This window comes from Camelus bactrianus, chromosome 1 (genome assembly GCF_048773025.1).
Source record: "Camelus bactrianus isolate YW-2024 breed Bactrian camel chromosome 1, ASM4877302v1, whole genome shotgun sequence".
Lineage (NCBI taxonomy): Eukaryota > Metazoa > Chordata > Mammalia > Artiodactyla > Camelidae > Camelus > Camelus bactrianus.
This window is the reverse complement of record NC_133539.1, coordinates 66,412,595-66,556,773: the sequence shown is the minus strand read 5'-3', so window position 1 is coordinate 66,556,773 and position 144,179 is coordinate 66,412,595. Positions and strand designations below refer to the sequence as shown.

General features: G+C 37.7%; 3 protein-coding genes across 6 annotated transcripts; 1 reads left to right on the top strand and 2 right to left on the bottom strand.

Moving 5' to 3' along the window:
- Nucleotides 1–12,309: 12,309 nt before the first annotated feature.
- Nucleotides 12,310–28,039, bottom strand: CLDN1 (claudin 1). Its single transcript, XM_010959248.3, has 4 exons — nucleotides 27,679–28,039; nucleotides 19,049–19,213; nucleotides 16,708–16,792; nucleotides 12,310–14,971 (listed from the first exon to the last, which is right to left on the bottom strand). The coding sequence occupies exons 1-4, from the start codon at nucleotides 27,899–27,901 to the stop codon at nucleotides 14,809–14,811; spliced, it is 636 nt and encodes a 211-aa protein (XP_010957550.1). The 5' UTR covers nucleotides 27,902–28,039; the 3' UTR covers nucleotides 12,310–14,808.
- A 50,912-nt stretch (nucleotides 28,040–78,951) lies between these two features.
- Nucleotides 78,952–118,527, top strand: CLDN16 (claudin 16). 2 transcript variants are annotated; one of them, XM_074365946.1, is made up of 7 exons: nucleotides 78,952–87,084; nucleotides 90,597–90,733; nucleotides 91,625–91,894; nucleotides 103,789–103,891; nucleotides 107,208–107,372; nucleotides 109,484–109,675; nucleotides 110,609–118,527. In XM_074365946.1, the coding sequence occupies exons 2-7, from the start codon at nucleotides 90,695–90,697 to the stop codon at nucleotides 110,740–110,742; spliced, it is 903 nt and encodes a 300-aa protein (XP_074222047.1). In that variant the 5' UTR covers nucleotides 78,952–87,084; nucleotides 90,597–90,694; the 3' UTR covers nucleotides 110,743–118,527. The 2 variants fall into 2 exon arrangements, with proteins under 2 accessions (XP_074222047.1, XP_010957552.2); XM_010959250.3 differs by lacking the exons at nucleotides 78,952–87,084; nucleotides 90,597–90,733 and having other exon boundaries at nucleotides 91,314–91,894.
- On the bottom strand, nucleotides 109,531–142,389 carry TMEM207 (transmembrane protein 207). Of its 3 annotated transcripts, none has more exons than XR_012507637.1 (6): nucleotides 142,224–142,389; nucleotides 140,341–140,378; nucleotides 134,420–134,464; nucleotides 133,463–133,605; nucleotides 123,944–126,643; nucleotides 109,531–109,667 (listed from the first exon to the last, which is right to left on the bottom strand). XR_012507637.1 is itself a non-coding variant. In XM_010959365.3 (5 exons), the coding sequence occupies exons 1-5, from the start codon at nucleotides 142,296–142,298 to the stop codon at nucleotides 126,507–126,509; spliced, it is 438 nt and encodes a 145-aa protein (XP_010957667.1). In that variant the 5' UTR covers nucleotides 142,299–142,389; the 3' UTR covers nucleotides 118,673–126,506. The 3 variants fall into 3 exon arrangements, 1 of the variants encoding a protein (XP_010957667.1); XR_012507638.1 differs by lacking the exon at nucleotides 109,531–109,667 and having other exon boundaries at nucleotides 118,673–124,145; nucleotides 125,712–126,643; XM_010959365.3 differs by lacking the exon at nucleotides 109,531–109,667 and having other exon boundaries at nucleotides 118,673–126,643.
- Between the last annotated feature and the right edge of the window lie 1,790 nt (nucleotides 142,390–144,179).

Here is a 144,179-nt window from a genome sequence, read left to right as displayed (position 1 = left end):
TGAATATTATCAAACTAGAATAGAATGAGAGTTTGATATGAGCTAAAGAGTTATTAAACAGTTACATTGTATCAGAGAAGCCCCAAAGCATCATCTTCACCTGTATACAATCTCTGAAAACTGACAAGAAAGCTATTACGAGGTACACTCCCGCACCAGGAGTAAGAAAATAACTAGATATTCTACACAGGGAATCACTGAAAACCAGGGAGGGAACAATCAGGGGACTTGGCAGAGCCAGGAATCTGAAGAGAAGGTGCAAATAATTTGATAGAAAATGCATGAAGAGTAAGTTGAACCAACTATTGAGATGGATACAGCAACTCCACCCTTCAGTGGTTAACCAAGGAACTAAAATCAGGACCTCAAAAAGATAGCTGAGCTCCCATGTTTATTGTAGCATTATTCACAACATCCAAGATACAGAAATACCAAATGTCTACCCTTGGGGGAATGGATAAAGAACTATGGTGTATAAAAAAAAATGGAATATCTTGCATTTGGCATCAATATTTTATCCATGCATGATTTTGTAACATTATGCATTGGATATTTGTAAAATATTAGTTTACAAGTTTATACAGTATTACAAGTGGATGGTATATTTCATTCCACAATATTAACAAATCACCTTTATTAATATCACCAATCTCATTTTAAAAAATCTTTAAACACTGAAAAGCTGTCAAGTTCATGATGGCAGATACACATTTTCCAAGCTGCAAGTAGATGTACATTTTCATTCGAAAGTGCAGATTTTACCGCAGGCAACAAATGTTCTCAGTTGTTTTCCTTAAAGTGACAGATATGCAAGATATTCCATTTTTTCTCATTTCTTTTATTTTCAAAGAAATGTTTGCATAATACCTGAGAGTTATTAACCATAGTTTGTCTTTCAATCAGTCTTTCAAGTAAAAATGGTGTTCCGTGGAAAAAGCAGCTGGTTCAGTTTGCAACTCAAATAGTCACACAAGCACTTTGCATTGAGACAGCTACCGTACCTCGGTGTGCCAGAGAAGTGCTTGGCCCGCGCTTCTCATTCTTCACACAGGATATTGACAAAGCATGCAGTCAAGGGTTGAGATTTAATAAAATTAATAATTCTTAGTGGTTCATAAAGGGACATTCTTTGATAAATAAACTACACTGATGGGGCAGAGAATACAGTGACAACAAATACATTTTGGTGTCAGAGCCTTAATTCACGCTTAGATACCAGAAATTTCACCACCCAGTACTTTTGTAACATCAGTGTAAATGACACATAACATCTGAGTAGAACTCCAAAAATAGTTTTGACTTCAGAAAACCCCTGAGTATGTCTCAGTGTTCCCCAGAAGATTGAGCATTAAACTTTGAAAACCACTACACTGGGATGATTGTGCTGAAGAACTGGTAAAGACTAATTTTATGATTCCCTTTATCACATTGAGAAGACCCAACCCATTTTTCCCAAAATCCAATCTCATATCTGACATACCCAGTGTTACCAGGAAGGATAACTGTTTGTATTAATATTGAAGTTATCAAATTGTCTAGATAATTGAATAAAAATGTTTCCTGATTATGGTATTATTATTTATTAAGTGGAATGTCTTCAAGTACATGTTTACCTTTTACTAGAAACATATATGTGCAAAGTAATTTATAAAAATTTCCTTTGAATGATCAATAATTCAAAGTTTTTTTCCGATTCTGAGAAGCCTTACCTTTTAGTTATTTTTACTTCTAAGTGAGAACTTTCACTGGAGAAATAGCAAAGAATTCTAGAAAATAAACCTATATCTGATTTTTCCTATGTCCTGTATTAGTGGGTAATGTTACTGAGTGACTACGAGGACCAGGAAGTATGACTATTTGTTTAATGCTAACAACAATCCAATGATTTAGGTAGTTATTATTCTCAAGTAAAGCTGAGGAAATTGAGTCTTAGAGAGGATTAATGACCTCATCAAGGTCACAAAATTAAGTAAGAGGAAATGAACTTAATCACGAAGCTATTTAAGTGTCATTGTGAATTCCTGACTGATTAGAGAGTGAGAAAGCTCATGTCAACGCAGGTGGCGCCTCATTCTTAGAACTGTGAGTGGCATTACTGTTCATCAGCACTGGCAAGCCTCTCACGTAATCTAGCCCTGGTGTAGGTTCACGACAAAAGAGTTTCTCCTGGGAGGTTCTCAGTGTCTCTTTTCTGTGATCTGGGAGCTGAGTCATGATTATAGAAAGACTGACAATGTTGCCCCAAGGCCTTGAAGTTTGGCAGAGAAAGTAGAACTTAATGTTGAGCTTCAGAAATTATGACAGATTTTTATACTTGGTTAGGATCAAAACTGAAAGAGGACCTGGAAGCTAGTTCTTTGGGGACTTGACAGTAAAAACTCTCTAGCGATACGTGGAATATGGCCTCTGAAAGATGCTCCAGAGGACGGAGCTTACCTGGGAGAACTTTCTGACGTATACTGTCTGCAGCCCTGCGTTGCAGTGCGCTTCTTGTCTTTGGAGGTAGAAGGGTTGACCACATGTCCAGGATGCTGGAAAGAGGATTCAGCTAGGCTAGCTTGTACCATTTGACCTCAAGCATCTCATTCCTAAGTGGAAGAGAATTTTGAGCAAAGAAGAAACACTGTCTTTGTCTTCACTATTTTCATTTCTGTAGCTCCCTTCCTGGTGGTCAGTTTATCCCTGGAATTCTACAAAGGTGTAACAAAGGATGATATTTAATCTTTTATTCATTCTACACCTTTGCCACTTCACAAGGGGTAGAGATGTGATGTCACTTCTATCTTACACAGAGGATGTGTGTCGAAAAATCAGAAATAAAGAATTGTTACAGTTTTTTTTTAGGAATCATTGAAGCACAGTATAAGACAGTGTTAAAGGAAAAGAAGAAAAGTTAATTACTAATTAATTAAGAAGTTGTTAATTATCTGCTCTGGGACAGGCACAGTTGTGGAAACCAGAGGTACAGCAGTAAACAAAACAGAAAAATTCTCTAGTTTCATGGAGCTTGCATTTTGTTAGGGAGATAAAAGATATGCACACAAACAAATACATATATATATATATAGTAGACTTTATATTTATAGAAATATATAATATCCATGTTATATATTTAGATATATAAATAAATATATATATATGTTGGTGATAAAAATTATGAATAAAAAGCTGGTAAGATGTTAGAGAGTGATGAAGGACTGGGTTATATTTTTAAGTTGGTCAGGAAGGGTTCTTCAACAAGGTGACATTTGAGTAAAAACTTGAGTGTAATGAGGAAATAAACCATGTGGATATCTGGGGGAGGAACTGTCTGCTCAGATGGTATGGTAAATCCAAATATCCTATGTTGGGAATATGCTTTTTGTATGTGAGGAATAGCAAGGAGATCTTTGTGGGTGACAAAGAATGAGGCAGGGAGAGGAGATGATATCAGAGAGGTAACTGAAGGTCATATAATATATAGAGCCTTACAGGTAAGGGGTCAAGGTACAGGATTTGAGTTTTATTCCTAGTGAGATGTAAAAGCCTTGGATGGGTTTGAACAGAAGAATGACATGATATGAATTGGGTTTTAGGATAATCATGCTGCTGTCTGAAAATCAGACCGTGCGTGAATGAGGATTGAAGCCTGGTGACCAATAAAAAGATCCAATGAAATATGACTAATCCAAATGAGAGGCTATGTGACTTGGAGTAAGGTGGTGAGAAGTGATTCGATTTGAGATAACTTTTGGACTATAGCTAACAGGCTCTGATAATGGATTGGATGTAGTGTGAGAGATAAAGAGTAAAAAGTCAAGGATATTGTCAAGGCTTTGGCCCAGAGCACTGATGAAACAGGGTTGCAGTCAAACTGAGCAGAGAGGGGACTTCTCAGGTTTTTGTTTTGTTTGCTTTGATATCAAGGGTTTATTTTTGCTCTTGTGTAGTCTGAGATTCTTATTAAACGTCCCTTTAGAGATGTTAGGGGTATCAAGCTGTGTATCAAGCCTGGAGTATGTGAAATACATTGAGTCTGGAGTTTTATATTTGATATGGTTTTAGATGGGTTTTGGTTGAAAGGGAATTGATGGCAAATCATGAAGGAGAAACCAAAGGAAACTGCATCTTGTTTTGAGAGTTGTTTCCTGTGAAAGTTTTACCTCAGTCTGGGGGATTTTTCAGTGAGGGCAGTTTTTCAACTGAAAATACTACCCTATAAGATACTTGAAGTTTCAAACCACGTCTTATCAGCTTTACAAAGCTAAGTGCTGGCCTTATGACTGTGTCAGGATGGACGCTCAGTTCAATTTAAAGAAAAATAAAATTGATAGGATTAGGTAAGTGTTCAGAGCATACTATATACAGTTTGCTGTGCGTACTGCATTTATAATTTTGGCTGAATGAAAGGTTGATTGGCATCAAAGGACAATGTATTAATAGTTAAAGTGAAACATATGCTTTAAAATTTCAGTATAGATATAAATTAATTTAACATTTTTGATTTTTCTGAACAACGCATGCTTTTAACTTACTTTTTTTTTTTAAATAAAAGAGAGTTCAAAAGCCATTAATAGCAAAAACAAGTTTCAACACACCTTGTTGAAATTGGGTGAATAGATAAACTCCTTCAAGAGTTAAATAATGCCATATTCATGCAAATGATTTTTCAATAAATATTACTTTTATCTTTTAATTAAAAAAATCTCTAACATCCACCTGAAGAACGTTTTTTAATCTAATTTTGTCCCAACAACCAAGTAATTGTTTCTTACAGATTCAGGCTTTACTCACATTGTTCCCACCATAATAAATAGTTTAATATAAACCATAAACCACATTGCTTATGAAAATTAGATTAACTAGAGTTTTTGAAAATGTCTCTAAAACTGCAATAAAAAGTAATAAATATGAGAATTTAAAGATAAATTCTATCACAAAATTTCATGTTTTTTCTTCTCCAATAACATTAAAATTTAATGTGGAGGCTGTTCTTTTCTAGATTAATTTTAATTTTCTTCTAATATGTATTAAAAACATGGGAATCCAGTAGAAGTGGTCGTCTCAGACCTTGAAAATTATAAAAATTAAGAGAACTCCTCTGCAAACTTTTACAGTGCTTTAGACAAGACACATCCGTGTTCATATGTCAGGAATAGAAGGTATCAGAACGCCTACTATGATGCTGCACACCAGAAACTGACACATTGTAACTGACTATACTTCAGGTTTTTAAAAATGCCTACTATGTTCCAGGTACTGAGCTAGACATTTTCTTGTAATTCTCTGACAGTCCCAAGACTGAACTCGTGGGGTCTGTCAGGGTCACAGCAGTGCACAGAAACAATGGTCGGGTTACATTCACCGGGTTGCAGGGAATTAAAGGATTTATGACTTGCAATAAACTGTGGGGAAAAAGCATGAATGTTACAAGTTTTATGAGGAAAAACAAGTCTTTATAAAAGCGATTTTCTTTCTCTAGCAAACTTATAAACTTACGTTAGATTTAGAGGATTAATCCTGACATTTTCCTTAGAGGGATGTTTTTTTCTTGTTTCTGAGCTGGACTCCCCTACGGTGAGGTAGCAGTTTAAATTTTAAAAGATTAAATAACCCAGGAAGTTCATCTCAACCTACTTAATTTCCTAGGATTCCTGGCTTGAATACTCGGCTGTTTTGTAAATGTACAACAACCACCTGAGACCACGGGAGGGTTTGAATGTATTTGCACAGCCAGCTAAGAAACAGAGTGAAAAAAGATCAGAATTTGGACTCAGAGATCCAAAATTAAGTCTTGGCTCCATCATTAATTTTGTGAGTTTGGTCAAAACTCTTCCTTTTTTTCCAGATCTCAATTGACCTGTTTGTATGTGAGAAGATTGATGATTATACAAGTCCAGACTCTTTCAGAAGCAAATGTCAGAAATTCAGGTTGAAATGCATCAAGAAAACAAGAAATTTATTGGTGCACATAACTGAAAAGTCCAGTTATAACTAACTCGAGGTATGGCTGGAACTAGGGGCTGGAATTATGTTGTCAGACTCCATTTCTCTCCATCTTGCAGCCCTGCTTTCCTCACAGAGTTGGCTTTATTTACTCATTTATATTTGGTTCTAGGCTTTTCTCTTTCCATCTAGCATCTTCTAGAAAAAGAAAGTTTTCTTTCCTAATAATAATTATAACAAAAAGAATGGAGTCTCTTGGATTCAACTTGTTCTACCTTGAACTAATCACTATTTATTATTCTAATTAATGCATCTACTAATTATTATTTGAGCTCTACCATGGGGTAGGCATCGTGGTCCTATCTATCTGTGACACAGTAAGGAACAAACATAGAGAATACATAACTACATAAACCCCCTGCTTTCATAGAGTATTTATCCAGTGGGATGGTTAGGTAATACTCTAACACATGTCTAAATATATAATATTCTGACATTCTCGTTGCGTTATAAGGAAAAATAAAGCAGAACAAAGGAACAGGGTGATAGGGTGATCAGACAAGTCTTTTCTGATATGGTGATATTTGTGATTTTTCTGGGAGAAAAGTGATGCTGGAAGAAAAAACAATAAATTCAAGAAACTTACCTATTGTGTCACAGAAATAGCGAAGAGACCAGAGTGGTTGGAGCAAGATGATTTAGGAGGAAAGTGGTAAGGTATGAATGTAGGAAGGTAGTGCCAGGTTTTATTTTAAGTTAGCTGGAAATTTTGGAGGACTGTGAATTGTAGAGAGAAGGAGAATTACCTAACTTACATCTTCAAAGGCTCCCTACTGTTACTATTTGGACAATAGACTACAGGACACAGAAATGGAAGCAGGGTATATCTCAGGTTAGCATTGCTGAATCGCAGGGAAGGGATCAACTTTACTAGACATTTTAAAATTGGCTCTCGATAGCGGTTTACCAATTTACACTTGTAAATGCAGGTGAGAACTTCTTTCTTCAAATCCAAGTCAACCCTTGGTATATTTAGATTTTAAGATTTTTACCAATCTGAAAAATATGAAATTAGTCATTTCCCCCTGATTATCAGCAGTCATTCAAGGTTCTTCTCACAAAACTGACTTGTGTCTTATTTGATTTATTTTTATGGTTTTATTCCCCATAATTTCTGTTTTTAAGACTCCTGCATGTGGCCTTCTGGGCTATATACACTGCACAGCTTCTAGGATGCATCATTCATGGAGATTATGATGAGAACGGTGCCCATCTGAGTTTCTGCAAAGAGGTGGTCCTGAAGCAAAGATTACATTTTACTCATCTCTCTATACCAATTCTGTTTGGGTCAGGATTTGGCACACAGTAAGCACTAAATAAATGTTGAATTGAATAGAGGATAGTTTTACTGAACATTTCAGCAAAATTGCTTTGTTTCCAGCATCTTAGAAAGAAGTAAAATATGTAGTAACATTGCTGCATCTAGATGTTATTTTTATTGTATCTACATTTTCTATTTTATCCTTTTGTTAAAAAAAAAGGCACATTATCATAAATTGTGCTTGTCTATATTGATGTACTATGATAACCTGGCTTCTTAAGTCTGTAACAGGGGCTCTCAATGCTGAGTCTATATATCATTCTGGAAGACAGACACTGAAATAGGTTAATATATGAAATCAGAGAAAAAAACTTTACCCAGCCAACTGTGTACTTGAAATAATCAAAATAAAGTCTTTCATTTCCTCAAAAGAATTGTGCCTAAGAACCATAATCCCTTATATTTGTTCAATATTTTCAGTTTACAAAGGGCATTCATGAGTTTCATGTCATTTGATGTCCACTAAAATCCTGTGGGTTAAGTTGGACACATATTATTACTGAGGCTAAGAGATATTACTAAGTTGGTCAAGGTGATGTAGCTAATGAGGCAGGCAAACTCTGATTTCAGGGACAGTGATGTGCCCACCTGTGAAACCAAATGCTCCAGTTTCACTTGTTGCTGGATGTGACTGTAGAAACACCATTTTATTCAATGAGACATTAAAATGGAAGTCGGCTGAGAATTTCCTTGTTTTATAACATATTTCTTTATTGTCTTCTCTAATACACTATTTGATACAAAACAAGGAATATTATGTAATGTATGTAAGTTTTAAAGAATAACAATTGTGTAATGAATGTCCTTACTCACTACCTAACCCAAGGACTAGAACATAACCGACATCAATATGCCTGTAAGTTCTCCATCCATCCCAGCACTGTCTTCTTCCAGAAGAAATATTATAGTGAATTTTATATTTATCATTCCTATGTTTTCCTTTTTCCACTGAATAAGGCAATAAGGGTGAAGACTGAGTAGTATTGTTGAGGCCATAAAGTAGCCATGAGAATGGAGCCACACATTGAGGATGATAGAGTAAGAAGATGGGATATACCTGGTTATTGATGATGTTACAGATTCTTCATGCCATCCCTGGTTTACCTACCTCTGCATGACTTGTTATATGAGACAAACCTCTATTTGGTTAATTCTCTGTACTTTCATGTGGCATGCAGGATGTGCACTATTTACATCCCTCTTTTAACAGAGTCTGCCATGTTGGGAACAGTTTGCCGACAGCTTTTAGCTGCAGTGCCATTAGGATCTGCTGCAGCCTTCTGGTTGAAACCACACTCTTGCTGGACAGCTCTCAGATAATGATTAAGCACAGAAGGGGTACAAGAGTCTGGCCATTTCTGCCCAGTGAAGTCTTCTTTAATGGACATCCTTTAAACCAGGGCTCCCTTCCTCTCTCCTTTCACAGTTGTCAGACCAGATTGTGTTGACAAACTATGGCCAATGAGCCAAATCTGGACCACAGCTTCTGTTTGGATGTCCCATAAACAGAGAATTTTTCTAACAAAAAGTGAAGAAGAATATGTGACAGAAACTATATGCATCCCATAAAGCCTAAAATATTTGCCATCTGGCCCTTCACAGAAAGTTTGCCAGTCCCTGGTAAAGCCTTTCTTGTCCACTCCTGCTTTCTTTCCCCTTTCTCTTCCACAAGCATTAACATTCTATCTCTTGCAATTCTGTCTTGACATCTTGCTTCCAAGAATACCGAACCTGGCACATTTGGTCTTGACTACTACATTAAATTACTAAAATGTAATCATTAAAAGATACACTTAGTGAAGGGCAGAATCAGGACCAAAATCTAGGGCAGGCCTAAGACTAATACACCTCACTTCTTTGGGGATACTCTTGAGAATACTGGAATAAAAAGTTCAGAAGATAATAAAAGATTCAATAATGGGCAAAATAGATTTAATTTCTACTTTTACTGACTTTTTAGTCTAGTGATAATAAACCTAATTTTCTCTTCCAAATCTACTCTTCCACAGTTTTCCCTCCCTGGTTTCTGGCAGCTCCAGACTATTAATTGCTCAGGCAGGCCCAAAGTCTTGGAGTCATCTTTGACCCCTCTTTTAATCTGAAATCTCATTTCCAGTCAATCAGCAAAACTGGCGGGCTCTACTTTAGAATGAGATCCAGATTCTAAGCACTTCTTACTGCACGTGCTATCACCAAGCCATCTCTGGCCAGGCTTATTGTGATAACTTTCCATCTGAACTCACCGCTTTTTCTCCTTGCCCTCCTATAGTCTATTCTCAGCACAACAGGGAAAATTACATCTTAATTTAGCTCTTGTGGTTTCTCTTCTTAAAACTGAACACTCTTTCACTTAAATGAAAGATGAAGTCCTTACAGTGGTCCACCATGTCCTGTACAGTTTAGGTGCCCCTTCCCATCATGCCTTCCTCTCCTACCACTCTCTTCCTAGCTTAAAGCGTTCCAGCTACAATGGCCTTCTTACTCTTTCTTGAACATTTTTTATGTTTATACATTTCATACCCTGTAGAGCATTTAGACCTGCTTTTTCTGGAATGTTCTTTCCTCTAGATAACCACTTGATTTTCTGCTTCATCTCCTTTAGGCTGTTTCTTAAACATCATCTTCTCATTGAGGACTTCCAAGACCTCATTATTTTTAATTGCTACCCTCCCTGAACCCTCTCAGTCCTTGCCTACTTTAGTTTTTATCTATATGGCTTACCACTATTTAATATACAATATATTTAGCATATATATTTTATTGCCTATATTTCCCATCTAGAATATAAATTCCTGGAGTGGAAAGTGCTTTGACTATTTTATTCATGGTTGCTGTGTTGCACAAATCCAGGGGCACCATTTCCTTTGTGGTAGAAAATATTTAACAAATATTAACTTCTTAAAAATATTATCTGAATGAATGAATGACTGTTTATGAAGTCTGCATGGTAGCAGTATATTACTATATACATGAATAGAAAACAGGACAGAAATCAAAATTATTTTTACTATGTGATTAAAAAGTAAAAAATAACAACAAACTCCAAAGCTTATCTTTAGGAAAGAAGAAAGACTGAAGACGATCACATCAGATTGTTAATAGTTTTGCTTTTGAGTAATATGGTTATTATAGTCTTTAAAATAATTATCTCTACTCTACTTTTCTACTTTAATGATTAATAAGTTTTGATTTTATTATCAGAAAAATAAATATTATGGTAAAAATAATCATCAAAAATAAAGTCTTTTGTCTTTACTGTATTAGAGCTCACTTCTCTTTTTTTTTAAATTTTTATTGAAGTATAAATGTGTCAATTTCTGGCATACAGCATAATGTTTCATTCATATACATACATACATATATTTGTTTTCATATTCTTTTTCATTATAGGTGACTACAAGATATTGAATATAGTACCCTGGGCTATAGAGAAGAAATTTGTTTTTTATCTGTTTTTATATATAGTAGTTAATATTTGTAAATCTTGAACTCTCAGTTTTTCCCTTCCCACTCTCTTCCCCCAACCAGTAACCATAAGATTGTTTACTATGTCTGTGAGTCTGTTCCTGTTTTGTAGGTGAGTTCATTAGTGTCCTCTTTTTTCTTTCTTTTTTTTTTTTTAGATTCCACATATGAGTTCAGTAAACATTAATTACATAAATTCATATCTCCTGTCTAATTGCTGATATTGGCCATGTGGGGAAAAACGTGTCAATGGAAGATGAGTATACAAAATGCCATGAGGTCTGCAGTGTTTCAGAGCCTTGAGAACGTTTCTCACTGTGTTTTTAAACTCAACAAGCTGTCCCCACATAACCCTAGAACCTGCAGTGACTTTTGCCAGTTTCCATGGTACCAGCTATTTGTAGAGATTTTAGGGCAGGCTGGAGGTACACGAGGTATGTCTGGGGTGGTGGAGGAGGAGGCTGTGGAAATCTAATACCCAAGCCACACACAAAGAGAAGGGAAAAAAATCCGCTACCAGATTTTACTAGAATTAACAATAGGCTTTAAAATGTGGGAAAATGGGAATGGTACAAAGATTTCCTTGGACCAGGGCACAGGTCCACATAGAAAGTACTAAATGATGGGGGTGAGAAATGACATGGCTTTTAGGACAATGACATCTGATAAGGATGAGCTTACATAGAGGTGAATGTCTACTTGGTATGAGTTTTCCTTTGAAGAGTTTTCGTCAGAAGCACTGAGGAATTTTATTTTCTCTCAAACTTCATGAGCCTGGAACCCACCCCAGAGATTTAAATTCAGTAGAAAGAATGGGGATTCTGATGCATCTGCTTAATTTAGGGGGAATTCAGGGGGAGGGTGTAGCTCAGGAGTAGAGTGCTTGCTTAGCATGCACGAGGTCCTGGGTTCAATCCCCACTCCCTCAGTTTAAAAAAAAAAGTCTAAAACAAATAAAACAAACAACAATTTAAGGGGAGTTCAGATCAAACTGCCTGACAATAATCTTAGTCTCTCACCCTTAGTGCTAATGTCTGAGACTCCACATAGAGCAGCAATCCTTTGCTTGCTTAGGGAGAGGTTTCAATTAAGGCTTTATCAATTGTTGACATTTTCAGATAATGAGTGGACGAGTTTCATCACTTGCCAACCTAAAACTTAGTTTTAATAATAATCATTACAAAAACAATAATGGATTTCTAGCTATCTTCCTCTCTTCCAACCTGTGAGGAACACAACCACCTTAAGTTTTCACAGTACTTTACAGTTGGCTGTTTTTTCACTTAATTATTTACCATAGCATGTCCCCTTTCTATGGGTGAGGAAAATTAAGTAACTTCTCCTGAAATTCTCTTCTATCACCTCCCTTGATGAAGAAGAAGCACAGTGTGAGAGAAATAGGGCATCCCGGTGGGTGGAGTCACTCAAATAGCTGACAGATGGCCCAGAGGCACCACAGCTCTTTCCCAGGGACGCACAGTGAGTCAGATGCTGTCCCAAGCCAACTTCTTTTCCAATCATGGCAATCGTTAAATAAATAATTTTTAAAAACCAAGGATTTATTTTATATTTAAAAAAAACAATTTATTGAAAAAAGAGTAATGCTTTATACAAATTCCCATTACAAAACCCCCAAGTATCTATTTGTCTGTTTCCAGGTATGTAGCAGAGTACAAAAATATCAAAATTAGATAAATTCTGGTGTAATAATCCTGTTGGCCACTTCGGACTATAGATTTCTTTTTAGAGTTTAGCAACTAGTAACCCCATGTATTTATATCTACCCATCATTAGGCTCTATGCATGTAGCAGAGGTTCTTTGAACTATACATTCTAGGAGCACAGACTTTTGGAAGATACACTGAAATTTATGAGGTTCAGATTCTATGATGCAGTCCTTTGGATAATTTCCCCATGTGGTTTCACTATGAATTACATTCCCCAACTCCCTTTTCTAGCAGTGCTAGCTGCCAGCTGATAGCAACACCTCCAGTGACATCACTTGAGAGATATCCACCTTGTTTACCCTTGTAAGTCATTATAATTCAAAAAAATCTTCCATTCTTCAGTTTGCCAACATTGACACTTCTGTTTTATCCATCACATCTGCAAAATTGTCCTAGGTCAAGTCTGCATTCCTAATAGGAGAAAAGCTTACCCACAAAAAGCATCAGGCCATTCTGACTGAAGAAAACTAACACTTTCTTAGAATCCTTTTCACTTAAAAGCTGAATTCCACTTTAGTGTCTCATCACTGGAAAGGATGGTTAAGGCAAGAAATCCATGTCTTAAAATTTCTCTCTTTTCAGTCATTTGAAAAGTAATCCCAAACCCATGCACTTGAATTCCTTAATTCTTTCCCCTAGTCCAATACCTCTCATCTTACAAAACCACATTCACATACATCCCATCTCCTGGGATCCCCACAACAGCCCTGTGAGGTAGGCAGGTCAGGAATACAATCCTCTTTTTATAAATGAAGCAATAAATCTAGGGCAACCAAGTGCCTTGCCCAAACTCACAGAGTAATTGATAGCACCAAGACTTAAATTAGGTCTCCAGACACTGAAGTCAACACCCTTTCCATTACATCATCTTGTTCAAGTGAAGGAGCATTTTCCACAGACCAGAAAACTAAGAGCAATTGTTAAAATGGGACAGAGCACCAACAACATGGTGGCCACAGCTGAGAGGAAGGACATGGACCTGTGGAGAAAAGAAGGTGCTGAACAACGTGAAAGCTTGCGTGTAGGTCTGGTTCAATGACTTCTTAACAGCCAATTTAGCAAATACAAATAGTACTTAGGCATATTTCATGTTCAAAGAATGAGCATAATATCAGCTAATTAATACTTACACCACTTTACCAGCTGGTTAAGTATCATTATTTCAATTTGACAGATGGGAAAAGAGGAGAAAGAGTAAATGACTCCCTTACAGAAACAGAGGGAATATCTGTCATCAGATTGTCACTGCAGATAGTCCAACACTCCATGCAGACAAGCAGGCTACCCGTCTCTGAGAAGAGGTAAAGTGTATGAGAAAGCAGTACAGTTGAGGAAGGAGGGGAAGAAAAAGGTAGTTTGGGAGGATATACAACTGGGAAAAAGTAGGCTCAAAAAAATTCAATCAATGAAATGGTGTTACAACACCTGGGAAAGCAGCACACAGCTCCTCAATGAGACAAATATTTTCAAAGCAAACAGGCATGTTCTAGGTCAGAGTACAGGGAGCGTGTGGGAAGGTCAACAGGAATATACCGTCTAGTCGCACAGAATGATTTGCTCCCAATGCTCTGATTTGTAAGAGATTCTTATAGACTTTAAGAATTAAATTATAGGCATATAAAATGTGTTGTCAGATTCAAGAGTTAAGCCCAACCTCACAAAAAATAAAGGCATGAAGAATGACCAATGACAAAGCAAATACTATAAGATCATAGTAAAAAAGTATATGTAAGTATATGAAAAGGGCACATATGAAGAATTGAAATAATTCATACTTGGTAAAGTAGGTCAGGTCTTCTGTGAAAGACACTAAAAGCTGGTGAAGGACGGTAAATGATATTTGACTTATTATCTATGTGTACATAAACAAAGAAGAGGAAAATATCATATAAACTACCTATTTAATCAATATAGAATTAAATATATTTTTATTTTTTAGATATATTTTAAGTATGCTGGTACCCACATAAGGAAAATAAGATTTTTCACCATCTAATTTTTTTATAGAAAAACATGTATATGTACATATCTATATATATTTAAGGAGCGCCCTCCTCCCACAACTGAGATGATTACTCAATGGGAAGCAGTGATACAAATGGAAAAGGCTTCCCTCCTGTATTGAGGAAAGGAGCTAAAATAAGAATAAGCCATTTTTAGTAATGGGTATTAAAAAAAAATACGGTTTTTTAGTAACACCACAGTTCAGACTACAAGAGCCAAAAGTCTAAGCTCTTAATGTCAGTGACAATATTTCCATGTCCATTTCCTGTTTTTTCCCCCACAGAGTTGTCTCCGCTTGCTTCTGTGTCACACATAGTCTTTCCCACTGGAAGGCGCAGGTTTCGGGTAGGGCCGTGGCGTTGGGTAAGATGTTGTTTTCCGGGGACACGAGCAGCAAAGCAGGGCGCCTCCCAGGAGGGTGAGAGAAGCAGCAGCCCAGCCAGTGAAGAGAGCATGTCCAAATTCATACCTAGAAAGAAAAGATCATGCACACCTGTTTAATCAATGAATCACTGGAAGTGTTTCTAACATAATTAAGGAAAGAAATCAGTATCATACTTACTACATTTTCCCACTGCAAATAACTCCTCATTATCTCTTTAAGTTTTATGAAGTACTTTAAGGTTTTTGAACACACACACACACTCAAGAATGTTGACAATGCCGTCGTTGACAATTTGCAATAGTAGATCAGGCAACACGGCATGCAATAGCAGGTTAATTTCACAACTATTACACAACTAAAATGAAAGACTCTCCCACGTGTAGGAGACTTGTAAAGCATGTTCACGTGTTTCAGAAGTCAGGCTTGGTCCTTGGATCCTAGGCTGACACTTAACAAGGCGTGCTATCACCAAGCAGCAGCCGTACTTTTTAAAGAAACTGCTACGGTGTGGTGGAGACTGTTAACGTTTGGGGTAGTTAATCCCAGGTACCTATAAACACTGAAATCTGAAATTTGTGGTTTTGTGCAGAAGACTTCTCAGCAGCCCACAGATTGTTCTAGATTAAGTTGACCCAGGCGGATGTATGAAGCCATACTTCTGGGGAGAAGACCTGCGATTGATGGTGGACAGTAAGAATAGAGAAGGGCTGGATCTGGAGTGAAAAGGCCTGGGTTTGAATCTTAAAGCAAATTCTCAAGTGCTGCAACAGTGGGCTGGGAACTCCACCTCTCAGCCTCAGTTACTGCTTCTCGTAAAGCAGGATGATCCCATCCGTGTCACGGAACTGCTTTGGGGATCATGTGAGACAATGCAAACAAGTGTACAGCGCCTAGCAATTTGTACTGTACTTTCATATCCATTACTGGTAAAATTTTAGCCTATTGACCTCCAGCAGTTTCTGCCCCTATGTGGTAAATCTTATGGGATGGGTTCTAACACAATCATCGCGGTACGTGTCCTCCTATGCGTGGGTGATCATCACAAAGAGAAACACACCTTCTCTCTCCAACCACTAGAGTTTTCATCCATTCATCTTAGCACTTAACAAACAATAATTACAGCCTAACATCCTGATCCTAAATGTAGTTATTAGCCTCTAAAGATGTGAATACAATGAGACAAGGAGCCTTGTTCTGATCAAACAGTGTCATTAAGTGAGAGCCCAGAGTCAGCTCTTTAACTTCCACAACTTGCAGTATTAAGAAGGAAGACTTTTGTAAAGTTAATTTTATGGTTGAGATGAAACACAGAATTTCAAAGTGGTAACTTATCATTTTCATAAATAGATTGTTTTCCATAAATAAGATTAATAAACTGTTAGAAATGAAGTGTTATTTATTAACCTCTACAGAAGATACTATTTTTTCGATCAATCATAAGCTGCGTTCAGTTACAAATAGTCACAATTAAGTATTATAAGTATCAGAATACACTTCAAAATGAAATTTCAAATATATTGGTATCTTTATTAATAATATTTTTTAAATATGGAAAAACATACATTTTGGCATACATTTGAAAAGCACACATCTTGGAACTTTTCTACCTTGAAGTTCATTTTGTCATTAATATAGGCTGTTAGACCAAGTATCAAACTTAGTTTAACTGAGTTACAGGCCATTCAAATTATTTCAAATTTGACAGAAAATTGAATAAAATTCTGGATGGCAAATCTGGAAGCTATAGCACGACCCAGACTATGCAGAACATAACAAGGGTATCTTCTCAGAGAGCAAACTATACGCGTGAACAGCATTACCTGGCATTGACCGGGGTCATGGGGTCATAGAATTCCTGAACAATTCTATTGCCATACCACGCTGTGGCGACTAAAACGGCCAGACCTAACAGAAATTCAAAACAAAAGACTGTTAATCACCATGGAATGTGGAGCATAAATATACGGCTCATTACATGTATAAGTATTTTACTAGAATTAACTCTCATCAATAGTCCTGACATTTTTAATTTAGTCCATTTTAATTCAGACGACTTTAGGGAGACTAGTGGTTCAGGCATGATTTATCCTAAATATTCTCTTAAGACAGACAAAATATTAGGTTGGAGTTAGGCATAGCTTATACTCTTCATGTCATTTTATTCACTTATAGTTCAAGGTCATCGGCATAAGTAACACTTTTTGGGGAACAGTTCAGCAGGTTCATGTCATTTAAGATCTCTCTCAAATACAGCGCTATACGTTAGTGCACTTGACTACTTTGGATAAAGTCGAAGTCCTTATTAGTATAGCCAGTCCCATAGAAAAGGGAAGATGAAAACTCTTCTACATTCTTCTTGGCCAAGACTCAAAATTTACACTTCTGAAGGATCAAATCAAAGTAAAGATTCCAAGGTAGCAGGAAGGAGCAGGACCTATCTCAGAGTGGGCCAGATCGCCTAAATTCCTACGGCCCACTGGCCAGACGTGCTAGGGGTTGCCTTGAGATTCGCTGACCACATCAGATCGACACAGACAGTACACTCCCAATTTCTCCTGCCTTTCATATTTCAGTAATAGAGAAACTGTATAGTCAAAGTAATCCAGTCTATCACTTATAAGAAGCATACAACACCTCAATTTTTCTTATCCAAAGAAACTAAATAATTCTTTTTATAGTAATTCTAAAAATTCATCAATTTAGACAGATTAAAAGTTTCTATGCTACCCCTCCTTCCCCCTTCCTCCCACAGAAAAGTGGTGCAATCTAATTGCCTCTAAATACTCGGGAGAAAACACTCCTGCTTTTGGCTGCTCAAATAGATCTTGAGAATGCTCTGGAACTTGTAACCCTCCCTCCCTAGGAAGTCCCAGAAACTGAAGTGGGAGTGATGGGTGAGACTTACAAGAGACAAGCAAAAGAAAGGGTCTACACAGTAACTTTTATTCATAGCCTTTGATGTAAAATCAAACTGTTGGGAATAAAATGCTATCCATGCTTTTCCTGATAGGAGCAATTTGAATAAACTAAAAGCCCGGTCATGTTAAACTAACCAAGACTTTAGCAAACCCACACGTACTCCTACATTACTGATGAGATCCACATACATGCTGGGTGCAGGACCCCTCCTAAGGTCTCTTGTTAAAAATAAAATGAGAAAAGAAAGTCTAATTCTAGTGGTAGAATTTTCTAGTGGTAGATTATATCATTGGTGTCATTTTCAAAAATAATAGACTACTATATATACTTTATATAGTATATATAATAGTCTATTTCAAAATGATAGGCCACTACTTATAGTATATGACACATATGCTATAGCTAATACATAGTAATATAGCCTACTGCTTTATACACACACAATTTTACACCCACACTGTCTTATTTAATGTAAACCTCATTGTAAGGCTTTACAAACAAAGGCTCGATGTCTTCCTCCGGCTCTCATTTTCTCGAAGGTCACAGATCTTAACTCTTTAATCAACATGTGAATAAAACAATAAATACATAATGATTTTCTATGGAAGAGACAACCTCATTCTTTTATCAAGGTTTTTCTCAAGACCTTGTTGTATTATTTTCTTTCCGAACTCATTTACTTTCATTTCTTAGGATTCCAACGCTCCACCTCCACTCCAATTGGCATTTCTCTCCAATGATGGATAGGTGGCAGCATGTTTGTTCTGGAAACAGACCTGCCCACGTGGAATGATGTCCTCATCTTCCTCCAATAACCCCAGCCCCGTCCATTCTCCACACACCTGCATGGCTGACACATTCTTCATGTTCTCTCTCAGTATCCCCCATCTTTTCCACACGGTGTCTGCAGGGACACTATGGAAATTCTCTACATTATATAGAATTGCTCCTTAGTGTGTGCTAGGTAACAAATCTCACTCTTTGCCTGGAGAAACCGGTTCTAACAAACCAGTTGGTACCTGAAACTTCAGGGAATAGACCTGTCCATTATGGGCAGCAATCTCAAATTTTCGTGTAAAAGTCAACTGGACTTATGGTTTTATGTCTTCAGATTTTAAAGGAATTGAATTAAATCGATCCAAGTGCAACAAATCCAGTGTAATCTAAGGAAACCAAAAACTAGATCTTAAACCATTCCAGAGAGAGTTTAATAAGTCCAATAGGGGACAGGACTGCTCTTACCTGAAATAAGAAATATCACGCCCCCAATGACAGCCATCCGCATCTTCTGCACCTCATCATCTTCCAGGCACTTCATACACTTCATGCCAACAGTGGCCACACAAATGGCTATCAGTCCCAGCAGGATGCCAATCACCATCAAGGCGCGGGTTGCTTGCAAAGTACCTGGCAGAAAACATTTTAGAATGTGTAAAAATCATGTCTAGACCAACAAGAGAAGAGTTGTAGAGGACCAAGCATATTTCAGTGTTGTATGGAAGAGAGACAAAGTAACTAGGAATCAAGAGATCCCAGTCCTAGTGATCTTTTTTTTTTTTTTGCAGGTAATCAACATAGTTTCTTCTCCAGAGAAACAAACGCCTGAATGATGAGTAAGAATCCTTGCAGCTCTAGCACTTTGTGTTTTCAACATTCAGTTTAAAATCCTCTGACTAAATGATCACTGATCTAGTTGAGTAGGTTTAGCTGAACTAATACATTTTTAATCCTTAACAATGGAGTATTTTAAATTTGAAATAACAATCATGTGTGCCATCTTCAATGTTAAAACATTTATAATTAAAACAGTTTACAATATATCTTGGTAATAGTCAATAGCTTTATACTCCAGTCATCAAGCTGCAGAGAACCTGGGTGGGTGAAAACGGAAGACAAGAAATGAATTTCTGATACATTATCATGGCTGGATAAGGAACACTTGTATCTCCAGTGACGAGTGTGGGTTGGGGGATGTGCGTACTATTTCCTTAGAACAAAACAGAATACCGTTTAAGACGTTATTTTGGAACATAGTAGATTTATGTTCAGAGAGATCACCAGATTTAAAACTATTCAAACTGTCATGTTGTAAAACAGCAGAAAATAATTCAATGTAGTATTTCTCAGGATTCCACTAATTTTCAAATTCCCTGCTGTTGTCATTGGTGTACTAAGTCATGATTAAATAAATAGGGTCAGATTGAGAGCCTATGCCAGTAAAGTTCTTAAAAAAGTGAAAACCTGATACCATCCCTGTGGCATAAAGGCACAGACTTTCAAAGAAAAATGAGAAATAATAGTTGGATGAGTTTGATGATGTCCAGATTTATTTCCCCCTTCAAATGAAGATCATTATTTCATTGACAGTGCTAACACGTGACAAGCATTTTTGCATGTATAAATATTATTTACACTGCAAGCAAACATGCTATCTTGGGCAAGCTACTTATTATTCTTTGGGGCCATGCTTTTACTATGTAAAGTGTGAATGATGATATCTCTAACCAGGAAGTTTGAACAATTGACTTCCTGATGGTTTTCAAAAGGGGTGGATAAGATGGAGCTTCTATGTCTCACTATCTAATTTAGACCTAGGCTCAGCTTCAGTGTTTTCTAAGGTTGAAAACTTAGGTTACAAATCATAACTAACACTAAAGATTTTTAGAACATCATTCAATTTGAATTTGTTAATATTTCCACCCTTTCCATTGCCAGACAATCTGTGATAACACTTTCTGAGAAGTATCCAAGGCTTCTTTTACAGTAATTTGAGAGATATTTTGAAAGCCACAATAAATTTTTACTTGATTTAATTAAAAGGCAAACCACAGACACTCCCCTGCTCCCCTTACAGATCCACTTTCCCATAAATGTGCGTGGGCAAATGGGCACCTACCCATACACTCATCGTAAGATCCCAGGGTGGTACAAGAACTCCTGAATCAAAACACGGTGTCATGGACCATGGGGTTACCAGATATTACAGCTGCAAATAAGATTATTGTGAAACTTCTTCCTTGGAATCATAAACCACACTGGGACATCCAGAGGAAAGCCCCACGGTCTCCGTTGCTGTGGTGCCTCCTGCGTTCTGATTTACTAGCAGTTTTTGCAAAGACAATCATTACTTAGAAGGAAAATGAAAAACAAAATAATTTAGCTCTTAGACATAATGCAGGTTGCAGATTGGTCCTAAGTTCCACTCAGAAGGAAAGCATTTCAGGCAAAGGAACACTGGAAGAGGAGACGCTGAAGGTAACAAAGATAATCCATGTGACTGGAGGTAAGGGTGATCACTTGTCCGTTTGCCTGGGACTCTCTCAGTATTAAAACTATGAGTCCTGCCTCCTGAGAAGGCCCTCAATCCCGGACAAACTGGGGTCACTAATCACTCTACTAGAGGACGATAGGATGTGGAAAGTAAGAAGAGGTGGGTTTAGCAAGGTAGGCAGAAGGCATCTATCATGTAGGGCCTTGCAAGCTGGGGGTAGGGGTTTGGAATTTATTCTAAACGTAATCAGAAGTCATTGGAGACTCTTAAAGAAGGGGAGAGAGGATTTTTATGCTGTCTTCCTATGACAGCCCTTTAAATATGTATAGCCTCTTACATCTCTCAACCACCTTCTGCTTTGTTTACCCATAAAGCTCACTTTTCCAACCCTTTATTCATCACTTTTTGTTGCTTTCTCTGTTGACCTCCAAGTTTTCCACTTTGTTGGAGTTGGAGGGCCCCAAACCAGACTCAGCTTCAATAATAATCTTTCTGATCTGTACTTCACGTAAGAACAGCAGGCCACCAGCCCAGCAGGTCTGAGCACTCCGATCGCAAGGAGTCTGCTGGCCTCAACCTCCTGAGTCAGCCGTGTGTAAAACCACGCGGGCAGGGAGCACACGCGGATCCACCCCTCTAGGGCTCCACCTGCACTCGCCTGGAGTGAGCTCACCCCGACAGTCCCCATCTCTAAGTGTGTTCCCCTTCCAGTGCTCAAAGGAAACACATTGAGTTCCATGCCATACCCATTTTACTCTTCCCACGATTTCTACAAAGTTTCTAAGGAGGAGGGAACAGATAATTTGATCTGTTGGCTACAAACTATAGTATGTTTTCTTTCTTTATGGGATAATGTATCATTTGCATAGTACACACAAAATAATGGGGCAAATGGGGGGAAAACCCCTATACTTAGGAATTATACAAACTATATAGAGCAAGAGGATCATGTTTCATTTTTAAAAATCTGATAAAGCAATAATTCTCTTCTGCAAAGCAATATTTTTTCATTTATATCCTGGCATCCATTGGCTTAGGAAATGTCTTACAAGTTTACAATACTAGATGGGGATCAAACACAAAGTCTCATCTTGCATCACTGGAACTATTTGGGTGAATTCTTAACTATAGTGATATGTGGAGGGAAAATGTAAAAATACAAAAAAAAAAAAAAAAACCAGGCTGAGAATCCTAACGGTATGAAAACTCACTAGTTGGGCATATATGTAACAGTGGATTGCAACTGCAAGTAAGCAAGTGTTGTGTTACAGTAACGAGAATTTAATGTGTGGATAGAATGTAAATTGCACAGTCTTAAGCTGGAACCAGATGAATCCTTCACATTAAGGTCTTATGGAAGCCTTCGAAGTCAGAGATCTAGAATATGTAATTGTGAGCTCCTTGATGACGTGGGCCAAGTACTTGTTCATGTTTCCAGCCACAGCACTAAGAACCGTGCCTGGCAAGCTTCCTGGATTATTTGATCTGTGTTCCATGAATTTAAATTCGAGCAGGTTTTTTCCTTTAAAAAATTCTACTAATACGATAGGTAAAAATACTCTCTTGTGTTAAGCTTAATCTTTGAAATAATACTGAGAAACACCTGCCTAGGAAGCCTAAGAATAATAAAAATTTGCTACCTAAAACCAGACTTAGTTTAGATCATTAAAAGCTAGAAATTCACCTGGGGAGAAATAAAGTTCAGACTTTTAGTTGAACCCAATCTGTTTTTTCATTTTTTTCTAAAATCTTAAATTATGCATCTAATTTTATAAGATAAAATTTTCCAGGTAGAACAGTAATTGTCAGGGCAGATAAATTGAGAAATGTTTGAAAACTACAAAATATTTTAGACCAGAGAGATATAGCCTTCAGCTGTTAACTCTGAGCTGGTCTGATTGGATCAAATCCTAGAAGCAAATATGCTCCTTTCTGGCCCATTAATTTGCAGATACTTCTACAATATTATTACCACTGACTAAAATTGTCCGTGGAGAACATGGTTAGCAAACATTCAGAAAGTTACACTACTGTTTCTCATCATTACTCAGCAGTACAGCGAGAAGGCAGTCTTTTAATTATACTTAGCTAGAATGATAATCTTGAGATTAAAGACTCCCTAAGGAGTTCTTGCCACTTGCAACTTGAAAGTACAATTTGAAAACATTCTTACAAAGATCTCTACTTATAAGACAAGAAATGAGTTAGAAGTTACTGACCTACTCCAGTGAGGGTAATCAACATAAGTGTAGAAAGACAAGCATAGACAAGTCAGTGGATTGTTTTTTCTGAAGTTTTTTTTTTTTTTTTTTTTTCTGAAGTCTTACTATACAAGCAGCAGAATCGCCTTTAAATACCTGACATTGTTCAAGCCATTTACTAGCCACACTACTCCATCATTACCTTCTGGGCTCTGTATCACAATCAAGGTCGATTTTAATTATATCTGCATCTTCACATAGTCCCTCTTTGCATCAGTAGTTGCTTAGTAAGTATTAGGCAAATAAATGGACTACCCACTGCATGACTAGAGCAAAAACCCTCTTTTTCTCCTCTGCATTTAAATGAGCTCATCACAGAGTGTCAGAACTATACTCTCAGCTTTTTCACTTATTAAATATTTCACTTTTACTCAAGTTCAAAGCTTCTCAAGAGTCCTCATTGTTAGTATTTCCATTTTATGGATGCATGAACTGGTGGCCACTGGGTGTGACCTCAGGACACCAGCGGAGTCGGTAACTGAAGTGTCGGGGATGAGGCAGGACTTAGCACTTTTCTGGATGTACCGAGCAGTCTTGCTCTCGTCTTTTGTTTCTTAGAGGAACTGTCTCATGATTAAATGTATTCTTCTTTGTTCCTTCTATGCTACTTACTCATCACTCCCATCAAGGAAACCTAAACTATGCCACTTGCCTGTTTTCCTTCCATCACTGGAGTTATAACAAAGAATGTTTGCACTGGAAGGAATCAACCTTGGCACCTTATCAATCATCTGAGCTGCATCCCGAGAAGCAAGGATAGGGCCTGGCTCATGCTTGTTGAATGGATGAATGAATCATGGATTCACCTCCCCAGTCCTCCCACTCTGCTCTATTTTGTAAGTGGGGAAACTACAGCCCAGAGAGACTGAGTGGCTCACCATGACACACATGGCTAGTTAGTGCAAAACCAGAGTAAGAACTGAGAACTTCTGATCTCAAGCCTGAGTTTGGGTTTTGACTTTCATCATTCCCAGAGTCAGAACTAATGCTTAAAACAGTTCTGAACACCAGTGGCCCCTTGAACACCCTTGGTTTAACAGGGAAGTGTAAGTGGGTGCCCTCCTCTCTGCCTATGCTTCAAAGACTGTACAAGTCAGTGATTTTTGTCTCTTTGAGTGAGCTGACATCATGGTGAGAGTGCTGGGAAACTTCACTGACAACCAGTACTCATTAAAGCACACCTACACACATGTGGATTCATGCAAAGCGAGTTGAACAGGCTAGAGGAGCTTACAAACAAATTACAGAATCCTAAGGTTAGATGAGACTTAGAGAGACTCTGGCTTAACCTCCCATTTGTCTGGGGCTTGGATTTTCCCTACAACATTCCTTCAGAATGCTTACTTATTTCTCTGCTTGTACACCTCCCACCATGCAACCCAATGTTTGGACAGCTCTAGCCATTAAAGTCAAGCCAGAAGAAGCAATTAACTAAGCACATAAAATAGGCACTAGCTTGCCAAAAGTTTGAGAACTGGATCAAAACAAGGCAAGACGTACAGTTTAATCAAGAAAAGTCTACTGCAACTCAGTCTGGCACTCTTTTTTGGATATTCCAACCAGCAGCTGCAGGAGTCATCAATGTCAATAAACATCACATACTTGGATAGAAGTGTCTTTATTGTCTCGGCCGTAGTAAAACCACAATAGACAGTTTCCCCAGGCAGTTCCTCCCTTGTATTTTCAAAAACTGCTCTGCAAGAACCACCTAAGAGAAGTTTATATTGGTGTCAGTACACTGCATCCCTTTAGACGCCCGTCATGTGCCTTTTTTTTAGCTGACATTAGTTAGAGCAGGGGAACAAGGGCTTTTAACACGGCTAGTGCTACAACCTTGACAAATCTTGGAAGCTCGGCCCTAAGTTGTCAAGTGGGCTCCACTGGCAAAGAGAACAAGACACAATTTCAAGAAATTTCTAACTAAGCTATTCACCTAAAAGTACTTTGTAGAATGCAGCCTTTTACAAGGAACAGTACTTATATGTACAGCTAATCCTATTCACCTCTAGATGTCACAGAACTAAACCAAAACCAACCAATGATTCACCTCTCTGGGTCTCTGCATCATGTGGGCATGAGCACAGCTGTCCAGGTGGAGAAAGGGAGACAGGTAGGTTCTCTGGGCTCCATCCAAAGGCATCTAGTGAGTCACTGGCAGGTTGGGGAGGGTACATGTGAGTCAAGGCTCCCTCTTTTGGGAATCAGTTTTGAGAGGAGAGCCTCAGCCCCACCTTGGATGAACCCTGGCTTTAGCCAAAAAGAAAAGAAGAATTTGATTTGGAGTTAAAAAAATTCATTAAGAATAAATTTCCAAAATGTGTACGGGGGGAAAAGGGAGGTACTATTTAGTTATTCCACCACAGCTTTAAAAACTGTAAGAGCTATATTAACTAAAATTAAGTGAAAATAAAACATTTAACACATCATGAGTAGGGATGACCTGTCTGAGTATTTACAACATGGATCAGTCTGATTTCATCTGGTCATTTAAGGAAGTCAAAAGGACACCTATTTAAACATGTTGAAGATGAACTATTTAGCTCAGAGAAATCAGAGACCTCTCTGGAATTGCCCTTAGAACCATTTCCATCTGCCAGTCCCTCAATATGACACCCCAAACACCTGACATAATTTTTACATCTATTTATCTTTCCACAGGGGGATTCAATGATTATATAAAGGAGAATGCCTAATATACTCCTTATATTTGGCATCAAGGAATCCTAACATGGGAACTTCGAAAAGCTGAAATGACAACGCTAAAAACCACCATGTGTACATTGACTAACCAAATTCCACAGATACTCAAGAGGGTTCAACAGATTGCAACAGATTTAATAACTAAAGTGTGTGGCTTTTGACAAAACCACATGCAGGAAACAGACAAAGCAAGTGAAGTAAACCTGAGGGGTGACAACACTGCTCGCCGTCAGCACATAAAGGGGCTGCTGGGCGGCTTGTTCATCTAGGTGAAGACTAAGGAAGTTTTTTGTTGTTGTTGAAGTGGGGAGGTAATTAGGTTTATTTATAAGTATTTTATTTTATTTTTTTTTTCCTTTTTTTTTTGGTTATTGGTGGAGGTACTGGGGATTGAACCCAGGACTTTGCACATGTTAGGCAGGCACTCTACCACTGAGCTATACCTTCCTCCCTAGGAAGCTTTTCTTCAAGTTAGTTCAAGAGCATGACAGACACAAGGTTCAGGACAACTAACGTAATAGCTCAAAGAAGATACTCTAGCCACGAATTGTTATTACTCAAGTAAGTGGGAATTTAATGAGTTTTTGACAAGACACTCAAAAGCTTTTATTTAAAAAAAAATAATAAAAGGAAAAAATGCCATCCTGTCATCCTTCTCCCCCCCATCCATCCTTAGGACTATTTCTTTCTATATAATCCTTTCCAACGTGACAGAGGTAAGCTAGCACCTGCCGCACAGAAACTCCTTTCCAGAAGAAAGAGACTTGAGAAGACCTGCCCTCTCTCTCCTGACCTCTGCACTCATCAGCTGAGGCATTTGTCTCCAGTGCTTTCACTCACCCCTTCATATTATGAAGGGAGGTCATCTAGAACTTTTCTTTCTTGTCATCCTTTTTTTACCTGCCACCAATCTTCACTTTCTAAAATAGCACTACACAGTCTGTCTCCTCTGAAAACCCCTGGCTTTAAAGCTAAACTCTTCTGGGGAATCTTAAGAGGCTTCTTCAAGGAGTCACAAAAGGAGATGTATAGGGGCCTCCCCCACACTTACTGGATCTTAAAATTCAAGAGAATCAAAAGATTCAGACTCAAGTGTGAGTTGAAGACACTAGGTTGGGAAATTCCATGTAGGAAGGTGAATTTTCCCTATGAAAACTGATAGTAAAGACAGAGTAAAAAACGTATCTAGTAACTTTGGGATTATCTATTTAATTTTACAAACTTGACAAGCTACCAAGCTCCGGACTTTCCAAGGCATAGCATAATCTCATCCCAACACTACAATTGACACAGAATCTTAGACTGTCCAAGGGAGGCCTAAGAGCTCAAGTTCAAGTTTGGCCTTCACTTGCTCACTTGTCACCCCATCCCCATGGACATGTCAGATGAAACCACACACCGAGGAGCCGAGCGTCACCCAGGGAGCTCGAGAAAACCTTAGGACTGGGCTGCCCTTTCCCCAAACCACGGTCCCCTCCGCTTCCTCGGGACAGAGCACACGATCAATAGACTTGATCCACGTAAGGTTTACAGCCATGTCATCACACAACGAATTGGCTGTTAGCCACTAGTCCCAAAGTGAAGCCACTGAGGGGTTGGGGTCCCTGGGTCACAGCCGTGGGAGTGGGGAATGCACTTACTGTGTAGATTCAGCAAGGAGTCGAAGACTTTGCACTGGATCTGCCCGGTGCTCTGCGACACGCAGGACATCCACAGTCCCTCGTAGATGGCCTGGGCTGTTACGATGTTGTCGCTGGCGTAGGAGTAAATCTTCCACTGGGGCAGCGCCGTGCTGACGATGGCGCCGATCCAGCCCAGGAAGGCCAGGATGAAGCCCAGCAGCTGCAGCCCCGCGTTGGCCATGGTTCGCTTGGCGCCCGCGCAGGCTCAGGGGCGGCAGGTGCACAGGGCGGAGTTGGCAGGTGCGCACGGAGGACTCCCGGGGATAGCGGAGCGGCGCCGAGGAAGTTATCTCGCGGAGCCCTGCTCCCTGCGCCGCCGCTGGAGAAACTCTGGGTCCGGGTCCGGGTCGGCACCAGAGTCGAGAGTCGAGAAGCTTTAGCTGCTCCCGGGCCAGGACTGAGATGCGGACCCGAAGGGCGCGGCGATTTAAAGCAGCTCCACCCCCTCGCCGGGCACGGCCCGGCTGCCTCAGAGCAGCGCCCCCTGGCGGCCTCAGGGCGGCTCCCCGGGAAGCGAGAGCGAGCGCGGGAGCCCGCTCCGGTCCACGCGCCGCGGCGGGAAGGTCCCGCCCGCGGCGGGGGAACAGCTGGGGGAGGATCAGGTCTGCAGAGTACCATTGTGCTCGCTTCCTCTCTCTCCTCCCTTCGCTCTTTCCTCCGTGAACCTTCCCAGGCTTTCCTTCATTCAGTCTACATTGATCCCCAAATTACTGTGTAAGGCTAAACACTAAAAATGCCTAAAGATGAAAACTCGAGCCCTCAAGAAACGCACGGTTTCATTTTCAACTTTTTTTCACCATCTGATTAAAAGGTATTTCCTACCTCTGTCCACTCTTCTTCCCTCCCTCACACATACTTCCCTCCCGGTTTCCCGCCCCGTTTCTCCTTTTTCCTCCCTCTGTCCCCTTCTTCCCTTCAGGGTCTCTGGTAGAATCATATATTTTTGCCAGGGCTGTAAAAAATCTTTACACTTTATAGATTAAGGGAACTGAGACCCAGAGAGTAAACACGATTTTCGTAAGATCACACAGCAGGTTAGTAGCATGTCCAGTATTTGGTTCTCAGTCTACTTTGCTTCCTACTACATCTCAGCTTGACTGAAATCTATGTCTTTTAATCTATTATCATCCTTATGAAAATGCAGCCTACCCTCACCCACCCCTACACCCACCCCTACACACACACACACAGACACACACACACACATCCCAGACTCTTCCCCACAGCAGTTTGTCTTAAAGCAGTGATTCATTCTCAGAGAGACCTGGCCAGTGGGCCCCACACACCCCTAAAAGTGTGTTACAAATGAATTATTAGATGCTATTCATCAAATGTGACAACATCTAAAAAGCACCGCTCCTCCCCACCCCCCCACCAAGTAGAAAAGAGCCTGGGCCAGATTTAGGAAGTCCAGTTTCTGGCTGTTTTTGCAGTGTCTGGCTTTGGCCAGGTTTTGGTCTAGTTCACTTTTTAGTTTCCCTCTATGCGTCTCTAGAGCTTCCTTCTTTGTAGTTACTCAGAAATTTACCTTAGGGATTGCGGTTTGGAATAATTAAAATGTTTTCCCAACTGCTTTGTGTGTGTGGTGTGAGTGTGGTGGGAGGAGAGGCTTCTATGGTTTTAGTAAAAAAGAACCACCTCAGAGGCAGAAGTGAACATGCTAAGGAAAAACCAAGATATGCTCCAATGTTTACTATGGCAGCTGCCAGTTTGTAACAAGGAGAGAACAGTAAAAGAAAAGAAGAAAAGAAAAGAAAAGAAAAGAAAAGAAAAGAAAAGAAAAGAAAAGAAAAGAAAAGAAAAGAAAAGAAAAAAAGTTCAGGGTGTGAGTGAGTGGAGTGAAAGAACTCTACCATTAAAGGGATGTTGGTAAAGGAGGAGGCCCTGCACCTGATGGGGCAGAGGGTGTAAGGGAGTCTCTGTACCTTCTGTTCAGTTTTCCTGTGAACTTAAAACTGCCCTGAATAAAGTTACAAAGAAGCAAAAAAACAACCTCCCCCCCCAAACCCGACCACCCACTCTTCCGCCTGGCTATCTCCAGATACCTTTTGAAGGTTTAAATCCAAAGGATAGGTCTGCATGGAGATTTGGAGATGAGCGATGAAGAGGGTCATACATGAACTGATTGATGAGATTTACTTTGGTGTAAGCAAGGTTAAAACAAGGGGGTGCCATCCCTTATCTGGAAGCCTCCCCCAGGAGGGTCTCAGGCAGCTCTGGAGGTCAGGACCACACCCAGGATGAGTCCTCAGAGTCTGGACCCGCAGTTAGTAATCCTTTCTAAGTCCAGATGGATGTTCTGTGGCTCTGGATACATCTCCGTCCACACATGAAGATGAAGAGCTGTGGGTGTGTAAATAAATCACATCTGATTTATTTACACCCCAGGACTGTTGAGCTCAGAGGAGGCACCCAGAATCTGCTGTGGGACTAGACCACTACCATGTGAGGCAAACAGGTCTTATCTTTTTTGTTCCAGTCAGTTCCGAATTATAAATATTTTTAGATGTTTCTTGGTTGTTCAGATTGGTTTAATGAAGACAAGATTTGAGTTCAGTGAATACTTTTGGGCACAGGCCCTTTTAAGCTACATTACGACCTGTTTTTATCAATCTATTAACTCAGGGAGTTAGAGGGATGAACTCTGTGGTGAGTCTGGCCCCGTGTTTTTGTTTTTTCCCTTCCAGGTCTGTATGAGGTTGATTACCTCACCACCCACAGCGCCTCTGTACATGCTGTTTACGCCGCGGTGATCTCTGACATCCCAAATCCTGTCTGGTTTTCTGTCCTTCTCTCAGGGCAGAGAGGTGAGATAATGGCTTAGCAGAAATCCATCAGCTCAAAAGGAAAAACAACTTACAGACACTGGCCTTTAGTATATGAAGCATAAGTAAGAGAGGCAACAAGAAGTTTCTAGAAAGGCCATGATAGTGCATCACATGTCCTGGCCTGGTGAGGAGGAACATTAGCTGTGTAACTCAGCCAGATCTCTTCCTTTCTCTCTCTCAGCTTCCCTATCAATGAAAGTGAGGGGTCGACGTCTAAAAGGTCACCCTAGTGTAACGCTTTGTGATGCTGAGTAGTGATAACTGACGCTGGTGGGGACGTGCTGTCATCGCCAGGTGCTGAGCCCTGAGGTTTACATGCACCATCTCCTGGGTGAAGGCGACAGAGACACAGATGTCAGATCACCTACCCAGGATCGAATTTGGTAAACAGCAGCGCTGGGATTCCAGGCTATCCACTTTGACCCCGGAGCGCGTGCCTTTAAGCGCTGTCCTACGGGAGTGCGCTTGTGAACCAAATCTTCTGAGAATCTTTGGCTTTTGGGAATTAGGCACCCTATTCATGTGTTTCTCCCTCCAGGGAGATGTTCCGCACTGTGACTGCCCTCCCGCTCCTTCGTGTCCCGTCTCAATCTCCTGGGGGCTGCAGAGTCATGCAGGGGCGGTGTTGCTGCCGAGGAAGCAAGTACGGGTGAAAAGAGCAAGCAGCCTGCTGGCTCCCTCCTATGTGACTGATGCTTGGGCTCAGCCACGATCCTGAGAACCAGGAATTAGTACAAGAGATCCACAGAGAGATGAAAGCAAAGGTGAGAATAAGAGCAGTAGAAGAGAGTATAGACAAAGAAACGGCGTCCCAAGGGGCAGCGTGGCAAATTCTCAGAAACGGTGAATGATGAGAGGACGGAGGGCTGGCGGAGGTAAATGTTGCACTGAGTGACGGTGCATGTTAATGTTGACTCTCCAGGGCTTCTCGGGTTGTCAAAGCAGAATGGACGAACACACCTCTAAGTGAACAATCAGCTGTGTCATTACTGAGGGCTTGAGAGAGGGATCGGAGTGCAAATGGCAAAACGGGACACGAATTCTGGTATTAGGTCATGAAAGTCACTAAAAAGCCATTGGTGCTTGCCTGTCATAACTGCTGCTTACAGTAGTCCCTTGAAGCTCTCTGGAGGTTTTGAGAAAGTCACGAGGTGCAAGTGGTTAAAAGCACGAACCTTTTGAATCTTGATTTTGTCACTCACTAGCAGAGTAACTCTGGAAAATGTATACAACATATTTGAACTTGAGAGTTTCCCTCTTTCAGATGAAAAAGTAAACGCTTACTTCATCGTGTTGTGATGATTAAGCAAGTTAACATGTGTGCACTACTTAGAACGTAATTAGTGTACAGTAAGTACATGAAATGGTGGTTATTATTATTTAAAGCAGAACAGATATATTTAATTTGCTAACCTTGCCATTTACAAATGATTCTCACATTTGTTCAGAAAGACTGTTTGTCTTGCCTTGATTCTTTTAGAATCCCACTTAGAGTCCTAGTTGAAGCACAGTGACGGGGTATCTAGTAGGCAGATATAATTTTGGGTTCAGAAATCGAAAAGGCAGCAATGAAAGGGATGCGAGCTTCAGATGAGATTTCTAGGCTCCACCTCCCAGCCCTGGAGAGTTTTGCTCTCGAGCCCTGTGTAGCGTCCTTGGCTGGGGCTAAAGGCTGAAGGGCTCTTTCTGAGAAGGGGTGAACCAAGAGCAGACAGAGGATGGAGATGTGGTACCAAACGACTGCAATCACATGGCTCTTCAGAGGGTTAGGTGGGAAAATCCTTAGTTCAAGGCTTGTATTAAGTCTCTGTCTTATGTGGACATAAATTTCCCCCTTAGGCCCTCCCCTCAGCTCCCTGCCTAACAGATCTATCTTTTCAGAAAAAAGGAAGAAGAAAAAAAAAAAAGATGGAATTTTGCCATAAAATCTGCTCTTTGAATCATAAAGATTTACTTTGAAGCAAGTTGGTAAAGGACTGTTCACTTACTTTAATCCCTTTGCTTTTGTCCTGTGTGGGGACAGGTTTCATTTTAAATATTAGAGATGCTAGAAACACCCCACGAACTTGATCATCATGAATCAAGGTCAGATTATGATATTTTACTTTTAATTTCCTTAATGTAACACTGAGTGTATTAGGCAGGGTTCTCCAGAGAAACAGAACCAATAGGAGAGATAGGTAGATAGATAGATAGATAGATAGATAGATAGATAGATAGATAGATAGATCGATCGATCTCTGCATTAGAATGATGTTAGGCAAGTTAATTATATTTATATATTTTATATATATAGTATATATATAAATAATTATATTATATATTATTAATTTTGTGTATATATAAATAAACATTTTTAATACTTTAAAAAATCCTTTACATTATAAAACAAATACCAAAGGTCAGGCTGTAGAGGGATAATTTCAAAAATGTTAGGGGCAGAATTTGGCCCATTAACAAATTTAGCTATGAGAAAGCACCATTGTTATTTCCCACAAAAAGCTACACTGCTACTTAAAATTAGACTGTACCACTTTGATTTATTTTATTTGGGGAGAGTTTGAATATATATATATATATATTTGAATATATATATATATTTATATATATATATATATATAGAGAGAGAGAGAGAGAGAGAGAGAGAGAGAGAAAGAGATTTATTTTAAATGATTGGCTAATGAAATTGTGAAAACTGCCAAGTCCAAAATTTGTAGTGCAGGCCAGCAGACTGGAGACTGAGGTAAAAGTTGATATTGCAATCTTGAGTCCAAAATCTTGCAGTCTTCAGGTGAATTCCTTTTTTTTTTTTTTGGTCCCCTGAAACTTCGATCTTTGTTCTTAAGGCGTTCAAATGATTGGGTAAGGCCCACCCACATTATGGCATGCAATCTGCTTTTCAAAGTTTGTGATTTAACCGTTAATCACATCCAAGGAATACCTTAACAGCAACATCTAGACTGGTGCTTGACCAAACAATTGGCCACTGTAGCCTAGCCATGTGGAGACGTAAAATTAATCATCACGCTAACTAAGACTTACTGATCATTTAGATCCTAAGAGCTTTATTTGTGTGAACTCAGTACTCAGAAAAGCCAGTGAGTTAGGGGTCAGTCACAGCAGATGAGGAAACTGGGGCCCAGATAAGTAGTTTTCCCCAAATGACACAGCTGGTAAAGGGCAATAGATCTGGCTCCTGTGGCAGAGAGCTTATGCAGTGGCCTCTACGAGCCTGGAGCATGTGCTTGCCTTCTGCCTCCGTGGTGACTCTCCAAACCACCCATACAGGGACATCCACAGCCTGAGCCCACAAGTTCCCAGATCAGTTACGTCAGAGTGAATACTGGGTGCTCAGTGAGTGCTGGGTAATTAAATGGCTGAGCGAGCAGATGGGTGCACTGATGGAGGAAGAATCTCTAATCTTCATGAGAAGGGGTCTGAGACACTGTGACACAATGGTGAGTAAAGTCAGTTTTGACTCTCGAGGAGATCCTGGTTTTTGTGGTGATGGTGGTGGTGGTGAAATCAAAACAAAAAGAAGTGGCAATGTGATAAAGATCATAGTTGTTAATATGTTGGTCTTTGGGATGAGACCAAATTGGGGTTATGAGACTGCTTTCTCCCTGCATTAGACATGATGCTAACCAAGTTAGTTAACCATTCTGTGCCTCTCCTTCCCCATCCGTAAAATGAATATATCCAACTCACAGTGTTGTGAGAAGGAAACAAAACTAAGATTGTGTCTGTGGAATGCTGAGTCCAGAACTTGGACAGTATGTGATCACTGTCAGCTGTACTGAGTGAGCATTCCATGGCCACAGATTAGAGGGTGGTAGGCAGGCTGTCATTCCATCATGTTGAACTCAATATCTGAACTAAATTCCCAGCTACATAAGGGAGAGAACATTTTAGGCAAAGGAAAGAATTTATACTGAAACGCAGAGCAGAGTTACAAACTGGTGTGCTGCCTCTCAAATTTGGCTTAAACATGCATTTTGCCCAGTAATTATCCAAAAATTAAATTAGCCTTAACTTTAAAAAATTGAATGAGTCCTTCTAAAAAGTCTAGAGTCAGATCAAAAAGAGATGGCCATACTGTGTGGCTCTCCATGGGCTCTCTGGTTTCCCATTTCTCCACAGTGTCTGCTATTCTTGCTTCATCCTCTTATGTTACTTCTCTGGATGCTGTAGATTCTTGGTGCTAATGTGCACATAGGAAGTGTGTGTAGTGAGTAGATGAATTGACAGAACTTGCTTGCTCTGCTAAGGAGCGTGTGCTTTATCGTGCCCTAAGCAACAAGAAGTGGTCCCAGAATTTTAGGCAAGAACTTGAGCAGATTTGTGTGTTTTAGAAAGATTTTCCTGGGTTGCAGGAGGCAGAGATAGAAGTCAGTTAATGAAAGGCTGTGGAACTAGCATAGAAATGGGCTGGTGAGAGGGTCTGACCAATGTCAAAGGCAGCAGCACTGGAGACAGAGAAGAGTGCACCTGCCAGTGACGAGTGGAGATGAATCTTGTATGCCTTTATGTGATTTAAAGTATTTATGCTGAGCCAAGAGTGATCAAATCTTTGAAAATGCTGGGTAGTTTTGTCCATCAACACAGGACAGAGACATTACTTGTGTCCCTGAAGGAGAGCACGTGATGGGAAACAGGACTCTGATTCCCTCTCTCTGTTTAACCATTTCAAAGAAGGAGATGAAGCTGGGCCTTGTGGATTCACACAGTATGTCAGTATTTACTGTGGCTCTTTCCTAAGAGATTTTTGAGGACAGTTGTATTATCCATGATTGTGAACTATAAATTGCAACTCTGCTTATTATGGAGAAATAATAAGATTTGAGAAAGGGAGGACTGGTGAAGAAGAGTGGGTATTAAAGGTTTTTTCTTCCAATTAATATGTAGCTATGAATGATTAGCTCTACCTGGGAATTTGGATTTTTTTTTTCTTGAGGGCAATAGAAAGACATGAAAAAGGTTTTAAGGAGGAGCAAGACCGAGTCAGGTTTGTTTGATCATGTTTTTAACAACATTACTCTGAAGAGTGAAGAATGGATGGTGGAGATGAATTGTGGATAGGGTACCACAGTGCATTCCAGTTAGAAGAATGTGACTGTGATCTGGGCAAATGCTGGAGGCCAGGACTGGAGGGTCCAAACTGAGAGAAAAATGGGAAGAATTATGAAGAGGTTAGCTCACTGGTATGTTGGAGAGCAGTTAGCTGTCAAATTCAGGGACTATAGGAATAGTATTAAGGGAATATTGAAATACTGTAAGCCAGAGACTTCAACTCCCTGCCCTCCCGCTTTAATCATATACACGGCAGGATGTGAGACTATGTGTTATGTGCCATCCCAGGTGCACTGGCCATAAATATGTCCCAATTCAAGAATACAGTACCTGACATTCATTGAGTCTGAATGTATGCTCACTATTCTAGGTCCTCTGCCTGAGACTTTTAGAAACAGAAATTTGAATTACCTCTAGTCTGCTGGAAAAATATTATCTCATTGCCAAATGTTTACTCTAAGGTATAAGCTAACTACCTGTTAAATTATTAGATTGACTACACTATTTTTATAATACTAAGATACTAATTATGATTTGCCTTCAGACTGATGCTCACTGGCAGTGTCCTGTGAAGTTGTTGAAGTCAATGTGGCAAAAAATGGCTAAGAGCAGGGGTTCTCCTTCCAGATTTGCTGTGTTTCCTTTGCCAGTTGCTAGCTGGGTAACATAGGCTAGTTAGTTATTATCCTTTGGATGCTCATTTCTGCATCTGCAAAATAAGGATACCAGTGTCACCATCATCACTGAGTGGTGTGGTAAGGAGAGGGTTATTAGAGAAGGGGCTGGCACATATTAACTGCTCGGTAAGTCTTATCTCTTATTATAACTGGTACTATAGGAAGACAATCAGGATCTGAGCCAGTGCTTAACAGTGAGAATGGAGAGTTGGGTAGAGGTGAGAAAATTTTGCAACAGGAGAAGACGCTTCATTATGTCATAAAATGAAGGATAAATTCATAACTAAAATTCCATAACCCACTGAAAAATAATCAAGACTAAATGAAATTACTTTTCCAAAGACACGTATGTGTATGCACTTTTTACCTTCCAATTAAAAACTAAAAGTCTCAGAATAAAACTTGCCACTGTTTAGGTCCTCTCTCCCAACCCTTTTTTTTTTTTTTTTGCCCCACTTGAGAAAACCTTAGAAAAGACAAAGTTATTCTATGAAAGTTGCACAAGGTAGAGGTTAAACCAGGTGGAACCAGGATCAGTGAGTAAACAGGAGAAATTCAAAGAGGACAAAGAACACGACATTGCAAAAGTCCTACAGTTACGAACGAATTTGAAACTGATTTTCTGTTACTCTGCCCTGTAATATCAGATGCGTGTGGGGTCAGGGCCACCGAATGTGAGCAGTTTGTTGGTTTGAAACCTCTGGCCTTACTGCAGCAGAGGCCAAGCCTGCTGGAATTTGGCTGCAGAAAGTTGTTATCTTCCTCCCAGTAACTGTCTTCCTCTTCCTCCTGATAGTCATGGCAGCGGCCACCACATTCCCACGAGCTTCATTAAATATTTACTGAGTATATAATTTACTAAACACAGCAGCTCCAGTACTTACAGCAGGCAAAGACTTGTTTCTGACTTGTTACATTATTATTCTGTGAGAACTGTCTTTCAGTCCCTTGGCAGGATAAGGGAGAAGCGTTTAATCATAATCCAGACACTAACTGTGCTGGCCAGTTTTTTAGCCACCAGCCACAGGTGGCTATTTAAATTTTAAATAAAATGAAAACTTCAGTTTCTCTGGTGTACTTGCCACATTTCAAGAGCTCAGTGTAGTGAATGGCGACCCTCTGGACAATACAGCTGTGGGACGTTCCATCATCTTAGACTCTTCTATTGTTTGGCACTGTGCTGGTGCGTTCTGGTTGCAGTCCTACCATTGATTTGGCCAAATGCACAAGTTCTACATTAATTTTTTTATATCCCTCTAAAATGAGTATATTTGGGGCTTAGAGGTCTGGTAACAAATTACCACTAATTTAATGACTTAAAACAATACCTTTATTATCCTGCAGCTCTGTAGTTCAGAGGACTGAAATGGGTCTCACTGGGCTCAAATTAAGTTGCTCTCAGGGCTTCCTACCTTTCTGAAGGCTTCATTCCTTTTCTTCCCAGATTCTAGACGCCATCTGCATTCTTGGCTGCATTCAGACACGTCCTTGGCTTTTGGCTCTCTCCCTCCATCTTCAAAGTCAGCAACTTTGGCTAAGTACTTTTCTCATTGCTAACTCTCTTCTCTCTCTCTTTTTTTAATTTTTAACCTCCCTCTTGTACTTATAAGGATTTTATGATAACATTGGTCTCATCAGGATAATCCAAAATAATCTCCACAACTCAAGGTCAGTTGATTAGCAAACTTAATTCCATCTGCAGCCGTGATTCTGCCTTTGCCATGTAATGTGACGTGTTCCCAGATTTGGGGCATGAAGGCACAGACATCTTTGGGAGGGACTTTTGTTCTACCTACCTTGGTGAGTAAGTGTTTTATAAAGTACAGTAATTTTCCTTGAAGAGAGGCAACGTAAATATATTAAAGATAATTTAATGAAAATTCTAATTACATGTAATGAAATAATTTAATTAAATAGTAGTTAATTATAAGGAAAATAAGATATTACTAGATGTTATATGCACCAGACACTAAGGTCTAAGATTCTAAGAGCTTACGTGTACGAACTCATGAATGAGTGAGTGAATAGAGGCATTAATAGCACCTTAATAGTAGTATGGGATGAATGGAGATGCAGAGAATATTAATCAGGAAAATGGGTTTCTTGTCCTAGCATAGCCACCTACCCACCTGTGCAGTGTCTCTAGACTGAAGTTTTTCACATGGATAAAAAAAGAAGACCAGATACAACTATCTCTATGGTTACTTCCAACTCCTAAAATTTTCCTTTATGTGTTAAGGTAGAAGGAATGATAAGATCGAAAAAAAAGCACATCATTGAGTCATGTAAATTTGCTCCCTAGTCTTCAAAATAAAACAAACCGTAGGTACAAGAAAACTGAACAGAGACGATTTAATCGGAGATAACAGAACACGCTTTTATTTTTTACTGATAAAATATACTATGACTGAAGAAGAAGCTGGGTAAAAATAGGGAAAATGAGCCTGTGAATTGTGGATACGTATAGTTTGCTTTACTAAGGACCAAGATTAGAAGGTGGAACACCAAGAGAATACTTATATTTCCAGTTGGATTAGACTTGACATTATTAGTCTGAAACATGTTTAAACATCTTTTCATCTCTTTTCTTTATTTTAATCAGGTGTCTAGAAAAACAGATGACTCTTTTCGCTATTAGAATTGCTATAGTTCTGTCAAAAGCTATCAGACTTTATGCAAATAAACCTTTGCACTCAACAAAGTTCACGAACAGCTGAGACTCCGTGCTGTAGACTCAATGTGTGTGGTATGCAGCAGCTCACTAAAAGAGCACCCCAAAGAATGAGATAAAGGCTTCTTCTCCGAAAGATTCTGCAAGAGAAGCTTTTTGAATGAAATAAATCTTGGGTTTCAGAACTGTGGCTGAAGAGCCACAACTTTCAGATCAAGGTGCTTTACGACTATTTTGTCTAAATGGTGTTGTTCTAAACATTAAACAGAGTCTTAGAAATCTTTGGGGGGATGAAACTCTAAATATATTAACAAGTTAGCAGTGTTGGGTACCTTAAAACACTGTAACTTAAATGTATCCTTACTCAAAAACTATATATAAAATTGCTTATACCATACATTGGAAATGTTCCCTTATTGGAAGTGAGAACTAATCAGATAAAACTACTCTAAGTATAATACTCTCTCTATATAAATCTATCATCTGTCTATGATATTCTGTCAAATACTGTGCAGCCTATTGAACATGCCACACTTATTAAAATCCCATTGTAATTTACAATCCTTCCTCTGATTCTGAAAAAAGGAAAATATGCTCCCTCTCCTGGAAATGATATGGTTTGTCACTGTCTATTACAGTCATTCACTCATTCAATCATTTATCTATCTGTCACATTCTTCATGGAGCTATTATTTGCCAGGCACTGGAAATATAATGACGAAAAGCTCATATTTTAGTGCCGGTGACAGGCATCTGACCAAACCATTGTGATGCCCTTTGGTAAGCTCTATGAAAAATGTAGGTAAAGAGTGAAGGGACATCTAAAATTGGAGACAGGAAGGAGAGGACAGAGTTGGCATTAGAAAGATGTTACTTAAAACTGAACTTTGAGGGATATGACTGAGTCATTCATTATTTCTTCCATTCATTCACTCATTGCTACTCTGTGCCAAAGCAATGCAAGAGCAAAGCTATTCTTCTTCTCAAGGAATTCAAGATCTATTTGAGAGATGGACTTACAAAGAAATAGAGTTGAATGATTGTTGTTAGGATAAAGCTGTGTGTGTGTGTTTGGCACAGTAGGAGGAAGCTTTGGTAGGGTGGGAGGAAGCTGTAATGATATTGGGAAGGGGAATACTAGGCAAGAAGAAAAGTATTTCAGAAGTAAAAGTCTGAGACATTTTGGCCAGAGCATATGCTACATCAGGTAAATAGCCATGAAGTATAAAGATTCAAGGAAGGCCAGGAGGAGAGACTATGAAGAACCTGCCATGCTGAGGACTTTGGCTTAATCTTTTAGGTTATATGGAAACCCTGAGTGATTTTATGTAGAAGCACAGGAACTTTTCTGTGTGCTCCTCTCCATTCATTCTTCAACCGTCTCCACCCTGCTCTGTGCCCTAGGAGGTGAATCTTTTAAATTGCCTCCCTGGTCTCTGTTGCCCTCTGACTTTGATCAAAGAGAAACACCTTTAACAAATCAGAGAGCTGGAGGGGAGTGGGACTGGCATGTCAGATCTTATTGGTGTCCCACCCTATTTTGTTTGCCAGGATGATACACTCATCTCCCAGATGCTTCAGGTATTGACCACTGACAACTTTTATTTTAGCAATAATGGGGAGATCCCTTAGCACGTCAGTGCTGTCTTATCAGAAGATGTCTAGGAAATTATGCAACCCTCCACTTTACCAGGGGTCAGTAATCAGTGGTTGACTAATACAAGTATGTAACAGCCCAGCACCCTTGGATACAGATAGTGCAACCTCTGTAAACAGCTGAGACTCCAGAACCCTAAATGGGTTCAGGTTTAGGGTGAGTTTTTCCTGAAATCACATCTTTGTCTAGCTTTGTCTCTTGCCCTATCCTGTTTTCTTCACCCCTTCAAAGGTTTATCCTGAGAGCATTCCCTGAATAAATCACTTGCATAAGATTCTCTGCCTCAGACTCTGCTTCTAGGGAACCTGATTTAAGATAATTGGTGCCAGAAATCATCCACAAAAGCAAACTCTAAAGATTTAAGTTTAGAGTTGGATCAGACATCAGCCGGATGGCAATGAAGACCCTTTAGTGATGTTGGATAGTTCCTTGGATGTTGTAGCAGCACCATTGCTAAGATAATGGTGATGCATTAGCTTTTGCAGGATCTCTGGCATTTGAGAGATACAGGGAAAATAATAAAATTAAGGAACATGAAGTTGGGTGGCTACTGGTGAGTGCCTGCTGGTGCATTCAGGAGAGAAAAATAACTAATCATCTATTTAAAACTAAGTGTGAAAGTCAGAGGTCCTCCTTGGTGGTCTTTAGAGAGATCCTTATCACCTACAGCTGGAGGGCATATTGAGCTGGTGACCAGGCACAGGACTTAATAGTAAGAACAGCAGAACTTCAGAGAAGGTTGAATTCATAGCTTAGGTGACTCTGGATACCATGATAAGACACGTGAGCTTCAGAGAGTGGGAGAGATAAGCCATACAAAGATCCAGCAGCTTGTCATATCTGTGACCCTTTTAGGGAGCCAATGTTGGGGCACTGGTAAAGCAGAAATTATTGTACCTTGTGCATCCTACCATTAAAGAAGAAGCATTGTGCAGCAAATACCACACTTGGGAAAACAGCACTGAATGATTTAGCAAGTGTTGTGGAAAGCTGCCAGGTTTCAGTAGGGGCTGTGGGCAAGAAAGGGCATGTAGAAGATATGGTATAAGCAGTCCTACCACTTGGGTCATGTGATTCAGAAGAGCCTATAATGGTGCATGAATTATTTGTAGGAGAAAAAGATGTGTATGGAGTCCCTGGCGAGCTCCAACAGAAGAGTTTCAAACAGGAACCTGAGATTTTGAAACAAGGGCATAACCATCGGCAGCAGAGAACACCATTCAAGATGGGGCAGCTGCTGGAATGCTTCTGGGCGTGCTGTATTAGTATTCCTTGGAGAAGCAGAACCAATAATATATAAAATACATTTATATTTTGTAAATATAAATAAAATTATATATATATTGATGATGGGACTTGGCTCACATGATTATGGAGGTTAAAACGTCCTACCATCTGCCATCTGCAAGATGGAGACCCAGAAAAGCTGACAGTGTCATTCAGTCCAAATCTAAAGACCAAAAAACCAGAAGCACCAGTGTCTGAGAGCAGGAGAAGATGGGTTTCCTGTCTCAGGCAAAGAGCAAATTCACCCTTCCTTTAAGGCCCTTCTGTTCTTCTTGGGCCCTGTGTATATTGGATGATGATGGCCTGCATGTGTGAGGGAGATCTCCTTTACTCAACCTACTGATTCAAATGCTAATTGCTTCAAACACAACCTCACAGACACATTCATAAATGTTATTTTACAGGTATTTGTCAAGTTGACACATAAAGTTAACCATCACAAGTCCACTCTTGTCAACTTGGCATTTAAGCACATTTTTTTTAGTTTTAAATTTTATTTTGTATTTTTATTGAAGTATAGTTGATTTAAAATATTATATTAGTTTTAGGTGTACAACATAGTGATTCAGTATTTTTATAGTTTATACTCCATTTAAGGTTATTATAAAATTTTGGCTGTAGAGTCTGTTCTGTACAATATATCCTGGTAGCTTATTTATTTTATACATAGTTTCTACCTCTTAATCCCTACCCATATCTTGCCCCTCCCACCTTACCTCTCCCCACTGATAGCCACTAGATTGTTCTCTATATATGTGAATCTGTTTCTCTCTTGTCATAGTCATTCATTTTACTTCTTTAGATTTCACATACCATATTTGTATTTCTCTGTCTGACTTATTTCACTAAGCATAATATCCTCCAATCCATGCATGTTGTTGGAAATTGCAAAATGTATTCTTTTGTATGGCTGAGTAATCTTCCATTGTGTGTGTGTGTGTGTGTGTCTGTGTGTGTATCACAACTTCTTTATCCATTCATCTGTTGATGGACACTTAGGACGCTTCCATATCTTTGCTATTGTAAATAGTTCTGTTATGAACATTGGGGTGCATGTGTCTTTTTGAATTAGTGTTTTTGTTTTCTTGGGATACAAGAATGGAATGGAATTGCTGGATGACATGGCAGTTCTATTTTTAATTTTTTGAGGAGCCTCCTTACTGTTTTCCATAGTGGCTATACCAATTTACATTCCTACCAATGGTGTACTAGAGTTCCCTTTTCTCCATATCCTCACCAACGTTTTCTTATTTGTAGTCTTTTTGATGATAGTCATTCTGAAAGGTGTGGTGTGGTATCTTATTGTGGTTTTGATTTGCATTTCTCTGATTATTAGCGATGTGGAGCATTTATTCGTGTGCCTGTTGGCCATCTGAATGGCTTCTTTGAAAAAAAATGTCTATTCAGGTATTTTCCCCATTTTTTGATTGTTTTTTTTTTCTGATCTTGAGTTATATGAGCTGTTCATATATTTTGGATATTGTTTTGGTTATATCATTTGCAAATATTTTCTCCCATTCAGTAGGTTGTCTTTTCTTTTTGCTGATGGTTTTCTTTGCTGTGCAAAAACTTAAGTTTAATTGGGGTCCCATTTGTTTCTTTTTTTCTTTTTTTTCCTTTTGCTTGAGGAGACATACAAAAATATTGCTACAATTTATGTCAAAGAGTGTTCTTCTAGGAGTTTTATGGCTTTCAGTCTTACATTTAGGTTTTTAGCCCATTTTGAGTTTACTTTTGTGCAAGGTGTGAGAAAATATTCTAATTGCATTTTTTTTATATGTAGCTGTCCTGTTTTCCCAGCACCACTTATTGAAGAGGCTATCTTTTCTCTATTGTATATTCTTACTTCCTTTGTCATAGATTAATTGACCATAAATGCATGTGTTTATTTTTGGGAACTCCATTCTGTTCCATTGATCAGAGTGTCTATTTTTGGGTCAGTACTATACTGTTTTGATAACTTAGCTTTGCAATGTAGTCTAAAGTCAAGGAACATGATACCCTCAGCTTTGTTCTTTTTTCTCAGGATTGGTTTGACTATCCTGGGTCTTTTCTGGTTCCAGATAAATTTTAGGATTATTTGTTCTAGGTCTGTGAAAAATGTTATGGGTTGGGATTGCCTTAAATATTTAGATTGCTTAAGGTAATATGGAAATTCTACCAATATTCTTCCAATCTAAGAGCCCAAGATATCTTTCCATTTGTATCATCTTCAGTTTCCTTCATCAACATTTTGTAATTTTCAGAGTATATAAGCCTTTCACCCCCTTGGTTAAGTTTATTTCTAGGTATTTTATCCTTTTTGATACAATTTTAAACAGGATTGTTTTCTTCCTTTCTCTTTCTGGTAGTTCACTATTAGTGTACAGAAAAGCAAAGGTTTGTATATATTAATCTTATATTTAGCAACTTTACTGAATTTGTTTATTTCTAATAGTTTTTGGTAGAGATTTTAGGGTTTTCTATATATAGTATCATGCCATCTGTAAATAATGACAGTTTTACCTCTTCCTTCCCATTTTGGATGACCTTTCTTTCTTTCTTTTTTTGTCTGATTGGTGTGGCTAGAACACACAATACTATGTTAAATAGAAGTGGCAAGAGTTTTTTGTTTTTGTTTTTGTTTTTGTTTTTGTTTTCCTTCTCCTTCAATTCTGAATGATAATCTTGCTAGGTATGGTATCATAGATTGTAGGTTTTAAATCTTTTAGCACTTTAAATACATCATGCCACTCCCTTCTGGCCTGCAAAGTTTCTGTAGAAATTCAGCTCGTAACCTTATGGGGTTTCCGCTGTATGCCATTCTTTGTTTTTCTCTTGCTACCTTTAGAATTCTCTTTATCTTTAACTTTTGCCATTTTAATTATGATAATTCTTGATGCAGGTCTCCTTGGATTCATCTCATTTGGGACCCTCTGTTCTTCCTGTACCTGAATATCTATTTCCTTCTTCAGGAAGTCTTTAGCCATAATTTCATTAAATATATTTTTGATCCATCTTTCTCTTTCTTCTCCTTCTGGGACCCCCATATTGCAAATATTGATGCTTAATGTTGTCCCAGGGGTTCCTTAAACTGTTGCCCTCTTTTTAAATTTGTTTTTCTTCTTGTTGTTCTGATTGTGTGATTTCCATTATTCTATTTTTCAGATCACTTATACATTCTTCTTCATCATCTAGTCTGCTGTTAACTCCTTCCAGTGTGTTTTTCATTTTAGTTATTGTATTCTTCAATTTTGACCAGTTCCTTTTAATATTTTCTAGTTCCTTGTTAAAATTCTCACTGTGTTCTTCTGTTCTTTTCCCCAAGTTCAGTTAGCATTCTTAGTACTGAGGCTTTGAACTCTATCTGGTAAATTATTTCTCTCTCTTTTATTAGCTATTTTTTTCAGGTTTTTTTCTTGTTATTTCATTTGAAACAAATTCCTCCATCTTCTCATTTTGCTTGACTTTATTTATCTCTTGAAATTAGGTGAATAAGTTATGCATCCCAGTCTGGGAAGTGGCATCTTTGTGTGGGATCATCTCCATAGAGTCTGCATGTACAGACTTTGGTGGGAGAGCTGGGTCTGAAGTGAACATAAGTCATGCCTTCCCTCAAGCTGCGCTACCAGCTATCACCTTGGTGGGAGGTGAAGTTGGCAATGGAGGGGCTAGAGCGAGAGCCAGGTGGGAGCTGGGGCTTCTTCCCTGCTCAGTGATCAGTACTGCCTTATTGGGGATGGGATCAGGTCCCAAGCTGCTGGAGCACAAGGGCACTTGTCTCTGGCTGGGGCATGTGCTGGGATGGTTGCAGGAAACCAGCTAGACCAGGGCAGTTTCAATCTGCTTCCTCTGTCCTGTTTCAGGAATAAGCAAGTTTGTGTGTGTGTGCTCCTCACAAGTCGAGCCTAGGCTTCTTGCTATCCCACTGTCAGTCCACCAGTTTGTGATCAAATGAAGGGGCTTCGGGTCCCAGACCTCAGGGACAACATATATAGTTCAAACTGCTCACTCCCCAGGGAAGATCTCTGATCCCATGTAATTCCTATTATCTTCTGTGTCCCCTCCTAGGGGCACAGGTCCCAACATAATCACTTCTCTTCCCTTCCTACTCAGCTCTGTGTGGATCTTTCTTACAGCCTTCATCATGTAAGAGTCTTTCTGACAGTCCTCAGTTTGTCTTCAGTGAGAATTGCTCTGCATGTAAATATGTTTTGATGTGTTCCTTGGGGGAGGTTGGCTGTGTGTCCCCTACTACACCATCCGGCCTCCTTCCTTTATGTATCTTCCTAAACCTTACTTAAATCTCCAAATAAAAACAAAAACAAAGTTATAATTTCACCTTACATGATAACAACTATCCTGCATACAACTGAAAATTTACTAGTCTCTTCTCAGGAGGAGGAAACAAAATAAAGCTATTTACTTAATATATGTATAAATACACACAAAACTTATAACAAAATTAGGAGGAAATACTCACGACTCCTTGTTTTTAATGCTAGTCACATGATCATAGCTGTTACTCATAACTACCTTCTTCTACTACCCATTCTGTATTTCCTTTGCCTTCAGCAAGCACCTCAGCTGGTCATGGTTCTTTATGTAGCAGGGTGACCCAAACCTTCATTTCCAAAGGGTCTGGGCCATTAGTGGTCCTGCCTAGATTAGGTGGTTATGCTTTGCCATTGACTTAGTCACAGTGTATGGCAATACTAAGAGATGCCCTACAGGCTCTCCTGTGTTCTGGACACACTCTACCGTACCTCCACTGGGGAGTAGTAGTCCAACTTCCCCTTCATAGTCAGGATCGCAAGGAGAGTAAATATCTGGCCAAGGGACATCAAACAACTGTAACACCAGAGCTGCTCATTGTGAGTTGGTAGCTGTCAGACTCACCAAATCAGAACTTTAGCAGCCTCAGCAGCAATTAATTATAAAAATGGAAGGGTTATATTTTTAAATGTCACCTTAAGTAGGTCCAAAGGGCATAAGTAAGCTGGATAAACAAGTACCTCAGACTTCCATGTTACCCAGCAGTCTCAAAACATACCACCCACATAGCTCACAGTTGTGGCCTCATTGGATGATTCCTTGTGATCAGTTTAGTAGAAGAAGAAAACAACCCAGAATTGGTCCATGGATGGTTCATCTTGGTGTTTTAGTTTGGGCCCCAAATGGGCTGCTGTTACAAAACAGCCTCACTCAGAGGCAACCTTGAAAGACAGTAGTGATGAGAAAATTTGAATAGTAGAGGGTGCTTTGGTCAGCATTATTCATCATCCAATTTTGTTGAGAGATATGTGGTTCAAAATAAAGATAAACACAAATGCACGGACGATGGTGGAAGGCTTGGCTAATTGGTTGGGGGCATGTTAGGAGGAAAGAGGTCCAAGGAAGAAGAATGTGGATGGACATGTGGGAATGGACACAAAGTGAGAGGAATTTACTATCATATGTTAACACCCATCAGAGGGCATCCACTGTCAAAGAGACACAAAACAATCAGGTATGGAGGATGATTGGTGCAACAGACTATAAACCAACCTCTGTGCTTGCCAAATAGACTCATAAATGGAGTGTCCATGGTAACAGAGAGGGAGACTATCTATGGACCCAGTGGCATGGGCTCACTTCTCACTGATGTTGATCTAGATAACGCCCCAGCTAAATGTCCAACCTATCGAGAATCAAAGTCTTGATACTGAACCCCTGATATGATAACATGTTTTGAGGAAACCAACCAAACATTTGATAGTAAGTTAATAACACTGAGCCCCTCTTATCCTGAGAAGGGCAATTCTTTGTCCTGAGTACAGTGAAACATATTCCATGTGTGTGTTTACCTTTTTATCAGCACTATCTCAGCATGTCATGTAAAGAATTACTGAGTGATCTATAGACTGGGATCCCACATAATATCACCTCAGACCCAGAGACCCTTTTAATGGTAAAAGAAGCATGGCGGTGGGAACACAACAAGTAAATCCTCTGGTGTTACCAACTAGTGAGCCATTTGGTGGCTGCTGACCTGCATAGAGCATGGAAACACCCATTCAAGGCACGTATGCAAAACCGGTTTGGAGATGAGACCCTGTAAATGGGGACACTATCCTTCAGGAAGCAATACCTTTATTCTAAACCAATGGCCATGTATGGTGCTGTGTTTCAAATAGGTAGAAAATGAGTTCAGAAACCAAGAGATGGAGGAAGGAGTGGCTCTATTATATGATCACTCCAGGACCCAACTGAGAGAATCTGTTTCCTGTTTTCTCAGCTTTAGACCCTGTGGACCTAGAGGTCCTATTTCCTGGAGCAGAGATACTTCTACTCAGAGACATTGCAAAAGTCCCACAGAACTTAAGCCATGGCTGACAGCTGATCACATAGAATTCTTCAAAAAGACCAGCAAGCAAAGAAAGGAGTTGCCATACTGGCACAATTGTGTACACTAGGGCATTTTAACCTGATGGTCCCCAAGGGTTGCTGTCACTTAATAGGGGCACGGAAGAATATGTTTGGTACTTAGCTGAACTACAGGATATCTTGTGGCACTTCCATGCCTAACTTAACCGTCACTGAACAAGTACAGCCATCGCTGCCTGGCAAGGGTATGGGAACAAGGGTATCAAACCTCTCAGCCATGAGAGTTTGAATCATCTCATCAAAGACACCACAGAGACCAACTAAAGTTCTAGGGGAGAATAAGAGGAATTTAGAAGGGTGGGAGAAGGAGATGATGAGTATCATTTACAAATTTAAAACCAGCTGCAGCAAAGAAGGCTGTAATTCATCCTAATAATGCTCCCCTTACAAGTTTTTTCCAGAAGTGTAGACCAACCCAAGAGCAGAAGAAGCTGAGAACAGATGGGTAGAGCTTAGGCTGGGTGGGTGCACCCACCCCGCAGTGGCTGCAGGTCTTGGCTGCTAACTGCTCAAGCTGACGTGCTTCTCTGGAGGATTGCCCCCAGCTGTTTGAAGCTGTCACACCCAGAGATTTCTAAGAAGTTAAACTGTCTCCTCCCCCAGGGGTCAGGAAGCTGCCAATGACTAACTAGTGTACAGATTAGATAGTACAGTCCTCCTTTTTCTGGGCAGGAAAACGTTTAGGTGCAATCTATGTTCCAGAGTGTTCTATGGGGCTAGATTGAGCTTAAACCTCTCCTGAAATCACATTTTTGCCTAACTTCATCCTTCGCCTTTTCTCACTCTCATTGCTCCCTCACAGGTGTTGGCTGAGTATTTATTCGTAGGTCGCTTGCACAAGATTACCTGTCTTATGCTCTACTTCTGGGTTACCCGATCTGAATCAGCTGGGCGTGGCAATGGCTGTGTTCCCCCACCTAGGACCACAGTCTCATCTGGCACTCGCTTCTTATAGCTACCGTGCTTCTGCCTGATTTTGGTAAAGCTCCTGCCCCTTTCCCTTTTAGGGTGCCTTGTGGTAGTGGCTTTCTCCAGTCGAGAGTCCTGAGGTCTTTACCATTCCTCTAATCTTGCTCACATCTTTGAAAACAGCCCCTTCATTTAACTCTTCTCCATTACCCCATTTGTGTGTGACATTGATTTCCTGCCACAGTCCTGACTAATATAATAGGGTAGGGACAAGCAAGGAATGACCCGATCAGATTAATGTTTAGAAAGATCAATTTGGCAGCAGTGTAGAGCAGAGATTTTAAGGCAAGCAAATCTGACTGCAGAAAGGTTATTTAATAGGCTATTGCAATAATCTGGAAAATAATTGAAAAAATTTAAACTTCAATATCCATGAAGATAGCACTTTGCGGGGGAAATTTGAGAAATAGGTAGGCAGTAAAATTGGTTTAAGGATTGAAATGTCCTAACTTCCTGAGAGAGCTAAAATCACATATGGTGTCTTCATTAAACAACGGTTGTGTTACTTCATCAAATACATTTACTCTTACCCTCTAGGAACCTGTGGTCTTTTTGCCGAGCCCAAACTCGTTCTGCTCGCCGCACAAGAGGCCAATAAATCGGAAGACGAGGTGTTGGGGCAAGGAATAGTGACTTTATTCAGAAAGCCAGCAGACCGAGAGGCTGGCAGACTAATGTCTTGGAGAACCATCCTGCTCTAGTCAGAATACAGGCTCCTTTTACACAAAAAATAAGGGAGGGGGTGTGGTTGAATTGTAATCTTGCTGCAGGCATTCTTTTTTCTTGCAGCCATCCCCGTAGGCCAGGTCATGGTGTCCCTGGAAACCTCCAACAAAACAAAGGTTATTCACTACTACAGTCTTAGTGGAGAATCATTCCTATTTTGATAGTTATTATAAAAGGTAAGACAAAGTAAATGTTATACTAGAGTTGTAAGCAAAAGACTGTGAAAGCACATAATAAAGAATAGCCATCACTCTAAGGTTATAAAGTACAGAATTACCTGATTTCTTTAACTAAACATATGTCTTTAAAGTAATGGTTACATTACTAAACTATCCCTGATTAATTTCTTAAATTCCCCAAAAAAACCCATTTGTGGATTTTTAGACATTCCTCTCCCAAGGACAATGTTTAATTATCTTAACCATATTCACTATTACTATTAAAAGAATTACAAAGAAATGGCTACTAAATATTATTTAAAGCATCATTAGAATTAGATAGGTTTAATATACATATAAATCGCTAACTCTAAATTTTCATGAGTATAGTGGAGTAATGAATAATATATATGCTATGTATATAGACTTCATAATTATACATGCTGTATACTTTATATCATATAAAATATATATGCAAAAATATTAAATTTATATAACACATTAAAATTATAAATGAATATATAATTTAGTCTCCATTTTTATTTTGGCAAAACCTTCAGAATCAAGTGATTAAGTTATCCATTGCTCCTCTGGTAATGAATAACGTGTGAAAGTGTAAAAAAATACCTAAAGATTTCAGAGAATGGTATGGCCAGAGTATAGGGTACATGAGGATAAATGTCTGGAGAAAAGGTTGTAAAAGTTCACCGAGGCCAAGCTCTAAAAAAAAACCTTTTTGTCCATGGTAGGAATTTGGTTGGTATTTAGGAACTGATTGGATACTGGCAGAGGAGGGTCAGGTAACTGTGAGTTTTCCAGATTGGTTGATTAAGGAGATATAATTCTATTTACCCAGAAGTTTAAGTAGAGTGAATAAGAAGACTGGGCTTTTACTCAGAGAAAAGTATAGGAAAAATAGGCAAAATTCTGGCCTAGAGAAGGAGTTAACCTAACACTAGTGTTGGCACTGGAATTTGTGAAGTTAGAGTAGAAAGGGATCTGACTAAAGACACCCGTCCCTGCCCTGGCACACACCGGGCTGCTGTGTTATCTGTGGTAAATTGCATTGTTAGTTCCTGGTTCTTCTCATCTTATCAACCTTGATGGCATCCAAGGAGACAGAGAGCTGGCAGGAGCTCAGAGGGGCAGGTAGGCACTCAGGACCTTGGCGTGGATGGATACTATTAGATAATGGGACTTTCATAAATTCTCTTTTTCTTCTCTGTTATATCTCAACGTGGGGAATTTCTCTTCTTCTCCTCCTCAAATCACACACTCACTGCACTTCAGGAATTTAATTTATCCTCCCTTAGTTACACATTCTCTCATTGCACTTAAGGAATTTGAGTTACTTCCTATCAGTTTTGAATCATCCCATTTGGCAGTCCTGGAATCATCTGAACATACTCTCATCTCATTGCTGTGGTTTCAGTCCTCTGTAAACAAGTCTAGTGTTTTTCCCAGGCTCATTCCTTCAGCTGCATCATCTTTTATTCATTTATTTTTTTAAAGGTCCCAGCTCCATTTCTCTTTAGTGTAAGCAGCATACTGCTATGGAAGAACTTTCTGGAAAGGAAAAAGGAATTCTGGTTCCAGTTTTGCCATCAATGGTTGTTCAGCTTTAGGCAAGCACTTTACCTCACTCAGCTTCCAGTTACTCATTCATAAAATACAGGAAGAGGCTAAAATAAATACACCTTAGAAACTTCTTATCCGTAAAATTCTATGACTTGTAGTTCGTCTTAGATGGCCTGAGAACCTACCCATCTGTTCTCCTTTTATGGGTCATGATTGTATATTTATTACTGTATTTATGGCACTTACTCATTTATTTATGTCACTTCTATTTATTGAGTTACTAGTAACTATATGCCAGGTGCCAGCTAAATGCAAAGACCACAACAATTATGACCAGTCCTTTTAGAGCTTACAGGATAACTAGGGATAAAAATGGACATTCACAAGTATGATGAAACAGCAGAAGAGAAAAGTAGAAAGTACTAAGAGATGCAAGATAGAGGGGTGTCTCCTCGTCAGGAAAGTTTCCATTAGAAGACTTCACCCAGAGACCTAAAGGAAGAGAAAGGAAAGGAGAAAAAACTCCAGACACGGGGAACAGCATGTTAGAATGCCTGGGGAGGGGAGAAAGAGCACAAGGATTTGAAGTAAGATCATAGAGCTGGAGAAGCTAGAATGAAGAAGAAAGAAGTATCCAGAGGTGGTTGTGTGGTCAGATTTTGTTCAGGGCATTTTGAGCTAACAAGGTTTATTCTCTCTCCTGCGGGCAAGAGAAAGCCTCTGAAAAGTTTTAAGTAGGAAATATGCCCTTATCAACTTACATTTTAAGAATTTCAGTCTGGATAATTTCATAATGATAACGAAAGTAAAATCATATCTAAGTTTTATGACATGCTAACTATAGGCGCAGCTATAAATTCTTTACGTAAGCTGTCCTACGTAATCCTCATGATGACTGTGTTAGCTTTCTGGGGCTCCTAGGACTGCTGCAACAATTTGCAGGGAACTGGGTGGCTTAGAATAACGGAAGTTTTTTGTTTTGTTTTGTTTTGTTTTGTTTTGTTTTGTTTACAGTTCTGGAGGCCAGAAATCTGAACTCAAGATATCTGCAATGCCATGTTCTCTCTGAAGGCTCTGGGGGAGAATTCTTCCTTGTTTCTTCTAACTTCTGGTGCTTGTCAGCAATCCCTGGCATTTCTTGACTTATGGATTCACCATTCCAATCTCTGTCTTTGTTTTTATGTGGCATTCTGCCCCAAGTCTCACATTTTCTTTCCTCTGTCTGTTCCTCTGTGTCCAAACTTCCCTCTTCTTATAAGGATTCCAGTCATTGGCTTAAGGTTCATGTTAATCCAGTCTAGCTAAATTTTAACTTGATTACATCTGTGAAGAATTTTTCCAAATGATCACATTCTAAGGTTGTAGATAGACATGAATTCTGAGGGGAGACTAACCTACCACAATAACCTTAAGAGGTTAACCCAAGTAGGGAGGTGAACCGTGGCATTGTGAAGTTAAGAAATATGTCTAAGTTTACAAAACTAATATGTGGTCAAGGTGGGTTGGCCAGGAGACCAGTTAGGAAACCATTGCACAGCAATGATGGTGGTGGCAGTGGGGATGGAAAATGTGGCTGGTTCTGATGAATTTAGAAAGAAAAATGGATAACTTTTGTTAATAATTTTGATGTGAAGCATAAATGAGAGAGAGGAATCAAGAAAAACTTCCAGGTTTCTAACCGGAGCAACTGGTGGAGGTTCTACCATTTATAGCAATAAAGAACACTGGCCAAACAGCAGCTTAGGAGAGAAAGGGGATACATTCTTGATTGTCAATGTTGAGTTTGGGGCACCCAGTGGAACATCTAATTGGAAATGGATAGGATAGTGTAGCACTCAAAAGAAAGGTTTGGGCTGGACCATCAGAAAACTGAATTAGGAATTCATAATTTATTTATGAATGCCTACTACGGACATAGCTATAAAAAGAGAGGCAAATTTCCTGCTCCCATAATAAATGCCATTTTTTAAGTTGAAGTATAGTTGATTTATAATATTATGTTAGTTTCAGGTATACAGCATTGTGATTCAGTACTTCCGAAGACTATTCTCCATTATAGGTTATTACAAGGTAATGAGTGTAATTTCCTGTGCTATACAATATATGCTCATTGCTTATCTATTTTATATGTAGTAATTTGTATACACTAATCCCATACACCTAATTTGTCTCTCCTCCCTTTTCCCCTCCCCTTTGGTAACCACAGTGTTGTTTTCCATACAGTACTGGGTCTCTTTCTGTTTTGCGTATACATTCATTTTTTTAGATTCCACACATATGGTATCATATAGTATTTGTCTTGTCTGACTTATTTTACTAAGCATAATATTCTCTAGGTCCATCCATGTTGCTGTAAATGGCAGTATTCCATTCATTTTTATGAAAGAGTAATATTTCATTGTATGTATGTATATATATCACATATTCTTAATCCGATCTTAATCCAATTGTCTGTTAAAGGCACTTGGGCTATCATATGTCTTGGCTATTGTAAATAGTGCGGCTATGAACATTTGAGTACATGTTGCTTTTCGAATTAGTGTTCTTATTTTTTCCTACATAAATACCCAGGAGTGGAATTACTAGATCATCCGGTAGTTCTATTTTTAGTTTTTTTAGGAACCTCCATACTGTTTTATATAGTGGCTGCACAAATTTACATTCCCACCAACAGTGTACAAGGGTTCCCTTTTTCCCACATCCTTTCCAACATTTGTTATTTGTAGATTTTTGGATGATACTCATTCTGACTGGTGTGTGGTGATACCTCGTGTTTTTGATTTGCATTTCCTAATAGTGATGTTGAACATCTTTTCATCTTAGTCATCCATGTGTCTTCTATGGAAAAATGTCTGTTCAAGTTTTCTGCCCATTTTTTTAATTGGCTTCTGTTTCTTTAATATCAAGTTGTATATGAGCTGCTTGTATATTTTGGATATTAACTCCTTGTCAGTTTCATCATTTGCAAACATTTTCTCACATTCCATGGGTTGTCTTTTAGTTTTGTTGATGGTTTCCTTTGCTGTGCAAAAGCTTTTAGGTCCCATTTGTTTATTTTTGCTTTTATTTATTTTACTTTAGGAGCTTGATCTAAGAAAATATTGCTGTAATTTATGTCAAAGAGTGTTTTTTCTCTGTTCTTTCCTGGGAGTTTTATAGTTTTAGGTCTTTAAATCATTTTGAGTTTATTTTTATATATGATGTAAGGGAGTATTCTAATCTAATTGTTTTACACATTGCTGTTCAGTTTTCCCAGCATCACTTATTAGAAAGAGACTGTCTTTTCTCCGTTATACTAAAAATCCTGTTCTTAATAGGGGACATAGATGCTAAACATTAACAATAAAAAACACAGTTTTAAATAGAGAAAAGTTCTATGTAGGCAATAAAACTTGGTGGATGTGACTATGAATGATTGGTAGAGAGTACCTTCTTCAGTTTGGATGGTGTGAGGGTTTCTCCGACGGGATGGCATTTGAACTGAGACCTGCCTGATATGAGGAGCTGGCTTCATGGAGCTCAGTGCACAAAAGCCCAGAGGCAGAAATGCCCTGGTACTTAGTGAGGAACAGAAAAAAGGGCCAGTGTAGATGGACATAGGGAACCTAGGGGAGGGGACGGGTAGTAAAGCATGAGGCTGAGATTCCAACGTCCGTAGGAAGCCTTGAATATGTGTGTGTGTGTGTGTGTGTGTGTGTGTGTGTGTGTGTGTGTGTGTGTGTGTGTGTGTCTTTGGAAGTTACATAATCTGATTTTTTTTACTTATTTTTAAGTGAAGAATATTAAGTGCATTAACAGGTCCAGGGCTGAGGCCCATCTGTTGCTAAGGTAAAATAGGTGTAAAATAAATTGAAGTTGAAATAATAACCAAGAAAAACACTATATGTACAATTAATGCAAATATAAGTATTCAAAGAAATCACATAGACCTAAGGTTATTCACCCATTAGCCATCCAAAGTGAAAGGTGGTGTTTGATCCCAGGGTGAAGTAACCTGGCCTTGGTATTTTCAGGGGCAATGGGGACTAAGTTTTCTTTTGATTATGGAAAAACCGTGAGAGTGTTCAGGTTAAACCAGGCCAACATCTCCCAGTATAAATCAGAATGTCAGAGAGAGGTCTAGCAAGGGCAGCAAAATGTTTTTCCTGGCTTAAATTATCCCAGTAATTACATACATCCTACATTTTGCTTAGGTTGAGGGCACACAGGTAATTAATGGTCTTAATTTGAAAGTGATTTCAATTTGGATCATGCTTTACTCAACATTATTTGACTGAAACTGAAACTGGAGGGCAACTGGAGGAGTGAGTTTGTTTGAAAGAAAAGGAAAATAACTTAATAAAACTTAAAAGGGGAAGGGAGTTCAAGATTGTATCTTTCTAATGTCAAACATAATTCAAATTTTTTGAAGGATTATGGAGGCAATTTACCTTTTTTTCCTCAATATTATGCATAACACATAAATCCTCAATAAATATGTTGTGTTTAATTATACTGGAATATTTCAGAAGCTAGATACAGGATTGGAATCATCTTTATGAAGATCTGCCCTACAGATCTAAATAAAAAGATGAAAGTAGAAGGTTGAACAAGATGATCATCCAAGGTCATTTCCAGCTTTAGGAATATTTATGACACTATTTTGGTATGTTTAACCCAGCTGTAAATTCCACTTTCTGTAACAAAGTGCTGTTTGAATTACGTATTTCAGACAGAGCTAATCAGGTTAACTTCTAATCATGTAATTAGAAATCAAATTAGCTATGGTTGGGGAAAGTTGTACAGAAAACTGCTGGTATTTGAATGTGATGGCTTTCTTTCTTTCTTTTCTCTCTGTGGCTCATTAGTGTAAACTAAAGCTATAATTCTAGGACATCAAAAGGACCTTGAAATGTTATTGTTTCTTTTAGAAGAGTTTGGGACCCCCCAGTGAGCATCTTTTAGCGTTTATTAGGACTCTCTTGCTTTCCTCATAGTAACTCCTCCCAGCCAATGAGAACATCACTGGCTTTAAGCAGCCGTGATTGTGCTAAATTATTTCATAGTTTTCTTTCCTCTATTTTCTATCCTTCATTCTGTCAGTCAGAAACAGGTGTCAGACAGACCTAAATGTGACACCAGCTAAGTATACAGAAGTTGTGTGTTCTTGGGAAAGGACCTTGACCCCAACTTAATCTTAATTTCCCCTCAATTCCTAATAAACTACTAAGCCCGTAGTAAATGTTAAATAATATTTGTTGAATAAATGATTTTGTGAAATGGAATCAGCATAGTCCCAGCTCAAGTAGGACCTCTTTGGGGATCCTTTTCAGACGACTGTCATCTTTGGTACATCTAAAATTTGTCATTTGTCTTATCTTTGTACATTAAGGTATTTCACACATACCTTTGGTACAGCGTTCATATCACAGTATTATAGTTCGTTTTTATTGCATTTGTTGATAAATTCTGAATGTCTTGAGGCCAAGAACTTCATTTAATCGATATCTCATTTCTCTTTGTGGTGGGCATCCTTCTCTCTGATAATAGCACATCCTTTTTCTTGAGAAACTATTCTTTATGTGTTTTTTGTTGACCATCACCATCTTTTTTGTCCCCATGATGGCAAGACGGGTGAATAAATCATCACAGACTGGGATAGCACATGACCTAAACTGGCCAATACAAGCCCTTTCTACTTTCTAAAAAATGATGCCTATAGGGAAGAATTTTGTCCTCTTTTGTTATAAGGTTGTAGATAATGTAAGCCTAGAACTGCCTGAAACCCTGAGTCAGATCTTATGGAGTTTTTGTCATTAGAGAGTAAAGCCAATAGATAGGAGATGTAGAGAGACGAGACGGGGAATCCTAAAGGGCTTAGTATCTTGTATTTGAATATTCCCAAGACTAGATCTATCCTTGCCTTTTGTGATTCCCTGCCTTTCCATGTCAGCTCATAAAATCTCTTTTGTTCGGGGTAACTGGGTTTCTGTATATTTACTGAGTTCTTCTTAACACTTCTAGAGCACTTAACAAGTGGGCTGGCTCACAGATCGTGTTCACAGTAGTTGTTCAATAGATAAACATTATTCTAAAGATTTTTCTGGTTGGGGCGGGGCACTGTTATATTTACCTGAAGAAAATAAACTAAAAGAATCTCAAACATATATAAAATATTACAAAGTTATTGTTAGAACTCCCTTGTGTGGGCCTGACTCTTACACACAACAAATCCTCCTAGTAATCTGGCCTCTGTTTCTCACACCATCATTACACACTTTCAGAGATAATTAAATGTCTATGATGAGTAGGGATTACTGTGGCTAGACTTAGACTCATTTGCTTTTGACTTGTTGACAACTTTAACTTTGTTGTTTTCCTATTTTCATTTCTACCCACGTATTGATTTCTGTGATCTTTCTTTACATCACTTCAGCCGAATTCTTAAACAGTTTACTGACTTGTCGAAAATCCCCAAGTCCTACTCCTTTCTCTTTAAATTTTTGATTTGGGACTACAAGGACAATGTGCTGTGCACTTCTGTTTATTTATTGCTTTTTGAAAACTTTCTAGTAAGAACTAATTGAGAAATAATTTTTTTAAAAAGCTTCATCTTTTCTCTAGGAAGATTTAAAAGTAATGAGAATTTAAAAGAAAACATCACGTCTCAGATTATTAGAAACGTGTAATTTATGGGCTTTGAATATCACTCTCTAGTAATTCTAATAATAAACATTAAGGTTGCTATGATTTTTTATAAGTTTCCTCATAATCCTGTGAAAACCAATATAGGGCATTTTAATGGAGTTTTCACATTCACGGACATCCCAGTGGCATGCTCATAGTCAATGCCAGGAGGTGGCTCATGTAGAAAGAAAACTGCAATATAGTTAATTATTACTGGAGCTGAGGTATGCAAACAAAAAGAATGAAGCTGTATCCAGGTCCATAATTAGATTTTTAACTTGTGGATTTTTTTTAACTTTTCTATTTGACAGACATCTGAAGTCTTCCATTTTTACCTTTCAGGATATTTCACATGGAGATCTTCAGTCATTAAAAATTGAACTGAGCCTAAAAGAAGTCAAGAGGTAAACCAAAATGATTTCTGCAGAAAATAGTAAAAACCATCATCTTGATAGATTAGGCATTTGAAATCTTTTTTCTTTTCAGGTTCTTACATCAAACAAGTGTGAACACTAATTAATAACTACATCTTTAGGTTATTTTTATAAGTGCATTTTATGAGATTAATAGACAAGCTTGAGTATATTTCTTTTTTTTCCAGATTGTTCTGCTTTAATGGCTGATAAAATACTGCTATAGTAAGCATAATATGATCATAGAGTATCATAATTTTCAAAGTTAAATTTTTTTTTGTAACAATGTTTGTATACATGAAACATAGATACATCATGTCTGGATGAATCTGTAGATTTTCAGACTAATGGAAAGTTTTTAATCTGCCAGGCACAAATAATACCGTAGTAAATTACCTATCTGTGGTAAACCAAAGACATGTTTATCTGTAATGATTATATAATCCTCCCCCAGTCTCATCTAAAACCGAACGTTATTCATATTCAAACATACAAAATAATTAACTTTGCAACAAAACTAGCATTACAGATACTAACTACTGTATAGAAAATACATCAACAACAACGTCCTATTGTATAGCACAGGGAACTATATTTAATACCTTGTAATAGCCTGTAATGAAGGAAAATGAAAAAAAAAGTACAACTGAATCATTATGCTGTACACCAGAAATTAACACAACATTGTAAATCAACTCTATCTCACTAAAAAGTTAAAAAATTAAATAAATAAAACATAAGAGCAGTAGAGATATTGAGATAGCTCGTATTTTGAAGAAAATATTTATCTTTTTCTCATACCATAAAGTCTTGCTGAAATAAATATTCAGTGTTACAAAAGAAAGCAAGAATTATCATTACAAGTTTGAATCATGTATATAATTTTGAATTTTGATGATTACAGATATCACTCATAATTTAGGTTTTAAAATATTTTATTTGATTATTAAGCATGTTATACAATATTGTATTTAAATTTAGAAGTTACCCTTTGTGAATTAATAAATAAGGATATTAGTATAGTAGGTATATGATTCTCTATCCTCTATTATACAGTCTTTCATTTTATATTCTCAAAAGATAAAAATGTTAAAAAAAGATAAAAATTAATACTGCATATTATGAAAATGCTTTCTGATTATTACCCAATATATACAAAATTCTTTTCAGTATACCCACTTGAAAGGAATTCAATTTAATCATAATCCTTTTTTTTTTTAACTTAAGGAGTTGCCTCCATTTTTACAGAAGATGTTCATATGGCATGACTATCCTATGGAGTGTGTCCTAATCCTAAATTTGGCAGAATTCTGGAGATGTGCTTCTAAAACGTGAAATTTCTCCAAGACTATGTAACTAGTAAACAACAGAGCTAGCATTAGAACCAAGATAACCTTAGCTCTACTTACTCATTAAGGCATACTCTTCTCTGAGAACTTTGAATTTTGTCTCTGAAAAATTTCTCACATTCTTTGTCTCCTCTTTATCCTTACAGCCAACATTGGTTCAGATGCTCTCTATCTTTAAAAAAAAAAATTATTGAGGTAAAATACATGTAATAAAATTTGCCACCTTAACTGTTTTTAAGTATACAGTGCAATGGTAATAAATAAATTCACAATGTTTTGTAATCATGACCACCATCCAACTCCATAACTCTTTTCACCTTGTAAAATTGAAACTTTGTACCCATTAAACAATAACTCTCCATTTTCCCCTCCCTCCAGCCTCTAGCATCTGCCATTCCCCTTTCTGTCTCTGTGATTTTGATTACTCTGAATACCTCATGTAAGTGGAATCATGTATACAACATAAAGATTCTAAGATCCTATTAGTGTTGGGAGTGGGGTTCGCCTACATATCCAGTGAGGAATTTTCTGTGACTCTAGCTGGATGTACTACAATTTAACTCAATTCTGACACTATCTACTTGGAGACAGTGTCAGATCCCACAGGCTTAGTCCCACAAGACTGCCCTTCCGCCACCAGAAACACCAGAAGCACAGGTAATCACTTGTACTTCTGACCAACCAGCTATAGATCAGAGGTTCCAACTACCCCTTTTTTGGGTTCAATTCATTTGCTAGAGCAGCTCACAAAACCCAGGGAAACACTTAGGCTTACCAGTTTATTAAAGAATATGATACAGGAAAGAGTCAGGTGAAGAGATACCTTAGAGCAAGTTCTGGGATGGTCTCAAGTGCTGGAACTTCTATCCCTGTGGAGCGAGGATGCATCACCCTCCCGCTGTGGCTACGTTTGCACACCTGGAAGCTCCCTGAACCCTATACTATTAGAATTTTATGGAGGTTTCCTCATATAGATATGATCAAACATTAATGCTATTTCCAGTCCCTCTCCCTTCTCTGTAGGATGGGGTTGGGTGGAGGTGAAAATTCCAAGCTTCTAATCATGGCTTGGTGTTTCTGGTGACAACCCCATCCGGAGTCACCCAGGAGCCCACCTAAGTCATCTCATTAGATCAAAAAGTACTCCTAGTGCTTTTATCACTTAGAGATTTACAAGGGTTTCTGAAGCCCCCTGGGAGGGACGGGATCAAAGACAAATTTTAGAACAAGAATGCTCCTAGTACTTCCATCATTTAGGAAATTACAAGGGTTTTAGGAGCCCTATGCCAGGAACCGGGCCAAAGACATATGTAGACCTCTCTTTATATATATATATATATATATATATATATACACACATATATATACACACAAACACACACATTCATACACGTCTCTTTTTTCTCTATTATCTCAAATACAGTATTTGTCTTTTTTGACTGACTTGTTTCACTTAGCATAATGTTCTTAAGGTTCATCCATGTTGTAGTATATGTCAAAATTTACTTCCTTTTTAAGGCTGAATAATGCTCCATTGTGTGTATGTACTATATATACTTACCCATTTATCTTTTGATGGGCACTTGGATTGCTTCCATGTTTAGCTATTGTGAATAGTGCTGTTATGAACATGGATGTACAAATATTCTTCAAGACCTTGTTTTTAATACTTTGGGGTGTATATCCAGAGTTGAATGCTGTATTATATGATAATTCTACTTTAAATTTTTTGAGGAACTTCCATACTGTTTTCCATAGTGGCTGTACCATTTTACATCCCTAACAGTAGTGCACTAAGGCTACAGAAACCCTAGTTCCAGTTTCTCTACATCCTGGCCAACACCTGTTTTCTTCCTTTCTTCCTTCCTTTCTTCCTTTCTTCCTTCCTTTCTTTCCTTTCTTCCTTCCTTTCTTTCTTTCTTTCTTCCTTCCTTTCTTTCTTTCTTTCTTTCTTCCTTCCTTCCTTCCTTTCTTTCTTTCTTTCTTTCTTTCTTTCTTTCTTTCTTTCTTTCTTTCTTTCTTTCTTTCTTTCTTTCTTTCTTTCTTATAGTAGCTATTTAAATGGTTATGAGGTAGTATCTCACTGTAGTTTTGATCTGCATCTCCCTCATTGTTAGTGACATTGATCATATTTTCATGTGCTTATTGACTATTTGTATATCTTTTTTGGAGAAGTGTCTATTCAAGTTCTTTGCCCATTTTTGAACTGGGTTATTTGTGGGTACTGTTGTTGTTGTTGTTGTTGTTGTTGTTGTTGTTTTTGTTGTTGTTGTTGTTGAGTTTTAGGAGTTATCTATATATTCTGGTTGTTAATCTCTTATCAAATATATTCTCTCATTATGTGGATTGCCTTTTTTATTTTTTCAATATTATCTTTTGATGCACAAATTTTTAAATATTCAGGAAGTCCAATCTGTCTATTTTTTTTCTTTGTTACCTATGTCTTTGGCTATATCCAAAAAGTAATGTTGGATCCAATGCTGTGAAGTTTTTTGTTTTATGTTTTCTGCTAAAAGTTTTATTGTTTTAGGTCTTATATTAAAGACTGAATCATTTTGAGTTACTTTCTTTTTTATGGTGCTAGGTAAGGGTCAAACTTCACTCTTTTGCATGTGGATATCCTGTTTTCTCAGCATCATTTGTCAAAAAGACTGTCATTTCCCCATTGAATGGTCTAGGCACTTTTGTTAAAATCCTTTAACTGTATGTACACATAAGGGTTTATTTCTGGACTCTCTATTCTATTCCATTGGTATTATGTTAATACCACACTGTTTTGAATACTGTAGCTTTGTGTAAGTTTTAAAATCAGAAGTGTGAGTCTTCTAGTTTTGGTCTTCTTTTTCATAATTGTTTTGGCTACTCAAGCTCCCTTGATATTCCATATGAATTTTAGAATGCACTTTTCTATTTTTGCAAAAACCATCATTAGGATTTTATAGGGATTTTATTGAATCTGTTGATTGCTTTGGGTAGTATTCACATTTTAACAATATTAAATCTTCCAATCCATAAACATGTGATATATTTCCATTTATTTACATATTTTTAATATTAATATTATGTCTTCTTAATTTATTTCAGCAATGTTTTGTAATTGTCATTATACACGTCTTTCACTTCCTTGGTTAAATTAATTTCTAAATCTTCTATTCTTTTTGCTGCTATTGTAAATTGAATTGTTTTTGTAATTTACTTTTCAGATTGCTCGTTGTTGATTTATAGAAAAGCAATTGATTTTTTTTGTGTGTGTGTTGACTTTGTGTCCTACTACTTTAATGAAGTCATTTTAGTTCTAATAGGTTTTGTGTGTATATATGTGTATGGAATTGTTTTCTACATGTAAGATCATATCATCTACAAACAGAGATGATTCTACTTCTTCCTATCCAATCTGGTTGCCCTTTATTTCTTTTTCTTGCCTAATTTCTCTGGCTAGGACTTCCATTATGATGCAAGTGCTCTTTATCTTTGCCTGGACTAAAACAACAAGCCCTAATTATTTTCCTTGCCTTTTTTTTTTTTCTTTCCTCATTCCAGTTATTCTTCTACACTTTACTCAGTTCTAAGGGAATCTTTCTAAACTCTAAACATGATGTTTAAGGGCCTTTGATTTCCCAAAAACTTAAATCCAATTTCTTAGCACTGCAAAATTCTTCACAAATAGATCTGAACTTACTTTTCTGACTCCTACATCACACCCTGCACTCCGCATACAAAGACTACATTTTTTATTTTCTCACTTTGGTGCTTTACTCATTAGCCTAGATTGCTTTCTAGTCTTCTTCTTTCTTACCATCATAAATCTTCTCTTCCTTTAAAACTCAATTCAACACCTCAACCTGTCTAAAGCCATCTTTGAGTCTCCCTGTCACATTTCTTTCTGAATTATCCCACATCACTTTATACTAGTCTTATGGCCCTTATTACACTTTAATTCATATTAGCATTAGTTTATCTTTTTGCCACAATTTTTAAATTCCTTGAGGGTAGGAACCATTTATTTTACTTTTATGTTTGCATCTTCTCCAGGTCATAGGGAGTAGCACAGAGGCCTGTTAGTAGTAAATGTTCAATACATAGTGTAGACTGGGATTCTAAACAAGAGGCTTGTACATACTGAGGAATAAGATGTATTATAATATAGCAGGGATTTGAGATTTTGATCTTTGTTCGCTGGGTTTTCTCATTTTTACATTTCTTTCACAAATGAGATTGAATATAATTTTCCTTGTGATATGGGGAAAATTACTTTCTTCTGGCTTCAAATTCCTGTTTCATAAGGCCAGAATGTGACTTTGTGAATTTTACATCATGATAAGGGCCACTAAGAAAAACTATGAAGACAAACTAGAAACAAAGTATGAGTTATAAAGCATGGTTCTTCTCACACTGTGAGAAGAATATCTAACCTTAATGCACTCATTTCTCCAATTCAGCAATTTTCAAAGAAGCAGTGCCACATAGGACTGAGTATGTAGAGTAGAATAAAAACCAGCAAATCCCTCATCGGTACCAAAAAATGAATCAGTCAGATAGAGAAACTCACTCTGTAAATTCTCTACCACACAAAAAAATGTGGGCTGGAAGGTAAGAACATCTCCAGAGACAACACCACTTGCAAGATAATCATAAATTGTGTGGGATTTTGAGATGACAGCTTGATGCTTATTCCCAAGGTGTCTTAATTAGTTTCTAGAGTGAATTTTTTTTCCTGGAAAATTCAAGCATAAGTCCATTGCTCAAAGCTTCAACAAGCCAAGATTATATTAGAAAACAGATGATGGCCTGACCCATTGTATGGGCCTGTCTAAATTGAAATTCAATGAACATAATCTTTTAATTAAATGAAATTCTGCCTCAGATCATCTTTGTTTTTCTCAGTTGTCATTCTTGGAAGGTCTTCAGTACTTACTGAAATTTTTGGTTCAATTTAGTTGGTAAATTTACCTAAATAAGATAGTATGGCCCTTCCTTTGGAAAATATTGATGATCCAGGACATTACTGAAACCTAATTTATTGTTATTATTTTTAAAGGATGCAGGTTCACAAATTGCAGAGGTCTCATTCTGGAATAACTTTCTAATATTCTGTTGTTTTGATACATATATTTACTCAAGCTAATTAATAAACTGCTATTGAATAGAAGCCTTTGGAACTTTCTTAATAGTACAGTAAGTAGGATTTGCAATCAGGCTATCAATTTTCTGCATATAATTGAGTACTTGTAAAGTGCTAGAACTAGGTAATTGAAGTGTTTTAAGCACTTTCCTCAATCTTGTTTGTGCTATAATTTGCCCTGTCTGTGCAAAAAATGTTGCTGAATAAAGATTATCATCAATTTTGCTTCTGAACAAATAACCTTAACATTTAAATTAAGTTTAGACTTCACACATGTTGCATGAAGGACTTCTAAATTTGATCTCTCCCTACTTACTAGGTATTATTAACCATACATTCCTTCCACATACTCCTGAACTCTAACTCTATATAAGTTCTTATGGAATTTTAGTTGAATTAAATGAGTGAATTTTGTGTGACTTTATTGTAATCCCATAATTGCTTCTAACAAGTTAATGGGTATATTCTTTATTCTTTTATTGATAGGTTTCTTGTTCTAGTTTAGTTGTAAGTGCAAAGAGGACTCAATGATAAAATCTTGTTCCTCACAGATTAATGGTGAGAGCAGGCAGACAGTACTTAACAACTAATGTGATCAGTGCAGGTTCAAAGTAACTTGGGATACTGAGGAAGTGGAGGCAGACTAACTCTGCTCCTCACAGTATGTGTGAGATTGGAACCAAGTCTTAGAGGATGGGTAAGAGTTCCCAAAGCAGAGAAGATGGTTAGGGTATTTCACAAAGAAGAAAGAGGGAGCATAACGATGCAAACTAATGAGATGAAATGGTGTGTCCAGGGAATTTCTGAAATTTAAGTGTCACTGAAAGTTATGGCTTAAAAAAGCCATGGGGCTTGATGTGAAGGAAACTGTGTGCAGGAGGGTTTTTTTTTAAATTTTTTTAAATAAAAATTTTTTTTTAATTGAAGGAGAATCAGTTTACACTGTTGTGTCAATTTCTGGTGTACAGCATAATGTTTCAGTCATACATATACATATATATTCATTTTCATATTCTTTTTCATTATAGGTTTTCATTATATTTTTCAATATCACAAGATATTAAATAGAGACCTTTGTGCTATACAATAGAAAACTGTTGTTTCAAATAAATAAAACATGCTGAAGTTTTGACAGTGTAAAGTATTGAAATTCTCCTGCTGCCAAGCTGGTGATATTCTGACAAGGACTGGGATTCTAAATTGGGCTGAACTGCCTAGGTTGGGTTGAGTTGGAATTGAGGCTTGGTTGACCTTTAGCCGCTAATTGTGGAGCCAAGAGACTGACTGCAGTGTTTAGGACAAAGTAAACAAGACAAAGAAACCTTACAAACTAAGCAGAGATGCCCAAAGAATTAGAGCTGAGAGTCAGAAATCCAGTCCAAGATAAAGGGTCTACAAAACTCTCTAAAACAGTGTAGACTGTTTCCAGGGAGGGCAATAGGGACATTTCCTCAGGTTCCAACATTCAGCTACAGGGCCTCTTTTACAGATAAGAGACCTGTAACCTCACATCTAGGTGGGAGCGGAACTGGCCAGGCAATAGACAGGATTGTGTGAGCTGAGTTCCGTGGCAAGTTTCAGAAAGATTTTCCTGGTATTGTGGCACGGGAGGAAATTGAGGCAGGAAGACCATTTTAGGAAGTCCTCTCAGTTGTTAACACAGATGATAAGAAACTGAACTGTTATAATAAGAGTAAAAATGGGGTGGATGGGTGAGGTAAGAACAGTGTGTAGCTAGAGCTTTCAGGTCAGTTACATTTAATGTAATTATTGATTTGGTTGAACGTAAGCCTACCATCTCATTTTTTATTTTTCCCACTCTGTTTTTTTTTTATTCCTTTGTTCCTCCTTTGCTGCTTTCTTTAAACTTTATTTTTTCTTAGAGTTGAACTTAATTTTCTCTGTTGCTATTTTAACTATGTCCTTTTGCTTTATTTTTACTTTTTTCTGGTGGTTACTCTAAGGATTAAATTATACATTCTTATATTATCATAGTCTACCTTGAAGTACTATTGTAACATTTCACTTATAAAAGTAAGACCCTAACAAAATATATAGAGAGAGATTTAACCCTCCTCTGTGCTATTTTCAATGTGACAAATCCCGTAAAATATTGTTACTATTCTTGCTTTAAACCATCATTTTTTAAACAAATTAGTTTAATTATGTTTAGTGTAGAAATTAAGGAATTATGTTTAGTATAGGTTTTCTATACTATACTAAATTTTTGTTTATATGAAAATGTCATTTTTCACCTTATTATTATTTTTTCTGATAAAGAACAAACATCTATTATTATCACACAGACATTAAGCTCTTAAAACATTTATATGCACTGCGATTGTTTAATTCTTTCATTCAGCCCACGTTTATTGAGTGTCCACTGTGTGAGTCACTTCAAAGGCACTGAGAGCTCAGTCTTTACACTATTTATGAAGTGCCCATTATTTCATAGTAATAATTATTAATTGAGCATGTCAGCACATTATCCCAGTTAGTCCTTTTAACTTCGCACTGAAAGGATATTTTTATTGGATTAAAATTATAGATTGACTTTTTGTTTTGGTTTGCTTTGTTTTAACTCTTTTAAGTGCCCTTCTATTTTTCCTCACTTGCATTTTTTCTAATGAGAAATTAATCATTCTTATACTTCTGTTTCCCTATACGTTATATATATTTTTCTCTTTGTTTATTTTTTTCTTTGCCTTTGGCTTCTTTCAAAATTTTCCCTTTATTCTGAGTTTTCATCTCTTTGCTTCTCTTTGTATTTTTCCTGTTTGAGTTTATTGAACTTTTGAGATATACATATTGATTTTATTTCACGAAATTAAAACATTTGAGCAATAATTTTTTAACTTTTTTTATTGAGTTATAGTCATTTTACAACGTTGTGTCAAATTCCAGTGTAGAGCACAATTTTTCAGTTATACATGAACATACATATATTCATTGACACATTTTTTTTTCATTGTGAGCTACCATAAGATCTTGTATATATTTCCCTGTGCTATACAGTATAATCTTGTTTATCTATTGAGCAAAAATTTTTTAAACATATTTTGCTATTCCAATGTATTTTTCCTTTCCTTCTGAGACTTCAGTTACTATCATCTGATACACTTCTTATCAATTCCCAAGTCATTAGTTCCTGCCCCCCCCCCACCTTTTTCTCTTTGTTTCAGTTTAGGTGATTTGTATTGGTTTATCTTTAAGTTCACTGATTTTTTTCTTCTTTTACTGTCCAGTTTGCTATTGAGTCCACTCATACTAATATTGTAGTTTCAGATATTGAATTTTTCAGTTATAAACTTTCCTCTTGGCTATTTTTAGAGTTTCTATTTCTCTTTCTCATTGTATTTATCTTTACTTTGAAGTGTTTTATCACATGTATAATTATTATTTTTAAAGTCTTTGATAATTCCAATAGGTAGGTCTGGGTCATTCGTGACACTGCTGTCATTAACTGTGTTTTCTTTTGGTTATTGGTCACAAGTTTCTGCTTCGTTGACTGTTTTATACTTTTTAATTATACTTTTTATTTACATTTCAGATGTTGTGAATAAAAAGACAGTGAAGACCAGGGTATAATTTGGTTTGTTTTGTTTCTTTCCTCTGTCTGGCAATTAGGGTCATGTGCTATCGGTTAGATTTCTCCAAGAGTTGGGCTGAGGCTATACCTTCAAATAAGTTGTACTTACTGGCTGATGTCAACTGCCTGTTTGTTTATTGCCCCTTTCACGATAGATGCTCTCTGGTGGGCATTAACATGTGATCCACTTTGTGCCCAGCCCTATAGATATATCCACATGTCTCTTCCCTAGACCTCCTTTTTGCAAAATCTAGTATTTCTTCCAGTGTCCTGTACATCTATTTGCCCTTGTCCTTGAGTTTGTGTATATTCTTACTACGAAACATTTCTCTAATCACACGTGGTGAATCATTAGTTTTATCTGAAGTTCTGCCTACTGGGAGGATTTCTCCTCACTGCTGTTTTCTAGTGTTGTCCTGAGTGAGGCTGTAATGCAAAGTGGTCCATATTTGGTTCTCACCATATGCTGAGCCAAACTATCTGTGAACAAAGCTTGTCCTTTTTCCCCTCTTCCTTCATCCAGCCAGATATAAGGAAGTCCCCATGTGAACATAGTTTTGGCTCAGAGACAGGTGATATACAGTTGATACACAGTATTGCAGTGATGTATGGCTTGGGAAACCAGACCCCCAGTTCGTGTAGCTCCAGCCCTGTGCATGCCGTTCTGGATGTGCCTCTTCTGTCTAACAATAAATTGCTGTGGACATCCCTGATCTTACAGCTTTGTGGTTCTGATAGGACATAGTTCATGCTGGGTATCTCTGGCCAGTTTTTGTTGTTGTTCCATGAATAGATACCGCATCTCTCCCAGGCCCATCTCTCCCAGGGATTGGTTTTCAAATGGTGTTTACTTTCACAGCCTTGTACCAAAACTTGCTCCATAAAGCTAGGGATTTATATTGTTATTCTAAGTCCTACTGGGACTTGCCATACTTCTAGTAACATTAGGGTTTGCTTGTTCACGTGGCTCAAGTGATGAGGCTGCCCTCACTGCAGTCTGAATCAACAGCTGAGCTCTGGGCCCCCTCAAAGCTGGCAACCTTGCACGTCATCTGGTAAATGAGTCAAATGCATAATATGTTGCCTTCAAAGAGGGCTGCCTAGTGTTTTGTTTTGTTTTGTTTTGTTTTGTTTTTTGAGAGGAATCTTAGCATGTCATACACCACAGAGTCCCTGACAATCTCACCAGTACGGCAGGCCCCTAGGTGCTTTCTTAGATTTTCTTCTTCGTGGAACTCTGTCTTTCATTTCTCTCCTTTAGCCAATGGATTCTGGTCTTGAGAACTGGTTCAGATCTGGAAACTAGGACTTTTACTGGGACAGTTGCCGCCAGCCTCCCATTTATCTATCCTTGATTCGTTTGGTTGTGTGAATTAAGCAATGCTGTTTTGGCTGTCCAGCTATCTTGTGCCTAAGAACACTGTGATCTACTAACCATCTCCACAGGCTACCTACGCACACCTCTCATGACCCCTGGCTGCCACTCTGACCATCACAATAATTATACGTCTTTGCTTTAGGCAGTTAATCGCTACCACTGGCCTGTGTTATTTCGGGAACCCTCATTCTTCTGTGGCTGCCTCTGCTGCCATCAGTTTTGACCTGCTGATGACGGCCATGGCTGATCTTTCCAACCATGCTGCTGCCCTGCTTCCTCTTCACGGTGTTGGTAAGTGGAGCATCTCCTGGGCTTTTCCATAGAAGATAATTGGCTGGTGGGCTTCCAGCCTTAGACAGTGTAATCATTCTGACCTGCTCTTGTCTTTGAGCCTTTTGATATCTCCTGCCACCATCCTCCATGAGAGTTCTAGTATTTTTGCTTCACCTAATAGGAGCCATTGCTTTCCCCAAGCTTCCCAGAGCCGTCCTAGACGCTTGTTGGCAGGAGGGTGATGCCACATCAGTCAGTTCTTCCTTACTGAGCTTTGTGTTCTGCCCACACTCTTTCAGTCTGCACTCTGGGTCCCTCATCCTCTATATTCTCTTCCAGCTGCTGTCACTGTGTCTTGACTAGATCCAGCATTTCTTCAGCCTGTGTCCCATTCCTCCCCATGAGGCCCAGTTTTCTCAGCCAAGTTATGTTGTTACTTAACCCTAATTACTGGTCAAGTGGAGAAGTGTTGGTATATTCAAAGGTGGGGAGGGTGTGTGTTGCCTTGCAGAGCAGAAACCTCTACATAGTTCTCAAGCAGGGAGAAAGCCTAGTCTTTAACTTAGTAGAGTGGATCACCCTTATAGGTCCAGTGGATATGGGCTGGAGAATTGAGGTTTTCAAGTGCATCAACTCAGTTATTCCAACTCCACATCTAAGGATCCTGCTTCATCCCAATCAGGGCCCTGATAGTGGCATAGCAGACTTTCTAGGCAGCAATTCAACACTCCTTGGAGCTCTTGAGTCCTAAGTTGCTCTTCTTGGCCTTCCATCTAAGAGAGCTGAGAACCTTTGTATATATTGCCTCTGACTTGTACTTTAAGTTAGTAATTTAAGTGGGTAATTTATCACTTTTGGCTTTTTTGTTGCCGTTCTCCAAATTTATGGCATATTGTACCATCAGGGTATTCCCTTCCAATATTGTGCCATCCAAGTTAATCACCAGTGAAGTTTTTAACAATTTCACTAACATAGTAAGCCACCAGCAGGTGATCTGGCTTCTAAAATCCCATTTCTTAGCCCCACTCTGGATACTAATGGTCTTAAGTCAAATTCTCTGGGAACAAAGATTCTGAGATGGAGACTAAGGAAGCAAATTTACTGAAACATACACATAAATAGGTGAGGGGAGAAGACTGGACAGAGGAAAAAGTTGAACTGTGATGCAGTTGTAACAAGGATTTAGTTAATCCCATAGGGAACTCTTGACTTGGGATGACCAGAGTTCTCCCAAATTGGGGAAAGAGAACATGACTTTTTGTTTCCCTACAACCTAAGATGTGAGCTCCTTCATAGGAGGAAATGTGTGCTTGGGTGAGAAGCTCCCTGTAACTGAGATCAATACCTGAAAGAGGGGCTTAGCTATGATCCACCAGCATCCAACATTCCCATAATCTTGGGGGAGTGAGTGCTTTATTTTTTAGGAAGGTTTGGGCAACATACCACAGCTTCCACTATATTTGATATGATGTGAGCTCGGTCCTCCAAAAATAAGAATGTCTGAGGATTGCAAAAACATTAAAATTGCTCCAGAGCAGGATGTGGGACTTGTTCAAGGAACAAGATAAATGCAAACATTCAAAATGTTCATTTCAACACAAAATTTGAAATCATGAGTTATTTTTAAACCCTTCTTATCGTAAGTGAAGTCTATCTTTCATATCCCACTTCCTTTTGAGTAGGGAGATTAATTTTTCCTTCTGAAAGAAAAGTTTTTTTTTCTTCTTTCTTTTATGATAGGATAATTCATTCTGTCCTGATAACTACAAACGTTTGTATTTGCCAATGGATATAAAAGTGCATTGTGAAACTGTACAGTGTGATAGAAAACAAGAGAATATATATCATTATTACTTCCATGAGATAATCTTTCTATCCTGTGACCTTTTGGAAAATTGATGATGCCTAAGACTTGAAATTATAGGCATAGATTATCTTCCCCCAAGAATTTACTCACACACCAGATGAAACCTATCAAATAGTGAAATTTGGCCTGTGAACTAGAGACTCAAAACAATTATTCTGGTACAAATTTCTCAGTGGGGATATTCAATAAACACTTGCTGGCTAATCAAGGGGTATGTAATATATCAGGACAGGGGAAAATTAAGGTGAAAAATTTCTCCAACAAGTGTCCAACTAATTTTTGTCAAAGAGGATTCCATAGAAAACAGGACCTACAGAATATTTTGTTTTAAAAAAGTTATATTCTCCAAAATGAAATCTGTTAGTTTTGCTTTATTGCTTGAATTCTTCTGGTCACAGAGCCCTCTTTATTGTGGAACTTCTTGTAATTCATTAGAATTAGGGTTCCATGGGAACACAGTGGGATTTCATTCATGTCAGGCTCCCATGTGATGGGATGGAAGCTGACACTGTTCCTGGCTACAAGGTGGTGCACATGGCTGTGGTAGCGAGCCTCCAAAATGGTCCCCAATACTCTCCCCGCTCCTGGTATGCATACCCTGTGTAACCCCCTCCCACATTTTATAGGTCTGTGTGACTGATAACGTTTGGCAGAATTGATGGTATGTTTAAGATTAGGTTATGGAAAAGATGGCAGCTTCCTTCTCAGGAACACACTCCCTCATTTTCTCTCTCTGACCCCTCGCTCTGTGGGAAGTCAGCTGCCGTGTTGTGAGGACACTATGCAGCCAATGGATGAGCCCATATAATGAAGATGTGAAATGATCAGACAAAAAGCAGTGAGGAGCTCAGGTCAACAGTAGTGGAATGGAAGCACCAGCCCCAAGTTGTGCCTCCAGATGAGGCTGCAGCCCTGACCAGTCCTGACTCAGAACCACCCAGCTAAGCCGACCCTGTGTTCCTGACCCCCAGAAACACATTTATTTTAAGCTGCTACACTTGGGGACAGCTTGTTACACAGCATCAGATATCTAATGCAATCATTTAATCCAGTCAGTGCATTTCATTCCTCTCACCACAGTGATAGGAATAGAGGTGGGCATTGGACCCGAGTTGGTGCATTTGGGTTGGCTTTCAGGACTTTTAGTGGGGATTCTAGTTTATGGAGAGTCTCCTATCTCCTAGATGGTAAAATGTGTGTATGTAAATGTTGGAGTCATTCTGTCAGGATGAGAAAAGCCACCTGGAGGACAAAGCTGTCATTCTGAAGAAGGTAGAACGTGAAGAATTATGCAGCCATACCTGGAATTCTGATTAAAAAAAAAAAAAAAAAGAAGAAGAAGCAGCAAGCATTTCTATCTTCTCTCGAATTCTTTTCACTTAGGAAAGCCAACCAAACCCCTTAGTTATTTAAACTTATTTGATACGGGTTTTCTGTCAGCTTGCTACCAAAAAAGTCTCTTAGTGTATACATAGGCAAAGACCATGTCTTTAAACCTCAACCAGCATCTTAGCTTATAACGTTTTATTAGAGGACAAAGAGTAGTCTTATAAAATATAAAATATCCTGATTCTCTGGATCTCAAACACCTAGTCATGGAGCATGACAAGCTGATGAGCTCTCCTTTGCCTTTCTCTGGATTTTACTGTCTTAAGTATTGTTTCTTGACAGATGAATTCCCTCGATATAACACTGTTGCTCACCCCATGTAAGTCATCTTTACTGAGTAGCAGATCGTGCGGCCATATGCCACTCTCTAATTCAGGTGCCGTCCCCGGATAGGAACTGCCTTTGAGAGGCCAGTCCTAGAGTTAAGTCCATTTTACAAGTCTGTTCCACCTGATTATGTACCTTTTCTTTTCTCTCTGGTTATTACCACTAAAGTTTCAGGTCCAACATATCTTTTAACTGACTCACTCAGGAGCATAATGAGGTTCAAATGAAATTGTATATAGGTCTGATTTGTATAGTAGTTGCTCAGTAAAGGTATATTGGATGCATGAACGATCTCTTAAACTTCATTTATAAATGTTCAAAAAGGAACATGAAATGGAAAACTAGTGTAATTTGATTATTCTGTCATTTTTATTATACGGTGAATATTCATTGTAGAAAAATTAGGAAATCTAGATAAGTAAACTACTGTCTTAATTGAAATAATCTAAAATACATCCATCAGCTATATATTATATTTGATATATTTTTTCTTCCAGTTTTATTGAGATATAGTTGATGTACAGCACTATATAAAAGTTTATAGTGTACAGCATAATGATCTGACTTACATACATCTATGTAAGTCACAGTAAGTTTAGTTGACATTTATCCTCTCGTATAGATATAAAATTAAAGAAATATAAAAGAAATTTGATGATGAAAATATTAGCATTTACTCTCTTAACAAGTTACAGCATACAACAGTGTTATATATATTTATCATGATGTTATCATTACATCCCTAGTATTTATTTATCTTATAACTGGAAGTTTGCAGTACCTTTTGTTGCATTTATCCAATTTCTCCTTCTCCCCTCCTCCACCTCTGGTAACCACAAATCTGACCTCCTTTTCTATGAGTTCCTTTTATGATTGCTTATTTGTTTTTGAAGCATAAGTGACCTACAAAACTATGTTAGTTCCTGTTATACAATATAGTGATTTTTTTCTATACATTTCAAAGTGATCACCACAATAAGCCTAGTTATGAGTATGTCACCAAAGATATTACTAGTTATTGACTGTATTCCCCACATTGTGCATTTCATATCTGTGACTCATTTATGTTTCAACTGGAAGTTTGTACCTTTTAATTTTCCTCACCTATTTCTTTCCCCTCAAAGCCTCTTTCCTCTGGTAACCACCTGTTTGCTCTCTGTACCTATAATTCTGTTTCCATTTTGTTATTTTTATTCACATATTTTGTTTTTTGGAGTCCCTATATAAATGAGGTCATACAGCATTTGTCTTTCTCTGTCTGAATTATTTCATATATATATGAATATATATAGTGGAATATTTGATAAATATATGTGAAAATATATATGAATGTAAATATATATAGTGGAATATTAGCCATAAAAAAGAATGAAATCTTGCCATGAATGGACTTAGAGGGTATTATGCTAAAAAGGAAGTCATGACTGTTTGAATTTTGAAGTGAATTATCCTAGCCTTTTTATAAACTTTAAAGTAAATTATCCTAGCATTTTGCTAACAAAAACTATACATATACTTTACAAAAATGAGCCCCTACTATTTATTAATTAGCTTTTTATCATTTACAATTTTATCATGTCTTTCCATGTCAACAAATATAAATATGCTAATTTGTTTATTGAGTTTTATGTCCTAAAAATCATTCTATCCTTTATTCTTCCTGTCTACTTTTGGGGGAACAGTGACTCAGGCTCCTTATGATAAACAAAACCTTATGAAAGAATGGCTGGAAAAATGACTTCACAAGCCTTGCCTTTGTCGAGACTTGTTTGTTAGCGGGAAGGACTAAATGTTAGTTTCCCTTGCTCAAATAAAAGTAGGTGTGGGTAGGTGAAACCTGTGAAGCTTCTGTGAACTGAGTCAGAATTAGCACAAAGTTTCAAGGCAAATTTTATACTCTGAGAAAACCTGAGGCAGAGAGAGAACATTTCCTTTCACCCTAAACAGATGACATTCTCTATACGAAGGTCATAATAATATGGCAGACAGAACATTCAACAGGCCTTTAGAAGTCTGGATTTTCTAAATCAAGGACTGCCACTTGCACTTTTATGACTTTGGAAGTGTCTCTTTCCATTTCAGATATCTCTTAGAGGTAGTAGAACTCTGCTATGTTACGACTTTTTAAGATTAGGTTGAAAGATTTTTTTTTTTTTAGACACCTGGAGAGTTCTTGCTTCTTCAATTATTTTTATTTAATTTGAAAGTTCCTCCTTTCACTTGCAGAAAAGACAGGAAAAATATAAAACTTCCTCAATTTATGCTATATCTTTAGCTATCTCCTTTTGAATGCTCTAGTTAATTTAAATAGGTTAATTTAACTTTATATTTTGCAGACTAATTTTAGTAAATGATTATAGTGTCATATATCTTGGTTAACATCAGTCATTACAGCTCTTGGTAAATGTTGAGAGCTGCTGGGTATGGCCATTCAGGTTGTGCACTGCATATCTGCAGGGATGGAAATCACATAGACTGTGATCTGAATAATGAACCAGACTTCTGTAGTGTGCAACCTGTATACATTTCTACCGTGTCCATGGGTGTTCTCCTGAGCATTAAACTTCTCATATAAGCAATCAAGTGACATGAATAAGTCATATGCATGTGAGAATTCCATTTATTCATGATAATTTTTCTTTTAAATATATCCTATGAGACCAGTAGTGCCTTTCCTGATGTTCTACCCCTCCAACCACTACATCGTGCAGGTCCAGTGTCACTCTAGGCTTTGAGACCAAGGATGTTTCTATTAGGAAGCAACTTTTTAAGTCATAGGATAATAGTTCAGATGGAGAGAACTGAGTCAGGCTCTCTAATATTCTCAGTTTGCCCACTAATCTCTGCTCTTAAAATTACACTCTTGCCTTGTTCTTTGGTACCTGAAGTACTTGCCAGTTTCTTTTTTCCAATAGAAAGTAAGTTCTGTGAAGGTAGGCATCTTTGTCTGCTTTGTTCGCTCATGTAACCTCAGGCTAGAACAAAGCTTTGAACTCAGTATATACAAAATAAATTGTCGATTTGTTCATTAATGGACAGAACACTAGACTGTTCTCTCCAATTCACCTGGCAGCTGGGCTTTTGCTCACTCCTGAACCCCACTTCCAAATGAGGCACCCAGAAATCTGCCCTCACACCTTCTGCCATTCTTCTTGGTCCGCATATTGTCAGCCCCTAGACTCTCTGACACTGGCATCTATGTGCCTGCTGCCCCAGGTGGTTGAACATCTGCCTGGCTGGGCTGCTCCCTGTCCACGGCCACTGTAATCTCTTTTTTTTTTAAATTAAAGTATAGTTGGTTTGCAATGTTGTGTTAGTTTCTGGAGTACAGCATAGAGATTCAGTTATATATATAATATTACGTATATATATATATTCCTTTTCATAATCTTTTTCATTATAGGCTATTACAAGATATTGAATATAGTTCCCTATGCTATACAGTAGGACCTTGTTGTTTACCTATTTTATGTGTAGTAGTGTGTATCTGCAAATCCCATACTCCCACTTTATCTTCCTACCCATCTCTCTTTCCCCCACTGGCAACGATAAATTTGGTTTTTGTTTCTGTATGTTACCCCCTGAGCTGTTTACCGACATATCTCAGAGGGCTTAGTCTGGCTCTGAGCACCTGATCCAGTGTCTGGGTGCTAGGACTTACCTCCCAGGCTCCTTCAGTTCCTACTTAGCTCGCATCTTCTCAGGACTGACTGTACTTGAAGTCTGGTTAGTGATAGATCTTTAAATTGGACATCTGAAGATTTTTTTCCAACATAAAGAATTGAAAAGTCTTGCAAAAAGAACCAGGGCTCACTTTCAGCCAAAGGGCTCATCAGCAGATCTTTTCAGAATGGACATCCAGCTCTTTCATGTCCCCAGAACCTTGAGAAAGTTACTAACATTCTCTGAACCTCAGTTTCCTCAAAAGCAAATGGAATTAAGGAGTGAGCATTTGTGGAAGTGCATAACATGGCCCTTGGCACCTAACAGTTACATGCAAATTAGCTCTCCATTCCTTTTCTTACAGAGAAGCATAACGGCTTGGGATTTGGCAAAGGCCTACCTTAGGTGTCAAGGTCTTCCTAATGCAAGTGGCTTGTTTCTGATCTGTGTATCTGATCTCCTAGCTGGAGCCGGCTTCTCCAGCTCCTGTTTCCTGACTGTTGGCATTATTAGCCTTTGACTGCTCATCTCTGATCTTTCCCCTTGCCCCTCATTCCTTATTGGTCATGCTGATATCTGCTCAATTCTCAAAATGCAGCCCTTTGTTTATTCTACCTCCGGTCCCTGACAGAACCCCCGACTCTGCCTCTGTGTCCTTGTCCAACATATGTAGGGTTTAGGAAGCCCCCTGTAAAATAAGACTTTTAAGGAATTGAGAACTCCCTTCCCTTCCCCCTGTTGCTTTGAAAATAAGGCTCAAAGCAGTGAATATTTTGTTCTTAAAATAATGAATCTAAGTCTGAGTTGGAGCTGAAACCTGGGTCTTCCAGAGCCTTTGTCCATTGATTCATACATCTTGGTCCTTGTTCCTCATCCATAACTTACCTCCATCTCCAGGGTGTCCCTGAGACACTAACAGATTCTTACTTCACATCTATGACAGTAGAAACATTTTATTAATGATTCCATAAAGCGTACAGACTAAGAATATGTTGTATTTTTAGGAGTGACTCATTTATGAAAAAGAAATATGTTCCCTGATTTCTAGCCTGCTTGACAAGCTTACAGAGAGAAACTTTGACTTCGTTCTGTTTTTTAACAACAAAAGTTTTAAAAGAGACTGTCCTTTTTTGAACTTCGTAAGTGTAAGGGGTGTATATGCCTCAAATATCGCTATAACACATGGCATTTAACTAATTTACATTGCCCCAAGGAATGCTATTGTGCTCAAGGTAGGTTGTGAGTGCCTAGAAATATTCTCTTAGTCATCTTTGGTTATCCAATATCTAGTGTAGGACTCAGGCAACATTTTTTCTTTATAAATGAATTCCTTAGAACCAGTCAATGATGTAGAAAATCTATGGCTGATACTTCAGAACCAATCAATGACATGGTAAATACATGACAATTCAGATACGCCTAAAAGTATCAGACAGGCACAGTATTGCTTTGATAGTCTGGTTAAGGATATGAAAGATCCTTATGCATATTGTCCCAATGAAAAAAAACTCATCCTATTTGTTAGGAAACTCTTGACTCTCCTTTTCTTCTACTTTTGTGAGGAGAAATTTCCCAGAGGTCATCTCAGGTGTTTATCTTCCCTTATGGGTGATGACAGTAAGCGTAGGTATTTTAGGCAGCAGAATTTGAGCTTGTTTACATCTTATGAATCCTAGAGTTTTGACGCAGAAAGGTTCTAGAGAGCTCAAAATGCAAGTGAAAGAAAGAAAAACTCCAGATACCGAGAGTCTATACTGATCTACCACGTGAGAGGTGGGACCATCAATCACTGGAAGCAACAATAGGAGTTTCTCCGTTTTCCCTCCAACACTGAAAATAGCTTTTTTGGGGGTGGGGGTGGGGACTAATTTCCCCTGAGGCAGAGTCAGAAATCTTTAACTTGTACAGGGTCAAACATGTAAGTGATCAGCAAGTTCCGTGAGTTGCTTTAGACCTGAAAAAGTTCAAGGCTTCTGAAGGATGCCGTCGAAAGGAGTGGCACGTTGACTGTTTACTTCTCTCCCCTCCTGCCCTTCTAACACTATGAATCACTCCCCTCCTTATCACTCTGCAGGACTGGACTTGCTGTTGGCCATCTGTTTGCAAAGCAATCCTCTTGTGGTTGAACCTAATACGTGCGACACATGGAGTTTAGCATGTAATAAGATTCGTGAGTTTGCTCCCTCATCCAGACACCAATTTATCTAGCTAGATCTAGACACATCACTTGTTAGAATTAATTTTTCAATTGACACTTATTTTTTAAAAAAATATAACAATACCAGTTAGACAGAAAAGTCTTTTTTGTTGCTGTTTGAAAAAAAAAGACTGAAGAGTACAGTACCTAAAAAGATTTTTTAAATTTTATGTATACTATATGTTGAGTTTTAGTATTATATCTGTGCCAATTTTAAGCATCATTAATAAGAATATAACCAAAGAGTAATTAGGTTTATCATTGTATTTGGCATCTTCAAATTAAAGGTAGCAGAGTAGGGAACAGTTAAATAAGTTTAAGTGACATTAGATTTATAGGTCTTTGGATTTATATCTAAGCTATGTTTCTTTATGAATGGGTGCATATGTTTACAAAACTTTCAGAGACAGATTGTAAATTACTATATTTCTGTTTCTTTCCTTCCTACACCTACCCCTGTCATTTTTATATATTCAGTAGGAATATTCAAACTCCAGTTAGTGAAGTACATTTTAGGATAAACGATAAGCAGTCCTACCTTTGCTTTTCACATATAATTTCTGAAGGTCAAATAAATAGTGTTTGCTTAAAAGCTTACTGACAGTATTTTGCAAATGTTAACTGACCAAGGGGATTTAGGCTGTTCTACAGACCTGGCATTTAATTTTGCTTCAACCCTTGGGCTCTTTGGAGTGTCAGGGTTGTAAGTGTAGCCTCATACATCTGAGCCGGGTCATACTGGGGAAAACCCTGGGCCATGCTGGACCTCAGCTGAAAGGTGACCCACATAATGGGAGTAAGAGAAAATGCTTCAGACATGAATGTTGCTCATGAAGGAGGAAACCAGTTTGTTTTGTGTTGGTGCCCAGTTACAGTTGGGAGATATAGACATTTCTGCTTAAAGAGGATAGCAGAAGTTTTAAACAACAGAGTATAATAGTTCTACTTGAAATTATGGGCATAAATTGAACCAGAAATTCTTTCATGAATTTATCCATTCACCATCTATTTATTCAGCATTTACAGTTGACTCCCTTCAAGAGTCTTCCTTCTACCCAACAAGGTATTTGTGAGTTAATCCAAAATAAGTGGGCCATAGGTTTTCTATTTTAGAACATTCATTTTCTCCAACTCAAATGTTACCTTCCTCCATTCATGTTCCGTCTCTAAACCTTGTCCATTTCTTTACCCTTGTCTTAACTTAGCTCCCCCATTAAAAAAAAAAAAATTGTGATTAGTTACCTAGCTCCAAGTTTATCCCTCTGCTGTTTCCGTACCTTGACTTCAGATTTTCACAGCTGCAACAATGCATCCAGTAACCACCTCCTTCACTTTGCTAAGCCCCGCAACCATTGTCACTTACTGTTCTTACTGACAGATCCTTCCTGACATAGCTTGCAATTGAAGGAAAGTTAGGGCTGGATGGTTGGGGTTCAGTTTGCAAAATAATCCAAATCACTGCCTTCAAAATAAATTTTGCTGAAATCATCAATTACATTTTTATTTACTATTAAGAATCTCATCTCCTTGAACTGATTACGTCCTGCTCCAAAGGTCTGAAACCTCACCTCCCTTCCTGTTGGAGAGATATATCCATATAAGTATATACATACACACCCATACACATTTATATGAGTATGATCCTAAATTTTTCATAGCGAATCAACAGCATTTACATCTGTGATTAATGTAAGATTATTGGATGTATTTCTGAATGATATTTTGTTATGTGCTCATAAGGATTGTATTTATTCTGGGAATATGAAAGATTAGAAAATTAAAGAGATGCAAATGTTGGTTTAATTCAACAAGTATGGATAGGGTATGTTGATGATGGCTGAAAGAATCAAAAATTTGAAAAAGACAGTCTCTGACATTGGGAGCTTAGAACTCAGTGGGAGAGATGCACAAATACATAAATGTAAGTCAGGTTATAAAGTGTTACAAGAGAAAAATAAACAAAAACATCTGCCATAGCAAGGAAAGAGTAACTTTAACTGAGAGGCTGAAAAGGTTAGCAGAAAATAAAGGCGAAGATATGCTCCTGTTGTAGGCAGGGGAAACAGTTTGAGCAAAGAAGCTTATGACTTGCCAACTTCATTTATTCATTTTTTCATCCAACGTTTATTACTGATCTAAAGCTGGCTGGTGTTAGAGAACTGGAAGTCATGTCTCTGTTGACAAGGAGCTCTCAACCTGGTAGGGAGGAGAGACATAGACAGTAACAGTCCGATGTGAGGGGAAGGGTGGGCTCAGAGGAGTTATCTATGGCAGCGATTTTTGGAAATTATGATGTCTGGAAATCATAGTCTCTGTAGGTATCTGCTCTTTGATAACAACTCCCCAGGTGATTCTGATGATCAGTTTTTAGAGTCAATCATCTAGGAGGTAATGAAACCTGAGTCTAGAAAGTGGCAGAGGAGTTAGTTAGGTGGTGAAGAAAGGGGGAGGACAAGGATCTTCCAGGCAGAGGGGGGAGACTTTTCCAGATGCTGGAGAGAGAGTTACTGGTTCAAAGGTACATGCATGCATGTTTGAAATCATAGCAGGTGAGTCTGGAGAAGCAGAGGAGGATCAGATTGAGAAAGATCATGCATGCCACTCGAAACACTTTGTATTTTAGCCTGATAATAGTGGAAATTTTAAAAGGGTAGTGGAAAGCAATGTGGCAAAGGTGGCACTAAGGAATTACTGCTAATGCATTTGATCCCCAAAGAATTTTTTTTTCACAAATATTTGAATTGTGTGGTTGGAACATTTCACTAAAATGGATGGGTCACATGATCAGTCTCCTTCTGTCATGCGTTTTCATTCTCAGTCTCCCTTTTGGGCTTTATCACTTTTAGTTAGTTTCATCTCTGGAAATCAGTTTAGCTTAGCTGAACTTAGTTGGTCCCTGGTTAAAAAACCAAAACCAATATTTTGATCCTCTGTTTAAAGTCTCTTTAGTTAGGCAAGTACATTATAGTTTCTCGTTTGTATTCTATGTGGGGCATTAGTAATCATGATATGCTATAATATCTCAGCTTGTTCTAATTCATGGTCTCTGATCACAAAAAAATTCCAGTAAATTGAATTCCTAAGCACTTGCCACAAGCAAGATGTGTGTGCAATGCTGAGGCTGAGAAGAGGATGAGGAGGTGCCCTCCGTGCCCTTACAGACCCAGCAGGCAGTGTGGAAGGCGTCAAGTGGAGCAGGTTTAGCTCTTCTGTCTTATTAACAATTGAGTCACCTTGGGTAAGATATTTTCCCAGAGCCTCAGCTTCTTCATCTGTTAATCCAGGATAGCCTTCCGGTTTTAACCATGGATTCCCAGTGACCTAGTAGGAAAAGCTATGGTCATAATGCCAGGTAGAAGTCTATAGTGCCTGGTGGTATCAGGACTGCCTTCTCCTGGGACAGTCAGACCTGGGTTTAGATCCTGGCTCCATTATTTGCTAGTTGTGAAAACTGGGATAAGTTAAAATATCATTCCAATCATCTATTTCTTCTTCCATAAAATGTATGTTTATAATAGAACTGCTTCTTAGGACTGTTGGAAGAACGTAAAAAGATAACACTCGAAAATCAGTTGGCTTAGTCCATAACATGTAGTAACCCTCAATAAATGTTGAGGTCCTAATTATTAAAAATTATAATTAAGTATTATTATTAATATTATTCTAACAAGCAAAGAGTTAATATCGATTCAAGGGACAGATGACTTACAAATGGGAGCCTCTCAATGCACTCAAATGATGGGATCAGATTTGAGAAGGTCCTTGAAGATTGAAGAGACTCTCAGCAGGTAAGTTTGGAAGGTAAGAGAGAGAAGAGGTAAGAGTGGGAGGAGGTTTTTCTGAAGGAGGGGAGGACCTCACAGTGTTTCTACATGTGCACAAAATGGGATATGAAGTACAATAGAGCCTTCCACCTTTCATGAGTGATGTCACACATTTTCACTGCCTCCCTGAGGGCAGATTGGTTGAAGCTGTTTCACTGATAAATTCAAGTGAGTAAAGCAACTTGCTTCACAGTTTCAACAGAGAGCTTTTATCTTACCAGGATGATAATCCAGATGTCATGAGTTTCAGGTCCTGATTCTTTCCTGTTCACTGGTGGTTAGGGTCGATTTTTCATCTGAATCCTGACCTAGGATTAAGGAGTCAGAATGTTGAACAGGTGACAGGTGGAGTGGGACTGTCCCTGAACCTCTGCCAGGTTTGAGTGAGCCGGATCTCCTTGGGAGGACTTCCGTTTCCCTGACTCATCTCTGTTGGCCTTTGCAGTTTCCACTGGATGCTTGCCTGTGTTCCACTTTGATTGTCTTCAGTCCAAATCCAGATTCTGCCACTTTCTGGCTTGATCAGGTTACATAAGTCCTTAAACAAATGGCCCTCATTTTTTGCATCTGTAAAATGGTGATATGATGTCTCTTCAATTGTCTTTAATGCAAAATGAAATAATATAAATGAAAACATCTATAAACACCAATTAAATATGACTAAAATGAGTAATGTTGATACAGAATTTTTTCCCCTAGCTCTTTAAGCACTGGTATATAGAACGTTTTGCCCTATTTGAGGCATAAAGAAAGAAATACACTTGAATTTTTTGTTTTAAAATTAAGTTATATAGATTGGTTGTCTAGAATGACCAAATTACTGGACAATTGTTAATGTTCTTTATTATCATATAATGCTAAGAAGCTAAGCTAAGAAAATCTAAAGTGTACCTTGGGCTGAAACTAAGTGTATGAAATTCTAGACCAGTATTTTCTATTAAAATGCCCTGCATCTTGAATGTAAAATACATTCCAAATAAGCTATACTATAACCAGACCACTTAGAAGGACCTCTTCAGAGTACTCATAGTAAATTTATATCTTTATCCCACAGAGAGATAGCATATATCTATTAAGAGCTTAAATGTTATTGAATATCCTTCCTCCAGTAGAATATTTTGTTCTTTGGTGAGTTTCTAATGACTAGCACGATGCCTGGCACATGGAACTCATTCATTCACTCAATATACATTATTGAAACCCAGCACTCAGTAAAGCTAGTCACACAGTTCCTATTTCTGTGGGGCTTAAATTCTTAACAAACAGACAAACATTCCCAGCATGTGAGCTCCTACCATGATGCAACCACCGTACTCAGTATTGTTGAGCATTTAAAGCACAAGCGAAAAAGGAAAACAGGATCATTGCTTGCTTTTCGGTGCTCCTCACACAGCCATTTGTCAGTAATGTGATACCCATTCACACCATTCTTTCTTTGCCCAAGATGTTTCCCTTGTCTGTTCCCTTCTTTTATGTTTAGTGAATTCTTACTATTTAAGAACCAAATCAACCATCATCACTGCCATGAAGCCTTTTTGTAATGATTGCCCAGAGATGTCAGTTGCCCTATCATTTATACTCCTGAAACCGTTTTCAGAAATATGTATTTCAACACAAGATCGATCTATCTATCTATTCTCAATATTTGACTGCAAGCTTCTTGAATGGACTTTCATTAATATTTGTATATGAAGCACCTAACCCTGTGCCTGACATATACTTTCTACTTGCTGAACTGTTTGTTTGTTTGTTTGTTTGCTAAAAATCATCTGGAGATATCAGACTAATGTATAGAAAACTTGAAATGATGACATGCTAAACTCTGTGGTTACTGATGACATGTCAAACAGACAGAGGAAAGAGTGAGTGGAAGATCACATCAGGCTTCGTGAAGTTAATAGCCTTCCCTCGGTTGAGGATTAAGATTATAATAAATGGCCAGAAAAATAAAACGCATTCCATTCAGAAGAAGTAATATAAACACATGTTCAGAGATAGAAGTATCCAGAGGTTAAGAAATTGCTCAGATGTCCAGAATGGAAACTCCGTTGAGTAGGACAGACTGGGCAAAGAGGGGTGATATACAATCATCTTGTGAGATGTGCATTACTTAGGGGTCTCCAGAGAAACAGAGCTAATAGGATGTAGAATATGCATACACTGGGCATTCATCATTCACACAGCCTTCATAATTTGAACAGAAGAGCTGAAACTGACTCCATAAGTGAATGCATAAATTTGTGGAGAGAAGAGAAGAAGGAAATGCAAAATGGTGAGGAAAAAAATTCATAATGGTGAAGTGAGCATACTTGAGTCAACTGAGAAAAATCCAGCTTGTGAGGTAAAGCCTGATTTTGATAGACTTGTTTAATACCAGTGTAATAATTCCTTGGATACACGCGGAAGGGTGCAGGCCATTCAAGAGAAAAGCTTCATGTTAGTTACCTGTTAACTCAAAGGGAGTAAAATGCTCACCTTTGACACCAGGCTTATTACCTTGTGGTTAACCCAAAAGCACCCTTGATAGCTTAATCTTACTGTACCATGATGAAAATCTTGTTTTTCCAGGTGAGATAAGTTAAAGAATGAGTAATGATATATGCATTACTACTGGATTTGAGGTGTGATTTTTGATGAATTATCTCTGAGGTTTGACTTAAGTAAGACTCAAATTCTATGTACAGAAGGAAATAAATTAAGAACATAAATTTCCTAGGACCCCATGCTCCCCTAGTATCCTCCAAATCAGAGAGTTCAAATCAACCAGTTCCTGATGATTGATTGGGTATCAGGAACTGATTCGTGAACCCTTTACTAATGGTAATCCTTCATTTGTTTGAACATCTCCAATGTCAAGAAACCCACCAGACCAGACCACTTCCCTTTCAGTCAGTTCCGATTGTTGGAAATTCTTCCTCAATTGAGCACAACTCTGCTTTTCTGTGCTTTTACAAGATTTCCTAGTTCTGCTCTCTGAAGCCTCCTAGAAAGATAATTATTCCTTTCCCATTTGACAACCCTCCTTTTGTTCAAAACCCACTGTCATGTTTACTATCTCCTTTATATAGATTTAAAATACTCTCTTCACCCCAACATTCTTCAGTTTTACCTAATATGAGATGGTTGCCAATCTCCTCACTAACTTCACCAACTGGAACCTTCTCCTCTAGGTGGCTACAGCTGATCTTAAGTGATGGTACTCAGGAGTAAACATGGTGAATCCAGGAGTGGTCTGGCCAGGATGAACACTGGAACTTCAGTTTAACACAACATGAGCCTGTGTAAGTAGGGTTTTCAATTAGAACCATTTCAGTCTCGACTGCAGTCACTGGACAGTAAACACCACATTCCAAAGTGAGACGAGGGACCCCAGGCAAGAGTTGCAAAACAGACGTCTTAGAACCAGTTCTGCAACTCTTAGTGGATCAGCTATCTCTACCCTGCCCACTCCTACCTGTCCCCCACTAAAAAACACAAGGTGATCACCAAGAAAAGAGATGAATATAAAGAGAGGTTTCTGGAGAGCTATTGCTATGTATGGAGTCCCGCTTCCCTTTCACCATGGAGGAGAGAGTTCTTGTACCTCATTTTAAGCCCAGAGAAAGGAGTTTCAACTCACCTACTCTGAAAACCTGTTATTTGTTCCCTCCTGGACCTGGAGAGACATAATGGACTGCTGTCCATCTCGGGTCCAAGAGATCTAAAGGAGACTGTGTCGGGGGCATTGGGACGACTGGCTACCCAGGCTTGGCCGACGCACAACAGTACAGATGCTGACATAACCGGAACGAGGCTGTGTCTTTGTGCCTTGAAATGACCAGAAGAATTTATATTACCTAAGAATGAGAGAAATGCCATGGAGACTTCCCTAGATTTCATCCAAGAGGCAGGGGAAGAACTGACCCAAAGTGAATGGATTTGAAAGGACCATCAGAGAGAAAAATAAAATTGCTTCATGATTACACCTTTTTTGTTTCCTCTGTGCTCAGCTAAGCTGTTTTATCTATCATGTCCATGTGTATGTATATATGTGCATGTATATATGTACATACATACATATACATGCACATATATGCACGTGTGTATATATATGTACGGCACATGTGTAGAAGAGCAAGACTGTAACATAAAAAAATAGTAGCTATAATTTGTTGATTGTTTATTGTGTTCCAGGCACTGCATTAAGACCTTTATACATGTTATTTATTTTTCACAGTCATCTTCGAATTTGTCATCCTCATTTTATTGAGCCAGCTATTAATTAAGTAGCAAGGAGTGTGCCCAAAAGCTTATGTATGTTAAGTGGCTTAGCCTGAACTTGAGTCTGCCTGACTGAGGTTCAGGCTTTGAACCACTGATTTATTTTGTCTGTCCTTAGTTACAGCCAGTATGGCCTTTGACAACAGTGAGTGATTTTATTTATTGTGTACGTTTTAACAGTGAGCACTGGGCAATTAAAAAGGAGTGAGAAGATTATTCGTAAGATTTGGTATAAATCAGCTTGTTCCTTCCAAGGGCTCGTATTATTATAATGAATGTAGACGGAACTGTTTGTGACATTCACAGAGACGAGTTAGCACAAACACGACTTGCTGTTTTTCCGGACTGCAAACGTAGAGCTGCTTCCACCTGCAGGCCAAAGGGAGAACTGCAGTATTTCCAGCTGGACAATCTCCTCCTTTCACAGATCCACAGCCGAGGTGCTAGGCTGAAAGCTAGGCTGTGAGGATAAAATTAAATTCAACATCTTTTTGTGGAGAGCCTACCACAGGCCAGGTAGAATTTCAAGCACAAAACAAAGCAGCCTGTCTTCGTGGAGCTTAGATGAGAGAATGTATTTGGAAATATTTTGTAAACACTACTGAGTGACACGCGTGTTGATGACTGTCTTTGGTGTTTATACCACACTGGGAAATCCTGCATGTTTCTAACCAGTGTGCCTGTGCGCTGTATCAGACGTGGAACTCTAACGTAAGATCGTACTCAGAGTTGCCTGAACAGAGCTTTTTGCTGCTGCTTCTGTGCCGGGCTCTGGTCCACTCACTGCCGCTTCTCAAGGACAGGGACCAGGTCTTCCATAGTCCATTTTTTTTGGGTCTCCAGGACCTAGCAGAGCGTCAGAGTAAGCTGTCTGTAAATGTGTGCCGTGTGGGATGGAACAAAACTAGGATTGAGTGGATAGAGCTAAATATTGGAATCTAGAGCAGAAGACAAAAGAGAAAACAATGTGATTATGTAGCCTTGCGGATGGTTTGTTCTGCATCTGCACCCTCCGTCTTCGCAGCTCCCAGCACATTTGTCTCTTCCTTGGACGTGCACTCACGCCCCACCCAGAAGTCTTTCCTGCTCATCAGTTAGTCTGCATGGCTCTCGTTTCTCGAATCTTCTGTCGTATCATGCCCTCACCCACAAAAATGAACATTTCAATGTGCTCGTCTTTTGTTATTCTCTGAAAGTAGTCACCTTTGATTCAGGAACAGTTCTATAGTCTCATGAATGGTCTCCCCATCCTTAACCACATACAAGGTCCAGTGCAATTTGGGGAAGAAAATAATTTAAGGTACAGCCTATATCATTCTTCTGGAAGAGTCTCTGATTTCCAGAGACCTGTGGGCACATGTTTATTTGCATGCACAGTGCATGCATGGGTTCAATGTTTTTTTCTCTTCCTTCATCTTTTCCATTAAGTTCTGATATTTAGATTTGGGGCCTACTGTGGTACTAGTTAGGGTAGATCTGTTACCAAAGATGTGATTCTGATATCCCCTTTCCCACAGCTTTGTCTGTGATGTAGAGAATATGACTCTGAGGAGTAGCATGCTGATTTCAATGCTGTTTTCTTCTCTTCTTAGTCCCTCAAAACATGGTCATCTGGCTGAGCATCAGAGTTTTATACATTTATAAAATGTGAACTGGCTTCCAATTCCAATTTCCTGAATCCAAATCTCGGAGGGTGGAGCTCCCAGGTCTGCATTTATAACAAGGGGCTTTGGAGATTCCCATGTGCACTCAAGTTTAAGAACTGTTGCCCTGGGGTGCACCATTAGCAGGAAAAGTACATTGTGGAAGGTCCCTGGGTGGGAAGCTGGCAGCCAAGTCCAGGACTTTTCCTGTAATGGGCATGTGCTTTTGGAACTGATTTCCTCTCCCGTATCAACAGAGCGTGAGCAGTTTAGATTTTAGGGCACAGGGACTGATTCACTTGTGACTCACCAAAGCAGCATGTGTGTGTTGTAGCCGCCTTTTCACACCATAAATAATTCCGTTCTTTGAATCAGCACTTTAAACAGTAAGTATTCTTTTCCCCAAATGTTAAGTAAAATAAGTCAAATAATAAAATTAAAAGCCTTTGTAATGCACCTCACATTATTGCTAACATATATATCCTTATTTAGAACAATAATTAGAATTATATTTCACATAAGGTTTTATAAAAGCTTTTACATTTAGATTCACATTTTATACTTTTGAATACAAATCAATTAAAATTAGAAAACAACAAATTTTAGTTACAAAAGTTTGTTATTTTAATATATACTTCAAGGCTGTTTTATCAATGCTGATTTTAGGCCTTTTACCCTAATTACTATGACTGATTCATTATTAAGTGGAAAAAAGTAATCCCTTTCTGAGCTGTCACTAAAATAACCATCTTAGCAGCTGATTCTTCCCAGGGTAATGACCTGTTTCTAATCCATTTCCCTGTTCCTTTCTCTCTCTCTCTCTCCCCACCTTTCTCATTCTCTCTCTTGCATTAAGAACCATGTAAAATGGTTTTTTTTTTTATTATTAGCACTTAAAATTTGAATTTTAGTATAGAGAAGTCTATCTGATGATGATTGAATGTGGATATGTATGCTCTTTTGAGTATTTTTTAGAATACTTCTGATTATGGAATATTTATATTCAATAAGGCTATGCCATCCAGATGTAAGTAAAACTCAAGTTGCCCCTACTATATCACAAACTTAAAAAAAAATCCTTTTATCCTAGTATGAACAGTTTTTTTTTTTCCTTCAGAGATATTTTCAAACATTGGTTCATGAGGTAAAAGTAATCATATAGGAAATTCTTGTTCATGTTAATATTTACCATTTAGCTATTTTTGTCAGACGGTATTCTAAATGATTTACAGACGCAATACCATTTAATTCTCACAAACATTTTTGATGTTTGTTTCTATCACTAGCCCCATTTTACAGAATCCATAATCCAAGTGCCTTTAGCCTATAGGTTTCAGAGCCAGGACTTATACCCAGAGCCGTCTGGATTAAAATGCACACTCTCTCCCACTCAGTGATGTCGAAAGTTTAGGAGTCATGGCTCTACCTGAGGCCCAGGTCCTGGAAACCCTTCCTGGGCTGTTCTGCCCCACACTTTGGAATGCAAACTCCCTTGAGCAAGCGCTTGTTGGCATAGTTTCACCGGTGGCCTGTCTGTCTAAGGTAGTCAGCGAGTATTAAAATCGTCCTAATAATAAAGTAGCGCTCAGTCAACCGTGTAGCCCCCTCACTGGGGGGAGGAGAGCAGCTCACTTGCCCTGGAGGGGCTGAGAAAGAGCAGTTTACAAGCGTCAGCCTGGGGTCTGACCCTTCCTGCTCTCCATCTTGGTGCTGGCACGTGCCTCCGGTGACCATCACCTCACATCAGCCCAGAGTCTGGGCAGAACGCACTACCAGGGCTCCTTTCTCCCCCACCCCAAACACACTGAGCCCTTTCACTGACCTGCCTTCTGATTGGAGGCCGGTTGCTCCAGATAATGACGTCCGGGACCCCTCTGTGGGTTACAGCCTGTTTCTATTACTCTCACCGCAACTTAAGACGCCTGCAGTTGGGGAGGAAAGAGAGGGAAAAGACCAGGATTTTCAAGATCCCCGGGTACCAGAGGCACAGAAGACCAGCAGCATTCCGGCTACCTGCGTGGCCCCAGGGCTGCCAGCTGCCCATGTGTCGCTTGCAGACAGGCTGCTCGCTAAGATGAGGGACCGTCTTCAGTATGTCGCCTGCTTCTTTGCATTTTTCTCTGCTGGGTTCCTGGTTGTGGCCACCTGGACAGACTGCTGGATGGTGAATGCAGATGACTCCCTGGAGGTAAGAAGCCAGCAGCTTCTTTTACTGACCCAATTTGTCCCTGAGCCCCAGTGCCACACTATGTTCACCAGAACTAATGATAGTAGTACTAGCCAATGTGTGTGGCCTTGCTCCTTGCTTACTACTTATTGAGTCATTATTTGCTCATTTACTCCTCACAGCTACTCTCTGGGGTAGGTATTGCTGTTATCCCATTTTACAGATGAGGTAAGTGAGTAACCCCTCTTTTTTCATAAAGATAAATTCACACAAGGGTAGTTATATGATCCCTGCCACTGATCCCTCCAGAATTCACCTCTTCCATTGCTGCATATATGAAACTGAATAACATTCCAGTAACACCCTCCCTCACAAACAGGTATTTACTCATCTTGACTACAGCATTAAGAGTAGCATGGTAGACTTTCTTAAGGAGTGATAATCTAAAAGTTTAGTGATCAAACTCAAGGCATAAAAAGCCTATCCAATTACTATGCAATAGAAAGATGTTATTTTAAGGCGTTTCCAAGTAGATGAACACAGTCCATGGGAAAACAAGTCTTGTCAGTGTGTCACGAGGTACTGGAGACAGATGTGGATTTAAGAAACCCTCTTTTAAAAATGAGTTGCACTTGGGAGCCTACTGTTCATGCAAGAATGAGTGAGTGTTTCACATTTGAAACTTTAATTTTTCTCACTGGAGAAGCTCAGAAAGAAGTAATTTTGAAATGTAGAATCATTTTTCTGTAGCTCTAGGAATCTGAGAGAGGTAAAGCTAAGTAAAAAGCAAATCTTCAGAATCAGCAGCTATTCATCAGTAAGGTTTCTGAAAATGTAGGTAAGAAAAAGGAACAATATGTCAGGAACTCAAATAGGGAGTATGTTCTCTTAGGTACATCCTGAAGGGAAGAGTTTACTCTAACAAATGCTATACTTTTATGAAGTTTAAGAAAGACACCTCGGGGCCAAGTTTTTATATTTGTCTCCTAATGTCATTTATTAAATTCTTAAGTCTGAGAGTTTGAAATAGAAAGCAATCATCTTTCTATTTTTCTGTGTATTATTTTTCTGATTTATTCTTTTCTTGCTTTTACTTCTTCTCTGACTTCTACGTGGCATTTCAAAACCAATGGGGTTATAAGTACTTCCTTAGTGCTAGAAAATTATATTTCTGAAAATTATGATACGATTGAAATACCATAAAGGATATCTGCTATATGTGAGTCTGATGGTGCATTTTATCGAACCATGAATATAAGTGGTGAATTTAAAAAAACAACACACAGAACTATCCTTTGACCAGTACTCAGAGAAAAGTAAAGATGCAAACGTTCTGCTTGCTCGAATATACTAGGTGATGAATACAGAAATATACTGATTTTGGGCACGCTTAAAATTATGTTTTTATAAATATGCAAAATCTTCTCTAAAAACATTATTAAAATATTTTCCCAAACAATTTGAAAATCTTTCTGCTTAAGCTGATGGAGCTGCTAACTTCCCCTGAGAAGAAACGAAGGTTTAGAAAGTGTCAGACCTTGCAGAGAGAGACTGGGAGTCCCGGCATGGAAAGTGCCTTCCTGCTTTTCATGTCAGTTCATCCAGCCAATTTGCCGTCTGTCCTGTGCAAGAACACTTCTAGTTAAAATGAATGGAAGGAACAGTTCAGGTTATTCACCATGAGTAAATCCTTGCTAACCTTGGACTGCACGTAATAGTTTTTAGCGTCTTTCATACTTTCCGTGCTTGAAATGTATTACTATAGAATCTCCAAGAAGCCTCCATGTTGAAAGAAGAAACCTTCAACAAATTAGCCCCCTTCTCTTTAATAATCTCTTTATTGTCAATATTTTTAAAGAGACAGGGATCTCTCATAATAATTGCTCTTTCAATTGGCCAGCATATAAAGTCATAAAATTATCCATAAATTTCAAGGTTCTGAGACTCATTGGCTTAATTATACTGTTCTCCGTGCTCATGTACATATCTTCTTTGGTCCATATTAACAGCTCACTTTAAACAACTATTGGACAAATGTTGACACGATAAAAGTGCCTTAAAAAAGAAAACATACCCATGGAAAATTTAAACAAAAAGGAGTATAATGAATTTTTAGATCTGGTAGTCTTTTACAGTGATGTGGGCATCAGAGTTGGAAAACGGAGTCGATAGTTCAGTTCAACGTAACAGGCATGAAATGTATGTCACGTGAAGGGTGCTGTGCTAATCCTACGAGGGGAGGCAAAGATAAAGCAAGAGTGGGTCCTGCCTTCCAGGAGTGAGCATTTAGTGAGGAACAAAGATGCACATGAGACTCTAATAAAGGGCATGGCCCATTCATATATGGGAAAGAAATGAACAAGGTATCATTGGAGCAAAGAAGATAGAACGATTATTTCCCACCAGGGACATTGAAACAGGCTTCCGGGAGAAAAAGACATTTGAACAAAGCCTCAGAAAGATGCAAAGGATTTCAAAAGGTAGAAATGGCAGCAGGGGCCTTCCCGACAAGAGGACAAATCGCAGAAGTACAGAAAAAAGGTGAGTAACAGGGAGCACAAGGCAAGAAAGTTCAACTAGCCTTTTGCCTTACTAGAGAATACTCAAAATACTACAAAATATTGTTTCACGTTACTTATACTTGGCCTGAAGAGGAAAGTTCTTTGCATTAAGTAAAAACATTAAGAAAAAGAAACAGCACATGGCATTGCAGAGTGCACAGCCTCAAAATCAGGGACCAGAGATCCTAAGCTCCCATCCTGCTCCTGTCATTACTGACTCACATGTGTCTTGAGGGAAGACTGATGTAGTGAAGAGAACTTGGGTTTGGGGGTCATCCCAGCCTCTGGTGGCATCTTAACTGTCTTCTATTGAGCAAGTCACAGTTCATGTCTTGAGCTCAGTTTCCTCAATTATAAAACAAAGTTGAACTCAGTGGTTTTAAGGTCCATTTTGGTCTTCAGATTCTTTAACATCAGAACTCCTTGACTAGACAGTGTCTGTAATTCCGGAGAGATGGCCAGTAGCGGGAGAGCCGATGGTGTCTAAAGCCTCCCCAGAAATTTCCATTAGGAAATCAAGTGTCAATAGTCTTCATTTACCTGTAACTTCATATGTTCTTTCATCCTTTCTCCCACTGTCCTTCCCTCCTTACTTTTTCCCTCCCTTCCTTTCTTCCATCCTCCCTCTCTTCTTCTTTTTTCCTTCTTCCTCTCCCTTTAGTCCCCCTTCTCCTTTTTCCTCCCTTTTTAAAATCCCTAAGCTCTTCTCTTTTCTTCTTCTTTTTCTTCCCCCCCACCCTATTCCTTTATCTCTTTATCCCTCCCTTTTGCACTTCTGTTTTTCTTTTCTTTCCACCTTTTTTCAATCCACAAATGCTCTTTGACACTTGCTGTCTACCTAGTACTGTGCTGGGTACAGGTTATGAAGGAGGATGAGACTTGGATCTTCCTTAGGTTGCCTCCAGCATACTGGGGGAGACAGACAGGTGAACTGATAGACACAGTATGATGTGACTAGTGCAGTGACTACAGATAACTCCGAGCAGCCAGCTCACCCAATCCTGGATAATCAGTGAAGGCTACCTAGAAGAAGTATCTGAACTAGACTTGAGCTGGTGAGGGGGGCAGGATAAGTAGAATATTCCAAGCACAGGATATGATATGGGCAGAGATCTAGATATGGGAGAGGTGCTGTATGGTTATGGCTTTGGACGTATCAAAGCATGGAAAGTGTTTCCAGTGTAGGGAGGAGGTCATAGGGGCTTTGTGTTCATGTGAAATATACAGCTTATGCCATAGACAAGGGTGCTTCACTATAAACAAACACATATGTGTATTTTAGAAAGATCCATCGTTCTGCCTACTTGTAAGGAATGATTAGAAAGGGTAAAATGAATTATAGGGAGACCAATTAGGAAGCTTTTTGCCATAGAACAGGATGAAGATGTTGATGGTCTGAACTAGTGTGGCAGCAAGCATAAAAAGACGAGAAGACATGGGAAACTAAAAAACTCGGATTGATGGGATTAATAACTGACTGCATGTGGGGGAAGAAGGCGGAGGACTAAGGAGAAGTCAAGTTTGAAATCCGCTGTATTGTGTTGGGGTAACTGAAGGAAGGATGGAGTCATTTACCTGGAGCTTAAATAGAGGAAAATCCATCTCTATACAGAAGTCATTAAGCAGCAATATCTTGTGGACCATGACACTGTTTTTTTTTTTCTTACTTAGATCGTCACACAGCACCTTGAAGGGGCCAGGAGAGTAATGCTTTTTAGTGTGAATGTTTCCAGGTTGGACTTAACGATACAGGGATCTGAGATTAAATCCCACCCTGTCAGGAAGTAGCTGCATGAATCTAGACAGATGCTTAAATTGCTACAAAACCACATTTCCTCTTCTGTAAAGGGAGAATAACAACATGCACATCATAAGTGTCTTGTGAGAATTAAATGAGCTTGTGTATCTAAAGTATTTACCGCAGTACCAGGCGAATACAAACTAGTCAATAAATGTGAGATGTATTATCATCTATTTGCACTTTATTGTTTTGTTTTTGTTCTGGAGGCGGAGATGACATTTTGTGTAATGTTCACTGAAGGGAGAAATATGAGATTTAAGTTCTATTCCTATTTTCTCTATTGATTCTCTTGGACAAATTCTGTTTACTTCTCTGAGCTGTTGGTTTTTCCATCTTTATACTTATGACTGTTCCCTTTTTGTCTAACCAAGGGAATAAGGCAGAGAGTGGAGACAAAATAGCATAAGTTATCTACTAAATACATTTAAAAAGAAAATTAATTATGAATTAATAACATTATTAATGTGTTAACCATATCATAAAATAGGTAATTCTTCATTATCCACACTGAAATAGAATGGTACCTTCTTCACAGTTACTGGTCTCTCAATTATCAGCATGAACAAAATGTTTTCACAAGCTTATTTCACTTTCAGTTCAACTTCTGTTAATTATTTACTGAGAATCTGCTAAACATCAAGCATAGTTATGATTAAAATTTTGTTACCTCAAATGAAAATTTCCCACATTTGGATTTATTTTATCTTGATAACCAGGTTCTCCGCTGGGATTTCCATTTGCATTAATGTTGCTACGGTCCTTTCAGACATAAAGTAAATATTGAAATTATTATATCTGGCATGTATTCTGATTATTTATACACTAGTTTTACTTTCCAACTGAGTTCAAACTCCTTCAGCTGTAAATACGCCTTCACTCATCTCATGATCTCCTACAACGCCTATTACGCCCTTTCACACAGTGGGGACTCATAATGCATTTCTTAATATGAACTAATTGGGTACCTGTTAGATACCTGGCATCCCTATTAAAAGAATGAATGCATGCATGAAATACAGTGTGAAGCGATGTTTACAAATCTCACATTGAGCCTTAAATGAGAAGCATCTCTGTAGAAAGACCATCACATTATCTTAGGCAGTATCTTTCACCTTGCTACAATTTAAATTTTTCTCAAGATATGGATTTAGTCCCTCTTTTTGATAAGATCGGAATAAAGATCCAGTCCCCTGAGATGTATAATTAAGTTGGTGAAGAGTCCATTCTCATCTAGAAAATACAGCTTTTCTGCTTGGTGCTGCAAAGAGAGAAAGAAATGAAGAAAAAGAGAGAGTAAAGCAAGGAAATTAGTATTTTGTAATCATTCGCTCAACAGAAATCTTGATCTGTCACAAGGCACTCATCATTGCAAAGTTGAGACATCATATTTTCATAAGGAGAACATTCAAAATGATTAAATGTATTATTTAAATTAAACAACAGATACTCAAATTGAAATATTTATATAGTTCAGATATGTAAATTAAGTAATATAACCATGAAAGCCACACAAATCTTGTATTACCTACTAAGTTTGCATTACCCAACTCTTACCACTTACACCTTTAGCTGGAGCTCCATGACTAAGCAAGCAGAGCTAAACCAAATATACTTTAGCACATCAATTCATGGCACATAAGTAGAGTGGAAAGGAAAGGTGGCATCTATTATGTTTATTTTAATCTTGCTTTCTCATTAGTGTAAATGCTTCTCGAGTTCTTTTAGACCCTGGGGTAGTTAGAAAAAGAAAATAAAATATAAAATCTAAAAGTTCAGAATTCTAGTATTAAAATTTTAAATGTCTTTTGGGTTCAAATAGAAAATGTTTCAAGTTTCAGTAGTAACATGTTATTTGCTATAGTATTATTAACACTTTTGAATCTTAATAAATATATTTAAGTAAGTACTGGAAACAAGTAAGTTGCATCTTCAGTGTTCAAGTACACTAGCACAGGGATGGTAATGTCGTATGAAAACCATAAATTCCCATTTTATGCATATACAAAGTGGTTTTTAAGAGAATATATCTTCATGACTTGTTCCATTTTTCTTTTGGCTAATGCGTTATTCTTCCTATATATACTATATTTACACACAAATCCCAGTGCATATGCGTTTATAACCTGATGCATATTGACAAAGAAAAATCTTGTTTGATAGTGGTCAACCAACAAAAAATATTTGCTAAGCCTGTTGTGTATAATTATTATATACATTTTTTTGTCTTATGTAACTGGAGGAGAAAAAGCCAGCTGAAGTATTTTTAAATTTATTTCATTCTCAAAAGATATATGAAATATCTGGAGGCAAGACAGACACACCCAAAACTGCAGTGAAGAAGACAGAGCAGGCAAAATTGTGTGTTCCTGCTTGTAAATATTTTGAAAGTGGTAAGAAAAGGGAAATTGACAAAGAATAAGACAGAGAAGCCTTAATGGGAGCCTGCTAGAATTTAGAATAAGAAATCCCAGGATCAAGGGACTAATTCATGCCACTCTAAACTCAACTGGGAAGAGTCATTATCAGGCTAGTTTCCTAAAGCTTTTTCTGAGTGTCACCCTGCTCGTCTTCAGTGCCATAATAAACACCTTCCAGAGCCAGTCGAGTAGTTACTGACACCACATCAGCACAAACTCTCTGTTCTAAATAATAGTCCTTTGACGCCTGGATTTAGCTCTTCCAGTCTGTTCAGTCAAAGTAGAAAACACACACTAACCATCAACTGTGTGTACAGTATATCAGCAACCATTTTCTATGTCAAAGTTCAAATGAGAGTAAATGTATATGGATTAGAAAAAGTAATAGATATCTTTCCTAAATAGACATCTATTGAGCATCTGTTATATGCTGAGAAGGAGGGTCTGTCAGCTCCTTGAAGCAGGGTACCAAGCTAGTCTTGGTGGTTGCTGTATCCCCAGCATTTAGTTACCCTGTTGACTGACACATGACAAACGTCCAATGAATATAGTTTGAAAGATAACAAACAGACTTGGGAGACAGATGCATATAAGTGCACATAAAAAAGACAATGCAATATTATAAATGGTACATAAGAATGGACAAATTACTGTGGGATCCAAGAAGACATTAATTCCAACTGGAAAGACTGGGGGAACCTCGCAGAAAAAGAGAAGTAAAATTTGAATGATAGGTAGAAATTTGACAAATTAAGAGCTAGGGGAGTTACTGTCATTATCATGTATCAGGAGGGGAAGACTCAAACGACTATAAGAACCAGGTAGCCAGCATCCATGAGAGAGGCAGATTGGGTGGGGATGGTGAGCAATCCACGAGCACAAGCCCCACCTACACAGGAGAGGCCACTTAGCTCGCAGTAATTGTTGCTACATAGGACCAGGGAGTTCCGGCGGCCACGTTGACCAAGTTTCCAAGGGAAGCCAGAAATCTGGAATTCTCTGTAAAATCTGCTTTACTGTTGGCAACTAATGAATATTAAGAAATTTATGCTGGCCTTACTATGTTTGTGACGTATGCTTTTATTGCCACACCTTAGATAAACTGACTTCTCCCCACTTAGGAAATAATCCTCACTTTAGGGTCATCAGATGGTCATTGAAATAATATAAAAGTTCCTCTAGTATTATTTTATATGTTATTTATTAATATACAGATCACATGTTAAGAGGAGAAAGCTTAAATTTGGAATTGTCTATTTTGGACCACCCTGTGAGATAAAATTATTAGTTAACATTTTGCATTTTTGCCCTTTAAGGAAGGTTAACCATAATATTTTAAGCATCAGTCTGCTTTTTAAGAACCTTGTCTTAAGACTTTAAAGAATGTAAATTTACTTGCCTCTTTGAGCATTCTTAATAAGTCATTGTACAACAGAGGGATAAGTAAGTGAAGACTCTAAATTATAGGCAAGAAGAGCTTTCCTAAATGTGATAAATAACATACAGTCTTTTAACCTTGTCTTTTGTGCACAAAGGCACCTTTAAGGGTGTCTCCAGTAAGTGCTATATTAACACAGAAATTTAGTTAATTACAGCCACTATTCTCACGTACCTTAACCGAGTATGAATACCAAGCAATCTAACAGTGTGCCCCTGAGCATTAATACCTAATGAAATTGGATTCCTTGTTGCCTCTAACGAGCTCATTGCTTTTCTAAATATGGTCATTGCAGGTAAATGATCAATAGCCTTGAAAATGACACTACTACTGGATTATTTTGGCAAGAAAAAAATACTCTTTTTAGCTTAAAATAAGTATCTTCACATACAGATCTCAGCCCACTTTCTAAATAACCTCACATATAACAAGAATGACTATAGTAGGTCCGTTAGTTTGTTTTAGTGGCTGAGTTAAGAAATTGTGGACGGTCACTCTCTGATTATGGAGTAGTGACTTCAAATCCATATAACCTAGCTCAAGTTGGAATGAACTGGATCCAGTGTGTTCCTGTTAATTGAGAGACTGAAGGGCAACAGGCTATGAGAAGGCTTGCTTTTTGTTGTGGTGTAAGAGTTCAGCACATGCTAAGCACAGGCTCTACCACTGACCTATACCCAGATAGTCATTCTAAGTGAAGTAAGCCAGAAAGAGAAAGAAAAATACCATACAATATCACTTATGTGTGGAATCTAAAAAAAAAAGAAAAAAAGACAAACGAACTTATTTACAAAACAAAAACAGACTTACAGACATAGAAAATGAAAACTTATGGTTACCAGGAGGGAAAAAGGGTGAGAAGGGATAAACTGGGAGTTTGAGATTGACAGATACTAATATATATATATATATATATATATATAATAGATAAACAAGTTCATACTGTATATAGCACAGGGAACTCTATTTCATATCTTATAGTAACTTATGGTGAAAAAGAACATGAAACAAATATATGTTCATGGTTCATGTATGACTGAAGCATTATGTTGTACACCAGAAACTAACACAACATTATAAACTGATTATACTTCAATTAAAAAATAAAAGAATTCAGCACAGATCGTCTCTACTGTATCCACTTCCCAGGGCTGCCATAACACATTACTACAATTTGGTGGCTTAACATGGGGGAAATTCATTCTCTTATAGTTCTGGAGGCCAGAAGTTTGAAATCAAAGTGTTAGCTAAAAGAAGCTACAATGCCTCTGAAGGTCTTGGGGGAGAATGCATTCCTCGCCTCTTCCAGCTTCTGGTGGCTGCAGGCACTCCTTGACTTGTGGCCACATCAGCCAATGTCTGTCTCTACAGTCACATTGCCTCTTTCACTTCTGCCTGTGTCACCCCTCTGTGTGTCTCTTACAAGGACACTTGTCATTGGATTTAGAGCCCACCCTAGTAATCCAGGATGACCAACTTATCTCAAGATAACTTAATTCAACCACATAGGCAAAGCCCCTTTTTCCAAATAAGGTCACATTCACAGATTCTAGAGATTAGGGCGTGGACATGTCTTTTGCGGGGGCCACCATTCAATCCATGGCAGCTACCTTCCTCCACTTTCATTACGGTTAGTTAGTAATCCTGAACATAATCACTACTCAGGTTATTCTGATGTTTAAGTATTTTACTAATATTATTTATCGAGCAAATCACTTAAATTGTATGTGTCTGTAATTTTTAATTCTTATAACCACCCTAAGATTATCTCTTTGATAAAGTGAAGGGGATTGAGGCTCAAAAAAGGTAAGGCTTTGAATGCAGCACTCTTATGAGTGCCAATTTAGATTTCAAGTCTTGTGATCTTTCAGCTACAGCTTAAATTTTATGAGTGTATGAATTTACATATCCACATCCTTCTTTAGAAATTGATACATTAAATTTCACAAGATGGGTTTTCTTTATTTAAATTTTGGTCTCTGTTGTGCCTCAGGTCAGATAGTATTCTGAAATTTCAAAGCATCTCTCCCAGATTTAACCTTAGGAAGAACAAGTCAAAGTGAGGTTTTGTTGACTCATGGCCGTAGGATGAGATTAAAGTTAGGGCCTACTGTTTCACCCAGAGCTATCCCCCAGTTTCCGATTCTGGAGTACTTAGCCTGAAATAAATCTGGGATTTAAAATAAAATGGGTTTTAGTTATACCACTATGCTTAAGAGCGTACACACAGGCTGCTGTGTTTGAGTCCCTTCTCCTCCATTTAACCGCGCTTTCTTGGTGTTCTTATTTAACTTTGCTGTGCCTCATTTTGCTTATTTGTGAAATAGACAATGCAAATAATATCTCACCGAATCCTTTAATTAATAAGTGAGATAATATCATGCTTAAACTGTAACTGCTTCATAGTGTAGACTCAATATAGAATTATGAATTATTACCAATTATAAGCATTTTACATACAAAGTGATCATACAAGTACAGCATTCAAAATTGTGGAGTGGCCAGCAGTAGAGTGTTATCTGACATACAATACAGCTTCAAAGTAGAACATGGGGCAGAGAGTTTCATAGCACAAATACTGTCTGATATAATTTTATTTGGCAAATCAAAGCATTCTGTGTTCCTACCTTTCTTCTCCACACTAGTTATAATCTCCTTGCCTTTGCATTTCTCTTCCCACTCTGCTCTTTTATTTATTCTTTCCTTAAGGAAAACTTGAAGCTTTCATTTTCTAAGATAATTTTTTGGTTAAATCTTACTAAATTCCCAGATTTCCAGGCAACGTGAATCTATAATTGCATCAAAATAAACAATGATATTAGATCTGTTCCATATGCATGAGCTCTGTCAAGAACACTTGAAAATGTCTTCTGTTGGCATGTTTACAATTCTTAGAAATCTATTGTGACTTGCAGCTTATAGATAAAATATGAGAAAGCTCAGGACACTGGTACCTTTTAGCTCTAAGTGGATACTTAGAATCATCTGTACAACATTTCAAAGTATAAGTGGTTACAGCTGTCAGGTTGTATGAAATTAGTGTTTAGTTTGTTTACATCCATACCACAGCTCAAGCATTTGTGTTCTGTCAGTGGAGCAAAGAAGAAGAAATATAAAGAAGTGATCTTTATATTTCATGTGTTGCTGTCTTTATGTGTAACTTTCTTTGGCTATCATTTTCAATTTAGGAGCCTTGTATATAATAATGTGTCTTCACGGAACTCATTGTTCATGATGAAGAAAAAATAATGTACATTCCTAATAGACTCAAAATGTCAGCAGTTATCATCTATTTTCACATGGATTTTTTTTTTTTTTTGATGAGTAAATGTCAGCACAGGGACTTATTGAAATGTGAAATGACTTATTTCCATATTAAACTAACTTGATGATGGAACCAGCCATAGGAATTTGCATATGTTTAATTCTGATTTTATCCATTTTAGGCATGACTTGTTCCCCTTACCCCCCAAATCAGGAAGTGAATTCACTTCCTGGTGGGGAAAGCCTTTAATTGTTAGTGTTTAAGGGAAAATGCTCTAACATGCATTGTTTTCTGTCAATGAAATTCTGATCATGCTCTCAACCACTGTTAACTTTGCTGTCAAGTTCACCACAGCCAAGCTCTTCCTTTGATCATGGTGAATTCGGGTGTGTCCGCATGAGTCATTTCACACGGTGTCTTCTCCAACATCTAGGTGAGCACAAAATGCCGAGGCCTCTGGTGGGAGTGTGTCACAAATGCCTTTGATGGAATTCGCACCTGTGATGAGTACGATTCTATATATGCTGAACATTCCTGTACGTATTCCTTAGACATTTCCCCTTGTCTGGGAGGGAATACTATAGAAAACCGAACTCAGGTTTCCACTGCGTGCTTTTGTTTTCTACTGTACTATATTAAGGTTCTATCAAATTTTAAATGTTTTGATTAGAAATTTAGTTGATTTCTGAAATGTGAATTGAAAAATTTTTAGCATATTTTATTTTTATCTTTTCTTATGTATTTATAAATACCTTTAAGGGTAAAAACGTTATCTTACTCAGCTCTGCTACCCCCAAAGTGTTAGGTATAGCGCCTTATACACAGTAGGCCTATGGCAGGCACTTTAAATTGACATGAATTCTTCAGGGTACTGTGATTTTATGATTCAAATTGACAGGTTAGATGAAAGCATTTTAGCTATGACTTAGGTCAAATAGAAAATTTATAATATTTCTATGGAAGATTTGCTAAGAGAGAAGGTGGAGCTAGAGGAACAGAGTCGAGACAGAAAAACAGGTAGGGAGACAGACAGGCAAAGAGACACACAGACTGTGGGGCCAGGGAATGAAAAAGTTAATATACACGGCACAGTATTAGCAGAAATCAAAAAGCCAGCTCCTTCATCCTCCTTATCTTTTAGCTTTAAATTATAATTAGGTGTTAACAAGACCCATGTTTCTATGAATAAAGAAATTTTATAGATTGAAAATCTTATTACTCATTCTCTCAACTCTTGTTCAATACTATTTATTTATTTAATCAAATTGTGCTGAGAATAACTGGATCTGTTATTAAAGCAAAGTGGTGTTAGTATCTCTCAAAGCAAATGATGGCTAATGGGACAACATGGCAATTTCTTTTCTCAAGATAAATGAAAAGTAAACCCTTAGAATGTGACTTTTCCCATGAACAGCTATTTCAGTCCAGGAAAAGCACTTAAAAAGGCGCCATGCTCTAAATCTAAAATCTCTTCTGCCATTTAGGATTTGAGTGCCTGGAACATTTTTAACAAATTCATCAGGCCTTTATTTTACTTTTTAGCAAAAGGTCTCTTTTTTTTTTTCTTTTTCACTTCTTGCACTAACCTAGTTCCACCTACAAAGAAGCATGATTTGATCAATGGAAATGGATGTTCATGGGGACACTGGGCTAGTCCAGAAATGCAGCATTAAGGTTAGAGTTGAGAAGAAGATAGAAAGATGAAGTAGCTCAAAATTTAAATATTGTTATCTACATTTATGCAAAAAGGGAATAAAGTCACTCACAAGCCTACTACATGGAGAAAACCACTGTTTGTCTTTTAAAATGTTCCTTTATCTTTTGCCTGTATTGTCTCACATTTTTCTTTTGATATAGTCTTACCTATTGCTTTCAAATAACATCCCAAAGATCTATTAATTTTCTTTACAAAATTCTATCATATGCTTAAAGAAAAAAGAGATGAAAATGTAGGCTAAGAAAATAATGTAACTATACCCTCTGAGTTAGGATGTCACCTATAAGAGAGAAGGATTTTATTTTCAGTCTTTAATCTATTTTATACAATCACAATTAGTTAACCTTTCTCATGGCCTTGTATATCTAAGATATGTGGGCCCAGATACATTTTTTTAGGGCTCATATTGATACAGTTAATTTGAGTCCTTCCCCACCCCCCAAATCAGAGTATTTAACAAAAAGGAAATTCCTGACTGGTCAGCATTGGCAACCTTCTTGTGGAGTTGCCTTTCAGAACTGGGCTAGCCATGGGGGCCTCTGGATGGCACTGTAGGAATGAGTCCTGGAGTTCCACAGAGCATCTGAATCATACTTTGTATGGAGCAAGGGTCAGAGAAGGAAAGACCAGGACCCACAGTGATTTCAAGGCACCCATCCAAATGGCAGTCCTGGCCCTGTTGGTCCCAGTTTCCAGAATGCGACTGAGAAGATTCCAAGGGAGGCAGTCCAAAGTGTGGGACTACTTGTCTTGGGGGTGCTGAGTAGGAGGCCCACTGGTATATACCACTTGAGGATGAAGGATATGTGTTGAAATATATAAACTAATGTCATCGAATGAATTACATATTGTTCTCTTTCCTCAATTTTGGAAAAAAAAAAAAAAAGGGAGCCTTTGATTTGGCCTGCATTTGAAATTTGAGCCAAAATTTTTAAAAATAATGCCATATTTTGAGATCTTAGTCACCTATAAGTAAGGTAGAAACTGATTTTATGCATTGATTTCCTCTCTTAGATAGATTATAAAAATATTTTATATTTTAAATGAGGAAAATTGGCCATTTTTTTGTAAGCAATCTATAACCAAATAGGCCCTAAAGTTATCTCACCACTGAGGAAAAATTCAGACACAAGGAAACCCCAGATCACTCTGAAAAAAAAAAAAAAACATAATTACTGTATCATCAAAAGAATAAATGTTATTACTCCTTTCCAGTAGCCAGCTAAAATAACAGTAGCTCTGACTTCAGGTTATTAAGCCTCCATATGTGACACAATTTTCCTATTTTTAGTTTAGTATAACTGGGACTCGAGTTCAGGAAGCTTTCACAGTTGATGACACTTCCATTGTGGAAGATGACTGCTACTATTCCACTTCTGTTTACCTGAGTTTCTCTTCCCTAAATTTTCTACCTTATATTATCATTGGCTACAGCTTTAAAATACGCTCAGTTGACAGTGCAAGGTTGAAGCATTATTGCAGAGTGTTGGCCAAGAAGGATCACAACCAGAAGGAATGAAAAAGAATATGACCTGGCTTCCAAAAATAGTCTTCTTCTAAAAAGCAGAAGCTCCTTCTCCTTCTGAAGATCTGCTGATTGCTCCCACCAGTCTGAATTGGCAAGAGATGTCTTGAAGTGTTTTATTCTGTTCCCTTATGCCAAACCTTAACCAATTATTTACATTTTTTCAGTAAAACTTCAAACAAACGTAGTAATGTTTTATTAATTGAACATTTATTATCTTCTGAAGAAGAGATCCTCTGTTTTCAATCTGGCATTTAGCTATAATACTTGTGAACAAGACTCATTCCACAACAGGAGGCAAAAGGGAAACGATTACTTAGTCCCTACCATATGCCAGGCATTTTGCTGGGAGGCCAACAAGACTGCAATAAGCAGGGCTTAAACAAGTAATAACGGCGATTGTCTCATGACATTTTTAGAGTTTATGAAAAAATTAAGGGTATTTATTTTTAAGTTCATGCAAATTTAAAGTCTGATTTTTTTGTTTATTTTTAGTGGGCATGTGTTAATGTAGGTTAACGTACGTGGTTGTCTGCTTTTTGATGTGCTCCTGGGTGTTAACCTGTTTCCCTCCTCTGACTATGCTCTGGCCACATGCCCTGATCTTCAGTGAAGCTGGTGGTAACTCGGGCGTTGATGATTACTGCAGACATTCTAGCTGGATTTGGATTTATCACCCTGCTGCTTGGTCTTGACTGTGTGAAATTCCTCCCTGCTGAGCCATACATCAAAGCCCGCATGTGCTTTGTTGCTGGAACTACATTACTAACAGCAGGTACTGGTCTGGACTCAGTGATGGGGCGACAGAGACCAACCTAAGGTCCTGAGGTGAAGAAGGGTGCTGTTCTGAAGCAGTTCACTTTAGGATCATATGCAACTTGCTTCTCTAGATTAAAGGAACGAAGAGCACCTCCAGCAACCCTGCTTTCTTTAGTTTTGGAATTAGATAATTAATTTTTTGTTACTATCCCTCATCAAGGTTTATCGAAGTCCTCAAACTGTTTTTAACCATTTCAAAGGTTATATAACACTTTAAATTTCTAAAAATTTTTGTGATTATTCCTGAAGTCAAATCCTAAAATAAACCCTAAGCCACCACCTCCTTACCTCTACACACTGCCACCAATTAACTAAATTGTACCAAGTCCTGTGTTAGACATCTCTCATAGGCCAACCTTTAGGGTCATAACTGTAACAATAAGCAGATTATGCTATTATCTCCACTTAAGCAGGTGAATAAATGGAGTTCTGAAGACTAATAAATCAAGCATGACTAATAAACAATAAATCAAGAAACACTTCACACAGTGTTTATTAGTGAAACAACAAAATTGGTATTTTACTGAGCTCTGTCATCAAATTCAATTTAGTCTTCTTTTATCACAGCACAATGCCTCCTTTGGATTGTAATGCAAGTTGGGAAGACGTACACTATGGAAGAAATCAAAGTACAGAAAGAGTAAAACCCTCTCTCTGGAGGTGAGCCCACCCTCCAGAGAGAAAATCGTCTTCTTTTATGGTAGCAGTAGAAAAGTTAACAAAGCAAATATAAGTACCTGACCAGGAAGTGTAGCGTGACTATATAGGAACCTTGAAGTTAAAGATACTTGGAGATACATAAGTGTAATGTGTGACCTTAGGCCAGTTACTTAATCTAGCTCCTTTGTTTGAGCTGAAAAATAAGGTTAAGCCCCAGCAGAAATATATCCTCTTAATTGCTGTGGTAAAGGTCCAGTGTGGGCAGAGTAAGCCCATAGCAGAGTCTCACCCATCCCACAGTCAAAAAATGGGGCCTCCCTAATATTTTCACACACAAGCATTGAGTCAAGACCCTAATGATCCTTAACTGTATTAAAAAGTCACAAGAATTTAGTAATGTTTCCTTTTTAAGATATTTATTCCCATATCCAGTCTCGTGATAACATAAAGCTTTTGTATAAAACACTGTTTTATTTAACAAATTTAAACATTATTTAATGCTATGAAATTTTGTTCTAGAATGTTTTTTGAGACATCACTAGGTACTCTATCTTTTATAAAATACCATAACAAGCTAAATATAAAGAAAACCGAGTCAATGAAGAAAATCCCTGCAGGACTGGCTGGAGAGATGACTAAAATAAATTGCCAGAGATGGCCAAAGCCTCAGGGTCCTCATTTGATATTAGTATGCCATATATAAATGCGTGTATATGTGTGTGTGTGTATATGTATACACACGAAAATCTGTTTCTAAGTTTCAAGAAAAGAACTTTTCAGCCTAAAGCTATAGGTTATAGTATTATAGAAAAGGCGTGGTAATTTATATTCTGTATTCGAAAGGTTACTGTGTCTTCATGATCTGGTCCTTCTTTTACTTCTTGCATTAAACAATTGGGAAAAGAATGCAATGAAATTGTGACTTCAGTGGATATCACAGACTCACTACAAAAAAATGTGAGAGTTTCTTGGGGGTCACAGATTTCAGAAACACTGTTTTCACATAACCTTTGTCCCACAGCTCCCCACCCCTTTTTCTTACATCTGAGCCCTGACATGCAAGTTATATGCAAAAGCAAGAGGCATCATGTCAAGCTAATCAATTTTCAGAAAGACTAATCTGGGAGGATTAACTTTTATTTAAAATGAGCACAATTTCTTAGTCTAGTCTTATATGGTGTGGGAGTAGTAGATAAAGACTTATTGTAACATAAACACAACTTTTGCTTCACTTATTTTTAACCCCAACACGCTAAGATGAATGACTTTAAAAGCAGTTTCCATATGGGTGCTGACTATGTAGCTGATGTAACTTCAATCGTGGGTCTGGGTGGTGGGTCTTAAATCTCCTTGGATTTAAATGGAAAACAGGCCTGCATTATGTTTAGTGATTTTCTTTTCTTTCAGGTGCCCCAGGAATCATTGGTTCTGTGTGGTATGCTGTTGACGTTTATGTGGAACGTTCTTCTCTGATTTTCCACAATATATTTCTTGGCATCCAGTATAAATTTGGTTGGTCCTGTTGGCTCGGAATGGCTGGGTCTCTGGGTTGCTTTGTGGCCGGCGCTGTCCTCACATGCTGCTTATACCTCTTGAAAGGTAAGAACAAAATAAAACAGCACACTTCCTCGCCTGCGGTAGCATCCCTCCCAGCCCAGAGGAAACACATCTCACCAGCCCAAGGAACGTTGCTTGCTTGCTCCCTGCCTACCCCATTAGAAATTTCAGTTGTTGGAGGACAACTGATTCACAACACTAGAACCTTAGTATCTGGCTAGTGGTATGTTTGTTGGGAAAAAATCCCTGTAACTACAACTATGTCCAATATCCAAAAATATAATGATAATTTTGATGTGTCATAATCTTATATGTCTCACTTTACTCAATCTACTAAATATATAACCACATTCTGTTGATTCTTATTTTGTAGTTGGCTTTATTCCTTTGATAATTATGTAAGTTTAAAAAGCTAAAGATATAATCTGTTCTTAGAAACAATAATTAGTACATATATGTAAACTAAAAAAAAGGGCAGTATACTGTGTCTGTATTTACATGCAACATAATGTGTATGTACAGTCGAACTGTAATAATTCTACCTAATAAAACTGAAAAAGAAAAAAAAACTAACTAAATAAATAAATCTCATCAGCTGAAAGAAAAAAAATAAAATTAAAAGATGTATATCTAAAGTTAAACAGAGAAATAGGCTGAGAGCTAAGTCAGATACATATTTGTTGTTAAAAAATGTAACGTATTGGGTTTCCTAAAAATGTCACTGAAAAAACTAAGGAAATTCCTCTCCTTGCAAGAAAAAAAAAAAGGAAATTACTTGGCTGAATTTTAAATCTAAAAAAGCTTTTAGGTTGAGAATCTTAGATTTTTCTTCTAGGGTTCTTCTTAGATGATTCCTTCTTGGAATATTTATATTCTTGCCTCTTTTGGGAAAGAATATATAAAATGACATTTTTTTGTCAAAGTTTACCGAGGCATAATTATTTTTATGTCGCTATCTTTATCACTTTCAAACAGATATCGGACCTGAGAGGAACTATCCTTATTCCATGAGGAAGGCCTATTCAACTACAGCTATTTCCATGGCCAAGTCGTACGCAGCCCCCCGGACACAGACTGCCAGAATGTATGCTGTAGACACTAGGGTGTAAGGTGCCGCGTGTCAGTCTGTGTGTGTGTGTTATGTAATCAATCAATGTGTTCAGGCCAATAAAATAACAAGCCGATCCAGGAACAGTTATCTAGACTTTGTGTTCAACTAAATTAATTGCTCACCTTAATCAAAAAGTTTGATTCTCCTATTACTTCTCCTTTTCAATTCTTACATTCTTCCACGTTTTTTTTTTTTACACCTCCTCTCTCACACACACACTTCCCTTGTATTTAACGATAAGGTTGCCAGGATATAAAAATGTTTGTTTGTGATTTCCATGTTGCTATTAGAGATTGTGACATGGTAATGTTAAAGCAAAATGATGCTTTAAGAATAGAAAGCAACTTTCAAAAGAGGCCAGAGATGCTAATCTTTGAAGGGGTTGACAGGCTCTTAGCTCCTTCCCTGGCTTTTGCTTCACTTCTTGTATTCTCAACTGAGCAAGATATTTGATAACTTTGAAAAAGATGGCTCTTCCAAATTCAAACCAGTATATCAAAGCTTACCATTGCTCTGATTCTGTTAAAATAGGAAAAGAAAATAACAGCTTGGTGTACCAGTTATGGGTGGGAGTTAAAGTTAAAAAGGTTCCCCTCCACACTCTAAATGTCAAAAGCAAATGCTAAGTTAATACTGGAGTCAGTGCTGAATTTCTTCCTCATTAACAACATAGGAGACCTGTGTATCATGTTATCGCCACTCCAAGTTTGCCTGTGTACTGTCAAATATTAAACTGCAGCAGTGATAGCTAAACAAGGGAGTTCACTCAGTATTGAATGGACATCCAAATGTGTTCTAGAATGTACCATAATAGAATTCACCACTTCAGGTGTCCTCTCACCGCTGGATCTTCAGCACCCAGCAAAATCTCTAGCATGTGATAAACTGTGCCAAATATCTCTTGCCTGAAAGAAATAAAGGCACACAACTCTCGACTGAAAATAATCACTTTCCCTCAGAAAATATGTGCTTTTTAGAAAAAACAGAATTATATATGCACTTAAAAAAATCAGTAGATGATTGCTAATGGGATTTTATTCGTATAATATAACCTTATTTTTTTAAATTGTAGAGTTTGTTTTTCAAGTTATAAAATTTAACCTCAGGTTTTCTAATTCCCTATTACTCACATGAATAGCATTAATACCTTTGTGGTACCTTAACAGACTGTCAGCTGAACTAAAAATTAGTTCTTTGGAAAAAAGGAAATTTAGTTGTGAATTTCTGAAGCTCCCAAAAGAAATGTTTCCAATTAAGAAAGATAAACATACTGTGAAATTGAGACGATGGAAGCTGGTACGTGAACTGTGGAGAATGATGTTCATGAATTCACGTGGTATCTCTTTACCAGTATCTCAGGAGAATGTCTAATCTAATCTTAGAATTAAGAACAGTTGATTCACTTTTATTTCATGGATATTATTAACTTGTGTAATTGACATTTAACAAAATCATTTGTAGATTATGTTTACTAGTTCTATGGGTATTCATCTATGCATTTCAAAATTTGTTTTCTGTTGTTCTTTATTTTCAACCGTGGCTTTTAAAATTTCTATTCCCACATTTATTTTATGATATATCATGTTTTATACATTCTAATAAGTCTCCTGAAATACTCCTGGGGAAAGGCAGGATAAAGTTAGTTAAATAACTAGTTAGATTTTAGAGATACAGATCTTCCCCCCCTCAAAGGTTTCATTTGTATGAGGGTATATCTCAGACAGTTATGGTGATAATTGAAATCTATGAATGTTTAAAATTTTTTTTGCAATAAAAATATTTTGTATATCCTAGAAGGAATATTCATATTTTTAAAAATTCTCTGGGAACATTTATTCCTAATCCACTGTGATTTAATGAAACACCCCAAAATGAAGTATAACAAAGAATATATTTTGTACAGCAACTAGTGAACACAGAACAAATAATAAATTATGAAGCAGTAATAATTAACAAAGTGGTGCTTAGCATGCACAGAAAGAAAATATAAGCCCAAGGTATACACATTTGTGATTATTATGTTGAAGCATTAAAACAGCCCACTAAACTCTGAGTATTACAATTTACTTATATCTTGTTAATTGTGGTAAGAAAAATAAAAATTTATAAAATGGAGCAATCTTATTACCTATCCCTTTATTAACTATTACTTTCTAATATCACATTTTAATTGAAATTAGCTACTTGTTATTATAAAAGCTATATAGGTGCATTGTAGAAAGTTGGAAAACATAACCAAAAGTGTATGATATTTAAATACCATGGGACTGACTATATTCTCTCCACCTGTATCACTGCTCCTAAAACCTTCCTGAACATCTGTACATTCTTCCAGATATTTTGTGTTTACACACATACACACAGACAATATATTTCTCTTTTAAGAGATCATTTTTAAGAGGTCACTTTAAGAAATCATGTGTTGCTTTGTAACCTACTTTTTTCCTCCATTAATTACCATTATCTTTCCATAGCAATACATTTGCATCTTATCTAATACCTGATCCATGTTTAAATTTCCCTGAGTTTCTCAAAATGCACAATGCTACTGTTTACTTCAAACCAATATTTGCATTTCCTCTGGTTGTTATGCCTTTTATGTCTCTTTTAACCAAGCTGCATTTTTTTTTTTTAATCCCTGGCTTTTTTTTTTTAAAGAAACTGAACTGGTTTTCCTACAGTTTGTTCCATCTTCTGGGTTTTCCTGGTGGTGTCATTTAGATTGTTTCCCTATACCTTGTATTTCCAGTAAACTGGAATTTAAATCAAAAGGCTTTGATGGAATCAAGTCAAATAGTTCCTTACATACACCATACGTGAATCTTATCTGGAGACCTAATATCTGGTTGATTTAGCCTCAGTTGTGCTAAGGTTGTTCACTGGATTGGGGCGATGCCAATCCAATGCTTCCATTCTTCACTTACACATATTTTTCCTTTAGTGACAAAAATGAGTGATTATTGTAGTGCTATTTTGGAAACTCGGAATATCTCATTCTCTATTAACCATAATAATAAATTTAAAATAATACTTCTAACAATTGATAATCTTTATCTGAGTAAGTAAATACATCAGTTACAGGTTGAAGAAAGATTTTAATTTCTATTTTAGGTCCATCTGCTGAAAACTTCTGTAAAATAAGCCTTAGTCTCTTCGTTTGTCTGTTTAGTTACCCTGAGAAGACAGGATAAATGGTTAATTCTTCCCCTTCATTTACCAATTTACTCATACAAAATAAGGAGCTGGTTTATTAGTGAGATAATATATAATTTATCAGCCAAACAGGGACAATCTGAGAATAAAAGTGGGTGCTATAAATAATTAAGTCAGAACTCTCCTGGGAAAGCAAGGAGGTATGGTTCTTCTTTTAGCTCGAAGGATGATGAATAATTTGCAACTATTTCTTTGTATTTGAGTGTCATTATAACTTGCAGAGTTTCATTGATTTAATGTGTTTTAATCCGCAATACCTATTATTATTATGATACTTACATTGGTTCCCCTTTGGTCTTGTGTGGGCTTTTTAAAGCTGGCTCCTGTGTTTTCTTGACACAGTTCTTTAAAAAAATTTTTTTTTCAGTAATTGTAATGTTGAAGTACATACAGAAAAGTACATGTTTACAGCTAGATGAATTTTCACAAAGTGAATATACCTGTATAATCTGTATTCATGTCAATAAATAAAAGATTATCCTTTCTCAGAAGTTCCCTCTGACTCACCTTCTAGTCATTACCCTCCCCGTTCTGTGGGTAACCACCTATCCTGACTTCTAAAACCATAGATTAGTTCTGTCTGTTTTTGAACTACAGTGTATTTAACTCTTTATGTCTAACTTCTTTCACTCAACATTATGTCCTCAGATTCAACTTAGTTATTTTTAACACACTTTCCAGAGGGTTCTTCTGAGCATGCATAGCCCAGTTAACTGACCCAAGTGTAAAAATCACTTTTAGAAAATTATCTGGGTAAAGATGATTTCCATACAAGGGGATCGGATAATACAATTATGTCCTTCACCATATAGTTTTCTTGTTCATAATACTGTAAACTGTAAAATTTTCAGATATTCTGATATTACATTCTTTAACACTCTCTTCCTTGCTCACCACCCTCCAACCAACTGCATTTCTTTCTCTGCCTCAAAAGCCCCATGTTTCTCTTGCCAGTAGCCCTGCAACAACTTCTCTGCTTTCCAATTCTTAACCCTAGCATCCTTCCTCTCTCAGTAACACATCATCACTTCTTCAGGGAGACCTCCCTGACTTCCACTAGACTGGGTAAGGCCAGTGGAAGTCCCTAATACCTGAGGGCTCTGCTTTCATTCCCCCCATTGCACTTCACTTAGGAGTGTGGTTTCCAGATCCATATCTCGATCTCCTGCAAGTTTGCAAGCCCTAAGAGAGCAAAACACATTCTCCTTTGTGCACTGCTCTATTCCTGGTACCTGGCAGAGTGCCTGATGCATAGTAGACCTTTAATACATATTTTTGAATAAATGATGATAATACCTTAACCGGAAAAGCTAAGCATTTTATTTGCATCCATTGCATGCAATTACTTCCTCATTGGATTATTCCTTCCATTATTCATGCATACATTTGTTCAGTTTAACTGAAAGGATGTCTCCTTATTTTCAAGCAACCTAAGGCATAGAGGGGACAGAGGCATAAAAACACGAAGCTTAGAGTGCAATAAAGTAATTGCCGTAATGTGGGTGTGAACAAAACGTCATGGGAAAAGCAATCACCGCCTCTGCCTGTGGAGTCAGGGAAGGCTTCACAGAGGAGGGAAATTCCAGCTGAGAAAAGAAAGACGGTAAGTATTTTCAAAGAGAACAAATTAGGGGAAAGAGTTCTCTGCAAAGAGAAAAACGTGCACAAAGAATGAAGAGAGGGCAACTAATGTGCTAAAAATCACAAGCAGTTCCATGTCCTCAGAGCATAATTGGGATAAGGAAGTTTAGATATTCACAGATTACTTTAAAATAAAAACCCTAGGAAGATGGCATTTTCTTTCTTTCCAGTGTAGGAAAATTGAGGTGTTGTTTGCTAAAAAGCCGTTGACCACCATTAGAAATACTACCCAAGTTCATAAGGTGTTAGTTTTATTCTGTGGGGTAACTATCATGGTTTCTGGTTTCCCTCCTACAGTCAGCCTCTTTGAGGCATCATCTATGTAGGGAAGTCATTAATACAGCCTTCACCGTCACAGAGACACGTTTGATTCCCAAATTCATCTTCCTACCGTATCCTCTACTTTACACCTTATCTTCTTTCAAATCAAATCTTTTACCTTTTCATTTTTTTTTCTTCATCTCAACATTCCAATTTCATTTTAAGGAGATAAACTGGGAACTATGTGGGAAAAGCATTCCTGGAGCAGATTCTGCAGTTTTTGAGCTATGAAGCAATCGTTCTCAAATGAACAATGTCAGCCCCTGATATGCAGTAATTAACTGGAAGATAATGTAATGCACAATCCAATATTGGTTACCCTGTTTCCATTCAAAAAGGCTAGTGATTTGTCATTTAAAATTTTTACTGAAATCTTTATTTGTTTTAAAAAGAAAAGAAAGAAGAATAAAACAAACAAAAACATCAATTATCCCAGCACCCAGAGAATCTTCGTTAACAGAGAAAAAAAATACATGCATAAGATTTCTCAAAAGTTAAGAGTACAGAAATGTAAATATTAACAGCGTCTCTCTTATTCACCTCAATGGTCCACCCTCATCTCTCTCCCAGGAGGTGTACCCTTCAAATATCTCTGCTATCCTTTCACAGGGAAAAATGGTACTTTATGGCACACATAGATCTTTTGAAAATGTATACTCTTCTTCTACCTTTTAAAAATAAAATTAATAATTAACTATATTTATTGGCATTTTTCCATATTGCCTCATTCTTTTCAATGCTGCATAGTTCTTTGTTCATATGTACCACTATTTTTGCTATTTTTGCTATTATATGAGATGTGGCAAAGAACATTGTTTTAAAAGCATCTTTGTTTTCTTATAGAATAATAACTATAGTATTACTTTCTTTGTCTAAAAGTAGAAATGGCTGAATCCTTGTGGAGATGTATTAACATTTTTGATATATATAGCCAAATTGGCCTTCAAAAGATGTGCTAATTTATCAGGAGTGTATACAAATACTTGTTTCCCCACACCCTTGCCAACACAAGGTATTAGCAACATTTAATATTATTACCACTTTTATGGGTAAAAAATGATTTATTGTTGTTTTAATTTACACTTATTTAACTAAATTGAGCATAGCTGATAAACTTTTATTATAGTCACTAATTATTTGAATATTTATTTCCAAAGGTGAAAATTATGTTTTTTTGTTTTTAGTCTCATACTAGCATGTATCTCCAATTTCAAAACACATGTTGAGCTTCTGAAATTGTGTTATACTTACTGCCCATGGTGTCTGAAAACATTTTTAGGTGGTGCATTGAATATTTTTCTTTTACTGTCATCTTTTTTTATGTGGATTTGAATAAGCATGTTATCCACTTACAATATAATTTAAAGTTTTCATTTAAATATATTTAAGTTTGAAATGGAGTTGATTTAAAAATATATTAAATGAAAATAAGTAAAAATGCTTTTTAGGTATATCCAAAATAAGAATGCCCATATTCGAGTGATTGAATAGAGTACACAGTGGGTTAATCAATGTACTATTCTTAAAATATACTCCAAGCAAAAGGTTCAAAAGTTTATTAAATTTCATTGCTTAGGCAAAGTAGAGCCACAAGTTAGAATTAGAGTTAGCAAGTAAAAAGAGGACACATGCTCAGATTCAACCTATAGGCTTTCTCCAGAGCCAAAAAGTAAGAAAACAGAATATTTTTTAGTTATTTAAAATAGATCTCAGAAATTACATTTCACTCATAAATATTTTACTATATATGTATGACAGATAAAGACTTTTTAACAATGTAACCACAATACCATCATCACAGTCAACAACAAGAACAATTAACAACTCCTTAATATCAATTTTCCCAAAGTCTATTTTGTTTCAGCTGTCTGAAAATGTCCTTTTCAACTGGATCTAAATTGCCCACACTTTGCATTTGATATAACTCAAATAAAATGCTATCATTTTAATTTCTATAATCTGTATTTGAATGAGGATTTAGAAGACTTGAAAAATGCAAAGTACTATAAGGTTTCCTTTGCAAAACTCAACTTCTTCCACAAAACTGATGGGTTAAACGTTCTGTTGATAATGTTTGGAGGTGGCAGGGATGGTGGTGGTGGAGAAGTTGTAGTTAAAAATAGAAATTTAAGAGAAGTTAAGGGGATGCTTTTGTGATACAGGTTTGGTACAGGAAAGGAAAATGAAGCCAGATAGACCTGGCCCTTTACCGTCTTCCTGAGTTTGCTGGAGGAGGTGCTGGGTATAGGAGGAAAATTGGGAAGGGTTGTGGAAATCATCAAATGTTTCTATTTTCTAAATTAAGTTTTTGTATGCAAAGCAAAGTCTATGTAGCCCAGAGAACTAGAGGAAGGAATTGAGAGATACTCTAGTTGCAAATCATAGTTTTCCTTTTATAAAATTTAAACAAACATTATACAGTGCCTTTGTTTTCTAAAGTTATTGCACAGAAAGTATTGATTACAGGAGGAAATCAAAGGGGGGTTCATTTCATTGTTAAAGGGAAAAGCTTCAAGTTCAGTAAATAAAAACAAAATAAGCTGATTTGGTTAATATAACAGAAATTGAAGCAGTCAGAAAACCTTGTCATAAGCAGACAAAATAAAAGTGAAGAAAACTAAGAAAAAATGCATTATTGGAGAATAAAAACTGGAGAGCTAAGGCTTAATCACATGGAGTTAATGTTCTAGTATTGGTTATTCAGAGAATATGCCAATTCTTGCTGCCTTCTCAATGGAATCCTCTCCTTTTGCTACTAAAATTATATTAAATTAAAAACATGTGGTGGGTGGAAATAGCTCAGTGGTAGAGCACATGCTTAGCATGCACAAGGTACTGGGTTCAATCCCCAGCACCTCCATTAAAAAATAATAAAAATAAATAATAAATAAATAAATAACATGTATTTATAAAGTATATAAACTCTCCTCTACAGCCTTACACAGTTTAGTTTTGGTTGCAAACATCCTGTAAACCTCAAACAGAAAAACAGAAGTCCTGCAGTCACACAGACTTACCCTTTTCAGTGACCATCTATTGTTAGCTGAGTATGTCTTTTGATTGTCCATTCATTACATTTAGCAGCTTATCAGAGAGTTCCTTTCAACTGCAAACTCTCTTTAAAAGAAAAAACTTTTAACAAAACAGCATGATATTGGTACAAAAATAGGCATATGGATCAATGGAACAGAATATAGAGCCCAGAAATAAGCTCAAATTTTTGGACAATTAATCTTTGACTAAGGAGCAAGAACATACAATAGAGTAAAGACCGTCTCGTCAGCAAATGGTGTTGGGAAAATTGGACAGCTGCGTGTAAATCAATGAAGTTAGAACACTTCCTCACATCACACACAAAAATAAACTCAAAATGGTTACAGACTTAAGCATAAGACACTATAAACCTCTTAGAAGAAAACATAGGCAAATCATTATATGACATAAATCTCAGCAATGCTCTCCTAGGGCAGTCTACCCAAGCAATAGAAATAAAAGCAAAAATAAACAAAAGGAACTCAATTAAACTTACATACTTTTGCACAGCAAAGGAAACCGTAGGCAAAACAAAAGGACAACCTACAGAATAGGAAAAAATATTTGCAAAAGATGAGACTGACAAGGGCTTAATCTCCAGAATATATAAACAGCTCATACAACTTAATAAGAAAAAAACAAAACAAAAAAACCCCAATCCAAAAATGAGCAGAAGACCTAAACAAGCAGTTCTCCAATGAAGACATACAAATGGCCAATAGGCATGTGAAAAAATTCTCAATATTATTCTCTATCACAGAAATGCAGATTAAAACTCAATGAGGTATCACCTCACTCCACTCAGAAGGGCCATCATTCAAAAGCCCACAAACAGTAAATGCTGGAGAGACTGTGGAGAAAAGAGAACCCTCCTACACTGCTGGTGGGAATATAGTTTGGTGCAGCCATTATGGAAAACAGTATGGAGATTCCTCAAAAGACTAAAAATAGACTTACTATATGATCCAGCAATCCCATTCCTGGACATATATCCAGAGGGAACCTTAATTCAAAAAGATATATGCATCCCATTGTTCACAGCAGCACTATTTACAATAGCCAAGATACGGAAACAACTTAAATGTCCATCAACAGATGACTGAATAAAGAAGTTGTGGTATATTTATACAATGAACTACTACTCAGTCATAAAAAAATAATAAAATAATGCCATTTGCAGCAACATGGATGGACCTAGAGACTGTCTTTCTAAGTGAAGTAAGCCAGAAAGAGAAAGAAAAATACCATATGATACCACTTGTATGTGGTATCTAAGAAAAAGACAAACTTATTTACAAAACAGAAACAGACTCACAGACATAGAAAACAAACTTATGGTTACCGGGGGGGAAGAGGGTAGGAAGGGATAAGTTGGGAGTTGGAGATCTGCAGACACTAATACATATAAAATAGATAAACAACAAGTTAATATTGTATAGCACAGAAAACTATACTCAATATCATGTAGTAATTTATGGTTAAAACGAATATGAAAGCGAACTATGTATGTTACTATATGGTTGAAGTATTGTGCTATATACCAGAAATTGACACAACATTGTAAACTGACTATACTTCAATAAAAATTATTTTAAAAAACCCTCCACGTCTTCAGTAAGACCTTAGCACCCCAGTAATGTTTTGGCATCCTTAAGAGACTACCATCCCATCCCTTCGCTCATTTCTTCTTGTATAGCATTGATCTATTTTGTTGGCAGGTGACAAACATTCCACATGGTATCATATCATGTAAGCATGCAGTTGTCCACTGATTATTCAAAACAAATTCCTAGGTTTTATTTTGTCTCTCAATATTCTTCAAGAAAAAAAATAATAGCTCTAGGGCTTCTAAATCTAGAAAGCAATTAGCCAGTGGTACCTAAGACTTTTTAACATTATAAACTTACCCAGATTTAGATGCATCATAGAGAGAATAACCTGAATTGATACATGAATTCAGTTTTTATATCCAATGGAAAAAATAAAAACTGATGAATTACTTAATATAAAGAGAAATATAATTATGTTAATTACTAGAGAAAGGGAAATTCTCTTAGTTTTGCTTACTGCATCCATAAACAGATTTTCCTAAGAGGAAATCTTTCCTTGATAAACATGATAATGAAACTTAACATGCCTGCATTTGTCGATAACTTCAGTGTTTCTGGGCAATACCACTTTTCATCTTACTAATATAAAAATCTGACATCTTGACTGGTACACATTACTTGCTTCATGAATCATAGAGTTGGTCTAGACTCGCATAATATTAGAAGGGAAAAATAAATATTTCCAAAAGCACAAATGTAAATTACATTTTGTTTATCACCAAATTATTCTATTTTGTAAAGGGATATTAATTTATTTCATTTTCCCAGAGCTATATTTAGTAAAATAACAAAAAATGCTATTTTCCAGGATCTAGTATTGAACATGAAAAAAAAAACAACCTGTATTGTTATTTTATACAAAATCACAAAGCAAAATAAATTTAAAAGTAAAAGATTCCTTTGGAATGTATGTTCTATTTTCCTCCTTTGTTCTGATCTGAAAAAAAAAAAAGTCATTCTCTACTGGAAGTGGACTCACAGCCAACACATTTTTGTTGTCTCATTTTCTCATATACAATCCTCAAGTACTTCACATTTTGCCTTAAATATAATATTCTGGTTGAGTTTCATTTCATAGTCCACATGAATGCTATTTAGTCCTATCCCAGCTCTATTTCATTTCTGTGAAAGATATTGAATATTAAAGTTGTCTTTTATAAAACTTGTGCTCCTGACACAAATGAAACAGATTTGGAACCACAAAACTGAAAATTAAAAGGGACCTCATGGTCAGGTAAAAAAGAAGTAGGCTAGACCCTTAGGGTCAGTGCTGTATGTGTTACGGACCATGTGAGCATCCCATACACAAATTACCCTGCCTTTGCAGGCAGCACAAACTCACAGGTGTCACCCTCAGAAGTGTGAGTATATTGCAAATTTCCTAGACTCTCTGATGGCAGACATCTCACCTGATGCTCAGCTGCATTGTGAGCAATATGACCTACAATAGTAGATTCCTCTTTGCAAATCTGAAACTCACTATTATTCCATTCTGCTAGGGTCTGTCAAAAATCCAGCTTCGTGGTTTCCTTTAGCCATCAAATCAAATCTAGCTATTGGGCTAGAATCATAGACAGGCTTTCATGCCCTCTGCTGGATGTTCAAAGAAAAAGCTACACTTTGTAACAGTAAGGAAAATCTCATTTAAAAAATGAATGCTCTTTGACAAGGGAAGAAAAAAAAAAATCCATTCCTATCAGAATTGAAATCTGAGAAGCCAGGTTAAAATGAATTTTAATGACTTTTGATAAACTAAGATACAGGCACAGATTTTCAGAAATGAGATAACAGAAAAGGAACGCAGGTTTATTTTTTAAATGTCTGCTTTAAATGTCATGAAAATCATACAACCCAAATTAGTTTTATAATTTTATTATTTACAGTAGTTTTCAGTGGCCCATAAAGAGCACCTGCTACAGAGCTTTCAGGTGTCTGTCTGTTCTCTAGAATAAAGTGGTGGAAGCTCTAGTATTATCAAAAAGTTGGTTGGAGAAATATATCCAGAACCTTGTACAATACTTGACATATAAAGTATTTTTAGGCATTAAATGAAAATGTGCCCTGTGATATTTGATAAGAAATCTTTGTTGGAAAAGTCTCAATGAAAACAAACATTTTTTACCAGTCCTACCCACGCACCAAGCATGTACTTCGGTTAGACTCACACTGACACATAAAGCAAGTCACTTAGAAAGAAATTCCAATCGCTTCAACCCTGATTTTCACTAATGTCTTCATCAAACTCCAGCTGCTGAATCATTAACCATGTTTCCAGATGTGCTTACACTTTTCAAGGTATTAATTATAACCGCTGCCTGTTCTATAATTGGAATGGATTTTAACATACGTAGCTTATAGGATATGAACAAAAACGCTTTCCTTAGAGTCATTTATTTGAAATAAACGTAATTATAACCCACATTCTCTGATGTTTATTTTTATAGCCACTTTTGAAGATAAAAGATCATAGTGGAAAAATACCTGGAATAGGAATTGAAAGATCAAAACACATAGTCTAGTTTTGTCTCACACTAATTAGCTATGCACCTTGAACTAGTCAATTATCTTTCCAAAGCCCATTTTTCTCATTTGTTAAGTGAAAGCAGTTATATATTTGTATATATATGTATTTCTTTTGTGTTTTTTAAATAGAATTTCGCTGAGGTCTTCAACTATAAGAGTAATGTACAAACAATATTGAAAAATTAGAAAATCCAAAAACATGAATAAAAAAAATGAAATTACCTGTAGCCCCACCACCTAAAGACCTTTATGTTTAACATTTTTCCTTATGGTATAATTTCCTTTGTTTGTTTGCAATTGCAAAGTACAAATTTGCCAAACATTTATGTATTTCACTCTATGTATTTTTTTGTATTAAAGTAACACTTGCATTTGTTTTTAAAAGTCAAATAGTACTGTTGGCTCATGATGAAAATCAGCACTTCTTCCCATATAGCATTATCTCCAAGTCCCATTTCTTCGAGGAAATGATTTTCAACTATTTTAGCATTTTGTTTCAGATATTTATGACCTAATTTCCAGATGATGTACTTTACCATTATTTTCTGATCTAAAAAAAATTAGACATTATTCATTGGCTCCACACAATCTGAGATTAGGATTTACTCTTTTATTATAGCCTTCCACCTTCCCTCATACACACTTCCCTCCTCTGCCTACCTTGTCGATACGAATAATGTCCATTTTATAATTCAACATTAATTACTTACATTATTCATAACAAAAATTTGGGGGCTTAATTCAATTTTTATTTTTCACAGATTTATAATCACCTTATGTTTTCAGTCCCTTTGCTTTCCATTTACTGATAGTTAATTTATCACCACATTTTCATTACATATTCTTCCTTAATCCTACCTCTTGTTCTCCAACAGCTGTTTGCTGTGATGTTCCCATTGGAACTGGCTCTTCTCTGCGCTGCTTCAGTGCTGTCTTTCTGTAGGTCAAGTTCATCATCACTTCCCAAATCCTCTTCACCTCTCTTGCCTCTAATTCTTGAGCGGTTCTGCGTTGGTACAGCACGAACTTGCTCGATTATTCTTTTTCTTTCCTTAAGACACTTAGCAAAGTGGAGAAACGTGAAACCCCAGTCAATTTTGATTTATCTATCTGTATCCATCACATACACATTTCCATGTACTAAAACTCACTGCTAATTTTCTTCATCATCTTCTTGCCACTCTCCTCATTCTTGTGAATTAAAAACATGTTTACTCCTTTACTATAACTTTAGCAGGTTTAAGAAGGGAATGGCTATGTTCAACTCACTATGTGTAACTTGACGTTAAGAATAGCAAGGCTAAAAAGTTATTGGGAGAATGAAGTCTGAAAGCGGTTTGTGCACCCTAAAGCCTCCACACGTATCAGGGATTATTAGGGCATAATTAACACAAGTTTCGCTGGGCACCTTTCATCAGTGATTACTAATGAGATTATCTTACCAGCACTGTCAGCTTTCCCCAGCTGTTACCCACATTCACTTTTGTAAGGCTTCATCTCCGTCAAATTCCCATCCAGCTATTTTTGGAAATTTCCAGAACCAGGGAACTTACAAAATTTATTTGAATATATGGTAAGTGCGAGGCTGCTTTAGAAGCCTGAGTTATAAATCAGTGGCTAACACAAAGATCCCTTCCTTCGTGGATTTATGCCCTAGCAAGAGAAGACACATAGCAGAATATAAATAGAATTTTGCTATGCAGTACAGTAGAAGATGCTACGTAGGAGACAATAGGTGCTATGGGCGAAGGAAAATTGCACAAGACAAGGAGGCGGAAGTGCTAGGGTTGGGAGAGGCTGCAATTTAAAGTAGGAAAAGCAGGATGGTTCGCTGTGAAAGTGACTTTCGAATAACGACTTGCAGGAGGCGAAGGGGTGAAGCAATGACGCTATCTAGGAGGAGAGCTTTGCAAGCAGAGGGAACAGTGTGTGCAAAGCCCAAAAGAACAGGTGGAGGTGGGATAATACCTGTAGGTTTGAGGACAGTGTTCCTGGAGCAAATGGACAAGGGCGAGAGTCATAAAAAGAGACCTAAGTGGTATCTACAGAGCCTTGTGTCAAGGACTTTAGTCATTTTCTCTGAGTGAGGTGGATTGTCACTGGAGTTTAGTTAAGGGACATGGTCCTCCTTACGCTTTAAGAATATTACTTTAGGCACCATTAGATATGGAATATAAGCAAGCAAAGCTGGGAGCAAACGCCAGTTTAGATACTGTTGCAGTAATTCAGGCAAGAACTGGCAGTGAGTGGCTCACACCAGAGATGGAGTTAAGAACTGTGTGAATATAGACCTATTTCGAGAGAGCTAAGAGCTAAGCCAAGTCATTTCCGAGGTAGGAAGTCACATAAAAGGAGGACTCAAGGCTAACTCCAGGGTCTTTGGTTCAAGCACCCGGAAGGTTGCTGTTACCATCAGTTGAGATGGGGAAGGTCTGGATAAACAAGCTTGGAAAAGAGTAAGAGAGACGTTTGGTCAAGTTAAATTTGAAAGGTATATTAGGAAAACAAGTAGAGAGTCAACAGTTCTGTTCAACAAATTTGTCAGTAGAAGATCATATAGCATTTGCCATGAATTTCTTTTCCTGGCTCCCTTGCTCGCGGCCACTGCAGAAATGTCACTTGATACCTCACTGCTGCTTCTGTAGTCAGAATCCTCGGTGAGAATACTGAGATCTATGTCAAGGGTTCTTATCATGGCTTGCCAAGAAATGCCAAGTCTTGAGGAAGCAGAGAAGGTCCGCGGGCTCCGGAGTCTGCACTCACGCATGGGAAATGGGAGCCTCTCCTTCGTCTCCACGTTGCGGAATTACGTGTGCTTCATAGCTTAGGTAATCTCCTTCAACATCTGTCAGTGTTCCTCAAGGAGACGTGCAACTCCTTGAACTTTTAATCTTTCTCTTCATTCTACCTTCACCCTTCAACTCCAAATGGTCCTTCTTCCTACTGTCTCCCCTCACCCTAATTCAAGTACTCTCTTTCTGGTTCTGGGTCTAGGCATGTCTAAATCTCTGCTTGGTTCATGGTTAAATTATGATCATTTTTATTAACTCCATACTAGGAAGAGATCAGATCAAAAAAGAGATTGAGGCAGAAGAAGCTGTGATGGGTACTAGAGTGGAATCCTAAACTTGACAGACGCCACCCCATGAGTTATTTACTGCCTATTTGAGTACATGGATGAACTTCACTATAAGCATAAAAGTAGAAAGCAGCAACGATAAACTAAGAGTCCACAAATTTACTGTGGAAACATCTTCATGACCAAAATTCTTTTTCTACATTCATTCTTTTGTATATTTGTCCTATTGTTAAGACTGTATTAATCAATCTCCAGGAGTTTTCACTAAATGAAGGAATTGTTCATAAATTTGATGTTTTGGGATTAAAAATATTTATAATGTTTTCAATTAATGATCCAGATCTAAAATGGGGTTGATTTTAGGATTTCTTCATATGGAGGTGGGGGCCCTAAAGTGCCAAAACATGGAACAGGGTACAGTTGGGGGTTTTGGGTTCGAAGGTGAATGCCAACATTTGGATTCACAGCTGCTTCTGTCCCTGGAAAGAGAAAGGTAGAGACTTATGATTATTCAGTCAGCATAAAACAGAAGCACATGAACTGTCTAATAAAATCTGGCATTTCTTGGATCACTGGAGCAACAGAAAATTATTTGTACCCTTGAGAAAAAAATTACAACTAAGATATTTGTACCCTTGAGAAAAAAATTACAAACTATCTCACTCTCTGCAGTGATAGTTTAGCCACCATAGCAAGAAAATTTGCTCTCATGAACCGATTAGATCATCATTGACTAACCCATCAAGAAGCATTTACAATTTAACAGCTGAAACTAGAAGAAATATCCCTTTTGGTAGATCAGAAGACAAGATTCCTGTAAACACTAATGGCTTTTAACTAATGCTCCCATCATGAGAAATGCAAGTCTCACTAGAAACATTCAAATACTACATCTGAACTTTATTATTTTATATTTATGCTCTGTAGACTGCAGCTAATGCAGTTAATTAATTTCAACACTTCTCTACGACGAATAGTAAAAATATCAAGTTGTGAAAAGCTTACGATTGAAGTATACACATACATTAAACAAAAGGCATTCTCAAATCTTAAGTTTTGAAATCAAAGGTCTTGACTTTAGATTATACACTGTAAGCCACTGAATATCGAAATCAAGCTTTTTCTTCCTCAAATTGATCACACTTAGTTCAATAGTTCCTTTGGAAATCTCCTGTTAGTATTGGCTTGAAAGAATGATTTTGAGTCACACAGGAAATCAATAGTAATATTTTATAGCCATTAATCTACTATATGTTTTCCTTTTTTTCACATGGGTCTTTATCTTTCTGGGAATATTTTGACTGTTTCTTGCCAAAACAATAATAACACCCATAAATTCATGTTTAAAGAAGAAACTAGGTCCTTAAACTAAATCTGGCTCTTTGACTGTTTTTGTGTATTAAATTTAACTGTAACGCAGTCACGCCCGTTCATTTACTATTGTCTCTGGCTGCTTTTTGTACTATAATTGCAGAGGTGAGTAGTCCCCACAACGATCATACACCTGCAAAGACAAACATATTTCTTATCTTGCCCTATTTTAATAGAAAAAGTTCACTAACCTCTTGCTTAAGGGATTAAGATTTGATACCATCAAGGAGATTCCAAAGAACGTGCCACAACTATCAAAACAATTCCAAGAGTATTTATATATTAGGCAATAGCTGTATTGCTGGAATTCATATAGAGATTACTCAAAATTATTACTTTGGAGTAGGAAATATTTATTTAGGATCATGGACTTCTATATATTCATATTTGTTTTATTTTGTATCTCACTAGTTCACAGGACAAAATATAATAATAGGGATAGAGCTAAATTTAGAATACAAATCTCACTTCCTGGTTCAACACTTTTCTTAAGGGGTTATTTATTTAACTGAATAATCTACTCCTAGGTGATTACACAATTTTTTTATACCTCAGTTTGCTCTTGTGCAATAAAAAGGATAGTAATAGTACCTACATCCATAAAGCAAGGCTAAATGAATGTAAGGTACTGAAAACAAAGCAAGGCTAAATGAATGTAAGGTGCTGAAAACAAAATTATGGCACACAATAGTTACCCACTATAGTGGATTATCAATATTATTAGTAGTGACATTAGTATTAGCATCATTATTATGTATCATGAAGGTACTATGCTAGGACTATGCATGCATTTTCTTGCATGTACAGTATTATTTCTCAAACTATCCTATTTTAATGCTTCAGTAAGGATTTAAACATTATCATTATTAATGATACTGCACAGAGATTACTGAATGAAAAGTTTCTTGAAGTTAGAGCCTTGTACAGTTAGAAAAGTTAGGATGACATGGGCCAACCTGGAGGGACTTGATTAAACAGAGTCATATCAGCCAAGGGGACTTGTCTCAGCACTTCCCTCCCTTGTGGATACTGTTAGTGAGCACTGCCCATTTTCCAGGTGAACTGCCCCGGGTGCACTAACACAAAGTCAGAGGTAACTCGGCTATCATTCTACTTGGAGTGGTCCACCAGGTTGACGTGACACAATTATTAGCTCAAATTTATTTCCACCATCGCCATTAGTAACACCATGCTCCAGGCCACATGGTACTGACACATGCTCTTTGCGGTAGGAAAGTTTTATTGTTATCTCCTGCCTACAAATTCGCTCATTGCTCTTAAGCTTGTTATGAAGCCCACAGGCACTCATTTGAGAAAGAGAACTAAGCTCAGAGAGCTTTTGTAAAATCAAACATATGTCACCTTTCAATTGTTTTCAAGGCATGTTTACATCCAATATCATGTAACTGGGAGGGGAACGGGCATTATTTTGGTCTTTTGACAGATTAAGAACCTGAGAGAACTCAGTTAAATACAGCTACACCAAGCTTGTGGTTTTGACAGAACTGTTGGTGAAGTTTTTATAGTGTGTCGTTTAATTCTGTAAAACAAATACACTTACTGCTGAGCGTTTATAGTCAGCATTCAGATCCCCCAGGTCATGAAGAATCACTCCAGTGGACTTGGCCCTTTTCCCCTCCTTCTGCTCTTTTCCCTTCTCTATCGCATTCTCTCTTTCTCTTATGTGGGGGTGGCTTAGACTGCCTGAATTTGAGTCACCATTCTACCACCTACTCTGTTGCTCAATCTCTGTGTGCCTTTGTTCCCTTACCTTTAATGCTCAGAATGATACTGAGCCCCTCATGGAGTTGTAGGGAAGAATAAATGAGATTAGAGATGTCAAGTGTTAGCACAGAGCGCGACGCATGGGAAACGCTCAGCCCATGTGAGCCGTTATTGTTATCATGCCCTTCCATGACCGTGTGTGAAGGAAATACTCCCTCATTCCCTTTCCTCAAATGCGTCCCAGCATATTTACATGTAAGACATGAAGCATGGGAAAATGAAGTTTCCAAAAGGATGCTGAAATGAGACAGGATCCTGGGAAAGGGGAGGGGAGATGGGAGCAGAGAATGTAAAGGTCAGCATCTAGTCTGTCTCTGTCTAGTCCTCCTGCCCCTCCCCAAGTCAGAGCACTCCCATTTAATCATTGCTGGAAGACTAGTATTTCCATTTGCCCTGAAATAAGAAAAAGGTAAGATTATTTCTGAAATTGCAGAAGAAATGGGGTCAGGGAGATTGGATAGTTGAAAGGCAGCATTATCAGGGAGACCAGCCGGAGGAGAAGCTAAACCCAGATGAGAGTCCCAGGAGGGGTGTCTCTGCAGTTCCCACCTCACCGTCCTCTCAGGAATGGCATGGCACCTGTGCGCCGCCTTGTCAGAGACCCAGCACTGATCCACGCGAGGTAGAATGGGAAGGATTCAATGTCGATTTTATAACAGCTTAGTATATTTTGTTTAAAAATATAAGCAGATAATGGTAGGAATCCCTCGTCTAAGCTCTTAAATTCTCTTTTCTAGTGAACACTAGGTTGTTTTTCTGCTTCAGCCCTTCTTTCTTCTCTCACCTCCCAAACACCAAACTTTCCTCTTTATTATCTTTAAACCTTTTACTTCTTCATAAATAAGAGCTTTTATTCAGCTTCACAATCTTATTTCCAATGAAAACCTATCTTCATCCATATTTTCAGTGAATTTGGAAAAAACTTGTTTTTAATAAACTTTAAAACTCCATTGTCACTACTTATTTTTAATGCAAATTTAAAAAAAAAATAAAGCCATTAACCTAACAAATCTCAAACTGTTTAATTTTTATTTTGAACAACTTTATTGTGGTATGGTTCCTGTACAGTAAACTTGTTTTATTTTTTAAAAATCACTTGTATTTTCTACCTATTCAGCCTGTAATAGTCCCATGGGGGTATCAGAGGGATGAATTCTCCTTTTTCTGAGGCATAAAGAGCTTCATCATAACATGTTATGATATGGAGACTTAGATCCTATAAAGAGGAAATGTCCTATCTTCCCCTTTGTGCCCAAGGGGTGGCAGGGAGTCCAGAAACTCTATTTCACATCCTCCTTTGTCACTAGTATTTTTCAAAGGAGCTCCCATTTTCCTCTCCTGATTCTGTACAGTGGCTGAAAGAAAGACTCAGAAGTGCAACCCCCCATAACCTGCAGGGCGGACAGATGAACCCGGACTTTGCAGGCTGTGGAGGTAGAAGCTGTGGTTTTGACCCTTACCTCTCTCCGCAGCCATAAAAAGATCCCACAGTAGTTCCTTCCTTTTGGAGAGTACCTCCTTTATGAAAATATTAAGTAGGGAGGATCATTCGTCTGGAGAAGGGAAGGTGTAACGAAAATCCAGTGGGAAAAGGAAATTCAGTGTGGGTCTGGGTTTCAGACTGCCTTAAATCATTGGTTCCCTGGCGTTTACTTCCAGGAATTACTAGTTAAGAAAGGTAACCAGAGATCATAGAGAGTACCACTTCCTAAATTACTCTTCCGTGTTTTATTTTGGAGAGGAGAAGCAGGAATGGCAAGAGGCACAACTCTGGGAGCCACACCTACATCAAAGATGACATGAATAGCTGTTCACTGTCTGCTGTCTGGACAGCCACCCTGAGCACCTGTAGGACAGAATGGGAGGTGGGCAGGCAATGGAATTACCTAACACGTGACCCAGCGTAGGTGAGGATAAAAATCAAGGGGAAGTGGCAACTGAGCTGGCAGTCTCTAAGATGGACATCAACAGAAGTGATCTTCATATAGAGTTTGAGCTAGGAATGTTCCTGGAGCAAAATAAAAGTCAGAGCTATGCTGGTGGGATTAGGAAGGAAAGGATAGCATGAGAAAGGAAATGAGGGGAGGAATGAGGATTCTGGAGTGCAGTCCCTACCACTGAGGAATCACCCAATGGAAATGTCTGGAGGTTTAGGATATAAGGCTGTACTTAGCGTCCAGGGATGAGGTGGCTAAGTCATGTGTGTGCCTTGACTGAATTTTCATCGTTCCCTACCCTCAATTCTGGGCAATTTGTAGTCTATTAGTTGACCTGCAGCAAAGACTTAAGGGGTATATTTACCCGGTAGAATGAGAACAGTATATAACTTCCTCTAAGGGAAGTAACAGTCACTTTTCTGAATTGGTATTTAGGAATTAGAGACAATATCTGAGAAGCTTCTGACCTACTGCCTAGTACTTGGTAGATGTGAATTGAATTATAACTATATATATATATGAAATATATATATAAAAGTTTCTCCCCATGTGTTGTCTTTTCCTGCCCATAATGACTCCGGGGTAACGTAGGGGATGTGATTCTAATGCCCTTCACTCAGTGCTTTTACATGTAGATTATTGAAGTACTATCTTAGTTTTGACCCCCTTTTTTCACACTCACACCTGTTCAGCAAAGTTCAGACGAATTCAAAAGCATTTATGTAAACCACCGCCCAGGAAATACTCAAAACATTAGATAAATGGGGATTTAACTGTGGCACATTAATTGCCTTAAAAGTTAGAATAATGTTACTAGTTAGCTTATTTACCTAAAAGTAAATACACAAATTTTCTAAGATTTGAGGTCGTCTAGTTTAAAAAAAAGTCTTCCTCAGAGTGAGAGATGGGCTAGGAAGACTGGTGTGGATTCTTCTCTTTAGAAACTCAAGTTCAGTTGGAAGAAACAAAATTGCATTTATTATTAAATACTTCTTGTTAAATAAAGAAAAACAGACCAATATGACTATGGTGAGCCCTTTGACTAACATATTTTGTTAGAAGGTCAGTCAGCCTATTTCCCTGTACACGCAATGGAAAGTGTTTTTGATTTTAGGAGAAAAAGCTATTTTTATTGGAGAATTTAATTATCCTTCTCAAAATAACCATTTCTGAAATTGATAATGTGTTTCCCTTGTTCAATAATAATTTTAAAAAGCCAATAAGGAATATAATCACTAAATCTTAGTACTTAATTTTGATCCTAATACATTTTAGTTTATTTTTACCCTACTTCTTATTTAGCTGTTAGTATTTCCAGGATATATCCTGATCTATCTGTTGAAAATCTTATGCTGATCCAAGTCTCTGAAGGGCAGCTGTTAATCTCTACCAAGTACTCTTGAGGGGACTGTGGTTTACAACCCAGTGCCTTAGAGGAAAAGTCTTACAGTAAATGGTCTCTGGATAAGGGCACTGCTTAACACAAAGAAATAAACTATCAATTATCACCTCCCAGAAATCAATAAATGATCATTCTTCTACTCACAGCTGAGGCTGGCAATTACAAATAATTCAAGATCACGATTTCCTCCATTTCTTACCTCTTAATGCAGACTGGAAAATAATAGGAAAGGCATGGTTTGGGGGATGGGGGTTGGGAGCAGGTAGAATCAGGATGCTGCCAATGTGTCTCGGGAGAAAGGACATGAGTACTGATACCCTCCTGCCCGATCCCCAGTATTTCAGGCTCTGCACTGGCAGCGGACAATCGGGAAAGTGTTGTCCAATATTACTTCAGGTAAGTGAAACATGGACAGCTTGGTAAATGAGACTATGAACACAGGGTAGGTTAGACAGATATCAAAAGCCTAAAGATGCTCTTTTGTACCTTAAATCTTACCATTCACTTGGAGTGGCCAGCCCTGTGTATCTCTTCCCTTCTGTTATTGACTGAGCAACATGTTTAGGTTGTATCCCCACACTCAACTATGAGTCATTTCCCCAGGACACCTTTTCTTCTTTTGGGGTCTTCTGTCTTCTGAAGTTTTCTCACGTAGACTTTCTTCCTAATGAATGCCTTTGAGTCTTTAATAAACTATGTCTTAGTTTATGTTCACACATCTGCTTTTCATAGGTTAGCTTTTCAGTTCACCCAAAACTATAAGGTTTCCAAAGAGGACGTCCAGAAATGTGCAGACAGCTTACCGTTAACAGGGTCCAAGTCTCCAACAGCAAAAACAGCCATGGTGCGTCTTGCGGAACCATTTTGGGGTGGCCTCAGCCAGCACTGGAGGCAGAAGAACACTATTCCACAGAGAAGGGTGACCAGGAAAACCAGCAGCAAGAACCTGATGCCAGAAGAAGCAGGGGAGGAGTGAGGTGGAGCATGCTGGAAAGTCAAGAGCTCATGCTACTTCCTGGAAAGGGCAAAAAGTCAGCAAGACTGGCTAAAAGCAGCCTGGGAGGTCGAATTCCTTAAGCAATCCCCCGCCACTACTCATACATTTTCACTGACTCTGGAATGTTCACTGGGCTCGGAGTGGGTCAATCTTGCCAGGCAATCTTCTTTCCTCTTTAGAAATTGAAGAGTTGTTCAAAGGAGCAGCAGCTCAATTCCTTAACTCATTTATCCATTATTCCTTTCATTCAGCCTTCTATTCATTCATTCAGCTAGTATTTAAGTGACTAAATAGATTTAAATGTTGGACTGGGGATTTGAAGGTTGACAAGACAGGGTCTCTGTCTTCGAGGAGTTAACCATCTAATTGAGAATGTTTAGTTTGCAAAATACAGAAGCCAAGATTTAAGAGGTTATGACAACTTTTTTCTTTGTGTTAATTTGAATGGCTTTTAAGGCCAGAACTTAAACCAGTGGAGGAGTTGTTTTGGGAGATTTCAAGAAAAAGTACAGTTATTTTACCTTCAAAAATCTCTGACTTGGGAATTAACTATTATTCTTAAAAACAGTAAGTTCCCTGTCCAGGAAGTGTTTAAGTAAACACTGGCCAACCATCTGAAAGTGATGATTTTACGTATATTGATACACATGATCCCTAAAAATTTCTTCAGCTGTATCATTTCATATGCTACCTCAATTGTTTAGGGAAAAGTGTGTGTCTGTACCACCAAAAGTTTTATAGCACAAACTGAGGATGTCCTTACCAGATATACCAGCCATTTGCGTATTGATCTTTGTAGCTTGTGCACCTGTTGATAAAGGAAGCACAGTTAGTGCTGGACCTCTGGATGGACAAGGCCTTTTCTTCAGGACCGTAATATTTGTTCTGACCACACTAGTTTCCCCGACAGTCACCTACTCACTGCATCCCCTCAAGACAATTAAGCAAATATTTACTGTGTGTCTACTTCATTCAAAGTACCGAGAATACAGGTAAATGTGAAAATGTCAGATACATAAACAGACAATTGTACCATAATAGATTTGATTCTAGAGTTATGAATACTGTTGTGCATTGAGAAGGTAGTGACTAACTTTTCAGGGCTAATATGTCATAGATATTATATATTAGGCAGGTAACCATCCCAGAATTCTGTTTATGCAATCTCTCAAGGGAAAGTTCATAATCTCTATTACCTGTTATTACCGTGGTAAGGAAGAGAAGGGCCGTAACCTGGTTGGAAAAATAAATTAAAATAAAAGGAAAATGAGCGTGTGTGGTCACACGTATCATTCACCAAGGAGTTAGAAGTTGATCTTCCATTAGGGTGGCCAAACCATTTGTGTATCTAAGCACAACTCAATCATTCCTGAGTTTGGTTTAAAAAGATGACACAGAAAATTCACAGTGTAATTTTCAGGAGATTTAACTATCCAAGGGTAGAAATTTAAGTGCTATTCACTCCAGAGCCTCTTCACTATGACAGACACATGCACTAAGTGTACATTTGCAGATGCACTTTTCCCACACCTTGGTGTATGGGCTGCCAATAAAGTATACTGGTATTAAGCAGTGGAAAACTGTTTATCACAGCCTGACAAGGTTTTGAGATGGGGCTGTACTTAATCATGTCTTCTTCAGCCATTGTTAAAATAACACTCAGTACTTTTCAGCTTGAAAGCATTCATAAATGTCAACTAATTTATTGCTCCCAGCATCTCTAAGGAGGCAGTGTGTCATGTTTATCATTATACTAGTCAGAAGTGACTTTTTAACATATGTGAAGTGTCAACTTAAAAATTTTACCTCAAACGCTAAAGACAAAATTCAATCACCCAGACTACAAGCTTTTTGTGTGTGTATGCTTGGGTTTTTTTGCTTTTACTATGCACCTAGAGGGTTTAGCTAAGTACGTAAGCACAAATAAATGCCAGGGGGGAAATGGCAGCTGAAGGATGAGTTTAAAAGCATCCTAAGACAAATGATTATTAATAAAGGATTTGCAAAGTAATTAATGGCAAACTTTTATAAAGAAATATTTTATTCATGAATCAAAGAGAAGATAGGTTTATATTTACAATTAAAGCCTTGCTAAGTAAAATAATACAGAGAGGTCAATTCTACTTCATATATTTTCTTTTACACAAATACAAGTTCACCAAATAGATGTTATATAGTTAGTATGTATTCGCATGCACCAAATTACTAGCAATGCTTGCTTCTCTTGAAGATGGCATTCTGAGGCTTTTTATCTTTTCAATATTTCGATATTGTTTGAGTTTTTATAATGTGCATGTATTACTTTTGTAGTCATAAGATTTTTAAATAGTATATTAAAAATATAAAAAATCTTTAAAATGTAGTATCCCACTTTAAAGATGGATGTAGGGAAATTCTCTTGATGTCCTGGCTTAATAAAAGAGTGGAAGGGTCTTATTTTTGAATCTTGAAATCTAAGCTCATGAGCAGAAGTGTGGATTGCTTCATCTTCCTCCATATGCAAATCTCTGCCTCTCTTCTTTATATTTAAAAATGGAGGGGAGGGAATAATGGTAGAGCACGTGCTTAGTATGCACGAGGTCCTGGGTTCAATCCCCAGCACCTTCATTAAAATAAATAAATAAGCCTAATTACCTCCTCCCCAAAATAAAAAATGGACCATATGCTTATTAAAATGCCCATTCTAAATACTAACTATCTCATTTTATTTGTTAGTTCTAATATTTGAGCCACTCAATATTTTTTCCCAGTGCTAACAACTACCCAAACTGATTTACTTCACTTTCTCTTTCTGACCTTCTGCACATACTGGTGAAGTTTCTGATATGAAGTAAGATGGGCAGGAAGCTGTTAGCTGGAGGAAAGCAAACAGATCATGTAATTTCACAGTTGCAGGCTCCTTTAGGATTACTTACTGGGATTATTTATTTCGCCCTTAGGATTTTACATACTGTACCAGTGAGACTCAGAGTGGGAAAGTAAGTGGGGAAAGTCACTAGCAGGCCAGAGGAATCAACCTAGAATACAGGTCTTCTGACTCTCTCTGCTTCCCTCTCTCTGCTTCCCTCGCCACCATTATTTCCATGTCTTTCTCAAGTTCAATTTTTAAATAGAAATTTTTCAAGTTCTTAAAAAGAATCAAAATAGTCTCTGAACAATAACAATATTCTAAATACTCAAATTGTAGATGAAAGATTTTCAGTGCAGAAAAAGGTACATTTTAAAAATAAAGTTATTACTCAGAGATTTATACATTCATGGTCAAATTGGAATGAGAATGCCAAAGAGGAAAAAAAGCCTGAGAGAAGTGAGGATGGGCTATTACGTTTAAGGAAGACATTTCCAATAATGAGGGCTCTCTGGCAGTAGGCGCTGACGGGTATCACTTCTCTCCTTTCCGCAAAGACTAGTGCCCTACTTGACTTGGATGCTGTGGATATGACTTCTGCTCTACAAGGATGCTTAGACTAGTTGGTCTTTATTATTCTTCTCGGTACTGAGAGTCTGTGGATCTAAAATTAACTGTAAATTCATTAATTTGACAAATAGAAGAAAACTGCAGAGTCGTTTTTCCCCCCATTGGCTTCTTTACAAGAAATACACATAATTTCTTGTGCCAGGCATTCTTCTAAGTCAGTTGGATAACTTCATATGAACTAACTCACTTTCAAACTTAAAATGCTATAAAGTAAGTTAACACTATTATGATCCTCATTTTACAATTGGGAAATTGCAGTCATAAAGAGGTTACATAACTTTCCCAAGACAACATAGCTGGAAGTGACACAGGCAGGCTTTAAACTCAAATGGTTTGAGTTTAAAGAGTCCATGTCTCTTACCACCATGAAACACTGCAACTGGGAACAGTAGAAGTCAACCCTAGCCTCATATTACTGTATGGAGTGCTGCCTGAATGCATTCAATATCCTGTGTTCAAAAATGCTTTAAGGAAATATTAAAAATACAAAAAAATATTAGAAATGAGAGCATGGAGAATATCAGACAAAGAGAACAAGCCAAGAGTGAGATCAGTTTGTAAACGGAATGTAGCAAATCCCATATATAAAATTAGAACTGGATTCCAGATCTGGCTTAAGCTTTCTAGCAATTAACAGGATGAAAGAGAATTGGTTATATAGTGTCCTCTAAAATTAACAAAAACAGGCAGCATTACTCATCAGATGCACAGCTATTCCTGGTATAGAAATCAGAGACAAATTCAAACTATGGGGCTTCATAAAGAGGGTGACTCTAACAACAGGAACAATGCTTCTCATAATACTCTTAGAATAAATGAATAACAAATTTCATGAGTCTGTTTCATAAAAATCACCCTTAAGATAGACCAGAGTGCAATTCAGCTACAATAATTTGGGGGCAGGGAGATGGGAGCCAAATCATATCACCCTGAGAGTGGTGGCCTGACCTAATTAAACTGGGCTGGGTCAACTGTATAGTATCTAGAAGAATGGATGGATTGTGCATCCCTCGGGTATTTCACCACGTGTAATATGTTTCTAAACATTGAACATAGAATATGGTTTTGTAGTAAGAATCCTGGGCTCAAGAGTCAGTCCTAGGTCCAAATCCAAGCTCTGCCTTTTGCTTGCATACTCGAGCAAAATACTTCACTTCCCCAAGCCAGGTAAGATAGTGGGCTATCATTGGCGATGTGTTAGTACAATTAATGGACAGGATCCTGTATATGTATGATCATATTTATGTTTTGTAAATTAACCTATTTGTGTTCATACGTGCACATCAGTGTACTGGGGAGGGGAAAAGATTAGGGGTGTAATTATGCAGGCGAGGGGCTCTGTCATATTTTATTTCATCCACTAAATTACAGTATTTAAATTATATACAAGAAGTCTAGTAATGTATTTTTAATACTAAAGATGCTGTTAAAAATAGAGTATGTTAGATTAGAAAAAAAATAGTCTAGGGTTTGAAAATAAATTTAAATAGAGCTAATAACAGAGCCCACAATCACCTTCTTGTGGCGGCAAAAAGTCTGAGATACTGTCTTCTGTATAGTTACTTACCTTACGCCAGATCCCTACAAAATCTGCCACTTTCTTGCCTTCTCTGTCTTTATTTCCCTCTAATTTGCATTTTAATTTAGGTGGTTTCTTGTTTTTACTCAAAAACAATGATATTAAATAATGATAAAATAACAGATATTTACACACAAAACAATACAGTCAAAAAGATCTACCTAATACTAGGTTAAGTCCTGCAATTAATTTGTTAATATCTTGCTTTGGGTCTTAATTTTTTTCACCTGCATAAAAGGCCAGTAGCTTCAGTGACTCTAAAGTTAGCTTACAAAATTCCTCAATACCATATTCTCCTGTCATGTTGATTGGGGAGTTAAATTGAAAATGTATTATCCTTTCCAGTTATGAATTTCTTTATTCTAGTATTCTGGGTCAAAGACGGAAGATGAAGGGACAAAATAAGGCAGTCACAAGGTCCACAGTTAGGTAAGAACACTAATAGCCAAAAGTCCATTATGTCACCAACACCAGAAGACAGAGACAAAAAGCAAGGTTAAAAGCAATGCCAAGAGGCGTGGAGGGAATAGCTCAGTGGTAAAGTGTGTGCTCAGCATGCTTGAGGTCCTGGGTTCAATCCTCAATACCTCCATTTAAATAAATAAATAAATAAACAAACAAACAAACAAGCAAAACTATCTCCCCCCATCATGAAAGAAAGAGAAAGAGAGAAAGAAAGAGAAAAAGGAAGGAAGGAAGGAAGGAAGAAAGGCAGACCAGCCAGGGACCTTGAGACCTAAAACAACAAAATCAATGCAAAGAAATAGCAGGGGAGAGCCATGTGAAAGCTGAAGATCGGCACACATTTAATAAGCAGATGATCAATAATGGGATGATTCACTAGAAGCAGATGAAGGATTCCAGGACCAAGGAAAGCACCCCACTCAGCATGGCCTTTTAATCTGGAGATGGCACCCGGAGACCCTGGCCTTGAGGGTAACAGCCAATGACCATTGAAAACTGCTAGCTGGCACTGAGGGCTACACCCAGAAGACAGTGCTTGGCAGAAGTGCTTTCTGACACTTGCACTAAGTCACAGTGCATTACAGTTACCATTAATCAGCAGCAGCATTATTAGTGACACCTTCTCCCCATCTCCTGAATAGAATTCTGAGAAGCTTTAAGCCTCCAGCACAAAAAGTGAGAAAATTGAATTAACTATTCACATAACTTATATCAAAAGCACTTTGAAATGTACACATAAAACACATTAGATCTTTGTTAGTTTGCTTATATTTGAAATCGAATTACCCAGAAAACTGCTTCCCATCGTCCCTGTGACTAATGTATGTGGATGCGGTTACAGAGAACATCATGATTCTTTCAAGAAGTTAAAGGGCCCTTAAAATCTTAAAGGTGGAGGATGCAGTGAGCAAAAACACCTAGAAATTAACCAGGCCCTTTATTTATTTAACAAAGCTGATCATAATGAAAGTACATTTTTTCTGCTTTAAGAAAAATTGAGCCATTTGCATTTGAAAACAATTTACTTTTATTTTTTTCTTGCATGATTATAATGATCTTTGAAACTCATTTGGGGCTTCTCAAATGACTCAAGCCTTTTTTCATTTTCCGAATTGTGAAAATGCTGAATAAAATAATGTACAGCCTTGTGCTGTTTACTTACATTTCATTTTCTTCACATGGCAAGTCCGATAGCACCAACTGAAACACATGTTTAGAACAATAAAATCCAAACATCTCATCAGTCTGATCCTTTAATACAAACAAGGCCTAGAGACAATGTGGATTTATATCATTTCATTTGCTTTTTTTAATTAAAAGCTCTGCAGCAGAGTCTATTGTTGGTACACAGAATTTTAATTGGAAAAAAAAAATCTCTGGGTAGATTCTCCAAATCAGCAGTGACAGGAGATACATATTGTGAGCCAGATTCCTCACCTACGCACCACCATAGGTGGATGTGAAAACATTTTGTTTTTCCCGTGGGCAGATTTTGCTTTCTCTAAGCAGCTTTTGTGCACCTCGCATTTTTTTCTTTGTTTTCACATTTTAACTACAGAAAGGAGCTTCATTGTTCATGAATATTATTTGCAAGCAAAGGATTCAGGTCCCTACATGAAAATTGACGTCCATCCCATCAGCATTAGTAGATGGTAAATATACGCAAGAAGGGGTGATTTTAACCTGCTCTGAGGCTAAGGTTGATCTAAGATCCATTGACATTGCTGCTGAGATTTAACTTTATCTCTTTATCAAAGAAGAGGGATAAAGTAATAACTTTGATTGCTTTGTTTTGGAAGACCCAAGTCATAAGCATTATAATGCAATTATCTTAGTTCTCTGTGTCGAGCCACATAAGTTACAATAAGTCACATCACAGAGGAAAGAGAGTACTCCGATCTAGAGGATTTGTTTGTTTTTCTCTTGAACTGAGACCCCTTTCAAGCACAATGAGAAAACTGTTAAATGTCATTTATATAACATTTGAAAATTCAGTTGATGAGGTCAGTGAAGTATTTATTTTCCTGGACCCTAACATACAAATATAAATACAAGTAAGAAGTTATGAAATTTAAAATGATAGACTTGGGAATTTTCTGTGAGATATATCTTTTTTTTTCCCCTTAATCCCAAACTCATCTTCTTCAGCACCTTATATTTACTCTACCAAGTTTATCTGGGCAAAGAGATTTGTGGAGTTGCAGATGGAGCCATGAATTGGCCATCAGAGAGCATGGTAATGAACGATTTATAAGCACAGAAAATGAGTTGCATTCTCTTTTGCTAGAATGCTGTAAATCGATGTGCATACTAACTGAGAGGGAAATGAACATTCAAATTTTGTCCATAAAGAAAGTTAATTTACGAGTAGATGAAGTCATTTAGAAGCCTAACAGATAAACAAATAAAGTTACTTCCCAGTCTTGTGTGCTGTAAGCTAGCAAGCAAAACACAGCATTACATTATTACTACTTCACTGCCAATGTCAGGGTTCAGAGTTACCATGAAATGGGGAGTGAAGTCTTAATATATTTCAGACCTAAGTCTTTCAGATACATTGTACTCAAGTAACACAGATACAGAGGTGCAGATATTAGGATGAGATGCTGGAGCAGAGAAATCAAAATAAACTCTCAAGTTAGTTCTGTCTGTATTGTTCAGCATTGAAAAAATGTTGAGCCTTAAATATGGCTTCCGGCAACAGTAAACATGTCTTCAATTAATCCTGACATAGCATTTTATGTCAACAGCACTTCTGATTTTTAAAAATTTTACAGCATAGCAAAGTTAAAGATTAAATTGCATCCTATTATTTCAATAGAAATAGAACTAAATAAAGAAGACATTAGAAGTAATGTCATTAGCCATTTTGTTTTTCTGTATCTTTAAGAAATAACTATAATAAATCATAAGAGGCTGATAACACTTCCTTAAAGAAATCATCTAAATGTTGGAGTAGTTGTTACCCAAACCACAAATCCATAACAAATCAGATCCTTAGAGTAGTGCCTTTGAAAGTCTTTTCCCCGAAAGAGAGATGGTTACCTGGAATAGTGGCAAACACAAGATTCCTGGTTTTGAGATCACTGAAGTGACACTTAAAGGTCTGGATCTCGACATACTTAAAGGACAAGCGGCTCAAAGACAGTGGTTTGCCGCCTGTGTTTATCTCCGTCTTTCTCAGAACCTGTTAGCTTCTCTGTAAGTTATGCTTCCTGCCAGAGCACTCATTAATGCTGGTTCCTTGTGACTGGTAATGTTCGTGCCAGGGGCAGGAATTTGGGGTGCAAGCTCACAGGTACTGAGAGTTCAAGGAATTTCGGTTTAAGGTCAGAACCTTAATAATGTTCGTTAAGCCCTGAAAAGCCAGGGTTATCCATGCTGACCTGCAAAACTAGCTGGCTGCTGAAATAACAATGCTCAAGTGCATGGTTTATTCCAGAGTATTTCTGTTGGCTTGTTTGTTGATTTTGTAGAATCTTTATCTGGAGAATTCATTTGGTTTTCTTCCCTTTGTTGGTCCTCTTTGCTCTTCTTTTCCTATACATCATTTTCGGTCCCAGGTCTAACCCAACCTTGGGCATAAAGCTTTCTCTGTCTCATAATGATTGCACCTTACTTTTAAACAGTGTATATGCCAAGATTTATTTAAATGAAACAACTCCAACACAACCACCAACAAAAATGTTTACAAAAATATCTAGGGAAATCCTGAAAAAGAACAACAAAGAGGCACTAAACTACTATATATTAAAACTAAAACATCATAAAAGTATAAAAAATTATAAACATCCTTACTGATGCAAGTAAATAATAAGATAAACATAACAGAATAGAGAGTTCAGAAATAGATGAAAATAAACATAGAGATTTATTTCAGCTGCCATTTCAAACCAGTGAGGGATGGATGCTATTCAGGGAACAATGAAGAACTGAGAGCTTAGGTGGAAAGAACGTAACAAATGACTTCTGAGGTGCTTAACCACATTCATAATTAGATAGATATCAGGTACCATTATAATCAGACTGGCAAGTTCAAAAAATCAGTAACAAAGTGAGGAGAGAGAGAGATGGCGAATCAAATCCTCTCTTATATGGTTAAGAAAACTGTACAGCCTCTTTGGAAGATAATTAGGCAATATCTAGTAACCTAAAAACTAAATATATCCTTTGGCCAAGAATTTCCCCTTCAGGAAAGTCCCCTGCAGACACTACTGCACATGGCACAAGTGATACCATGCAATGATGTTCGCTGAAGCAGTGTTGGTAATAAAATATTGGAAACAGCAAATGTCCATGGAAATGTGACTGGTTAAGTACAAAATGGTTACATCCACTCAACAGAATTCTAGGCCGTTGTTTAGAAAACTGGGGGCAGATCACAGATGCTGATAGAGAAAGGCATCTAAGAGTTATCACTAAGTAAAAGGAACCAACTGTAGAGTGCTGTGTACACCATGCTGCGTCTTATGCAACAAATAGGGAAGTACAGCTTACAGTGTTTTCTCTCTACATAGAATCTGCATATATGTGCTTATGTATAAATAGAATGTCTCTGCTTTAAACTATTTAACACTTGTATATCTGTATAAGGGAAACAAGAGTCTGAGGAAACAAGAGTAGGAGGGAAATTAACCATGCACTACAGATTTCTTGTATCTTTGATTTTATTTTTAATTCTATCAGCTAAATATTTTATACACACATACATTTCGAAGGGCCACTTTTGAAGCCAGTCCTCTAGAGTTCAGAACAAGCGTGGTGTAGTTCAAGCCCCAGCATGGGTCACCAAATCCAATTCAAATGATGATATGTGGGTGTATTTATGATCAGATATACATAGATGGCACTAGGAACAAACCAGCCGTGTTAGTTACCTAAACTACTGTGCTGAACTGGCCATTAAGGTATATGGATTCGTTGCGCTGCCTCTGGACGGGCGGAGCCGGCTGTGTGGGGACCTCGGTCTGTTTAGTATGCAGCCACAGACACAGCATGAAT

Coding starts and splice junctions, on each gene's coding strand:
- CLDN1 (XM_010959248.3), bottom strand. CDS start 27,901: ATGGCCAACGCGGGGCTGCAGCTGCTGGGCTTCATCCTGGCCTTCCTG. Junction 19,214..27,678: donor CTCCTTGCTGAATCTACACA/GTAAGTGCATTC, acceptor GTTTTCTGCCAG/GTACTTTGCAAGCAACCCGC. Junction 16,793..19,048: donor CGTGATATTTCTTATTTCAG/GTAAGAGCAGTC, acceptor AATTTCTGTTAG/GTCTGGCCGTTTTAGTCGCC.
- CLDN16 (XM_074365946.1), top strand. CDS start 90,695: ATGGAATATTTATATTCAATAAGGCTATGCCATCCAGAT. Junction 90,734..91,624: donor TAAGGCTATGCCATCCAGAT/GTAAGTAAAACT, acceptor CCGCAACTTAAG/ACGCCTGCAGTTGGGGAGGA. Junction 109,676..110,608: donor CTGCTTATACCTCTTGAAAG/GTAAGAACAAAA, acceptor ACTTTCAAACAG/ATATCGGACCTGAGAGGAAC.
- TMEM207 (XM_010959365.3), bottom strand. CDS start 142,298: ATGTCGAGATCCAGACCTTTAAGTGTCACTTCAGTGATCTCAAAACCA. Junction 140,379..142,223: donor TGTGTTTGCCACTATTCCAG/GTAACCATCTCT, acceptor CATGTGTTTCAG/TTGGTGCTATCGGACTTGCC. Junction 133,606..134,419: donor GCAAATGGCTGGTATATCTG/GTAAGGACATCC, acceptor TTCTGGCATCAG/GTTCTTGCTGCTGGTTTTCC.